At 52.2% G+C, this 125,245-nt stretch overlaps 2 protein-coding genes across 4 annotated transcripts; both read right to left on the reverse strand.

Annotated features, from left to right (window-relative positions):
- Positions 1-13,556: 13,556 nt before the first annotated feature.
- On the reverse strand, positions 13,557-86,309 carry KCNIP3 (potassium voltage-gated channel interacting protein 3). Of its 3 annotated transcripts, none has more exons than XM_045980025.1 (9): positions 86,236-86,309; positions 78,497-78,662; positions 24,139-24,263; positions 23,645-23,714; positions 23,320-23,390; positions 17,852-17,959; positions 17,062-17,166; positions 16,316-16,378; positions 13,557-15,704 (listed from the first exon to the last, which is right to left on the reverse strand). In XM_045980025.1, exons 2-9 carry the CDS (start codon positions 78,654-78,656, stop codon positions 15,657-15,659), a joined length of 750 nt encoding a protein of 249 aa, XP_045835981.1. In that variant the 5' UTR covers positions 78,657-78,662; positions 86,236-86,309; the 3' UTR covers positions 13,557-15,656. The 3 variants fall into 3 exon arrangements, with proteins under 3 accessions (XP_045835981.1, XP_045835980.1, XP_045835982.1); XM_045980024.1 differs by lacking the exon at positions 86,236-86,309 and adding an exon at positions 85,726-85,854; XM_045980026.1 differs by lacking the exons at positions 78,497-78,662; positions 86,236-86,309 and adding an exon at positions 35,871-35,978.
- A 6,159-nt stretch (positions 86,310-92,468) lies between these two features.
- PROM2 (prominin 2) lies at positions 92,469-105,184 on the reverse strand. The gene is made up of 24 exons (XM_045978681.1): positions 104,842-105,184; positions 104,186-104,235; positions 103,595-103,791; positions 103,379-103,499; positions 103,030-103,093; positions 102,654-102,743; positions 102,176-102,375; positions 101,751-101,825; positions 100,926-100,989; positions 100,539-100,698; positions 100,095-100,247; positions 99,020-99,143; positions 98,807-98,898; positions 98,607-98,691; positions 97,681-97,827; positions 97,091-97,162; positions 96,207-96,299; positions 96,018-96,071; positions 95,637-95,717; positions 95,356-95,424; positions 94,521-94,610; positions 94,186-94,292; positions 93,759-93,833; positions 92,469-93,546 (listed from the first exon to the last, which is right to left on the reverse strand). Exons 1-23 carry the CDS (start codon positions 105,083-105,085, stop codon positions 93,770-93,772), a joined length of 2,496 nt encoding a protein of 831 aa, XP_045834637.1. The 5' UTR covers positions 105,086-105,184; the 3' UTR covers positions 92,469-93,546; positions 93,759-93,769.
- Between the last annotated feature and the right edge of the window lie 20,061 nt (positions 105,185-125,245).

Here is a 125,245-nt window from a genome sequence, read left to right on the forward strand (position 1 = left end):
GAAGCAAAACCCTTTCCTCCTGGAATGTCTCTCCAGTGCCCTCCGAAGACAATGCTTCAGTGTCAGCTGGCAAGGAGAAAACATTTAAAGGGCCTGGGTCTGTTTTTACAGAGTAGGCAAGACAGGTAAATCTGGAGCTGACAAGCAATAAATAGGAAACTGTACAGCCCAACCTTTGACTACTCTGCTTCCATATGCGCCTTTGACAAATATCTAAATTTTGTACATCAACAAAACAACTCTTGACTGCTATCTAATCTGAGGTGATGCTTCCTAGGAGTAAAGAAGTTCTCATCCTTTCCCCAAGAGTCATGGTATCCATCATAAATTTAGTACCAGCCCTGGTTTAGAACATTCTGTTGCCTAAAAGGTAAAATTAAGTTCTGATCACTTGTGTATAAGGGAAAATTGGGAAGGAGAGAGGAACAAATGGTTAGCATATCCAAATGTAACAACCAAATAGAAAAGAGACAAAACTTTTCACAGAACTAGAACAATCCTAAAATTTGTATGGAACCACATAAGATCTTGAACACCAAAGCAATTTTTAAAAAGATTTTATTTATTCAACACAGAGAGAGATCACAAGTAGGCAGAGAGGCAGACAGAGAGAGAGGGGGAAGCAGGCTCCCTGCTGAGCAGAGAGCCCACTGCGGGGCTTGATCCCAGGACCCTGGGATCATGACCTGAGTTGAAGGCAGAGGCTTAACCCACTGAGCCACCCAGGCGTCCCATCAAAGCAATTTTGAAAAAGAAAAACAAATCTTTTTCATATTTCATATTGAAATTCCATATTTCAAGTTATATTACAAAGCTATAGTAATCAAAACAGAATGGGACTGGAATAAAAAAAAGACACAAAGATCCATGGAATAGAATAGAAAAACCCAGAAATAAACCCACAATTATGTGGCCAATTGATCTTTGGTAAAGGAAGAAAATACATACAATGGGGAAAAAGTCTCTTCAACAAATGGGTGTTGGGAAAATTAGACAGCCACATGCAAAAGAATGAAACTGGACCACTTTCTTTCACCATACACAAAAATAAACTCAAAATCGATTAAAGACCTTAATGTGAGACCTGAAGCCATAAAAATTCTAGAAGAGAGCACAGGCAGTAATCTCTCTGACATCAGCCATAGCAACACTTTTCTAGATGTGTCTCCTGAGGCAAAGGAAATAAAAGCAAAAACAAACTACTGGGACTACAGCAAAATACAAAGTTTCTGCACAGCAAAAGAAACTATCAATAAAACTAAAAAGCAACACACTCAATGAGAGAAGACATTTGCAAATGACATATTTAATAAAGGCTTAGTATCCAAAATATACAAAGAACTGATACAATTCAATAACCAAAAAATAATTAATCCAATTTAAAAATGGGCAGAAGACATGAACAGACATTTCTCCAAAGAAGACATACAGATGGCCAACAGACCCATCAAGAGATTCTCAACATCACTCATTATCAGGGTGATGCAAATCAAAACTACAGGGAGATACCACCTCACACCTGTCAGGATGGCTAAAATCACTGACACGAGAAACAACAAGTGTTGGTGATGCCGTGGAGAAAAAGGAACCCTCGTACACTGCTGGTAGAAATGCAAACTGGTGCAGCCACAGGGAAAACAGTATGGAGGGGCGCCTGGGTGGCTCAGTGGGTTAAAGCCTTTGCCTTCAGCTCAGGTCATGATCCCAGGGTCCTGGGATCAAGCCCCACATCGGGCTCTCTGCTCGGCAGGGAGCCTGCTTCCTCCTCTCTCTCCCTGCCTGCCTCTCTGACTAGTTGCGATCTCTGTCTTTCAAATAAATAAATAAATAAAATCGTAAAAAAAAAACCCAGTATGGAGCTGCCTCAAATAGAACTACCCTATGATCCAGTAATTACACCACTGGGTATTTACCCAAAAGATACAAAACCACAAATTATTTAAAAGAATATATGCACCACTATGTTTATTGCAGCATTATTCACAATAGCCAAACTATGGAAACAGCCCAAATGTCCATCGACCAGTGAACGGACAAAGAAGTGGTGTATCTGTGTGTGTGTGTGTGTGTAATAGAATATTATTCAGTCATAAAAGGAATGAAATCTTGCCATTTGCAACAACATGGAAAGAGCTAAAAAGTCAGAAGTAAGTCAGAGAAAGACAAATCTATGATCTCACTCATATGTGGAATTTAAGAAACAAACAAATGAGCAAGGGAAAAAAAAGACAAACCAACAAACACCCTCTTAACTATAGAGAACTGATGGTTACCAAAGAGGAGGTTAGGGGGAGGGTAGAGGGATGGGAAAAATAGGGGATGGGAATTAAAAAGTATACATATTATGATGAAAAAAGTGGTTAAAAAAATCAATGAAAAAAACCCCAACACACACAAAAAAAATAGCAAAACTCCTATAGTTCTCCTTTCTGTAGTTTGTCACAAGGCTGTTAAACTGATATTGCTAGCTTTCTTCTTTCATTGCACACTCTGTATTTCCCCTGCCCTCAACAAGAACCTCAGCTGGTGGGGTTCTTTACTTAAAGGAGTGGCCCAAACTCTCATTCCCCAAAAGTTTGAGCCCACAGTTGTCCTGCCTTTTTTGGTTTCTGTAGTTTTCCATTAACCTTTGCTGTTGTTGCATTTTTCATTAAACTTTACTAATATGGGTCCTGTGAAGGCGAATCTCTGCCCCTTCCATGCTGGAGGCGATCCGGTGTAATCCACCTGCCAGCAGAGGACTAGCTGGTACCCGCCAGGAACGTGCCGTATCAGGGATTAACATGGATCTCTGCGATTAGGCACTCAGCAGCAGTGTTAGGTCCATCTTGGTAAGAGGAAGTACATGTTGCTGAGACCATGCATAGACCCTATGCCTGTCATCCTGGTCCCTCTGTTCATGGGCCCATTGAGCAAGCACCAGGGTGGCTGTGGAGAGAGGCTGACTGACATTCAGAGTATGCCATTTTGTCCACCTATTGTTAAGTGTCTCCTCGGCAATGGATGCCTTTTGGCGGGCATTCACACGTACACTACTGTCTTCACAGTCTGTGTCCTTTCAGGGAGGTCCATCGCGTGCCTCTTCTCCAGACTTACTTGTCATCAACTGTGATGGTGGTAATTTTATGTGTCAACTTGGCTTGGCCACAAAATGCCCAGAAACAAAATTATTCTGTATATTTCTGTAAGAGTGTTTTTTGGATGAAATTAAGATTTAAATCAGTGGAGTATGAGTAAAGGAGACTGCCCTCCATAGTCCAATCCCTTGAAGGCCTTGATAGAACAAAGACTGATATCTACCCGCCCCCACTCCAACCAAGAAGGAACTCTGCCGGCAGATGGCCTTTCAACTCAAACTATAGCTCCTCCCAGAGTCTCCAGCCTACTGGCCTACCCCGTTAGATTTTGGACACAAATATCCTCCGCAATCACATGAGTCAATTCCTTAAAAATGTCTATCTGTCTGGGCACCTGGGTGACACAGTACGTTAAGCATCTGACTCTTGGTTTCAGCTCAGGTTATGATCTCAGCATCACGAGATGAAGCCCCAAGTTGGTTTCCACACTCAGTACAGAGTCTGCTCAAGTTTTTCATCCTCAGTAAACTGATCCCAAAGACCACCCCAGGAAGCCCTGCACATGGGTTGAGAGAGAGGAGGCACTGCAACTGGAACTGGTATGAAAAGAACACGAGTCACCTGCTTGTGAGGCTTAGTTGTATCTTCCACACTTGCCTGAGCCTGGGCTCCTCTCTACCATTTCCATTTGATGACACATTGATGCTGCACATATCCAAACTTACAACTCAGGCGGGGTGTCCAATGACACCCAGGTTATTGGGGAAGGTCAGCAACTCGATCCCCTACTTAGGTGCTAAGTTTCTACCAAAGCCGAACAGCAAGCGAGAGTTGTTTCTCGAAGTGAGAGTAGGTATTTCAGAAGAGGGTATATGGACATGCTACACAGTCCCAGAACCTGGACTGTGATGATTCTATCATTGCTTTCCAGAGGCTCCATAGAGTATCCCCATTTGCCATAAACTTCAATTATCAGATGACTCCTACCCCAGCCACTGTCTAACTGCAAGTGCATGAGAGACCCTGCACGATATCACTGTGAGATCCAATAATAACCAGGGACAGCTATGCTGCAAGAGCGGACCACGACAGCCTCCTGTCTGGTTTCCCTGCATCTTCTCCGGCCCCCTCCGATTTGGAGTCCATGTTCCAGACATGGAGGGGCATTTTCAAAACACTGACTTGACAGGACACTCATCAGTGGCTTCCTGCTGCTCTCAGGCTATGCCCAAGCCTTCAGAGGACCTCCCCATTTTACCTGCATCTGAGTTCAGGATTCTGGGCTCTAAAGCCCATCAATCTAGCCCAATTCTGGGCAGTGCTATCTTCCTCCCATGCCACAGCCTTTTACCTGGTTCAGTGCTACTCATCCTTCAGGTTCAGCTCAAATGCCACTTCCTTCAAGAAGCCTCCTGAGATCACGTGTCCTGTCCAAAGGTTCTCACAGAACAACAGACCTCAGTTTTGTGCCTGGAGTGCTGGCTGTAAATTTAAACTCTTTTGAGTGACTTACTTTATTCATGCCCTGTCTCCAAGAAATGATAGGCTCCATTAGGAAGGGTTTGCAAATATTCTGCCATTTTAACCACAGACCCCAGCAGAGGGCTCGGTGTACAAGGGTCGTTTGTGTTTTCCAATGATGAGAGAATGGTGAAGTAAGGGCCCAGGGCTGGGATGGATGGGAGCTGGAGTGAAGATGCCTTACACACCAGTGTCTTGATGCCTGTCCCACATACACAAGGGATACAAGTCAGAGACCACGGTCTCCTTCCTTTGGGCCCCATTTGCCCTGCCCAGGACAAAGCTCCACTTGGGGCTGGGGAAGTTCGTCAAAGAAGCAGAGAACTTGATTTCACAATACTGGTTGGGCTGGCAGTTGGCTCTGGGGGACTGACAGCCTGCTCTTTGGGGCTTTATTCTTAGTTTCTGGATGTTTTACTGTATTTGGTAATTTCTCAAAACTGGGAAAAAGCACTGCCTGGTTTCATTTACTCTGCTCCTGGGTCAGGACAGCCAGAGCTGCTCAGGAAAGGAAAAGTGGAAGAAAGAGGGATTGAGCTGGGGCTGGGGTGAGTGCTCAGGCTGAGGCACCCTACAGAACAGGCCAGAGGAGATGTTTCAAAGAGACTTTGATCCTGGTAACGTGGGAGAGCTGGGCCCATGACCCAGCAGACTCAGGGCATTGACACCTGGCCTCACCCCAGGCTGTCTGCCATGCCCTCCTTCCCTATAACCTTTAGTTCAGCAGCATTAACACTCCCTTCCCCCATGCCTGCCACAGTGCCAGTCCTGGGCCCTAAGAGGGAACACCTGCTTGCAAGTGTCTGCTTGCAAGATGCCCACAATCTGGCAGGAGAGATGGCACTGGGCAGACCCGCCACAGACCCCCTTCCTTTAGGCCCTGCTGGAGTCTAGAAAGCACGTTCATCACCCACAGCTGAGCTTAACATTATGAGCCACAGTAATTGAGAATTTTTCAGGAAAAGCGCCAATTAGCCCAATTCTAACTGGCTTAAGGGGATGGTGGGTGAGGTGGGGAATCCTATTAGTAGCTCATAAGTGAAGAGTCCAAAGATTGGGAGGGCGCTTGCTTAAGGTAGAGTTTGATTTTGAGCTCAAGGGCCACCCCCTGCCCCGACTTGCCTTCCTCGGACCTTGCTTTCTTTCTCCTCATCCCTCAGTCAGGCCATCTTCCGCACGAACTTCATTCCCCCACTCCCTGCAGTGACAGAGCCGCAGGAACAGCTACGACACTCAGACGCCCCAGCTTTTCAAAGTAAGGCAGCAAAGTCTTTCCAGCATGCCCAGCATATGTCTCCCTGGACCTCATTGGCTGTAACCAAGTCGGGTGCCCGCCCCTCAACCAATCACTGGCAGGGAAAGGCATGGCCTTGTTCGGCTTGGAGGTAACATGGCGGCCAAGGCTTCCCTGGTGGGGAGTGGAGGAGGCCTCCCCGGGAGAGACAGCTAGAAGAGGGAGGATGCCCGCGAGGCGGGAGGCTGGTGACCTTCTTCGTCCTCATGGTGCCCAGGGACGTCAGCGAGGGTGAGGTTTCTGAATGCCTTTTGTTGCTAAGAGAATGGAGGGCCATCTTGGGCAAAGGGATGGGGTAGACCTAGATCCTGCATTCATGGGAGGGTTCGGTAATGTTCAAAGGCAGCTAGAGAGCTGAACAGAGGGAGCCCTGTGTCCAGAATAAGGAGCAAGAGCAGACATGTGAGTTAGAGGGAAGCTGGGGTTTCCTGCTAGAGGAATAGACAAGACAAAAAAGTATGCAGCAGTTGTCAGGGAGTCCTGTTCTAAGGCCCATGGTACTCGGCAGTCAGGAAAGCTGTCAGAGCGAGGTTTATGGGTTGGACCGACCCTTAACTGGTGCCACCGGCACCCAAGAGAAGGCTACTCCCAGGCGCCTTCCAGGGCCACACCTGGACTTCCTGTCAGGCTGCTCTCCTTACACTGCCTCTTCTCTGGGGCCTCTCAGCTCCAGCCAAGGTCTAATTAAACCTGTATTTCCCTTTTTAAGATATGTGCGATTTCTTGCACGAATGGACAGGGGGTGTGGGTACAATAATAATATAATAAATAATAAATAGAGGATTTCTTACAGATCCCATCATCTTGGCCCTCCCTGCGTGGGAAAGAGTTACTCCTGGCCATGCTGTCTCTCTGTAGGTCTCCCCTACAAGCATTATTCTCTGTGCAGATTGGACCCTACCTATATCCCACTCTCTTCTCTCATCTCTGAACCCTGCAGAACTCACTTCTCAGGCAGCTAGATTCTGCATGTTCTCTTTACAACAATCTAGTTGAGACAAAGTCCATGTGATTGATTATACCTGGCCCATGTGAAACCAGGGGTGACTGGCTTCTGGTTTTCCCCTAACCTGATAGGTTAGGGCTCATGTGAGTGGGGAAGGGGGCAGGACGGGATGCCCAGTACTGGCTTTGGGCTGGTAGCTTTGGGGGCTTGTCTGGGATGGAGAAGGTTAATGGGCAATGCAAAGAACAAGGAACCAGGTCCAGGATGATAGAAAACCTGGCTTGAGGAGGGCCTCACACTAGCTCTCAAAGCCTTACTGACTCTGCTGCGCAGCTCCTGTCTGGAATGGGTCAGGGAAGACAGGACAGACCAGGGAATAAAGGCTCCCAGCCATTCTTAACAGACGTTTCTTATACTGAGGAGGGTTCCTCAGTTCCTCACTTTGAGGAATCTCACTCTTTCCTCTTGTTTTACTCACAATTCTGTGGGAAGTCCAGGTCCTCCAGCAGTTCTCACTGATGAGCTTTGTTCCCCTGAGACACCCATCCCCCCACCGCCCCCAGCCCCGTATGTGCCTCATGGTAATTTCCCTCATGGTCTGAATCCCTGCCTTGGACTTTTGGCCTTCTGGGTCCCCACAGGACTTGAGTTTCCCAAAGGCAGAGACTGTGGCTTATCCACGGTGGTCTCCTCACGTTGAAGCCCACACCTGGTGTGTGGGAAGGTATCTAATAAATGTAGAATGGTGCCTTCCTTAGTGAAGACCAGGGAATTTGGAACTTGGCAGGGGCAAGGAAGAGGACTACTAACTGGAGTGTTACCGTCTGGTGTGAAGGAGGAGGTGGAAAACCACCCAAAGTAGACACAATGACTAGAAGCTCACAGAGGGCAAACAGCTCTGCAACTTCGGGAGCCTCTGAGACAGCAGCCAACCTGAAGGACAGTGTTGCTATTACTGAGGGCTCCGGGGCACTGAGCAAAGGTTAGCAACAGAAGAGTGCAGAGAGATTGCAAAAAGGTCTCAGTCCCCATAAGTGGTTGCCGAGGGAAGGTGTGGTTGTTTCAAAGTTTGCTTCTGTCAGGATCACAAGCTGTCTGAAGCTTGCTCTACACGCAGCTCCTTCCCATAAGGCTCTCCGACAGCCCAGATGTTTCTGCGACAAACTACTGTCTCCTGTCTGGCTTCTAGACCCTAAAGGGTGTCATTGGTTTTTTCAAGCTTTTTTCAGGATTTTCAAAAGCCTCACGGGCAAAGCTCACTGGGGAACCCAATGTTAACATCCTTGCTATGGGCTGGAATTAAATCAGTTCTGTGTGGTAACAGTTATGCAGTCTGATGAGTAGTTATGTGTGTCCTGGTTCATAAAATAGGGACTGACAGTGTGTCCTCTCTCCCAGCACCCAGACTGGTAAGCTCTTGTGGAATTATTAATCCTGATCAAGTCCATTTTCTGAAGAAAAACCACATCGAGAATGAGGTGGAAATATGAAAATGTCTTTGGGCTGTGAGAGAAATGACACATAACTTCCCTCCCAAATAGTTTCCTCCGGGAACCTGAGGGCAGGAAATCTGTGCGGAAATCCGTTTGTGGTACAGTCACCCCCGGGTGGTCAACGGGGAGCACAGCCCCTGTAAGCACAAGCAAATGGCATCTCCAATAAAACCTCCATGTGGGGGAGGAAAAGAGAAGCCATGCATCTTCTAAATCGTAGGCTGGCCATTACTCTGGAAAGCTGTGCAGCAGAACACAGGGAAGGGGAAGGGCTAGGGGCTCCTTACCCAGCATCTCACAGCCTCACTTTCCCTCTTCCCTGCAAAAAAGGTAACAAGGTGGGGCATCCTGGGTAGGCCCATATGAGTGCATGAGACAAACCTGGCCACAGGAACCTCTGTGCTTGCTCCGGGTGCTTTCTGGGGCATGTCAGCGTGGCCACGCAGTGAGTGGTGATAGGAGCATGGGGCACATGGACAGCAGGTTGTTGGATGTGGCCTGACTGGCATGGATTGCTCCTCCTTAGCCAACTGGTCCCCAAATAGGCTTTGGAAGTTACCAGGGAAACTGGGAACCATCACAGGTTTATTTCCAACACCTGGAAACTCCTTTCAAAACATCTATCCTTTTTCTGGTGGCTTATTGATATGAGCCACCCTTCTACAGAAAGGGAAAAATACCTGAAACTTCAGTGGGGTAAGGAGGAAGGATGTTCATATTTATCAAGAGGCTAGTAAATATTCATATTTAATTGTCATAATGATTGTTTTTCTGCTTATTTTACAGTGCGGAAACTGAGGCTCAGCAAGGTAAACTGATGTGCTTAGGATGAAACAGAAAATTCCAGAACCAAACCATGGGCTTTTTGCCTTAAATGTCATAGGGCCTTGGAGGTATAGCATGTCCAGAGGCTATGGGGATGTGTAAGGACACAGGCAGGGTGGAGAGGAGGAGATTTCCGTGAGAAGCTTCCCTCAACCCCCAGCACCACCCCCCTCAGACTGCAGCTCCACCCCTTCTAGTCCAGCTTCTGTTGATTACTGGGGGGAGGGGGGAATCATTTCATCCTGGCCCACACAGCTGTCTGGACCAGCCTTGACTCCTGTCCCATGGCAGCCATAGGCTTCTGATGGCTCTGCAGGTGAAAAGCTACACCCAGCAGAAGGGGCTGTCTTCAAATCATGTGATTCCTCTGGGATCGGGGAGAGTGTGCTCTCCAGAGGGAAAGAGGTTTGGTAGCAGGAAGACACACTGCAGAAGCTAGGGAAGTAGAAGCAGTGAGCAGCCAAATTTCAGAGTCAGTGCCTGGAGCTAAGGAATAGACTTCCCTAAGGAATAGTATTTCCTGCTCTCTGGTCTCTTCATGCTTCTTGCACCTCAGACCTTGTAGCTGGGGGAGATGAAGTAAATCTCTCAGAATTTTCTTTAGTGTCTATTGATGGCAAACTCTCTCAAGTGATGTCTGTCTGAAAACATTTTCATGGTGCGCAGTCTAAAATTCCAGGTTGGCAGTTCTTTTGAATAAACTTAGGACAATCCACTGTCTTTTAGCACCATTGTTACCAATGAGATGTCATCTGTCAGTCTGTTGCGCTTTCTTCTCTGGCTGGCTTGGTCATCTTTGTCTTTGGTGTTTTGTGGTTTCAGTATACTGTGTCTTGGCTGACACTCTCCTTTTATTTAGGCTGCTTGGGGCTTGTTTGAATTTCTTAAATCAGTGTATTGGTGTCTGTAATGATTAATCTTCTGTGTCCAGGCGACCCTCATGCTTGTCTACACTGGTGCAAAAGACTAGTCTAAATGTCACTGTGAAGGTTCTTGTGATGGGCTTACCATTACTAGTTAGAATCAGTAGACTTTAAAGCAGGTTGCACACCAGAATGTGGGTGACCTATTCCATCAGTTGAAGGCCTTAAGAGCAGAAACTTAGGTTTCCTGGAAGAAGGAATCTACCTCAAGACTACCACGGAAATTTTGCCCCAGCTTTTACCTAGCTGGTGGGCTCTGTGAATTTTGGACTTAAGATTGTAGCTTCAACTCTTGCCTGAGTTTCCAGCCTGCCGCCCTGCTCTGCATATTTCAGACTTGTCAGTCCCCACAATCATGTGAGCCAATTCCTTCACACCCATTGCACTCTGCTGGGAGAACCATGATGAAAACAGTGTTAGTCAAGTCTGGAACTTCTTGGCCATCCTTTTCGTTCGTTCTTTCTTTTAGGGACGCCATTGAGATTTAAGGTTTACTTTTCCTGCTCTATTTTCCATCTTTGTTTACCTCTATAACATTTCTATTTATTTGTCAGAGTTACAATTTGAATAATTTCTTTAGATTTAGATTTCCAAGTGGCTGATTCTTTTGTTAGCTGAGTCTGATTTACTGCTAAACTCATTCCTTGAGTTTTAAATTTAGTATAAATACATATACACACACATATGTGTACATATATATGCATGTACACACCAGCATATATAAAAATATATACATGCATATACACATATGTATATATGCACATATATGTACATGTGTGTGTAAATATGTGTGCGCACACACACACACAAATATATATATATATCCCCCAAGAAGTTGATTCTTTTTTCAGATTTGCTTAGACATCCAATATAGTCTTTTCTACATACACACTTTTCAAGTGTGCCTTTTATTTCTATTAACATATTAAATAGAATCTTTTATAGTTGTGTCTGATAATTCCATTATTGGAAGCCCTCTGGGTCTGTTGATGCAGCCTGCTATTTCTACTAAACCTCACTTATGGTGTCTTGTTTCTTTGAATACTCAGTCGTTGTTCACTGAATCTGCTCATTCTCCTTCAGCTTTACACAGATCACTATGAATTAAATTTTCAATCATATTTTCTGTGTGAATTTGGGCTGCAAACTGACATAAAGTTTAGCTCATGCTTCCTAATATTTTTGAAGATTTATTTATTTTAGAGAGCGAGCACATGTACGCACAGGGCAGGGGCAGAGGGAGAGAGAGAATCTCAAGCAGACTCCCTGCTGAGCTTGATCCCAGGACCCTAAGATCATGACCTGAGCCAAAATCAAGAGCCGGATGTTCAATTGACTGAGACACCCAGGAGCCCCTCATGTTTCCTAATTTTAGGGGTGAGTTTTCCCAGTTTTATTGGGGGGTTGAGATAGTCAAATTTTCTTGCAGCCTCCTGGGAGAGAAAGTGGGAACAGCTGGGTTTGTTTCTAGTTCACGCTCATTAGCCCCAAGGGTGTATCTGGGGCCCTAGTTCTGTGGAGGATATCGTGATAGATTTCTCACCTGGGTGGACCCTGGGCTTGATCTCTTAGACCTTAGGCTTTGAAAGGAGGTTAAACCAAACTCTGCCAAGCTCACCTGTTTCAAAAAGTCCTTTCAGGGTTCTGCTTACATCTCTGAATTTCCATATCCACTCAGTTCCTGGTTCAAGAATGCTTTACCTTTTGGTCATTTCAATGATTTTTCTAAGAAGTTATTTTATCCCAGATTTTTAGTTGTTTTCAGTGGAAGGAATAATCCAGTTACCTAGACACTCCATGTTATTGGAAACTGAAGCATCTATATTTTTAAATGGCAAACCTTGCACTTCTGGGATAACCCAAATCTGTCATGATATATTACATACATTGTTGAAATGAATTTACCGATATTCTGATTATTTACATCTTTGTTTTATAGTTGAGAATGCCCTCTAATTTTTCCTTCTTATCCTACCCATGACTGGTTTTTTAAAAATCCTGGTAATACCACTCTTCAAAAATGAGTTGGAAAGTGTTCTCTCCCTCTCTTCTACACCAACACCCAGGGAGGAAGAGAGGATGGGACTTGTCCAAAGCCACATAAGTTTTATGGCCCAGGTCAGGACTAAGTCTCCTGTCCCTGAACCCAAGGCTCCTTTGGACCTGTCAGTGCCACCAGCCACACAGAAGTCATACCCTGGTCACCACCTCTGCACTGAGTATCCAGGTCAGGAAGGTTCTTAGTGAATGAATAGAAAACAGATATATAAATGGATGGAGGATGGATGATAGATGCATGGATGCAAGGATGGATGGAAAGAGGATGGATGATGGATGGATGATGGATAGAAGGAGGGAGGATTGATGATGGATGGAGGACTGATGATGGATGGAGGGAGGGAGGGAGGATGGATGATGGATGCATGGATGCATAGATGGATGTAAGGAGGATGGATGGAGGGAAAATGGATAATGGATAGATGGAGGGAGGCTTGCTGGCTGGCTGGATGTGCTTTCCCCACTCTTAGCTCAGTAGACCATCATGAAGTGAGTCAGTGCTTACACCCAACCTCAAGCCACCTGCTTGGCTCCATTCTTCAATGACCAGGAGATCCTAGGATCTTTTAACCCAGCATCCCTTTAGGCTGTGACCAGAGTGAACATGCTCACCGTGGTGGTCAGCCCATGGCAAATGCAGGATATCCCATCCTAGACAGCAAAGTCAGGGCTTCCTTACCTGGATTGCGCCAAGGCCCTGGGGCCTTTTGGTGTGTGTGGTGGTGGAAGTGGGTTCCTGTCACCTGTCCTCCAACTACTGCTGAGATGCCCATCAGCCAAACCTGGTGACTCATGGAGGCTTGGGTCTGTGTTCACTGTGGAGGTGATGTCACATAGCATGGGGGCTGGTCCTTAAAGCACTGCAGATCCCCGAGAACCTCCCTCCTCCCCATCCTTGAGTTGGGGAAAGCCCTTCCACTCCTCCATGCCAGGTTTTCATTTCTTGCCCCTCCCCTGGCATCATTCTCACTGAGTTTACTCTTGAAAATAAAGCCAGGAGAGGAAGCTATCTTCAGGCAGATTCTGCTTCTGCTCTGTCACCTGCACCCTCCAGCCAAGGGGACATGGCAGAAACGACTTCTTGGAACTGGAAAAGAAAAAGGATCTGGGAGGGAATACAAATGGCACCTCAAGAAGGCAGCCCGTCCCATGGGTTCTGCAGAGGTTCCGGGGGCTGGAGCTCCTGGTACAGGCTTCCCAACAGTGGGCCTCCCTGCCCAGCTCTGCCCTCAGTGCCGGCACAGTGGAAGCCTGAAAGCTGGCGAGCCAGTGAGCGTGGACACTGGCAAGTGCTACACTTCAGGGAATGTCAAACATCTACCAGCACGGCCCTGGGCGAGAGCCATGGCTAATTAGCAGCAGGGATGGGAGGGGCTGGACTGAAATCCAGAGTTGGGATAAAGCCAACAAGAGTCCCTCTTCTTTGCCAAGTTTATTTTATTAAAATATACAGGACTGAATATTGGTGGGCGCTGAGAACAGGAACCACCCTCCCAGGCTGCACCCCAGGGAGACGCTTCTGCCATGCAGACGTGCGGCCAGTCTGCATCCCAGCGTGGGAGACAGACCCCTCCTGCTTGGATGTGCAGCCAGTCTGGCCCCAGGCCAAGAGGGGCAGGGGCATGGTGGTGACCCTCTCCTATGGCCTGGGCCCCTTAGAAGCACAGCTATGCCAGCTGGGAGGGCTGGAGGTGGGCGGAGGGGGAGAAGATCCCTGAGCCAGGGAAAGCTGATGCCCTCCTGGAGGAGGGAAGGAAGACCCCCCATTTCAGTCTGGACTGGAGATGGGGTGTCAGTCCAACTCCGAGGGAGAGGACCACCTGTGTGTGTAGGCGCTGAGGGGTCCCCGTGACCAGGGCCAATCTCCACGGGGTCCACCATTCCACTTTCCTTTGAGGGCCCTGCTCACACCCCTGGGCCAGGCCTGAGCAGAGAGAGAGTGGCAGCCGGTGGAATGTATTGTATGGGAATGTTCCTCAGAAAGGGCTGGCTTCCTTCTTGGGGAGGCCTAGGTGGAGGCGAGCAGCCTCTCTCTTTCCTGGAAGTTTCTGTTGACCTCCCACTCGGCCTCAGGCCCCTCAGCCCTCACTCTTGGCTCTAGCTTCAGGCTGACAGGAGCCTCCATCCCCAGAGAAGAATGCAGACAAGGACAGTCCCTACGATTTGTGCTTTTGAATGTTGGTGAGCCGGGCTGGACTGGAGATGGGCTTTGAGGCCACAGGGCTCTGAGGCACAGAATGGACCCCCATGCTTCTTCTCCAGAGATACCTGATTGGGGCCACTGCGACCCTGGCCTCAGCCCACCAGGAGAGCTTGTTCTTGGAAAACCAGAGTGTCCTTGGCTCCCTCTGGGGCCTGCAGCCTGAGCTGCTCTGGGTGCTTGTGCTTTCTGTATGGGCTTGGGGGAGCCTGTGTGGAGAGGGCTGGCCACATTGCGTTAGGACCCTAACGCAATGTGGTAGTGGGAAGTGGTAGTGGGGGGCTTATCCAAGCTGGGGGCCAAGGGACACAGGAACAGACAAGAAAGGAGGGAGAAGCCCCTTCTCAGGCCTGCTCTGCCACCCGTGCTCCCGGGCTGCCAGTCTCTGATCTGTGTGACCTCTTCTTAGGACCTGTTCATGACCTTGGGGTTGAACACTCTAGTACCAGAGGGGGATGGGAAACCCCACCCACTTCATTCCCACTGGGCTCGGACTGGGACAAGGGAAGGCTTCCTCCATTGTAGCAGACTTGGCAGACAGTTCCCCTAAGATTCTCCACCAAGAAACCTAATCCCTGAGCTTGAGAGACCCCCTTCCCAGGATGGAGATAAGACAGTCCAGCGGCCTCTTACCACTGGAGCTTGCCAGTGGAGTGACAGGCATCCTGGGACCCCAGGGAAGTGTTTCCAGGAAACAGCAGGCCATCTCCATTCCTACCACTTTCCCCGTCCCAACTCTCTTGACCCTACTGCCTGGCAGGCGTCCTGCAGTGACGAGCATTCTGGGAGTGTAGTCGGTGGGCAGGGGAGTGGTTGGGGGATAAGAAGGCCAGAGTAGCTCCCAGAACCTGGCCCGTGTGGGGTGGGAAAGAAGGGTGATGGGAAGGAGGGGCGAGGAGACTCACAACAGAGGGGCCTTTTGGAGACTGGACCCTCTTCTGTAGGGGGCCTTGAGCGCTTTCCAGACAGTACCTTGCAGCCAGCAGCCTGCAGACATGGCTCGCTCAGCACCCACTCCGGGGGCGGCCCCACTGCACTGGCCCGGACAGGGGCTGGCCCCAGGTGGTACGGCTCTCGCCACCTGGATCCGGCTCCCAGCCAGCCAGACTCAGCCCCTCCCTGACCTCTGCACCCCCTCTCCCAGCGCAGAGGAATAGGCTCTATGTGTGTGTGCCTAGAGCAGACTGTTCACTTTTTGCAAATATATTAGAAAAAAAGTTTCTCATGGAAGCTGCTCCCGGCAGGACTGAGATTTCTTTGGGGGCAGAGGTGGCACTGGCCACTCAAGGACCCCTTCCCCCCCATTCCCCCGCCACGGCCTAGATGACGTTCTCAAACAGCTGCATGGAGCTCATGATGTTCTCATCCTGTGTGGAGAGAGGAGGAGGAGGGGCCCGGTCAGACCCCGGGTGGGCGGCACGGGCCATGCCCACACTGATCCTACCCTAAGCGGATTCCTTCCAGGGACTCGGAAGCCCGCAGTGACCACTCTGTCTGTCTCCCTGGGGGCAGGGGCCCAGCCTCTCTTCAGCCCCGGAGCCTGACTACAAGCACCTCCGGGGGCTGCTGAACTGCGGACAGACAGACTTCCTCGGCTGCACTCAGGGGGAGGCCAGAGGTGCCTGAGAGGCCGCTCAGGGAGTGAAACAGGGGAGGCACACGTCATGGCCCCCAAGGGTGCTCTGAAGAGGAAGGTCAACAGCAAGGCCAGGGAGGCTCCAGGCGCCTTTCTTACAGCGTGACCCCGTGCTGTGGGCCCAGGGGCCCAACTGTCCTTCTGATGGCCTGTGTCTGATTTGGCCTACAGGCCCTACAGGGTAGTTTGAGGGATGGTAAGCCCGTGGGCTGTGGACTGGCAGGAGCGGGTGGCCAAGGGATGGGCTCAGACCAAAGTGGCAACATGAAGTCTAGAGGTCGGGAGGGGCTTGGGCCGGCAGGGGCAGGACCCTGGGTGTCCTTGACTCCCGATGCCACCTACCTTCTGACAGGTCTCCAAGAACTCATCAATGGTCACCACCCCATCCTGATTCCGGTCCATTTTCTGTAACCCAAGCCATGGCCTCAGTTAGTCTGTGGGTCCCCTCCATCCCAACCTGTCCCCTCTGTCTTCTATGTTGGATCTAGGCCACACGAAGGGCCCTCCCCGGCTACCTCTGTGGCATAGCTGATCTCTCCGACACCTCCCCGGCCTGCTCCCCACACCCAGCCACTTCCCAGCAGCCTTCTCGGGCTTGCACTTCCCGCAGTGCATCCCCACACCCCTCTGACCCCCTCACCTCCCCGGCGGGCAGCCAGGGTGGACGGAGCAACGGAGGCACAGCGCGGGCCGCCAGTAAATGGGAGGTGGAAACTTCAGCCCTTTTCGTCCCCATGGACACAGAGCAATGTCACCCCAACCCCACTCCTCCTGCATGGTCTTTCTGGAGGGGCTGGGAGAGCTCTTGGAAGGCACCAGAATGCTGGCCTGGGGTATCAACTGCCCCGGAATCCACAGGCCCTGGCGTGCCCCAAGAGGAGGCTTGGTGGGTTGGGGAGTGGAGGTGATGTTTTAATTTGCTCCCTGGGATCCTGACAAAAGGCCCGGTGGGGGATGCAAGGTTAACCTCCTCCTGTGGAGAAGTGGGCTCAGAGAGGGGAGTGGCCTGCCCAGGGTTGTCCTAAGAGGGGGAACCCATTCTCCCCCCATCTGCCCTTCCCCTCAGGGTCCGGGGCTAGAGCTCTCACCTGGAAGAACCTCTCCACATGCTCCAGGGGTGCGTCCTCCCGCAGGACAGGGTATGTATGGCGGCCCATCATGTCATAGATGGACTTCATAATGGCCAGCATCTCCTGGAGGGGGGCCGGGGCGGCTGGCATGAGCCCGGCTGTGAGGATGTAGGGACATACCAGGGCCCAAGGGGAGAGGCTGCCTCTGAGGAGGGAGGGAGCAGGAGGGGGAGCCCCAGCTGGACGGAGATGGCCTCAACCCCATCTAGTGTACCCAGCCCGAGCCTCTGACTCTCCAGAAGCTGGAGCTAGATTTTAATGCGCCATCTCCAAAATCTGAAACTGTAGCGACTCCTTCATATACAAGAAAATGTTTGGGCCAAACAAAACCAGACTATAGGCCAGTATGGTGAAGAACCCCACCTGCCTGAAAGAACCACACTGCCCCCCTGACTGGGGGGAGCCAAGGCCACCTCCTCCTACCCTCCGTCCCCAGCTTCTCCACTTGTGTCTCCCTCAGGACCTCCCTATGAGGAAAGAATGACCTGAGAATCTTTGTCGAACTAGACCGAGCTGTGTGGGGAAGGGCACAGAACAAGCCCCATGCCCCCTGCACCCAGGCATCCAGGACCAAGAGCCAGAGAGGAGGAGAGTCCCCTGGCTACTGTCCCCACCAGGGCGGGGCTGAGAGCCACGTCTCTGAACAGGAAAGGGAGACAGGGCCAACAGGGCAGCAGGGGAGCGGAGGAGAGAGGCTGGGAGTGTGGTGCCAGCAGCAAGGGAGAGGGCCCCCCCCACCACCCTGTACCTCTTTGGTGATGTAGCCGTCCTTGTTGATGTCGTAGAGGTTAAAGGCCCACTTGAGCTTCTCGTGGACTGTTCCTCGCAGGAGGATGGAGAGGCCGACCACAAAGTCCTATGGAGGGAAGGGAGGGTGCAGAGTGACAGCCCAATGCCCAGACTTCATTTCCACTTTGCCGTGTGGCCTCACACCCCCGTAGGTGAGGAGCCTTCCTTATAGCGCAGGCAGGTGTCTGTTAGGTCAACACGGTATGAGTGTATGCATGAGTGTGTGTGCTCACGTGCATGTGTGTGTGAGTGTGCGCACGCATGCGTGTTTGCACGGTGTGTGTGCATGTGTGTGCGTGAGGGTGAGCATGTGCATGCATGAGTATGTGTGCTCGCGCACGCGTGTGTGTGAGTGTGTGCACGCATGCGTGTTTGCACGGTGTGTGTGCATGTGTGTGCGTGAGGGTGAGCATGTGCATGCATGAGTATGTGTGCTCGCGCGCGCGTGTGGTGGAGATGGCACGGTGGCTGGTCCTGATCTTCTCAAGTACAGATATTCCAATATGTGGTGTCTTAGACCCATTTAATGCATGAGTACAGGCAGAGAAGACCCAGGGTGCTCTTTTAACAAAGGGGGTGCTCTACTTTTAGTTCACCAAGGATCTGCAGGTCAAGGTGCTTGAGAACTTACAGCTTAAAAGCTAAACTAACAGAGCTCAGCTCTGGGGTCACAGCATGCCCATGTGGGGCAATCATTTCTGAGGTGTGCAGATAATTTATTATACTGTTTCATGAATGTTCCAGCGGCTTTTGTGGGAAAACACCAACTGCTCTCACAGTTGGTGGGACGCAAGCCCTTTCTTCCAGTTCCCAGACGGCTTGCAGGGTGAGCCGTCCTGCTCCATGGGGCCCTCCCAGGTTCTTCTGAAAGAAGGGAGCAGAGCTGGGCTGTGCACTAAGGGCTTAGGCTGCCCCTCGAACATCAGATTTTCTGAATCTGAGGAGGCCTGTACCTGGGAAAGGCTAAGGGAAACAGGAAAGCAACCTGGAAGAAACAAAACTTAAGAAAAATGACTAGAAGTAGAGATTAGACATCTGTCACCCCCCCAAAATAAGAACAGGATGCTACAAAAGGGGAGTAATTGAGAATAAGAAGGAGCTCTTGGGAATTAAAAATAAGAAAGCAAAATGACAGACTCAGAAGAGGTTTGGAAGAGCACGTAGAATCTTCCATAAAGTCATGTGGAAAGGAAAAAGCTGGAAAAGAGAAAAGAGGGCAACGAGAGGTCCACTGCGGAGGAACCACCACTCATGCACCAGGAATTCCTGGGAGACTCGGAGGAGATGGAGGAAAGCAGGCCAGAGAAGCAAGGAAGGACTTCCCAGGATGGAAGGCTGGGAGCGTCCTGGTCCTGCCGAGGCCAAGCATAGTGCATGGAAATGGCCCACTGGAAAAGGCCCACCGTGTGGCCTGCAGGCACCGGGTGCAAAATGAGGAAGCTACAAGCTTCCTGAGGGAAAAACACAACGAAACAGAACAGACAAAATCAGGTCCCGTACACAGGGTTAGGATTCGGCACGCTTTGCCTCTGGTAAGAAGCAGTCGAAGTGTGGCCACCGCCACGGGGAGGGAGGGCAACTTCCCACTGTAGCTTTGGAACGCAATGAAGATGCTTCCAGACATCTAAAGCCTCAAAAGCTACCTCCCATGTTACTCTTTTTTTTTTCTTTTTTAAGATTTTATTTATTCATTTGACAGGCAGAGATCACAAGCAGGCAGAAAGGCAGGCAGAGAGAGAAGGGGAAGCAGGCTCCCTGCCGAGCAGAGAGCCCAATGCGGGGCTCGATCCCAGGACTCTGAGATCATGACCTGAGCCGAAGGCAGAGGCTTAACCCACTGAGCCACCCAGGCGCCCCCCATGTTACTCTTTCATAGGAAGCTGCTCAGCGCTGTACCCCTGAAAAGGGAGAATAAAGCAAGGAAGAGGAAGATGAAGAATTCTGGAACCAGGGGACCCAACCACAGGAGGAAAGAGGCTGAGAAGCGTCCCCAGGGAGGTGCCCATCCAGATGACTGGGGAAAGGCCTGGGGTTGAATTAATGATGAGATCACAGGTCACAGGTCCCGGGCAACTCAACAAACAGGACCACTGTTAACTAGCGGCAAAGTAAGAATGTGTTCGGGGAAGGAAGACGTAATCAGTTCACGCCATCAGAGCAAACCACAGCCCTTGTCTCACCTGAGTCCTATCGTTCTGGAAAGCCAGGGGATACGGGAAAGATGTGTGCGTCCGTGGGAGACCCAGCTCCTTGCTCCCCCCAGTGGAGGGTCAGTAGTCTAGAACTGGGCAGCCACTGGGGACACAGGTGCTAATGGTGGCAATGGGCTACAGTGGAAGGTGGTGGCCTCCTCGGGTGTGTGGGTGGGCGCCTCACGGCTGTTCTTCCAAAGCACACCCTGTCACTCTATTGGGCTCATAAAGTCCATCGAGCGTGTGTCAGTGAAGAAAATGTTAAAGGAGAAACAGGTGATGGTTCCTACCTGCCTAAGTTTGGGGAATCATGACGGAAGCTCTTGCACGAGTTAGTGAAGAGGTACCATGTCCCCGAAATCACGTCTCCAGGATCTGACAGGCTTCCCCAATGGGATGCAAAGGTGTGTTTTAAGGATGCAGGGAATGGTGAAGGCCCACATAGGGCCTCCCTTCTCACGTGAGCCACGGTGTGTGGGGGGGCGCCAGTACCACTCTTCCTCCCCTCTAACGCTGCCATCTTGTCTTCACAGACCCAGGCCTGCCTGCCGCCTCACAGCCCTCAGAGTCAGCCACAGCCATCTGAAGAATGTCTCCATTCCGTGTCCCTAAGTGCGCAGGCAGATCAGTGGTGATGGTACTAAGCCAGAGACAAGTGGGAATGTCCCCTGCAAAGCCACTTGGACCTTCCTCCAAAACCCACAGAGTACCCCATGTCCTGCCAGCAAACATCCGAGGACTTGGTAGTCCTAAACTTCCAGCCCCGCACAGCACAGTTTCCTGTGGGACTGTCACCAGCTGTAACCCCCTGACTCCAAGGCAAACGAAGTCCCTCGCCTCCACAGCCCTTGCTCTGCCGTCGTGTCCCTGAGGCAGAGCCCGGGGAGCCTGAGGGGCCCTGCCATGGCACGGTGACACAGGCCTCCGCTCCCACACCGAGAAGCACACGAGGGGCCGCCGCGAGAGTACAGAGCAGGAGCTCAGCCACAGCGGGGGACAGAGGGTGTGATGACGGCCTGCACGTTCTCTCTAGTTACTGCCCCCATGTGAGGTTTGGCCAGTGAACGACACAGGGAGGGGGTTCCTGCAGAGGGAGCTCAGGGAGAGGCGGCTGCCCCTTCCTCCAGACACACAACCAGCCCCAACTCCAAAAGAGCAGCAGCGTGCTGGCAAGATGAGTGGGTTGAATGAGAAAGGCCCTGGATGGCATGGAGGGTTCTGGGGCATCGATCTGCAGGCACATGGCCTGGACCTGCGCTGGGGAGGCCAAGACCAGGCTCCCTCCTGTGGGGAGATCCCAGAGGACCCAAGAGGAACCGTGGAGCAGGCCGACCCTGGGGCGGGACGTGGGACCGCTGCTCCTGCTTGGCAAAGATGAGGTTGGTTTGGGTGCTGTACTGTTTTCTGGTGCTCTTTTCAGTGAGGGTAGGGAAGTTACGATATTTTACCACATCGATACACTTTAATTAACATGCGTCTTGTCTCTCAAGAATATACAACAAGGACTGGGATCATTATAGATACCCAGAAGCAGACCTGACTTTCTGTTTTAGGGGTACAAGAGAAGAGTCCATCTCAGGTGGGCCAAGGGCCACCCCCACCCCTCAGAGCCCTTCCTGCCATGGGGACCCCAACCTGTGGGGCACCCAGGATTGGGTCCTGCTGACTAGAAGATCCCTAAGGACACACATCCCCTCCTCTCTTTCTGAAAAGGCTCTCCTAGAGCAGAACGCTGAAATCAAGATGGTCCTGAAGATAAACATACACAGTATGGAACCAGAGGAGCTGACCTCATGGCAAAGAAGCCCACGGAAGCCCCTGGAAGGCCCTGGATGATGCTGGAACTGCCTGACCTTCTAAGAAGGTGCTGGCAGGTGCCTGGCAGAGGGCCTTTGGCACCAGTGCCCCCAACTCAGCCACTGACAGCTCACCCCACAAAGATCCACCACCTACTGCCTGAAAGGGCCCACCAGACCCCTCCCTCAGGGGAGGAGAGCAAAGACCATAGGGGGGTGACCGAGACCATCCTGACACCCACCACACACCGGGACCCTGGTGAGCTGTCAGCTGGTTTCTGAACAAGAAAAACTCTCTCACAGAGCCCTGGTTGGGTCCATCACACGAGTCCTCCCCACCCTTTAGTTCTGGAAATCTTAGCTGCCCCCTCAAGGATACACAAGAGCCTGGTCACAGGGCAGGACAATCAGTTTTTCCTGTCAACCTTTGCGGTGCTTGGGTTTTTGCCAGTGCGGGTATCACTGAAGACAGGACAGATGACGACACTAGACCCACACAGGCTCTAGTCCAGAGTCTGCAGCCGGGAGCAGGCGGGGCCCCTGTGGTCACAGGACAAGGCTGTGGCCTCGCCGCCCCCCTCCCCCGCGCCGTCAGTGTGCAGGCTGGCCGAGGCACAAAAATCAACCCAGCGGCATTACCGATGAGTTATTATTACACCCCGGTGCGTCCAGGGGCTTCCTGAGCCCCGCCGGCTCCCTCCTCTGCTTTCCTGTCAGCTGCCCTTGGCCCTGGAAGCCGAGCAGGGTGGTTATCGATCAGGCTGGGCTCTCAGCAAGGTTCTCCTCTCCAAAGAGGTTTCAGCTTTTCGCCTGCGGCTATTTTTAGGGGCCTGGGCTCCACACACGGGGCCTCTCTCAAGCGGTCCCATGTGGCCAGCCAAGGTGGAGCCCACAGTGGGGCCAGCCCGCTCGCAGGCCCTGCAGAGTCCAGGCAAGGCCTTGGGTAGAGAGGTGGGGGGGTTGGGGGGTGAGGGTGGGCAGGTGTTGGAGGCCGGCACACCACGCCTCACTCACCTGGCCCACTCAGGCTGCCTCACCTGCCTTGGGACAAAGGGCTAAATTCTGGAGCTGGGGCCTGAAATCCTGCCAGGAGCACAGACCCCTGAGTGTGTGCCCCATTTTCAAATGCAATTTCACACTGGGTTCCTACAGCCTCAGTGTGCCTTTGCAGGTCTCTTGGCTTGGTGGGATAGAATGGAAAGGAAAGGCTGAGTGAGAAGGGGGGCGGGAGTCAGAAGACCACATCCCATTACCCAGGCTTCACGGTTAGGCTCAGGGCCAGCTGAGGACAGTCTGCTCCTTCTCTGAAGGACATATGGGACCATTCACACCCAGGATAGTGCCTGGCCACTGGAAGGCCTGAAAGAGGCCTCAGGGCAGGGAGATCCACCCCGGAGGGCTGCAGGGGTAGGGGATGTGGAAGGTTGTCGGGGACCTACCTCAAAGCGGATGGCCCCATTCCCATCAGCGTCGAAGGCGTTGAAGAGGAAGTGTGCGTAAGTGGTGGCATCTGGGGAGAGCAAGGGTGAGCGCTGGGATGTGTCGAGGCTCCCACCCCAGGCAGCCCCGCTGCAGGTTCCAGCTGCCTCCAGAGCTGGAGTTCCCCACCCTTCCACCAGGACAGAGGCAGCACCAGGCCTCTGGCAGGCAAAGGGTGGAAGCAAGATCCCCTCCCCGTAAAAGGGACAGCCACTGTTTATAAAGCTGCCACAGGGGGGATGTGGGGATTTGGGGAAGAGCCAGGGGGCCTGGCCTCAGACTCACCTCCCTGAGGGAAGAACTGGGAGTAAATGAGTTTGAAGGTGTCTTCATCCACCAGGCCTGTGGGACATTCCTGCAGCAGGAAGTCACCCTTTAGTGACCTCAGCCATCCCCAGCCCCACACCAGACTCCACAGGGCCTGGCCTCTCTCCTCCCTCCGGGGATACTGCTGCCTGAGATACTGCTGGGTGCTACTAAGCCCCTGAGCTGGGGAAAGTCTGGCCATGGGGCAGGGTGATGCAGGAGCAGTAAGTGGTAAGTCTCACCGTACGCTCCTCCCCTGTCAGCATTGGGAACACACAGAAAGGAGGATGGTGCCTTCAGAATACTGACCAACCCCCACAAAACGTAAGACCCATAAAGGCCCCTGGGATATTTGCTGAGCCATGGATAAATTTCTAGAAGGTCTCTTTGGGTCAGGATCCCTCCTTCCTGGAGCCCAGGACAGGAGGACTAGGTGGGTCAGGGCCTGTCCCCGAGGGATGGGTAGCACTCACGTTCTTGAAGCCCCTGTAGAGGGACTGCAGCTCCTTCTTGGTGAACTTGGTCTGTGCCTGCAGCTGGTCCAATCCCTCCGGCTGGTGGCGCACTGTGGACAGCTCCAGCTCACTGTCGCTGCTATCTGGAAGGGGACACAGACCCAGGGAGGGTGGAACAAGTGTTCCTGCTCCTCCTCTTGCTCCAGTGTGGGAACTAGGCCATGTGCTAAAGTAGGGGTGGAGGGTTCTCCTTACATGACTACCATGTACATCCCCGCAGGCTGTGCCCTGCACAAATGGAGTGGCTATGATGGAATGACACACACTCAGAGGAGTTGTGCCTTATGGCTGCTCTGCTGCTTTGCTCCTCATGCAGAGTAGGCCCCTTCCACTTGCCTCATCTAGAGTTAGTCTCACCCTCTCAGCCACATGTGGGATGGGGGGCTGGGAGCTGGTCTTATCCTAGAGAGCCACTGAACAAAGGGAGGTGGGAGAAAAAAAGACAGCAAGAGAAGCTCAGTGGACCTCAGCCTTCAAGATCCAATTCCTGGACCACCTCCTCCACGCTGCCCTCCCTGATTACCCCCAGGAATGGGAGGTCACCGCTCTTGGCCCAATCAGCCTAACATGCTGCTGCTTGGCTGCATTTGGTGTGAGGGTGTCAGTCACATTTGCATAGGCGGTCAGACCTCAAGGGCCCATAGGGCAGGGACAAGACAAGACCTTTCCTTTAATAATAACACATCTAAATGTTAATTAACCATGGTTATCTTTGCAGGGAGGGGGGAGGTCAATTTCAGGTAATCTTTACTTTCTTATTTATGATTTTTTTTTTTTACATTTTTCTCATTTCTTTTGGTACAGCGTGCATCACTTCTACAACACAAAATCGAGCTATCGACAAAACAGCACTGAGAGCCTTGCTGAACAGCAGGCTCAGGTAATTACAGAACTTCCCACTGAAACGGGCACCACGATCCCCACTGCACTGACATCATCCCTAGCCTCCCCTGGCGTCCCGCACAGCAGTGACTGTGTGAGCCGCTTGCTGGCTCCCACTGCACAGGAAGGGCTATGAGCCGCCCGGCATCAACCACCGCGTGCCCACAGAGGTGAGCACAGCACCAAGGGGGCAGCACTGCTCACCAGAACACACTGAGCCCTGTGCTGCTGGGCTGCCCAGCACCCAGGCCTCTCCTGCTGGCTCTTCCTCAGGGCCACGTGTCCTGCAAAGGGCCTGGCAGTCAGGCTCTGTTGCCTTGGTCCACGCATGTTCCTGATCTCCAAGACAGTGCTTTCATACATTTCTTCTCTTTAAACTCCCAGTGCCTACTTCCCCATCCCTTGTCAGGTTGCTTCCTACATCACTGAGAAAACAGAAGCCCCGGAAGAAAACTTCTCCAAGCTCCCACCCCCATGTCTACCCATCTACCTGTACTGGCCCAAATATCACCTGCTTTCCCTCTTTCTCTGGGAACGAACTGTCCCAGTTGCTGGCCAAGGCAAACCCCTCCACCTGCATAGTGGGTCCCAACCCCACTGTCTCCAGCATGGGACTGCAGCAAGCCTTCCCACTCTTTCCGTTTTCCTCATCTTCTTTTTGCTCTCCCTTCTGGGTCATTACCACCACCATGAGGACATACTGTTAAACCTGGCAATCCTTCATCAAATGAAGTATAGGCAAACCTTGCAAGCCAGCCACTCTACTCTGGGTAAACATCTCAGACAGAATCTCAGTCAGCTAAGGGGACTATACAAGGATGTTCACAGCAATAGTATTTTTGATGGGGGAGTTGGAGGCATCCCAGGGGTGCATCACAGGCAGGAAGGGGGGGCACAACATGGAGGGTGCGCACCAGGGAGAACTGTGCAGTGGATTAAAGGGACACATAGCATCATAAATGGAGGTAAAAAATCAGTTGCCTACTTCAACGAAGAGGCAGACATTTCAGAGTTGTTGAAAAAGCAAGAGACCCAACTATATGCTACTTATAAAAGGATACCCTTAAATCACAATTTAATGTAAAATGTGCATGCAGATGTAAATTAGAAGAGTAGAATAGATAAGAAACCTGGTGTGGCTATATTACTAGTAGAAAAAGGAGACCTCAAGACAAAGGGTACGACTAGAGACAAAGAGGAATATTTTATAATGATATAAGGACTAAATCATCAAGAAGACAGAGCAATACGAAACATATACATACACCTAATGACAACTTTAAAACAACTGAAGCAAAAAAAAATTCAAAACTAAAGGGAGAAACACATAAACCACAGTTGCAGTTGAAGATCTTAACATGCTTTCCTAGTAAATGGTACAAGTAAAGAAACAAAAGATTTGAAAAACACTATCAACCAATTTGATCAAATTAATATTTATAGACCCCTACCCTCAACAACTATAGAATACACATTTTGTGGTTCCCAACATGTATCAGATGCTGAACTATAGAGCAAAACTCTGACCACAATGGTATCAAATCTCAAAAAACAAGATAGGTGAAAAAAAAAAACCCCAAATGCTTGGAAATAAAACACATACTTCTACCATACCCGTAAGTCAGAGAAGGAAAATCACAAGGACAGTCTTGAAATATTTTGCATTGAATGATAATAAGACCACAGCATACCAAAATCTTCTGGTTGCAGGCACAGCTACATTGAGAGGGAAATTTACAGCCTTTTTTTTTTTTTTAAAGATTTTATTTATTTATTTGACAGACAGAGATCACAAGTAGGCAGAGAGGCAGGTAGAGAGAGAGGGCGGGGGGAAGAAGGCTTCCTGCGGAGCAGAGAGCCCGATGCAGGGCTCGATCCCAGGACCCTGAGATCATGACCTGAGCTGAAGGCAGCGGCTTAACCCACTGAGCCACCCAGGCACCCCTGAAGGGAACTTTCTTAACTTGATGTAACTTATATTTGCAAGTTATGTATTTATTTACAGAAAATATTAGGTTGAATGGCAAGGGCTCAGACACATTCCCTTTAAGATTTGGGACAAGCCAAGGTTGGCCACAAGTACCACTAATTGATATCCTGCCGATGCTCTAAGGAAATTTCAAGAAAGAAAGAAATAATACAGGAATTGGGAAGTACAGGGTAAAACTAATATTCTTGTAGATATTTGATCCCAATAGGGACCAAAAGAATCAATATACATGAGCGTTTAGTAAGGTTGCCAGATATAAGATTAATTTACAAAAATCAATAGCAATTTTCCACACCAGTAATAACCACCTAGAAAATATAATTAAAAATATAACATTCATGATTTCAGTAAAAACTCAAACTATTTAAGTATTAGCCAAAACTCAAAGGACTTCTATATAGCAAGGTAATCTGAATAACTGAGACATTCCATTTAAGATAGGACCACATAGGGGTGCCTGGGTGGCTCAGTGGGTTAAAGCCTCTGCCTTCAGCTCAGGTCATGATCTCAGGGTCCTGGGATCGAGCCCTGCATCAGGCTCTCCGCTCAGCGAGGAGCCTGCTTCCTCCTCTCTCTCTGCCTGCCTCTCTGCCTACTTGTGATCTCTGTCTGTCAATTAAATTTTTTAAAAAATCTTAAAAAAAAAAAAAGAGGACCACATAATATAAAGATGTCATCTCTTCCCAAAGTAACCCACAAATTCAACACAATCCCATGAAAAATCCAGTTGGGCTTTTTGAGGACCTTGATAAAATCACTCTGAAATGCATATGGAGGAACAAAAACCCACAAAAATCTAGAAAGGAAGAGTACAGAGGGGATTTTTCCCATTAAATACTAAGGCATTTGCACAGTCACTATAATAAAAGTGGTATGGTTGGTGCAAGAACAGACAAACACACCAAAAGCACAAAAAGAGACTGAGGTAGAGCAGGAACGTCACAGGAGATTTGTGCAATGGTCAGACTGTTTAGTAGGTGGTTTTAGGAAAACTGGCTCAGCACGGAAATCTGGATCCCCTTCCCCCAGCACATGCAAAAGTGGGTTCCAGATGAACTAAAGATCCAAGTATGAAAGGTAAGCTATAGAGTTAAAATGTGAAAGAATCTTGCTAACATAAGGGTGGGGAAAGATTTCTTAAAACTTCAAAAGTTCAAACCATAAACGAAAAAAATGGATGAATTTGATTATATCACACTTAAAGACTTCTGTGCAAAAAAAAGGGCACCGTGGTCAGTTCAAGACACTCAGCAGAAGGGGAGAAGACGGTGTTTAAAACGGTCGAAAGAAGAATATCTAGATGAGATAATCATCAAAAAAGGAAACCGGAAAGATGAATAAATATGGGAAAGATGGCTCAACCTCACTATTAAACAGGAAAAGGTAAATTACATTAAGAACACAACAGCCAGATGGCAGGAAATAATAAAATGCAATCAGGTTGGGGCGCCGGGGTGTCTCAGTTGGTTAAGTGTCTGCCTTTGGCTCAGTCATGACCCTGGGGTCCTGGGACGGAGTCCTGTGTCAGGCTCCTTGCTCAGCAGGGAGCCTGCTTCTTCCTCTGCCTGCTGCGCCCCCTACTTGCGCTCTCTCTGTCAAATACATAAAATCTTAAAAAAAAAAAGCAGGGGGGAGAAGGTTGACCAAGGCTAAGTGCTGGCTAGGGAGAGAAGGGAGGTCCAAAGTAATTTTTAAGCATCCTAGCGAGTGTGCATACTGGTACCGGCATGCACTGTGGGGAAGTATTTGCATTTCCATGCTAATGTTGCACATAGTTGCATACCCTAGAGAGTGGTAACCCTATCCTAGGAACTGTGTGCTAAAGAAACAATGGCCAGGACACAGGCAGAAGAGCTGACACCCCAACTCTCTACAATAACAGTAGCTTGAATCAACCACGAGCTTATAAACAGACTGTGGTGGGCCATCCACTGTATGAAACGTCCTACAGCAGTGAACGGGACGGTAACACATATTTGTTACAAAATTCAAAACCAAGAATATCCAAACTATTTGTAGGGATACCCAAAAAATAAAATGGTAAATAAGAACAAAAATCCAGGAATGACAAGTGCAAACCTGGCTGGTGGTAACTTCTGTAGCGTGGGAGAGGAGAAGCTCAGAGAGAAGCAGGCTAGTGATGTTCTAGTTCCGGGGGTGGGGAGGATCGGTTCACTGGCTTTTATTATTCCTTTTAATGCACAGATCAAATATATATTTGAATTTGCTAGAAGTTAATTAAAATGTTTAAGAGTAATTAGAGGGGTGCCCAGGTGGCTCAGTCGGTTGAGCATGAGACTCTTGATTTAGGCTTGGGTTGTGTCTCGGGATCCTGAGATCGAGCCCCAGGTGGGGCTCTGCACCTAGCACGGAATCGGCTAAGGTTCTCTCCCTCTGCCCCTGCTCGAGCTCTCTCTCTCTCTCTCTCTCTCAAATAAATAAATAAAATTTTTTAAATAAAAAAATAAAATGTCTTTTGAAAGAAGTAATTAGAGTACCCAGATCAAGAGAAAAAGAGAGCGAGAACACACCTCTGGTCTGGACAAAATAGGACACTTGGAAGAAAGGAAAAGGACAGCAGTCCCAAAAGACATGGCCAAAGGACATCCACGGGCAAGTCAGAGGTGAGCAAACTGAAAAAGCTGAGGGGTACACGAAGAGGTGTTCAAAATCATTAGGATGGAAAACGCACCTGAGAACAACAAGGAAAAATGTGACACTCATGAAATCGGCAAAGTCTGAAAGCTACTTTGAAAGTCAAGACTCAGCTGGGGACTGTGGGCTACCTCCTCCCGCGGCTCCAGACTCACTTGTCTGCTTGCCATCCGCACTCGGATGTCTAGGTGGTTCTCAAATGGAGCATTTCCAAATGGAGCTCCTGATCTTCCTCCCCAAACTAACTGTTCTACACACAGCCTTCCCCAGCTCCCGGGACGGCAACTCTGTCCTGGTGGGTACTTTGGCCAAAACTCTGGGCATAGACCTTCCTCCCAGCGCTCAACCCACAGGAATGGCCAGCCATTCCTCAACTCCCGCCTCTGACCCCTTCTCCCACTTCCGAGTCCCTCCTCTGGCCCAAGGCTCCAACATCTCTCGCCTGAAGCCCGGCTTCTGCCCTGGGTGCTGTAGGTCTAGTTTTCAAACAGTGCTGGAGGAAGCTGCTGGAAACATATCCTGTGTACTCCTCTGTTCAACAACCTCTCCTAAGCTCTGAATATAAAAATAACCAGTAAATCACCAATGAGCGCCCACCACGGCCACCGCCACCGCCACCCCTCCCCAGCTCCGCTCTGACCTCATCTCCCAGTCTCTCCCTTTGCTCCCACTGCTTCAGCCATTCTGGCTCCCCTGTGCCCCGCAAGCCCACCAGGCACACTCCCTCTACAGGACACTGCTTTTCCCTCGGAATTCACACCTCCTTTGTCTCCGCAAATGTCACCTTCTACAGGTGCTGCCCCCACCATTCCTATGGATCCCCCATCTCTGCTCTGCTTTCCTCCATTTGGCTATGACTCCCTCCATATGCCCATTTGGCTATGACTCCCTGCCAGGTGCATATTTCTGTTTACCGGTGCTATGGACCAGAGCTGGGTCTCCCCAAAATTCCTATGTTGAAGCCCTAAGCCAATGTGACTCTATTTGGAGATACAGCTTTGGACGCAATTAAGGTACTAGTAGGTATCTAGTATTCAGTATAGATATCTAGTAGGTATCTAGTAGGACAGGCGGTCTTGTAAGAAGAGGAAGAGAGATCTCACCCCCTCATCTCCACTCCCACCCCACCCCCCACTTTCACCCCCTCTTCACACATATGCACCAAGGAACGGCCTGGAAGTGTCTGAAGGGCAGGGGACCTGGCTTCACGTTGACTCCCACAGCACCCCACGTGCTCTCAGGGGACACTGGAGACTTCTCCAGGCTCATCCACGAGAGAAATCCAAGGATTCATCCCTCCGGTTTGTTTCGGTGGAGACGCTGCCAGATCTCTTAGGAGCTGCCAGCGGCCTCACACCCACCTGCTGCAATTACAGGCAGGACTGGCAACTAATGGATCTAAATAGCCATTTGCTACAGCTTTCCTTAGAACACCGAGGAGGCATGCTCCACCAGACGGTGAAGTCAGCCTGCTTCTGCCCTCTCCCTTCCACCTCTCCCTTCCACCTCTCCCTGGGCGCAGCCCTTCTCCCAGGTCCCCCCGGGAGGCCGGTCCTGGACACTACTCACCCCTGCCCACTGATAACCAGGGGCTCAGCAACCAAGATTGAACCTCTCCATCAATCAAACATTTTGGGAAAGGAGGGAAAGCATGAGGCTTTAAAAAATTTGTTCTAGGGGCGCCTGGGTGGTTCAGTGGGTTAAAGCCCCTGTCTTCGGCTCAGGTCATGATCCCAGGATCCTGGGATCGAGCCCCGAGTTGGCCTCTCTGCTCAGCAGAGAGGCTTTTCTGCCTACTTGTTATCTCTCTCTCTCAAATAAATAAATAAAATCTTTTAAAAAAATTTTTTTCTTAAAAAAAAGTTGTCGTTGCTGTCATTCTAAAGCGGGAGGTCCCCGCCTTATACAGCAAGCTGACAAATCTCCAACGGGGCTCTCCTCCCAGGGAGCAGACCCCATGCCACACAGCCCCCTCTGGGCAGGACCCACCTGCAGGGGCTCAGAAAAGGTGGCGATAAATCTTTAATTCACTGAGCAAAGACGCACCAGGTCCTGGGTGAGGGCCATTTTTGGTGTACCGGCGAGGCAAGAGGGATTGGAGCCAGCCAGTGTGGACAGCCCCTGATGGTCAGGGGACTCCTAGACCTGGAGGTCCCTCCAAAGAGCCCCGGGGACCACTGTGGAGCAAGACTCCCCTGCGAATGCCAGCAACGTGTCTTCCCTCTGTCGGGGGGACTGGGCTTCCAAGTAAGATTCGGTTGGAGATTCCGTAGCTAAGACACTTTGAAACCACCAGCTATGCAACAAGTGAGGCACTGACTTGGGAGCGAGGGGGTTTGGCCCAAATCTCCCATTGTAGAGCAGCATCAGGCTTCAGGCTCTAGGCCACCTCCATGCCCTGCAGAAGCCATCCACCAGAGCCTCAGTTAGGTGACTTACTCTCCCCAAGCCTCAGCTTCCTCATCTCTAGGATGGACCTGCTGCTGTGGAGGACAAAATCATGATACGCACAAAGAGAGGTGGGGCCACCTCAAGGAGGGAAGAGCAGGGGTGGTGGGTGAGGGCGTGCATACCTCCCTCTGGGCACTCCCCATTCTCCCCTTCACGCCTCTGTCTCCTCACCCACCTCTACCCCCACTGTCACAATTCAGCTTCCCTGTCTACTCCAGCCAAAGGGGTCCTCCCCGCAGAGGACATCTGCCCAGGGGTGTCCTAAAGGGAGGGCCAAGACCCTGCCTTACTTGTGCTCCTGATGGCTTCCCATTACCTGGCATACAAAGGGTGCCCAATAAATGTGTGCCAGTGATGGCATGTAATTTACACTTCCTCAACGCCTGCTGTTTGCCAGGCAGTGCTGGGCACACTCTGGGGCCACAAGTTTATAGACACAGTCCCTGACCTTCTTGGAAAGCCCGTATGGGGTAGGGATGGGAACACAGAAAATCTTAGAATGGCATCATCTAACACAACCCGAAGGGCGGGGAGCCAGAGGTGTCAGGGAAAGTTCCCAGGGGAGATGGGCCTCCAATACCCCAATACAGATGAGGAAACAGAGCTCAGGTAAGAGGAGTGACTCGCCCAAGTTAATGACAGCATGTCAGTGACTGAGTCAGGCCTGAAAAGCAGCCTCCCAGCCCCTGGCCACCTCACCCCAAGTGCTCCTTCCAGAACCAGGTTTCTCAGCCTCCCTATGGACAATTGGGCCTGATCATTCTTTCTTTTGGGGGCTGTCCCCGTTCATTGCCAGATGTTTGCCCTCTACCTGCGAGATGCCAGTAGCCCCCTCTCCCCAACTGTGATAGTCAAAAATGTCCCCAGACATAACCAAATGTCCATGAGAGAGCAAAACTGCCCTCCGTTGAGAGTTACTAATCCAGAATCTAGGAAATCCAGGAAATCCGACTCGAGATAAGAGGCAGTGACCAAAGTCTAGTCCTGGGCCCAGATGTGGTGGACAAAAAGGTGTGTGGTGTCAGGGCTTGCAAACCGAGCACCAAGAATTTCCGGACCATGGTCACTTTTTGCTGCTGTGCCCCATCCTGTGAGCCCCTTAGCCTTGAGTTGTGCTTTTCACTTTTCCAAAGTGCTTTAGTTCACCACACCCCTGTGAAATGCATAGGGGAATATACGCTTTTATCCTCATTCTACAGAGAAGGAGATTCAGGCTCAAGAATATTAAATGCACCAAAGTCACCTGGTAAGCTAGTGGCAGAACCTGGCCGGGATTCCCGCGCGGGGTCACCTGAAGGCAGAGAGGGACAGGAGACCCAGGGCAGACTAAGGGCTTTTTATGATCTGCGTCTCCTTCTAGAAGGCTGCATCCCTAGAACCCAGATCCATTAGTTCCTGACAATCCCAGGGGCATCGTAACTCTGGCGGCTCACGGAGAGGAACTACGGAGGCTCAGGGAAGACAAGAGACACACAAGCGGATGCACGCACGCTTGAGGGGAGCCAGGCGCCAGCCCTCTTCCCTCGGTGCCCGCTCCCATCCAGGCTGGACTCCTGACAGCCCGTATGACAGTCCCTCAGACTCTTCCAGGCACTTAAGGACAGCACCCCCAACAAAAGGCAACATGTGGAACTTAGAAGTCCCTCCCTCTGAGGCAGGAGGGGAGGCCTGTTTGAGTGAGAGAATATTTCCAACCATGAATCAGTCCTGTCACTACGAGTCATCACTCCATTGCTAATTGTTGGTGAGGCGAATGGTCCACAAAGTTTGTGCGTTTATTATATGCCAAGAACGGTGCCAGAGGCCTTAAAGCCCCAGTGACTAGTCAGTTACATGTCTGCTACAGCCCACTTTACAGGTAACAAAACTGAGGCCAGGAAAGGTTAAGGGAGCTTTACGGCCAGTACGTGTGGGTGACAGGAACCCAGTGACCTGGCTGACACAGGCTCCACGCTTCTCCCACTGCCTGGGCACGGGTGGGCAACTGTAGCAGGAAAGGGAAACTCACTAGAGCCTGAAGTGAGTTTTTTAGTAGGTTGAAAAAAGCCTCTGTAGTCCAGTGCACACTATCCACCTTGTAAAGAAATCCCATTTCCTTAAAAGTCACAAAGACAAATTTCACAGGCCCAGACCTGGGAGGAGGTTAGGCTCAGTTCGGAAGGTTCTGCAGAACCAAGCAGAATGAGACCACTGGTGCTCCTGGCTCCTTGGTGGCCCAGGAAGGTCCTGGAAACAGGAAAGATCAATGCGGGGGGTGGGAGGGACATGGTTTGCCTGAGCACCAACCCCCCACACACCCTCCCCAGACTCCAGATGGCAAAGGACAGGGTGTGGGACAGCCCCGTGCCCTGCAGGAGGCAAAGGTCCTCAGGGCTATAGCAGTGCAGGACGCTCCCCCACCACATCTCATCCCAAGCAAATGCGTTTCCCACTAAATCCCATCATAGATTCCCTAACCGGGCTGAACATCCAGACAAGTGTAGGCCCAGCTTGGGCAATTTTCCTCTTCACGTAAAATTTAAAGCTATGGTGGCATCTCTCAGAACCACCTTGATCACATCTCTTCTCTCTGGGCCCCATGGACTTGCCTAGAAAAGGTGTGATGGAGCCTGATGGCTTCTTAGGGGCACATAGCCATGGACTTCAGGTACAGAGTCAGCTGGAGATTCTGAAGGCAAAATGGAGGAAGGGCCTTGCTTCCAGGCCCTGTACCCCTTCCTGTCCCTTTGTTGGGGTTTGGGGCACATCTGCAGGCTGGAGGGGCTGCCACGCAGTTCAGAGGCAAAGACAAAGTCTGCCTTCCTTGCCTGCCTGGACCTCTGGGTTTCAGTTCCAGGAGCCGGAGCCTGGCAAGGTCAGCAGAGTGCTGCGGCAGGAAGATGTCCGTCCTCCCCGAGAGGACAGCAAGGGAGCACAGGTAACAAGAACAGGACAGGCTGGCCCCCTTCCCCGCAGTACAGAGGCATGGGGCTGCAAATGCCCTTTCCAACAGGGGAGAGGGGAAGTTACAGCCCTGGGAGGTCAAGGTCCCCTTCAGAATGGGTGTGCCCTAGAGGGGCTCCTCCTCCTAACCTGCCCAGAAGTCTTAAGGAGGTATGGAAGGTTGGGGAGCAGCTCAGAGGACACCTCTCAGGGGTCCCAGGGAGGCTGTCCACTTTCTGATTGAAGGGTAGGTCTATCTCCTCGGTTAATATTGTACTGGGACAGAAATGTGGCGCCTGAGGATTTGGTTACTGATCCCGTGGGCTTAAGCCTTGCCGAAAGGGGCAGCCCCAAGATGTGGCTGAGGTCTCATTACTTGCCACTATCAAGTAATAGGCCACTAGGCTGAGGATCCTTCCAGTCATCTTCACCCTGAGCCACCTCCCGCCAACCGGAGGCCCGATCGGGCTGTGTTCACCCGGGGCAGTTCGGACCGGCAGGCCCAGGATGGCTCAGGGTGTCACCAGGCATCTTGCTCACGCCCACCCTAAGCACCGCAGCTCCAACCCCTCTGCGGCTCCTCGGAGCCCCAGGCCTCTCCATCCCCTCAGTCCCAGGACAGCCCTCTGGAGTCCGGAGGGGGCGGCGGCTCAAGCGGCCAGTGCCGCTTAGCGCTGGGCGCCCAAGGGCCGCACTTGCCGGGCCCGCAGACCCGCGCCCCGGAGCACCACTGCTGCTCCCTCCCCAAACAGAGCTGGCCCGGGCAGAGGAGCGGACGGCCACGCGTTACCTTCCATGGACATGGGCTCCAGGATGCCGAACTGCTTGAGGACAGCGATGAACAGCAGCACCACCACGGCCATGGCGCACAGCTCCATGCCCTGGATGCCCATGGCGACCCGAGCTGCCCGGGGCCGGGGCGTGCCCCTCGCCCGCGCGTGCCTCGGGAGGCGCCCGGGCCGGTGCAGCCCGCCCGGCGTCTTGGGGAGGCCGCGGCTCACATCCCCCGGCAGGCGGGGCTGCGGGTGTAGACCGGGTCCGGGCCCCGCGGAGGGCAGCTGCAGCGGTGAACTGGGCAGGCCGGGAGGTTGGACGCCGCGCGGCGGCAGAGCCCGAGCGCAACTTTCCGAGTCAGCCGGCAAACTTCGAGGCGCGGCGGCGGCGGCGGCGGCGCGGAGGGCAGCTCGGGCTGCCGGCACGGGCCAGAGACGCCTCCATGGCCGGCGCGGGCGCCGCGCCTCTTTCGCCCGGTCTCCAGCCCCACCGGCGCTGGGGCACGGGAGCGCGGCGGCGGCGGCGGCGGGGGTCCCGGGCGCTACCGGCCGCCCCAGCCTTCATCGCGGCTCCCGGCGCGCTCATTGGCCTAGGCGCGGCGACCACCCGGGGAGGCGTCCCCTGCGGCCGCCCCCCTCCCGCCCGCTCAAGCCCGGGGAGAGGCGGAGGGAGGTGGCCCCGCCCCGTGCGGCCCAGCCCTCTTACCGAGCCTGGCGCTCAGCCACCATCCCCCAGCCAGCCCCCCGGAGACCAAGCTGTCGGTGGCTTCACCCAACTGCCTGTGCAGGGTGAGGGCTGAGTGGCTGGGGAAGGGAGCAGGGACCGGAGGGGAAGGGAGCCGCAGCATCGCTCTCTGCGAGGAGTTGGGGTTCCATTCTGCTTGCTGAGGGGTGCGGAGCCTGCCACAGCTGCTCACTGCCCCGCCGGCCAAGGCAGAGCCGGCCTTCGGGGGATTGGGAAAGCCCCCTGACCCCGGCGTATTACCCACACCACCAGGTCTCGGCTCGAGACTGAACTTGGCCTTGGTCTGCCCCCCACTAGAAATGAAAAAGTTGGTATCCAAATTATCCAGTTCCGGAAACCCACGTGCGCTCCAGGCTTTTGGAGGGAGTGTGGGCTTTGTCTTTAGAGACTACGGAACTGAGTTCCACTCCTGATTTTGCTGCGTGACCTTGGTCGAGTCACGGATTTGCCGATTCCTCCTACATACAGAGGGGCTGGTGCCCGCCTGCCTTTCCGGCTGTGGGAAAGAGCTAAATGGATGCCAAGTCCAAAGCGTGCACAGGAGCGCTAATTCGTTTGTGAATCACTCTCTTCCAGCCTGGGCACACTCGGAAAGGAAGGGGAGAGAAGGGGGCGTGGCAGGGCGGAGATCCTCCTCCAAGTCCGCGAACTCCAGGACTGGAGGGCCCGAGCCGTGGCTCTCTGCTGCCCTCCCGCGGGCATTGCGCTCTGCGGGTGTCCGCCCCGGGCTTAGAGGGCGAGAAGCGCGGGCTACTTCGAACTTCAAGTTCTTTAGAAGTTCTCCAGCTGCCTTAGAGGAGGGGGAAATCAAGCCCCGTTCCACGCCTGTTTGGACGTAGGGCCTGAACAATAATAGCTTCCATGTATGAGTCTCTGCTACCCACTCGGCCATTCGTTCTGCGAATTCGTACTGCGCCCCAGGCACAGAACTCCGTGCCTGCATAGGGCCAGAAACAGCAGCATGTGTGGACCAGGGCCCTCCTGGAGCTGGTACAGGAACCGAGCCTTGAGGTTTACTCGTAATCCGTAAGGGCTGCCCCAGTGGGCATTTCTCGTCCCCATTTTACAGTTAAGGAAACCGAGGCCTAGAGGTTGGACTGGGGAAGGGACACAAGGGCAGCCCAGGCCTTCTGGATTCCAGAGCAGATGCTGGGCCAGCATACCGCACTGTTTCCAGTGGAAACAGGTGGGAGAGAGGCTGCTGGGTTTCTTCTGACCAGTGCAGTTCAACCTCAGTGTTTAACACACCTGGGTAAAAGTCTGAGTTATTGGAGATATTTTTAAAGAACTGTAAATGCACAGCTTTCAACTGCATTTAGTGGGATGCGGTGAGTCTCCACTGACCAAGAACTCTAAGCAGAGACGCTAATGATCGCCAGAGAACACAGCTCTGTTGGAGCACATGAGTTGCCAAAGTGTGTAAGTTTAGAAAGGCTCAAGACCCTCCTAATTTACACACTTACACGCTGAGTAAAATCTAGCCTGTGTCCCAGCTCGTTGCCACCAGTCCTCAGTCAATGGTCTGGTTAAGAATACATTAACCTCTCTAAGCCTGTTTCCTAAAATGGGAATGACAAACCCACCTCTCCAGGGGCTTGTAAAAGATCCAGGGAGAGGAGGGTTGGCCTCTGTCACGGGCTCTGATGGCCTCTTATGATGTGTTCTTGGAGCTGGGTGTGTTCAGGGTGCCAGATGAGAGATAGATGAGGGGAGGGGGGCAGATAGAGAACTGAGCAAGCAAAAGAAGCCATACGGACGGTCCTCCTGAAGCTGGTCCACCCCTGCTCTCCTGCCTCAGTTTCCCCTGATGCTCCTGAGCATCTGCCCTGGGAAAGCTTCAATGACTGTTCATAAACACTGAGCTATAAATGAGACATTGATCCCCCGGCTCTGCGGCGTAAAATATTAACGATGCCTAAGTGGATACCAGGGATGAGAGCAGAATGTCCGCTCGGCATTAGCCGCCTGGGCCAGGGGCCTAATGGATGGGAAGCTGACTCCCCCGCTCACTCACTAGCTTGGGGCCTGCCAGCCCTGGGGCCAACCAGGTCCACTGAGGCTGGGCTGAGGGCCCCATCATGCTCCCTGCTTCCACGGGACCTAGACAGGGAAGCTGGCAGACAAGCCCCCAGACCTTATACATCCTCCCCACACCCATGAAGTCCCAGGCCAGGCCTTTCCCAGCTGGCTGTAGCTCCCTTCCCTAGCTCCCAGCTGCGCCCTCCCCAATATCCCCCAAGTGCCTCCTGTGGCAAGGAGCGTGCAGGCTGTTGACAGTGATTCCTGCCAGCTCCATGTCTTGGGGCAAGGGCATAGACAGAGAAATCCCTGCCCTTCAGGGTACTGAAGACTGCCACGGAAGTAGGGAAAGACAGGGCGCAATTTGGAGGGAGCAGCTCGCTCTACCCCGGGTGATAGTAGAGGGCTGGGGAGCCCCAAGCCCTCTCTTGGAAGACTTCAAGATGTCTGGGAGGGTCTTGGAGGACTTGGTGTCCTGGTTTAGAAAATTTTTGGACCTCCAGCTGTTTTGGGGTGGCCTGGGGCACACCCCTAACTTAGCCTAGCATCCCACACCTGAGATCATGGTCTTCCTGTGCCTGGAATATTGCTACCACTCCAGTTCTGCCTCCAGGAAGCCTTCCCAGATTATGCCAGCCCTATACCAATCCCCTTCTTCTCAGAACCGCCATGGCCTCTGCTGCCTGGGCCGGGCCATTCTGCACCATGTTTTGGCTGTCTGCCCGGACATCTCCCATGTCACCCTGTGCTTCTCCTCTCTCACCACAGCTGTGCGCTCAGCTCTAGTGCGTTGGGACCTGTCTGTTTGACCAAACATTAATTGGGTGCCCCAGCCTACTGACCACGTAGTTGCCCAAGGATTTTAAAAGGTCTTTTGACTTTTAAGGCAGGGACTGGGCTACACACATGCTGTTTGAGGGACCCACGCCCAGCAAACAGATCAGCAAGTGGCTCCTATCTCAACTCTCCCAGAGGGCAGGCCCCCTTTGGTTCTAGTGCAATCTATAGGCAAAACAGTCATTATTCAGTTTATTTCTCCTTCTCATACTTCCTAGGAACCAAACAAGAATGTCCACGAGTGGAATTCCACATCCCAAAGAAATGCCTCTAGGACTCCTCCCCATGGATGTTCTAAGGCTCCTCACAGGCGGTGCATTCAGAGCTAGACTGTTTGGCTTCCCCCAAACCTGCCCCTCCTTCAAGCTCAATCTTAGCTGCTCAGACCAAAACCCTAGCTTAGCCTGGAATCTTCCTGTCCCACTCCTGCCCAGTCTACCAACAAACTCCGGCACTGTGCCTCTTTCTCATCTGTCTTGGCCCCACTGCCATGAGCTTGGCCATGCCACTGTCCCTTTCTCCTGGACTCCTGCTGTCAGCTGCCAGCAACTCTCCCCTTCTCCATTCCATCCTCCTCCTGTCTCTCTCTCTTTCAGCAACCGGAGTGGTCATCTCAAGATGGACATAAGATCCTGTTTTTCCCTTGCTTAAAACCTGTAGTGGCTGTCTGACTCAACACTGGTTGTGTTTGCCTGCTTGACATTCTTCTCCCTGATTTGGTGACAGCCCTCCCAATTTCCTTTGTAGAACCCCCTGCCCTGTCAGCCTTGTGATTTTGGAGCTTTGGCAATATAGCTGGTCAACCAACACCAATTCCTCTTTTCCCACTGCATACCACCCCTCCACTGCCATGGTGATTTATTCAGGGGTGGGTACCAGCTGGGACTCAATGAGAGACCTCCATGACTGGCCCTGGGACAAACAGGAGGGGCACTCTTGTTCACTGTGGCAGCTAAATGGCCATTCTGCCACCATGTGGGAACAGGAAGTTGGAGAAGGAAGTTATTTCTTGGGAAAACAACAAAAGAAAATAGCCCAGTTGACAATGTTCTATGCCTTGATCCAGCTGTGCCTGATGGCACACCTAAACCTGTATCTTTCAGTTATGTGAGCCAATAAATCTCCCTATTGTTGCTTAAGCCGATGTGGGTTGGGTTGCTGCTCCTTGCAACGAAAAGTGTCTTAATCAATGCAACCCTCATTACTCATAGAACAAAGACCAAAATCCTTAATATGGCCCATCAGAGCAGCTGACATTTACTAAGCACTCACCATGCACCAGGCACTTCAACACCACTCTTCATTTCTCATAGATCCCAATAAGGTAGGGGCTTGATAAGAGGAAGAAGTTGAAGCACAGAGTGGTTAATTCTTTGCTTAAGAGCACACAGCTGATAATACACAGCATCAGAATTTGAACCCAAACATTCCAGCTCCACAGCCCATGATTTTAATTCAATCCTGCCATGCCCCTCTACACCAGCATGGTCAGACCCTTCCTCCTCTCCCCTGCTCAAATGACCCCAGCCACAACTGCAGCTACCTGAATGGGCCCAAGATTCTCCAGATCTCTGAGCATGCTCTTCTCTGAGCCATGAATGTTCCTCCTTTTCCTCCTCTTCCATTTCATCCAACTAATTAGTGCCTATTTGTCTTTTGGGACTCAACTAAGTGTCACTTCTGCAGAGTATCTTCCCTGATCTGCTCCCCTTATTAGTCTCTGCTCTGCTATGCCCCCCATCTCCTTCCCTCTTTGCAATGTGAGTTTAGCTATTTACATATTCATTGATTTGTTTCTGTTCTCCTACCAGATGGTAAGCTTCCTGAATGTGTAATTAGTACCTGCCTCAGTGTATTTATAAAATAATTAATGGGATATCAGATGATGATTTTCCTCTAATTAGTTCAGCAGAGGCTGTTCTGGTATCACTAGCAAGAGCACCAGACTGGGAGTCCAAGAGAAGGAGGGCCAAGTCCCTAGTTCCAACCCTAATCTATTGGCAGAGTTGGCCACGGCACACCACCTCTCCGAGCTTCCCTTTCCTTTTTGTAAAATGGAGTCACTTGGTGACATGCTTGTCAAACAGTGAGCTATGAGAATCTGACAAGCTGATGGAAGTGAAAGCCTCCCAAGTCAGGCATGAGGGACCCTGTTCCTGGAGATGCCCACCTCCTCAGAGCCAGAAACACCAAGTGACACCAAAGGGGTCTACTTTACCTTATGGTATTGTCCAAATCTTCCAATCAGACAGACCTCTGGGGACCACAGAGAACCCATCCACAGAGTCTCTGCTCTGGCCCAACTTCAGATGAAATGTGGGAGGTTTGTGGCCACAGGTAACAGAAATCCTCCATTCCTTTAACTTAAACTGTTAGGAAATGCACCATGTCACATACAGAAGTCCAGCAGGAGGGTGGCTCCAGGGATAATTAGCTCAGATCTGGGGTATCATTAAGGACCTGGGTTCATGTATCTACCTACATCTCCAGCCTCAAGGCATTAACCTTACCCACAACCTGTTCCTCTCATGACACAAGATGGATGCCTAGTTCCAGACATCACATTTTGATGTGACAATGTCCTGGGAAAGATGGGATCATCTCTTCCTATGTATTTTTTTAATAGTGAAAAAAATTTACCCATTAAGCTTCCCATGAACACTTCTTAGTGTTTCTTGACTGGAATTATTTCACATGCCATGCCTAAATCTTTTGTTGGCAAGAGGAATGAAGACCACCACTATAGAAGAGACTCCTGGCTCTACACCAAAACTCATTTTCCTTTCCTTTCTTCTAAAGTAAAAAAGCCTTAATTAGGCACATGGTTGCCCAGTGGTGACAGCATTTCCCAGACCCCTTTGCAATTAGTTGTGGCCATATGCGTAAGTTCATAATAGTGGAAGAGATGGGTGCTACTTTGGGGATGGAGGCCTTAAGTCAACGATTGAGTAACCTCATCATTCTCTCTTCTCTTTTTCTTACTGGCAGGAACCCAGACATGTCAATGACCAGCCTCAGCCATGCAGATCCTGACACGTCTGGAAGAGGAGGAGGGTGTGGAGCCACAAGATAGAAGGGACTTTGGTCCCTGAATGACCTGCATGGAACAGAACCGCCCACCAAACTAGAATATTCATGCTGATATGTTAAAGGAGAAAGAAATAAACTTTAAAAAAATCTCTTAAAGAAAAAGATATAATGAGGTGAGAGCTGGCTATTTTGAAAATAGAGGAAGAAAGGAAGAGGGAGACACAAGGTACCGAAGGCTTCACAATGTTAGCAAAGCAAACACTTGGACCAAGCAATAGAAATAAGATTGTTGCAGAAAATGTTTTTCAAAGGTCTTTTCAGATTTATCAGCCAAACATTCAGCCAAACAAAGATGGCCTCAAGTGAGAGACAGAAATGGGTAGAAGAAGGAAGCCAAGAAATAAAGCAACTATGGGAGAACTATATTCAGAAAAGAACGTTGGTAGTGGTTACTGAACACAGAACTGACTGGAAGAAAATGGACCAGAAAATGACCAAGTCTTTGAGGGAATTATATTGTGGTAGAAATCAGAAGTCTGGCCCCAAAAACCTGTGAGTAATCAAGAACAACAACAACTCTTGGCCTTCCCAACTTACACTAGCAGAAAACTTGGAAAGCTCTACGGCTCCAGAGGAGGACACACTTCCCAAAGCCTACTTCAAATGTGGCCCAGAGGGAAATGGACAGGGAATGGAGGAAAAGGCTGGGACTGTGGAGGACAAGGGGCAAGGTGGTGGACCCAGAGAACAGAACTAAGGTAACTAGTTAAGCTTCCTCCTTCCACTGCAGCATGGGTAGCCCAAGAATCCTCACCATTCAAATCCATATATTTTCTGAATTCAGATGTGAGAGTTAACTCAGATTCCTGAGTTTTGGATAACAAGTATGAACTCATGAGTGAAAGGTATCTTAGAAAATTATCTGAATTCAGTTCCAAAGTTTGGATAGGGAAGAGTTGGCAGAGCCACAAGGTGGAAATCACTGGGGCCCTGAATGTCTGCATGGAGTGGAGCCCCTCACCAACCTGAGCACTCACTTCAGGATGGTCACAGGAGACAGAAATAAACTTCGTCCTTAGGCCACTGAGCTATGAGAGTCTCATTGCTACAACACCTGATCTAACCTAATTAATGCAAACATGATGGCTCAGATCAATCAGGACCACCCCCAGGGTGAGGGAGAAGACCCAGTTTTACTTGTAGCAGAAGGAGGAAGGGAGAAACCTGATCCTGGGGCTAGAACCAGAGCTCTCTAAAGAGGGATGAAGTAAGGAGTATATTGGGGCAGACAAGCTACAGTTTTTGCATTCATACCCCTCTCTTAGAGTATCTAGGTCCAAGGACCAAAGTCTCATCACTCTACCCACCAAGTAAAGAGATCCCACTTCCCCCAACACAGGGCTTTAAAAAGGCTTCAGACTGTGTCTCATCAGCCTCTACTGATGCTCTCTCCTTGGGTGGGGCTTAGACAAGTCAATGCCTCAAATATTTAGAGAGCCCTCACTCTGTGGATAGTCCTGGTGAGCATTCTACAGAGTCAGTTTCTCCTGGAGATTTTCCTTAGATGGGCTATTAGAAGAGCTCCTTGAGTTTGAGAATATACACTGCTATTGTCTGAACCAGGTATCTGCTAGATGCTTTATAAAAATTACCTAGTTTCATCTTCATGTTGACCCTAATTATGGAGGAAATAACATCATTTACCCCTGTGGCAGAGATTTTTGGTTGCATAGACTTAGGATTTGGTCTTTCCTTCTTTCTCTCTAACAAAACCTTAATTTTGTTGGGGGCAACATTGTCCTCTGCAGAGAAACTACATTTCCCAGCTTTCTTTGTGGCTAGAGATGGCCATATGACACAGTTTAGACCAATGAGATATAACCAGAAGCCATTGGGTGGGGCTCCTTGGAAACCACCTTAAATGGAGTAGGAGAGACTCAGTGGAATCTGCCTTTTTTGTCATTTCTCTCCAATCCTTTGTGGAATGGATTATGATGGTTATACCTGGAGCCATGAGAGAAGGACATAGGTTCTTGAATTGTGATGGCTTGAGTTGCCGAACTAAACCTAACAACTACCTACCTCTGGATTTGTCATTGCTTGAGAAAACTAAACACTGGTCTCGTTTGTGACACCATTACTTAGGTTTTTGTGCCATGAAGCTGAGGAGAAACTGAAGCTTAAGAGATGCACACCAAGTGCTCACTATGTAAGAGGCAAAGCTGTTGTTTGAATGTACTGTGAAGGCAGTGTCACAGAGAGATGGGTCATGTGCCTCACAACCTCTACCTACCCATCCACTTCCTGTGCTGACCACAATGGCTCTTTGGGACTCTTGTCTTGCCTGATATCTGCCTGCTTCTTGCCAGTTGCCAGTCTTTCGCCTGGCATCTTTCTTCTAATAGTTCAAGCCTCAACTGAGGGCTCCAACGGTTTGTTCTGCTGCTCTCCTCACCACCTCTAGGTTCCTCCACCTTCCAGCTCAATGGTTGGGCTGGTTTTCTTGGCCCCAGTCCTCACCAGCATTCCTCTGCTTAGCTTCCTGCCTTTCCTCTCTGGCCCTGCTACTTCAAGAACAAGTCTGGAGGCAGAGAAGCCCATGATGAGGGCAGGGAAGAGTTTGGGTGAAAGGTGAAGGTTGCCTGCACCCAGGTAGAGGCATAAGGACTGGAAAGGAGGGAACTTCTTGAGAGAAATGAAGGAAGCCGACAGATTCTACATATTCCAAATGCAGATTCCTGGGAGGAAAAGCTACATTTAAGGCTCTGCTCCTACAGTGATTTTCGCATAACTTATAACAAGAAATTTTTTTGAAGATTTATTTTAGAGAAAGAGAGAGAGTGTGAGTGTGCACGAGCAGAAGGGAGAGAGGGAGAGGGAGAGAGAATCTGAAGCAGACTCCATGCTGAGCATGAAGCCCAATATGGGGCTTGATCCCATAAACCTGAGATCATGACCTGAGCCAAAACCAAGAGTTGGATGCTTAACTGACTGTGCCACACAAGTGCCTATATAACAAAACATTTTTTTTAAATCTTAAGATTGTTTTTAAATGACAGTGTGGGATATTGGTTAATAGTGAAGGCTTTGAAGACAGAGTGCTTGGATTCAAATCCTGGCCTTTCCACTTATTAGCCATGTGACCCTGGGCAAGTAATTAGCCTCAACAAGACTCAGTTTCTGCAACTATAAATGGGAATGATGATACCTGTTACAGAGTCAGTGTGAGAATAAAATAAATTAGTACATGCAAAGCACTTAGAACAGTGACTTTCACCCATTTGAGGTATTCGATGGGGGCTAAAGCTTCTGTTATTATTACAGAAAAAGGATTCATTATATATCCTATTGACACACAGAGACCAAGAAAGAACACAGGTGAGTTTGAATACATCTGTGTTTTTAACTATACAAATGGCATGGCCTCTCTCAGCCTTGTTGAGTGCAGAAAAGGAAGATTCAAATTATGATGAAGTAGCTGACATCAAACTTACCTTACCAATGGAAATAACTAGAAAATCTGGACAAAACATGTAAAGCAATTATATGTGGGCACTGGACATCAATTAATATAGGACAATGATCCATGAGAATCACATTAAATGATCCCCACATTCATTTCTTCTTTATTCCTGACCGTATTTTCAAAATCCTGGGCAGCAAAACCTCCTAGCACTGGTGGTCACACTGGATGGCGGAAATAGAGATCAGACTTCAGGATGGCTAAGGTGGCCTTGATTTGAGAAGGCAGGTGTTTGGAAATGAGGGAGGCACAAAGAAGGAAGAGTTCCCCAAATCTATAAAAATATCCCTTGGGTCCTTGGTCAATTGTTAGGCTGTTCATGAGCAGGGAGAGACTCCAGGAGGGCTTGCAGAGAATAGTGGCTGAGGGAACTAAAAGCTGAACAGAGATTTCACAAGTCATACAACTCTGAGGAAATATTGAAGGTTGAGCCCAGCCAGTTCACTCAGGAACAACTTGGGCTTTCTGTTGAGGTCTCAGGAAGGCTACACTTTAGGATTAAGACAATGACTTAGGAGAAGAGCTACACTCTATACATAAGAAAAAAGCTGAGACAGATATACTTTAACAAGCCTAAATGCAAGCTTTCACAGGATGAGTGTGGTTTGCCAGAAGGTTAATTGCCTGAAAAAACAAAATTCAAGGGAGGGGAGCTAACCCAGAACCCCTACAACATACCATTCACATGCATAACAAGCACATCAATCAGCATGAGGTTAAAAAAGTATTATGCATGTGAAGAAGGAAAAGTGGCTGATCATGAACTTAATAGTAACATACAGATATGACAGAGATTTGGGGATAAGCAGATAAGGACTTCAAAAAAACCATAATTAACATGTTTCCAAAAATAAAAAGAAAGAAATGGACAAAACAAATGAAAAAACGAAGCTTAAATTTTAACAGCGAATGGAAATTTACATCACTAGGGTTGATCAGGGAAGCAGAACCACTATGACTGATAGAGGATATAGCTATAGAATAGATAGTGATAGAGAATAAAGGGTTTATTATAAGAATGAGACCTGACTCAATTGGGGGAGCCGAGTAAGAAGTCCATGGAAAGCTATTGTTCCTACATATGCCTGAAGTTGCTGTATTTGGGTCAACAGGACTAGAATATAGAGGAAAAGGCTGGATACGGAGTGAGAAAAAGTGAGAACAAACTGGAACCCACATCTGTCTCTCACTGCCTCCAACCCTGACAACACAGGTGACCTGCAGAAGAAGCAGACACCATCTACCACATGAAGTTTCTCATGTCCCTGACCCAGGGTTCAATTAAAAATTGCAGACATGCCAAGAAACATGAAAATGTGACTCATGCTTAAGAAAAAAAAAAGGTCAGTAGAAGCTGTGAGTATTGAAGATCTCAACACACAAGCAGGGGGAGCCATAAGCAGAGGGAGAGGGAGAGGGAGAAGCAGACTCCCACCCAGGCAGGAGCCCAGCATGGAGCTCTATCCCAGGACCCTGGGATCATGATCTGAGCCAAAGGCAGACACTTAACCGACTGAGCCACCCCAGGAGCCCTTATGTTGGTATATTTAATATTGGCCTACAGATATCTGAGAGTCATTTCATCTTTCTTCTGTGTTTTTTCTCTTTGTTCTTCAGATTGGATAATTTCTACTAATCTATCTTTAAAGTTACTGATTCTTTTTTCTGCTAGCTCACATCTGCTGTTGAGTCCTTCTAATGAATTTTAAAATTTCAGTTATTTCACTTTTCATCTTCAGAATTTTCATTTACTTCTTTTATGTTTTCTTTCAAGTAAATGAATAAAATCTTTTATAAATAAATAAATAAATAAATAAACAAACCAATATGAATCTGATGACAGTCCCAGAAGAACAGAGGAGAGTAAGAGAAAAGCAAAGAAAACATTTGAAGAAATAATAGCCCAAAGCCCCAAATTTGATGAAAAACATTAATCTCCAGATCTAGGAAGCTCAAAAACCTCAAAAAATGATGAACATGAAGATATCCCCTCCTATACACATCACAGTCAAACAGTTGAAATACAAAGAAAATCTTGAAAGCAGCAAGAGAAAAAAGACACATCACAAGCTGGGAATGATATGATTAATAGCTGTCTTCTCAGAAATAATGGAATTAGCTGGAAAGCAGTAGAATATTGGAGGAAATTTTTTATATTTTACTGTGTTAATATTATTCTGAAGTAAATTGTTATAATTAAGATGTATATTATAATCCCTAAAGGATGCACTAAGCAAGTAAGTCAAAATAATGTGGTGTTAAAAATAGAGGAATTAAAATGGTATAAAACTTATGTTTAACACAATAAATGGTAGTAGAGGAGGAACAGAGAACAAAAAAGAGACAAATAGAAAAAAAGTAGCAAAATGACAAATGAAATCCAACCACATCATTAATTACAATTAATGTGAATGGACTACAATTGAATGTTAGAGAAAAAAAAAAAAAAACAGAAAAGAATATAAGGAAAATGTGGGACAAAGTAAATAAGCCCAACAAATGTGTAATTGGAGTTCCAGAAGAAGCAGAGACAGAGTAAGAAACAGAATCAGAAAACCCAACAACTGTAATTGGAGTCCTAGAAGAAGCAGAGAGAGCAAGAGACAGAATCAGAATCTGAAGACTCAATGGCAGAAAAATTTCCAAAACGGATGAAAGATATCAAATCACATTTTCAATGAGCTCAACAAATCCAAGATAGGATAAATACAAAGAAAATCACAGCTAGGCATATCATGGTCAAACTGCTGAAAATTAAAAATAAAGAGAAAATCTCAAAGACATCCAGAGTAAAAATACATTCAGGGACATAATACAAATGATGGTAGACTTTGTGACCAAGACCACAGAAGTCAGAATACAACGGAATAACACTTTTTCAAAGTGCTCAAAGAGAAATAACCAGCCAACCTATAATTCTATACCCAGCAAAAATGTCTTTCAAAAATGAAGGGCAAATTGAGACACTCTGAGTTAACTAAAAACTGGGAGAATTTGTCATCTGTAGACACATTCCATTAGAATTATGAAAGAGATGGAGTTTCTCATGTCAGAATTAGCCTCTGGGAATAAGTTTTTTCCCCTCATGGGAGCCATGGGATCTCTTAGCATCTTGAGAATCCCAGAAACAGGGCCAGTGGTATCTGGAAGGAAAGGAACTTTATGTTCCTTAATTTAACAAACCTTTTTTCCCATGGTTCTTGTAGTCTGGATAGACTTGGAAGGCATGAGAGAACTGAGCTGTTGACATGTGGACATGTATCCAATTGTCACAAAATGGAGTCACAGCAGTCATGGTCATAGACCCCTTACTGCCTACTTATGGAAAACTCTCTTTTGATTGCCCAATGACCTTTGATTACACATTGTCAGGAAGAGAGGATCTCTCTTCATGTTTCTACCTGCACCCAGGGCATATCCAAATCCCCATGTATTGTCCCAAGGAATTATAAGAATCTAGGAATACTGAACAGGTAATGGAAAGAGGGACACTTGAAGCCACCTTGTCCTCAGAGCCCCTCATTCTACTCCTTAGGTCCCTGTGATAGAAGATTCCCATTCCCTTTCTCATTTAGAGGACTTCCAATCTCTTCCTACATCTTTTCTTACTCTTATACAAGTCCAGTGTAGAGGAACCAACCAGCCTAGAATGACAGGACTGGATAAGGCCAAATATAGTTCTTCTCAGCAACTTCACCGCAGACACTTACAGTTTGCACAATGTCCACCATGTTTCTTTGGGTAAATTAATTTTTCTCGGCTGAACTTAGCTTTCCCACTTCTCTGTGTTGACAAGAGGATTGGGTAACGGGGAGTCGGGAGATTGAAGGTTCTGTGACCTAAGATACGTTGTTTTTCTCACCTCCCTGGGCTTTGGCTTCCTCATCTCCGAAGTGGGGGAAACATTCCTTAGCCTGTGGCCCACCCCCTTATACTGTCATGAAAACCAGGTATCCCCAAGCATGTGAGAGGGTTCTATGTGCATATGTTGACTAGTTTCATGTCATTTTAACACCCTGCTGAATCTAGGCTGGGGCCTTTCACACAAATTGTACACAAGAAGCATCGTTGGCCAACTCCACGTCTGCTTGTTCTCCTTGGCATTCGCCCCAGTCACATGGGGTCATCAATCCTCATGTTTTATGACACCGATGCTAAGTGCTCTGAAGTCACATCCTTGCTGCTGATCTGTGAAGAAGTCTGGACATAAGCATTTCTTTGTACTCAAGCTGAGGGCCCAAGGGTGTCTTGGGGAATTTCCATCTGAGATGCTTGGTGCCAGTGTCTCAGCTTTTTCGGCCTCTGGCAGCTCAGGGAGGTGTGTACTGATTCCTGACGCCCTGTGTCAGCCAGATGCAGATGAATGGCCTGGGAATCAAAACCTTGGGGTCTGAGATGGGAAGCAGCAGGCGAGAAGCCAGAACCCTGGGCTGGGGGTTGAAAATCCCAGATCTGAGATTCACCCTTGCCTCCTTCCCACGGGCTGGGAAGTCTCAGCCAGTCCACACTTCTCTCTGAGCTCAGTGAGGGGAGGGAACGGGGGACTAATAATTATAGCAGCTACATTTACCAAGAGCTAACTATGGGCCAGGCCTTCTCCCAGGCTCTCCCGTGCATAACATTGTTTCATCCTGACACAGCACTCCTCTTACTGTGCTCCAGAAGCACGGGGTTCTAACCCGAGCACTTGCTCCAAGGAGGTCCTTAGCAACACTCCAATATTCCCCCTCTCAGAGGGCTTGTGAGGCCATGGTGGGAGAGGGGTCAGGGCCAGAGGAGTCTGTTAGCTAGACCCAGAGGAGGTTTTTGAACATTCCTTCAATCTAGACAGATATAAGATTTCAGAGTTAGAAGGAGGCGGAGGCTCGTTCAACAAATATTTTACTGAGCATCTACTCTGCACCTGGAAGATTCAGCATTAAACATGTCATATGTGGCTTCTGGCTTTAAGGAGCATACGTTCCAGAGAGGAAGACAGACACGAGACAGCTATAATGGGGCAGACCACGAATGGCAGCAGGAGCCATACTGTGAAGAGCTCCATCCCAAACCTCAGACCCAGAACCGGTTTCCCAGGGGGAGCTGGAACCCTTCCAAACCCAGCTCTGAAGGCAAAGAGGAATGTGAAGAGGATTTGACTATGAAGCTCCAGGAAAGTAGAGTGTGACCAGGAGTGAGCAGGTGGTGACCAGGTGGGGACAAAAGGTGAGCCACTATAAGGGGCCGTAAGAGCAGGGGGCAGAAGCAGGGCCAGGCAGGAGCCAAGAAGTCAAGGTGAGGGTTCAGACTAGGCTTTATTCCAAGGGAAACAAGACATTTGTTCCCTCTTGTCCCCTCCCTGTCCCCTGCCCTGCTCTTTTCCTTATAACAACCTCTTTAGCTGCTGCCTGATCTGGTTAGGGGTGGGTGGGAAAGCCTGCAGTGATTTCCTCCCATTTCGCAGATGAGACAAGTGAGGCCCAGCCAGGGGCTGTAAAGTCACATGGTGGCATAGTGGGGACAAGAGCCCAGGTCTCTCAACTCGTTGGTCAAGGCTCCTTCTTCAGCCCTCATCCCCCTGGTGCTGAACTTCTAAAAGACACGGGGCTGCAGCCAGAGGGGTGGGAGGCCCATACGCAGCCCTACTCCTGCTGGCAGCATGATAGATGGAGCCCATCCACGCTGGACTTGACCTGAGAGCCCGGGTTCGAGGACAGACACACGGGGCCCCTCTCAGCACAAACATTTTTACCAAAAGAGCAGACTCTGGGGGCCAAATTTCCCAATGATGTATGAGAAGCTGGGTCTGTACAGCTGCCCGTCACAGCCTGAAGACGGAGGACTTAGTGACGGGACTCACACAAGACAGGATATTCTGTATTCGCGCAATCATATGTGCAACGTGACATGCCTTGTTTCCTTTGAGCCTCAAAACCTGAAATACAGCCTGGGATGTCATTATGATTCCCATTGAACAGAGAGGAAAGTCGAGGCCCGGGGGGTAGTGGTGCAAAAAGCCTTCCCAAAGATCACAAAATTTGTTTAGCCTCATCTGACTAGCACTTCTCAAACGTAGTTGACCCCAGGATCTTGATCACACGACATATGCTACTGTTCCGCGGGCCACACTTGGAGAAACACCGTTCCAGCACGCATTAGTCAGCACGTCTCCATTAGTGTGGCCCCGGGCCCTGGGGTGAGGCTGAACCAGGAGCAGATCCTCCCAGTCACTGCGGGGTCCTGGAGAAGTCATTTCACTCTCCCCGCAGCTCCTCGATGCACTGCTGGGAGAGGAAATGAAATGATTCCCGCAGTGTTTCTATGAACACGCATTTCCTCCTCTCTGTTCTCTCCATACCTGCTTATTCCTTTTTTTTTTTTTTTTAAAGATTTTATTTATTTGACAGACAGAAGTCACAAGCAGGCGGGGTGGGGTGGGGGGAGGAGACTCCCTGCTGAGCAAGGAGCCTGATGTGGGACTCAATCCCAGGACCCTGAGATCATGAACTGAGCCGAAGGCAGAGGCTTAACCCACTGAGCCACCCAGGTGCCCCCTGTTACTACTTTTAGGGGCAAGTAGAAACTGCAAAAACTGTCCCATGATGAAATTCTTTGTCATATTTTCATCTCTTTCGATATACGTAATTTGATAGAAATTCTAGGTTACAGAGTCAAGCTCATTAATTTGTTTCTTTTTTTTTTTTTAAAGATTTTTATTCATTTATTTGACAGAGAGAGATCACAAGTAGATAGAGAGGCAGGCAGAGAGAGAGAGGGAAGCAGGCTCCCTGCTGAGCAGAGAGCCCCATGCGGGACTCGATCCCAGGACTCCGAGATCATGACCTGAGCCGAAGGCAGCGGCTTAACCCACTGAGCCACCCAGGCGCCCCTCATTAATTTGTTTCTTAGGGCAACTATTCGGCTACTCCACCCATCTGTGACCCGCAGGCCATCTGCAATCCCGCCTTCCCTTCCGAGACTGCTGACTCTTCAGTAGGCAAAGGATGTCCTCTCGGATCTCTGAGAGGATCTCTGATACTCATTCTGTTCTGCTTGTTTGTCTTAGTAACTCCATCGATTTGGGGGTTGCTTTGTCATTTCACTGAGCTTAATGCTTCTCTTTGATGTGGTTGGTTTTCCTCAATATTGGGGGGCTCTCAGGCAGCTGTCCTTGTCTGCGTGTCAAGCGCCTGGGGCTCTGTCCCCGCAGGGAGGTTGAGGCCGGGTGGGATGGCCGGTGGTAGGGTGTACCTGCCGCTCCTCTTCTGGGGCCAGGTTCCCTGTGCTCCTTGGGCACGGCCAGTCTCCCCCAGCACTGCTCGACTTCTTAGGTCCTCATGCCCAGCCTTAGTTCTGATCTCGGGTGGGCACCTGTGTGCGAAGACAAGGGGTCGGCGGAGAGGGTGGGTGTCTCCGCCAGATGCTCCTCCTTCCGCACCCCTTCTGCCCTCTGTGGCCACCCACCCACGTCTGAAAGCCGTGGCGTGTTCTCCGCACCTTTGCCCTCTGCTTCCCCCAATTTCCTCCTTCAGTGTGAACCTACCTGCCTTCTGCCTTTTGCAGACTCCTCACAATGTCTGGCTCACTGAAGGCAACCCCTTCCTCATTCTCTTCTGGTTATCCCTCTGGCCTTCCCGGGAGAGCTGGAAGCACATATGTGCTCTGTGATCACATGCCCTGGTCTTCTTCACCTGACGGAAGGAGAGCGCCTGCGGGAGCTCAGTCCTCGTGGCTGCCTCCTCGCTCAAGACTTGTGCGGTCAGTGGGAAAGTGACATTCGTCAAGCCCTGGGGTGTGCCGGGCCCTGAGGGGTGATGCCCACTGGACCCTGCTCCACGGTAATGCCTGGTCTGGTTTGTCCTCTGGTAGGGATGCTGCTGGGTACTGAACGGGGACCTCAGAGAGGCCTGTGCCCAGGATACAATGGGAAGGGAGAGGCCCTGCTCCCCAAACCCCAAACCAGCCACCTTGACCGCTGCATGAACCTCCTCCATATATCCATTGTTTTCCTGAGATTCTTAGTGGAAGAAATCAACAAACAAGGAAAGCAACAGTCAAACCTCTGTCGGGAACCCAAGTGAACCAACACAGGCCTTATCCGTCTGTTTAAACAATGGACTCAGTATCATCAGATCACCAACAGTACTGATCTCAGTCAGTACCGACCCCGCTCAGTGCTGCATCTGACGCTGGCCTCAGGAACCACTTGTGCGTCCCGTACCCCTCGTAGGCCTGATTTGGGGGAGCCTTTCCAGGGCTTAGGGGAATCAGTGTTTCCCTTGAGTTCTGAACCTCCCCAGCACCCCCGTCCCGGCCTCTTCTCTCCAGCTGACGACTGAGATTTGGGCTCCCTTGATTGAATTGGCTCAGGCAAAGGGATTTGTCTGCACTTAAACCAAACCACAGGAAGAGAAAGGGACAACAAAGACCAGAAGTGTGGGCTCAGACTGTTCTCCACCTCTCGCACCCAAATGGCTACTTCTACACAGCTCTATTCTTGGGTACTAGAAGCTGCCAGGCTTCTGTGTCACTGTATCTCTGGACACAGGGACATTCACTGTCAAAGGATCTGGAAAGGGCTCTCATTGGCCCAGATAGCGCAGGTGCCTGCCTTGGCCAGCGGGTGCTCCTGCTCTGGCTGGCCCAGCAATGTCCAGGGCCCACGTCTAGATCAAGAAGCATGGAGAACTGGGAGCCCTTATCCCAATAGTTAGAACTAGACCAAAGTCAATTTCTGGAACATTGATTAAGTGCTTTTCTGAATAGGATAAAACATAGAGACCTTCTGTAGACAATAGGGCCAAGCTCAGGGGATGGGCATAGGAACCAGAGACCTTTCCATGTATGTGTGCCTGGTTTGGCCCTAGACCACTTCTGGCCAGTCCTTTGGCTTTCAATCCTGTGTATGTGCCAATGACTCCCAATTTTCTCCCTTCAGTCCCCAAATACCTCATATCCCATCTGCCAACTGCTTCCTCAACACTTCTACTAGGATGTCCTTAGATGCCTCAAAATTAACGTGCTACAGCTAAGGAACCCCCTCAACCATCCACCACCCTCGCCCAGGTCTGCTCCTCTGTTTCCCACCACTTCGAACAATGGTTCAGAGGTCCCGATGCTCAGGACAAAAACCTTGACCTCACCATTATCTCCAGCCTCCTCTCTTTCTCTTACACCCTCCCACTCATCTGTCAGCAAATCCTTTCAGCTCCACCTTCAAATGCTTCCAGGACCAGCCTGCTTCTCACTGTCTCTGTCACCTGCACCTTGCCCCAGCCTGATGGCCACAAGGACCTTGCCACCTGCCTGGCCGCTGTGGCTTATTTTCCTTCTCACAGCAGCAGCAGCAGGAGGGCTGGCTCAGACCAGGAGGCAGCTCCTAGGCTCCCCACACCGCTCTGTTCATGTCCCTGGCCTCCGCCTCACTCCTACCACCAGCTGAAGCCTCCCGCAGCGGGCTTCACACAGACCCTCTCCAGCTGCCGTTGCCCGTGACTTCTCTGAGCATCTCCCAGTTCCCCAGACATGCCTGGTTCTGGCTTGTGCTCTCCCTCTGCCTGAAAAGTTTCCCTTAGGTTCTTCTCAAAGCCCATCCCCCATGTCTTTTTTCAAATGTCACACATTCCCTCCAAACCCTTCCCTGGGTCCTTCACCCCACTTCCCGTTCTGTGTAATTTCTGGAGCCCTATTATTTTCAAATACATAATTTATATATCAATCTCATTTTATAGCCTATAAACTAGAGGGATTTTGATCTTAGATCCCGGCTATGTCCCCAGGGCCCAGAACAGCAGCCGGCAGACAAGATTGCTAGCTTGTTGAGTGAATGCACAGCTGGGTGGCCTTGGCCTGGCCTGGGGCTGGAGGGCAGAGGAGTCCCCGAGGTCTACAGGGATCCCCCATGAGCCCAGGGACTTCACAGGGACTGGGAGCCACAGCCCTGGTCCTCTGGCCCAGAGTCCCTCTACAGGAGTAGCTGCTGGGCCAGGTCAGGCTATCACAGCTTGGTCCCCTCCTTGCTGTACCTGCCACGGTATCTGCCTCATGGGGCCTGACCTTCATGGCCATGAGGATTTCACTGGGCAGACATTCTGTTTAGGGGGAAGGCTAGGCAACTCTTCCTAGAACCCATGCCCCCTGACTGGGCCTGATGGAAGAAGGGAAGATAAGCTCAGAGTGGTGCTATTAGTATCCCCATCACCCTGCCAGGGGCACAGCCCTAGGACACTCCACTCCCCCAGACTCCCTGCATACCAACCCAGAAGCCCAGCACTGGAGACCTGGCTCCCAGGACACACTAAACATTGGTCAGGCACCACCACCTCCCCCAGCCCAGGACAGGGGCCGTTTCTGGTCTCAAGTGTGTCCAGAGAGACCCATTCAGAATTGGCCTGTCCTGCTACCTCAAGCTACCCCCAGGTCCCCACCTCTGCCTTCCCCATTCTTCAGCCTCCCAGGGCTCCCTGGGGAGCAGTAGCCACACCTTCCCGCTCCTGCCTCCTTCCTCCTCCCTCCTCCCCACTCAGCCCTGCAACTCAATTACTCCAAGGCTCTCTTGGTCACTGCTGCTGCCAACAGCAGGAGGTGGGGCATACCGGCACCCAGCAGGCCGGAGCCCCTCCCGGAAGTGGTCACAGGCACAGCCTGGAGGCCTGGGTCTGCTGCAGGGAAGGGGTGAGCCCCCCCCCAACCCTCGCCTTGGGCAGGGAGGAAGGGAGATGCACCAGCCCACGACAAAGGCCCTGAGTTGGCATTTTCGGACTTGCGTTTGGAGACAATTAGGAATTGAATTATTAAAGACGTGTGAGAGAAGAGGCTGTTTTTAAGAAAGCATGAGTAAGCAGGACTCTCACAGTGGCACACAGGATCGAAGGCAATCAATTGCCATAATGGCTGTAAATATTTACTCGGCTTAACTGTGAATATGGGCGCCAGCCACGCACTTAACACAGGGGTCCCTGCCCGGCAGACCCCCCCTTCCCGCAGGCCCACCAGAGGGCTGCAACTCTAAGCTCCTCCCCCGGTCCCTGGGGCAGAGGCTCCCTAAGGGCATAGGTCCAGGAATCGGGCACAGCTGGGATCTCCTGGCTTGGTCACTCTGGGCAGGCGTCTTGACCTCCATGAACGACAGCACTCATCTGTAAAATGGGCTGCTGAGCCCACCTCAGGGCACGCGAGTGCTCCCAGTGAGACCCCAGGGGAGCTGCCATGCGGCAGATGCCAGTCCTGCTGGCCCAGGACCACATGGGAGCAAATGCCAGGGGCTCCCGTCTTACCCTGGACTCTAAGTTACCATACAGGATGAGGTTAAATCTCAGAAGTTGGGTGCTCTCAATGTCGGTCATCTGAGTATGACAGGGCTGTCGTGGAGCTACTCTGAGGCTCAGCCTCGAGCCAGGAGCTGGCGCATTTACTACGTACTCATCGTGTGCTGGGCATTCCCGGGTCACCTCTATACCTTACTCAATCCTTGCCGCAGCCCAGAGCGGAAAGTTCTATCACCACTCCTCATTTTACAGATAAGGATATTGAGGCTCAGAGAGGTCAAGTGACTTGCCCTAGGTCGCACAGCAGGTAAGTAGCAGAGCCAGGACTACAGTCCAGACCCCTCCTACCCTTTCTAGAAACCTCTGGGCTATGCTGAGACCCACTCTCTGCTCTTTCTTCCTCCTCTGTGGCACCCCCACCCCCAAGAGGTAGATTGGCCCCTGGCCAGCAGCCTACATGCCTGAGGACACATCTAAGTACTGGCCAAGACCATGGCCAAAAGAGAACACTGCTTCTGTTTCGCCTCTGCCAACGGCCCCTCCGCCCTGAGATCCCGGCTCTGAGGGCACCTGCACAGGCCAGGCTCTCCCAGGGGTCAGCTGGCCAGTCTCTAAGGATCTTCTTGTTTCTTTAAGAACAGCACCTGGTGTCTTCCCCAACGCACAGGCTAAGTCTCAAAGCCCCCCCTTGACCGTAGAGGACGTGTGGATGGCGAGCGTGTGCGTGCACTCACACACACACAAGCATGCGCCAGCACACTGTGGCTTCTAGCCTCCCCACAGACTCAACTCAACCACTTTCCTTGTGCGTTCTGCACTTGGAAATGGCTCAGCTGTCCGCGGCATATTCTACCGCCCTCCTCCAAGTACTGGGAGTGAGCCCTCAGCCTCTGTCTCTCTGGGCCCCTTATGCTTCTCAAGCTGGGACCCTGAAGATATGGGAGCTGGGAGGAGAGAGAAAAGAGCACTGACCTGAGATCTACGTGACCAGATCTACGTGACCTTGGACAGCTCCCATTTCCCTCCCAGGCCTCAGTTTCCCCATTTGTGCCTTGAGTTCTCAGCAGGTCTAAGATGAAAGCCACTGGGGGTGGGGGTGGGGGCGGGTGGCATCTGCCATTGTATTTGATTCATTCGCCCAGGCTCAGGAAGATGGGGAGGTGGGTGACTTTGAAATTTCCATGGGGGGCAGGGTGCACCAAGAATAAACCAGACCTAGAGCCTCGCTTCTGCTCCCATTCTCCCAGAAGGTGCAGGGCTCTTGGAGTTCCAGGTTTGTCCAGCACAGGCCAGCAGCAGTTCCCCCAAATACCGCCAGCTCAAGCCTGGTCCTGAAGTCCAACCATGGCGGGTTCCCAGTTGTGTTTGCGGGGAGGGCTGAGCTAGAGCATTGCAAGGGAGGGGAGGGCGGAAGGGAAGGTCTCCCAGCTCCTCCTCCCTCCCAGCCTGTGCCAGGCTCAGTAGGTGCTTTGTGGTGTGTATTGCATGGGTGGATGGATGGATGGATGGATGGATGGATGGATGGATGGATGGACAGACAGATGGACAAGACTTTCCCTAAGCCTCAGGTCCTCCCAGGAGGTGGCGTCGATGGTGATGCCCACCTAGCAGGATCAGTATAAGGATGACTGAGGGTCCAGGGAGTATTCTCTGCCCCCTGCACTTCCCTCCCCTCCCCGGCAGCCCCTTGCCCTGGCCGCAGCCAGTACTCAGAAGCCTCTTTGCAAACTGGCAACAAACAGAGACCATGTCCCTGCCTCCAGGCATCCTGGGTACAAGCACATGGCTTTCCTGGAAGAGCGGGCAGGGAGCCTGCATGTCACCTCAGAGCCATTGGATTGGGATCCCTAAATGCAAGGGGATCCAGGGATCCTGGGGTGGCCGGTAATGCTGGGAGAGCTGATCCCTAGACCTGAACTAGATGGTCAGCCTCCCGGTCTTGCTGGCTCCATCTACACGGGGAAGCTCAAGGCCTAGTGGACAGTCTGGCTGAATCCCCAAAGCTGAGAGTGGTCTTTGCCAAATGCCATTTGGTCTGGCACCCGGTATGTACCGGCACCGTGATATGAGAGCACCAGGCCTCTGAGGAGGTGACATTTGAACCGAGACCCGAAGGGGGAGAAAGGCCCCCAGTGCGATGCTCCGGGCAGAGCAGACGGCGTGCGCTAACATCCTGCAGAAGAAGAATAGGGCCCTGAATTTATTTAAGGTTCGAGGGAAACCACTGAAGGGTTTTGGCAGGAGAATGACTTACTTAAGTTCGCAAAGCCACCTCTGGCTGCTTGCTGAGTGGAGCGCATTCTGCGGGGGCACCTCTGGGGAGAGACCTCGGGTGGGAGAGGCTGGCACCAGGAAAGGAAGCGAGGAAGGAGCAGTAATGAGGACCACCCTCTGGCGCCCTCTGCTGGGGTTACTGGCTCAGGGGGCAGGAGAAGGAGTGGGGGGAGTCTGTCCTTCCCATTCCTGCACACTCCAGCCCAAGGCTCCAGGCCCTCTTCATCGGCCTGATCTGCAACCACCCCCAGACTCCTTGCTCCCCACTTGGGGCAGCCTCTCTGCTTGGGGGCCATGGCATGACGGTGGCCTTGGCACCACGAGCCTCCCATCTGTCTGGGGACCCTCCACAAGCAATCACCCGGCTTAGACCCCAGGTTGTTCACGACTTACTGGTTTCTGCTAACCCTTCCATTCACTGTCGCTTTCTTTTTGAAAACTTAGAGTTGGTATGAGGCTTCTTCCCTCCTGCTGGACTATGTGGGTCAATACTGAACAATCATTTCCTTGGTTGCTCCTTTCTTCCTTCTGCTCACTCCCTCACTCATTCACCTGCTCCGGGTTGCGCTATTCTGAGGGCTGTGTTGTCTAACACTCCCTGCTCTGTCACCAGGATTCAGGTCACCGCTCAGGCCCAATCTTCAGCTTGTCCCTCCCTCTAGGAGGGACAGCTCTTGGTCACCAGAGTGGGGGCCCCAGGCCTGTGAACTACATCAGGGCTGCACCTTGCTCTGAAGGGCGGTGGGGAGAATATTCTCTGTGGGTCCCAGCCAAGACATCTGCCCTCGCCACCTTGTCCCTGGCCTCTGCCTACCAGTCCCACCACTGGAGCCCCCTTTCTACCAGCCAGCCTCAGTCAGGGTTTTATATACTTCTCATGTTTTCCCCCAAATTTTAAAAAGGGCATAAAATTTTCACATTTTATTTTGCAGTGCAAGGGCATTAAAAATTTTTTTTAAATCCTAACCCATCTCTGTTCAGCATTCTTTCAGAAGGCAATGAAGATGTGAACCACCGAAAGGGAATACAGTTGGTTTACTGACGGTCATCTTACCCCCGTCTCTCCTCGTTTCACTAAGGAAACCTGTACCAGGCTACAGACTGGTGGTCGGGAGCCTCGTCTGTCTATCTTGGGAAGCATTTGTGTAAGACCACTACAGATAGCCTGCTACCCCAGGTTAGGCACAAGCCCAGGGTGTGGACATGGCCCTCGTCTGCACCTGTCCCCTCATCCACACCCAGGAGGATGGCTAAGGAAGGCCCTCCTATGTCACAACTGGGATTCACCCCACATTCCTGAGGTCTCTGGGGGTGATCCAAGAAGGAACCATTGCCACCTGAAGGCACAGTGAGTCCTAGCCCCTGGGGCAGGCACATCATGGGTAGCAGAGGGGAGGGGAGGCCTGTTGGAGAGAGGGTCCCAGCTTGTCCCAGGCTTAGCTCAGGACATCAGGAGCCAGGATGTGTCATGGAAGGGAGATGAAGCCTAGGAACTCCAGATCCCTGTGTCCCTCTGCTCCAAAGGCGAGAGGATGTGGAGGCAGGAGGGGATGCGGGAAGGGCTGGTGTCAGGAGAACTCAGAGCTGGTGATTTCCACTTAAAAAGGTTCAGTGTGGGGACACCTGGGTGGCTCAGTGGGTTAAAGCCTCTGCCATCGACTCAGGTCATGATCTCAGGGTCCTGGGATCGAGCCCTGCATCAGGCTCTCTGCTAAGCAGGGAGCCTGCTTCCCCCTCTCTCTCTGCCTGCCTCTCTGCCTTCTTGTGATCTGTCTGTCAAATAAATAAAATAAATAAATAAAAATATCTTTAAAAAAACATCAGCTAGGGGCGCCTGGGTGGCTCAGTGGGTTAAGCCACTGCCTTCCGCTCAGGTCATGATCTCAGGGTTCTGGGATGGAGTCCCACATCGGGCTCTCTGCTCAGCAGGGAGCCTTCTTCTCTCTCTCTGCCTGCCTCTCTGTCTACTTGTGATCTCTCTCTGTCAAATAAATAAATAAAATCTTTTTAAAAAAAATTTCAGCTAGGCACTAAAAAAGAAGCTAGACACAAAGACCATGTTTAAAAAAAAAAGAAAGTTCAGTGTGGCAGACGTGTTGGTTCCTGCTGCCCCCTGGTGGACTTATTGGGAAATACCTGCCAAGACAGACCCTTTGGCAGCAGGGCAAAGGAGGGAGGGGAAGGAAGGCGGGAAGGGGGTGGCCAGGCCAATCCACCAGGCTCTCCAGGTTGTGAGTGTCTGCTCAGGAGCCCCATTTGCTCAGTCCCCAAGGTTCTGTTTTCCCCGAGCAGCTCCAGGCCAGCACATTATTTCCTCCCATCCTGGAGCATCTGGAAGCTATTCTTGTTTTTCCTCCCCACCATCCCAAATAATCCCCAAACCCCCTCCACCCAAGAGGATGGGGACTCGGGCCCCACAGCTTCAGGGGCACCACACACATACACCATGCTGGGAAAGACTTCTGGCACAGAAAGGTGATGATGGGGCCCATGGTGTCCCTGTATCTGGGCAGGTGACTACCAGTCAGCTTTCTGGGGGGCTCCCCTGGCCCACCTTTCCAGTCAGCGCCCTTTCCACTGACCCTCCCTGTGCATCCCAAGGCATCCCTCTCCTACCCATTTTGATCTGTCCATTTGGAGGCAAGCAATGGGGGAGGCCGGGCAGGCAGAGCCAGGGACTTCGGCAGGCCATTATATCTGTCCAGAGAATCTCCCCCACACAAGCCTAAGAATGAGCATCAGGCTACTCACAGTTGGCTTTTAATGAACTTCACTTCCTTAGCAAGGCCCTGGGGAGATGTTTGAGAGGCTCTCTGAGTGATGGAAGGGCACAGAGTCTTTCAGGACTGGAAGATGACATCCAGGGAAAAGCCGGGAAAAGGCAGGAGGGGGCAATGGTTCTAAAGGCAGTCCTTGCCCAGAATCCAGGACCCAAAAATGCACCCCAACCTCCCAGGTCCCTGTGTCTGGTTCAAGAGTTGGGGGGGAATCACAAGGTTTATAGTTGGTCCTTGCCCTTGCAAATTGCCCTCTCCAGCTCTTGCTTCCCAGATAAGGAAACCGAGACCCAGAAAAGGGGGGAAGGTTTCCAGCCGTGGGTCACACAGTAAGTCCCCATTATCTCAGCACTGCTACTGAAACTACAAGGGGTAGCCCTGTCATAGCCCTTGATGGGCTCTACCTGCTCAGTGGATGAGCAAACAGGTTCAAAGAGACCAAACCACTTGCCCAAAGTCACACACCAGTACACAGCCAACAAGTCCCGGAGCCCATGTGGGAGCCAAATGGAGACGGTAAAAGCCCACCTCACAGGTGCAAGATTTTCATGTGCATTGGACAACCGTCTTCATGACCTCGTTATTCTACGATCCTTTTACAAATGAAGAGACAGAGAGGTTAGACGCAATTTGCTTCAAGTGAATCTACATGAAAGTATTCAAACAAGAAGGCCATTAGACAGGGAAGGCTCCAAGGCCTTGGTAGCCGATGGAAGCAAACCCAAACTCAAGCCAGAGTCAAGGAACTTGAATCCGAGAAAACAAGACTTAAGAACAACCAATCACAAACAGCCAAAGAGGCTTTCCTGAATAAGACAATGGGTTAAGCTATGGTCAATCAAATCATGTCCTTGCCTTGCCTCCCCAGGACCCATGGGTGCAGTTCTCCCAACCATCGATGTATGCTCACATAAGCTTGACGACTGTGGTGTGCCTCAGTTTACCTTTTAACAGCTCTGGTGTCAGAAGTGGAATCCAAAGGAGACCCTGATGGGCCCTGGGAGCAGCAAGCAATGAGGCATCGGTACCTGCTGTGCCCGTTGTGCTCTCTGCTTTCTCCCTGCACCTGAATGAAGGTCAAGGGTAAGCCCCTCGCAGATAACTGAGCATTGCAGCTTTTGCATTACAAGCTCTCCAACTTCATTTAAGTATTTATTTTACCAGACTGGGTCCAACTTAAACATTATGAGCTCTCCAACTTAAACAAGACCAGGGCTGACTGAAACAGGACTGAGCCCAGGGTGAGGCCTCAGGGAAGTACAATTTTGTTTTAAGGGAAGGAGAGGAGAAAACGGGTTGTTTCAAGTCCAGAAAGTCGAGGACTCCTTCATTTAGGACTCTATGCATGAAAATCATGGGCGCAGACCCAAATTTGTCTGAACAAGTGGGTTAAGCTTACCAAAATTGATCTTGAATCATGACGGCCACAGTGGGAACTTTTAACCTAAAAAAACTTATCCATCTCTAAATGCCTTAGAAAAAAAGGGTCCTAAATTTCCCCCAAAACAGTAGGATGCATATTTGATTGGTTTGCAGAAACTTCTAAGACTACGTTAATCAAAAGGGTCCCTTTTAAAGACTTAACACTGTGAGGAATATTGACTCTTTGTCCCAACTCGAACTTGATGATAAGACACTTGAAAGGACTTTTTAAGAGGACTTCTAGGGACAGGAGTTGGTGAAATTGGAGACCTATATTCAGAACCTGACAGGAACTTTTTAAAGGCCTTCTAAGCTAAAAGGGAAGGACAACAACCTGAAGCCTTTGTAAAACAATGTATTAAAACATTCCAAAGACAGCTCTAAACCTAGAATGTAGGAATCCTTTGAGTTCCATCTTAGCTGGAAACATTCTCCCTGATACAAAGAAGAGAACTGAACATAATGTGGACAGCTGGCTGGGTCCATCCCCTTGACAGCCTTCAGACTGCAATCCAATTTATCTTACAAATTTACAAGAACAGAAATGCAGCTCTCGAAGCAATCCAAAGCCCACCTACCCTTTTTATCCATTCCCCCTCCACCTCCAAAGAGGAGGGCATAGAGCACCAGTTACCAGTCCTGCTTAGAGGGCTCTAAACCCTTCTGTCTACGGCATCGGCATCGTAGCATCAGAGTTGCCGGTGAAAACAAACATCAGCCAAGCATTGGATGGAACAACACTTCACTTACACAGAGGAGAGACAGAGCAAGATCGGCTTCCAGAGTGGGCTTCAGCCCCCGTGTCTAGCAGGTGTCTCCTGGTGGCTGATGCGGGGCACCTGACCTGGGACCACCCCTCTCCTGTTGCAATGGACAAACCTTGCCCTTCCCTGCAGGGGACAGGTAGAACCCTGGCTTGTCCATGTACCCCATGCTGCACCCACTATAAGCAGAGACAAAAGAATACTCAGAAAGGTAAACAAGGAGGGCTATGATCACAAAAGGGGATAAGACCAATGAAGGCCGTGTGAGCTTTTCATCTCTTGGTAAGGAAGAAGGAAGTGTTCCGGGCCTGAGGCCCTCTCTTAGGGGATGGAGTAGCCATCCAAGACTGTGGAGCGTCAGACTGCATTTCCCAACAGTTTCTAAATAAAATAAAATACTGACCATTCATTACTGAACCTAGGTTTATCTACCTTTGCTGGGTTTTTTTTTAAGATTTTATTTATTTATTTGACACAGAGAGAAAGAAAGCATGAGCAGAGGGAGTGACAGTAGAGGGAGGGAGCAGGAGCTCCTTGAGCTGGGAGCCTGATGAGGGGCTCGATCTCAGGACCCTGGGATCATGACCTGAGCCAAAGGCAGCTGCTCAACTGACCAAGCCACTCAGGCACCCCTGACTTTGGCTTCTTAATACAGACCAACTAAAGAGCCTTCTGTCACTAAACATGTTTTGTGCCCGGTGGAAAAATTTCCTATGAGGAAGAGTATGCTCCTAGAAATTATGAAACATATTAAGAAGTTTGCCAATCTATAGAACGCTGGTGTAACAGTCCACAACTGCGCACTCCTTAGTGTCGGTAGAAATCAGGGTTTCCAAGGGTTAAAAAATCTAGCTGATTTATGTAATCAAAACTGCTAGAAATAACGAGAGAGACAACTCTGCGCGCAAGGAGAGTAGGAGGTATTTTTGGTAAGAAAAGACATAAAATAAGGAAAGACACTTTTGTTAAGGGAAAATGGAGTTATTTTGCCCTACGGGACAGTACTGGTTGTTTCAGAATGAGAACGAGGAGAATAAAGGGCACAAACTAAATGGAATATGGAAAGTGAGAGGAGAGAGAGGGGGGAAATCTCATGTGGTTGAGCTGGCCAAGACTGAAGAGATTTTTTAGAAGGTTTTTTTTTTTTTTAAGATTTTATTTGTTTATTTAACAGAGAGAGAGAGAGAGAGAGAAGGCGAGCACAAGCAGGGGGAGTGGCAGAGAGAGGGAGAAGCAGGCCCCCCGCCGAGCAGGGAGCCCAATGTGGGGGACCCTGAGATCAGAACCTGAGCCGAAGGCAGCCGCTTAACAGAATGAGCCACCCAGATGCCCTTAAGAAGGGTTTTTAAAAATAAGCTCTAATATCAATAGTATGCCTAGGCAAAAATAAAATGTAATTCCCTTTTATTTGTTAAAAGAACAAAGTATTCTTGGATGGTTGTGCTGCTCTTGATCAGAGACTATGAAAGGTTTTCCTCATCTTTGGATAATCCACCTGGAAAGCAAAGATTGTGTTTTACCGAAGCAATTTCTTGTGCTTCATGTTTTTTTACCAAGTTTTTGATTAATTGGGAGAAGGGAGTCTTTTCTATTAAAAGAGCTAAGGTTTGTTATTTCATTTATGTGTGGAACATAAGGAATAGCAAGGAGGACATTAGGTGAAAGGGAAAATGAAGGGGAAGGAATCAGAGTGGGAGACGAACCATGAGAGACTGGACTCTGGGAAACAAACGGAGGGTTTTAGAAGGAAAGGGGGTGGGGGATGAGTGAGCGGGTGCTGGCTATTAAGGAGGGCACGGACTGCATGGAACACTGGGTGTTATACGCAAACAATGAATCATGGAACACTACATCCAAAACTAATGATGTACTGTATGGTGACTAACAACACAATTAAAAAGAAAAAAAAGCTAAGGTTTTGTGTGTGTGTGTGTGTGTGTGTTTTTGTTTAAAACCTTGTTTGCCTTAGAAGTCTTTATCACTTTTGGTTGACTAGATTACCAAGATCATATTTAATCAACTGCTCAAACCTTTCAATATTTTGTATAAACTTCCCATAATCAAATTCTAAGTGAAGTCTTTTTGGTCTTAAACTACCTTAGAATTCTCCTGAGGGCTCTGGAACATCTCAGCAGATTAGTTCTCGCTCCTTACAAAAGAGCCATAAAACTCACTAAATCTTCTTTGATACATTAAATTACATGGAAAGAGTTGTCAAATAAGAATGATGCTAACCCTTCTCTAAGTTATATTTGTACGGATACGAGTTATTGATGTTGAGTGTTCCAGAAATTCTATGAAATTCCTAGAGATTTCATATGTCCTGGTATCATGTTATCAATCATAATTCTGGTAATTATCTTAAAATTGATGTTGAGGCACCTGGGTGGCTCAGAGGGTTAAGCCTCTGCCTTCAGCTCAGATCATGGTCTCAGGGTCCTGAGATCGAGCCCTACATCGGGCTCTCTGCTCAGCAAGAAGCCTGCTTTCCCCTTTCTCTCTGGCTGCCTCTCTGCCTACTTGTGATCTCTCTCTCTGTGTCAAATAAATAAATAAAATCTTAAAAAAAAAATGGATGTCACCAACATAATAAAAACCCCTTTTTAACTGCATGATAATGAACTCTCATCGGATCTTAAACTGTGGCCACTTTCACATCTTCTGATATTTATACACAGTTATTGTTTTCCTCTACTGCTTTTGCAGAAAGCCTTCCTCTTCAAAGAGATTCAGGGAAAGAATTCGGACAGGGAGAGATTTCGGATAACTGTAAGATGATACCACAAAACTCTATGGGAAACCTGAGGAACAAGAACTCATGACACGAGGGGCACCCAGGTGGCTCAGTCATTAAGCATCCATCCGGACTCTTGGTTTTGGCTCAGGTCATGGTCTCCATCATGGGATTGAGCCCCTAGTCAGTCTCTGTGCTCAGCTTTGGGGCGGGCGGTGTCTGCTTGAGATTCTTTTCCTCTGCCCCTCCCCCTGCTCTCTCTCTCTCTAAAATAAATAAATAAGTCTCTAAAAAAATAATGACGTGGGACTGCCTGGACTGGTGAGGATAATTTTAAGTTTTATTACTCTGAAGCATGGTTGTGTCGTCAGCGTTTTGTTTTCTGGATTTAAAAAATGCTTCTTTTCCTTTTTTTTTTTTAAGTTATCTATAACACAGCAATTTGGTTAAGTATTCTTTTGTAAACAAATAGAATATATATTATTGTATGTGATATATAATAATATGTAATAATATAATATAATAATAATACATTATCTTTTTTTCCTCTCTGCCTGATCCCTCCAAAATCCAGAAACTCTTATTGGCTAGTCTTATTTTTTATGACAATGTAGGGTTTTTTTTTAAAGATTTTATTTATTTATTTGACAGAGAGAGATCACAAGTAGACAGAGAGGCAGGCAGAGAGAGAGAGATAGAAGCAGGCTCCCTGCTGAGCAGAGAGCCCGATGCGGGACTCGATCCCAGGACCCTGGGATCATGACCTGAGCCAAAGGCAGTGGCTTAACCCACTGAGCCACCCAGGCGCCTGACAATGTAGGTTTTATGACAATGTAAGCTCAATAAGAATCTGTTCTCCCTGTAATAGGGCACAACTGGGCAAGTCTTTGGCTTGACTTCTTAGACTAAAGAGGCTTTAAAAAAAATCTAATGAACCAGGAATGACTTTATAGATCCACTAAAGCCCCTTAGATATGACCAAACTTTAACTGGACTATTATATTTAAAGATATACTTAAAATCACTATTCTTGGCATTCTTATATAAATAATCAGGTCAAGTTTAATGAGACAACTTACTTTGCAAATACATATATCTTATTATCTTTGCTATAAATCGGGTAATTGTAGAGAGAGAAATTATGTTTCTGCAAATTTCGTTTCTGTAAAATTAAAATTTCTGTAGAAAGTTATCACATACCCTTGTGGCTATTAGATTCCAGTCCCATTCATTGTCTTTGAGGTTTGTTTTCTACCTGTAAACTGGCTTGGATCCTAAATTCTTCCAGTTTTTCCCTGATATCGGGCTACAGCCTTCCAAACTAACGTTTCTAATTTTCTTCCTCTGACTTGGACTCATTAAGAACAAAAAATTTCCTTTTTCCAAAGCCCTGCCAACTAATGCCAAACAACCATAATAAACTTTAGAGAAATCACCACAAGGACTCATGTGTGGATAAGCTTTGTGCCTGTCGCTCAGAAAGTTCTCCGTAACACCCCTGATGCCACCAGAGACATCCAAACTATAAAAGTGGCTTTAAGCCCTACCTCTAGGAGGCCAACATGGAGACATCTTCTTGATGGGCTTCCCTCTGGGCTCAGAAACCCATTTATAGTCTGCTCTAACCATTAACCTTGGCTTTCCTTTTGTTTCCATGGAAATGCTTTTATTAAACACCTGATTGCTTGCATCATCTAGACCTAGGTTTGGGAACACCCCTGGGTACCACCACCTGAAGTAAGACACAGCTGTTTTACTGGGCTGACCTATTCTTGGGACCAAGGGACGTGTTCAGTGGGATGGCACAACCTACCAGCTCAAATCCTAGATTGTGAAACTTCTTGGAGGGGTTTCAAAGGCAGGGTATAAAGGGTAGCGAAATATGCTACCCCAAAAAAATGCCTCTTGGGCACAGCCATTATTTTAAGCTGATAAATTGGTTTTAGATAATAAAATTGCTCTGGATTACTTGCTGGCTGAGCAAGGAGGAGTCTGCTGTAGCGTTTACCCCCTGCTGTACCTGGATAAGGCCACTGGTACAGCAGAAATTCACATACGAGAAATTAACCAACAAGCCACTTAGCTAAATAGGTTGATGCCTCTTCAGACACGTTCTTTGATTTATTGGACACCAACTGGTTGGGCTCGTGGGTGCCCTGGTGAAGGAGCACACTTCAATCTCTTGTCATTATCATCCTCCTGAGAGTCATCGTGGTGATCTCCCTGGTGCACTATGTTCCTTCCAGGATCTGAAATAGATGCTCACAACTATCAGAAGTACATCAGATGGTCTCACTATGCTCGGACGAGCAGAAACAAGATGAACAATGAGATGAGCAGCAAAAGCAAGTCTTCCGTAGCCTGACATCAAAATCTGTGATTCCCAACAAGATCAGAACTTGACCCTGAGGGTGACGGAGAGTGGCCGTAATAACAAGTGGCTAGTTAATCCCTCACGTATGAAAGACGACCGAAAGGTGGGGTGGGGGGAGGGATTGTTTAAGAGATGAAACAAGGAGCCCACTGGACTGCAATGGCTCTAATCCCTTGGTTCTGTGCAACCGAGCCCAAACCCCATGAAATTTAAGGACAACCCATCACAAGCAGCCAACCAGGCTTTCCCAAATAAGGCAACCACATCAGCCACCACCAATCAAATATTTCCTTGCTTTGCGTCGACATCTTCCTTATAAGACCCCTCCCCTAGCTCCTGTCTGTGGAGCAGTCCTCACCACTTTTGGGTGGGCGCTGCCCTGTTTGAATTGATGTGTGCTTAAATAAACTTGAAATTCTTAACGTGCCTGTTAACCTTTTACCAGCTGGGAGCGCCAGAGATGGTCTTCTGTTCAAAAAATGTGGGAACAAAGCCAGCTGGGCATTGCCCAGCCTCTCAGTCCTGCTAGGGCATTGTCCAACACCTGCCCAGAGCCTTGGACTCTCCAGCGGAGCAGAAGTGAATGGTACAGGGGATGAGGTCCCAGACATTTCACAAGCCTGTAAAACTGTTAAGAGGCCATGATTTCCTCTTTTCTTTGGCAGAGAAGATAGCCCTGCAGGTAGCTGTCTGACTGCCCTGGATCTTTCTTAGTTTCAATCTAACCAAGAGGTCATAGCTCTGTGTCCCTTTTATTTCCACCCGCTCTAAAAATCCCTGTGTTTCTTTCTCTTTTGAATCAGCTTTGTCATTCTGCTGGTTTCCGTATTAAGTACTTCAATAGAACCTTGACACACACTCACTATCTATTTGTGGAAGAATGATATTTTTAACACACAGAGAATGATGCTTTGACAATGCAAGCCAGCTGTGCCCAGCTTTGTCTGGAACCTCCAGGCTTTGCGGCCTCAATCTCAGTCTCCAGCCCTCTTCCCTGGCTCCTGGCCCTTCCCCACCTCTGCCCCATGCCGCGTCCCTGGGAGCCCCGGGGGCCTGGGTGCCTGCTGCCTGGTGGGGCCAGGGGCTCAGAAGACAAGGCTCTCCCCCGTCTTGATGTGCACATCACGTCTCACATCCAGGTGTTAAATGTGGCTTTGGCCCAACAGCAGAGACCAGCTCTGGAGGTCATACAAAGAGCCTAGGAAACCGGTCCTGTGACTCATCCTTCCTCACCCCGCCAGGGGGCAGAGAAGGAAAAGGTTGGTGAGGCGGAGAAAGGGAACATCTTTGGAAAGGTTGGTTGGTGTGCTGGGCGTCTTCCCTCCTCCTACACCAAAGGGCTCTAGTCCTCTGTCCAACTGAGGTCCTTCTAGGAAGCCTTTGGGGTGTGGGACTTTGTCTGGGGCCAGGTGGGTCTGACCCACACCAGGAGGAGGTCAGGTGATGGCCATGGTTACAATGGCCCAGAGACAGCCAGGGGGAGGGGCAGGAACTGGACACCCACCAGGTGATGGTCCTGGAGGCAGAGGGTGCATTTCCCCAGAGCCCCTCGGACCCTGTGGAAGAGAGCTGGGGGAATCCACTTTCACTGTTCCTCCTCGTGCTGCTTGGAGAGGGCGAGTCTCAACAGTTGGGAGATGGGGTCAAGGGGCATCGTGAGCAAAGGAAGGGAGCTGGCATTGGCCTGACCACCAGAACCAGGTGGGAAGCAAGGTGAACAAGGAACAAGGAGTGGAAATGCCTAGGACCCTGCCCACACTCTGGCCTGAGACAAGCCAGCAGGGGGAGATCTTGAAGTGGATGAGGGTCTAGAACTCTGATCTGGGCCAGGCAGGATTCCCTGAGGATGCACAAACACCTGAAAGACACCCACGGGACCTGCAGAGAATTCCCCCAAGGACAGGAAGAGCAATCCCACAGGGAATATGGAAAAAGTCAGAGGTGACAAGGAATTGCCCCTCCCCGGCTTGTCCTGCATGTGGAGGTCCAGCCATTGTGTTCAAGCATCATGTCAGCGCTCACACCAGCCTGCTCTCGGGCTCCTTGCTTCCTGCACCCCCCCCACTTACTGTGAAGCCCAGAACCAGCATCCAGAGCTGGAAGGAGCTCAGAAGTAGGCCAGCAAGGTCAAGTCTTTGTCCCCTTTTTTTTTTTTTTTTTGGTTGGTTGGTTTTTTTTGTTTATTTGTTTTTTGTCAGATGAGGAAACTGAAGCCAAGGGAGGCAGGTTGCACCCGTAGGTGACACAGACCTGCAGCCTCCTTCCTCCTTGCAAGACAGACGGAGACACAGAGACACACAGAGGGAGTAAGAAAAAGCTCCCATGAGTCTGCAAGCCCATCAAGCATGTAAAAAGGCTCGAAAAAGGTGCATGAGATTACTGGACGATAAAGACTCCCATTCAGGGAAACTCAGTAAGGGAGGGGTCTTGCCGACTCTCTAAGCGCCCCATGGAGCAGGGACCATGACACATATCCATCCCCCTGGGACAGATGAAGAGCCCAGGCCGAGCAGGGGCATGAGAGGCACTCCTGATCACCAGTCAGCAGGAACAAGCAGGACCAACTAGTAGAAGCAGCCGTGGGGACATGCCAGAGGCTTGGTAACTCCAGGCTCATCCCTCTGCCACTAAGCTGACCCCCAGGTGTCTCCCCTCCCTGAGGAGCGGCCCACGGTCTGCAAAGTTCCATCCCCCTTCCCCCCACAATGGCTGTCTCAGGTGGGGAAGGTCAGCAGCTGGGAGGCAAGGGTAAGGGGCATCACGAGCAGAGAGAGAGCTTCCACTGCCTTTGAAAAGCTGGCTTGTGACCCTGGGCCCCCACTTCTGGCAGCCACACTGGGTCCCCCTCCCTTAAAGGCCCCTGAGGTTGCCACTCCTGCCTTAGACTCAGACCTCCCTCTGATCTCCCTGTGCAAACCTTCCTTATATCAGAATCCTGTCTTATGATTAGAGATCTATGACTGCTTTTCAGTATTTGAAATCGTTATTATCTGACCGATTTTGAGATGATTGATATGATTGGTTATATGCTCAATTTTGTATTTTTATTCTTCTTAAAATATTATTCATTAATTTGACAAGGATTTGGCGTACCAGGCTTTGTGCCCGGATCTCGGGTCAGGGCAGGGGACAAGGCCCCCACCCCCCAGAGAGGGGACAAGAGGCCAGGCTTTACAGCCCAGCCCCACTCAGGTGTGGGCACATTGTCCCTCAGGGTCTCTGAGCATCTTTGGGCAGCAGAAGCATTTTTTAAATCTTTGGTTAAAAAACCCAATACATCACATGTCTACACTGATTCATGTTTATGTGTCAGGGATTTCATTTGATATCTCTTTAGAGGATCATGTGATTACTTCAGCCAAATTCCCCTCATATCCTTCTAATAACAGGGAAAGACAAAAGGACCAGAAGCCCCAAGCTGTTGAGGGTCTCTCCTTTCAGTGTCTGGAGCTCCTGACACCACCCTTCCCAGGGCATCTTGCCGAGAAGACACCAGGCTCCACACGCAGGAGGCCCTCTCCCTGTACCGGCCTCCCGGTCCCCACGGCCAATGCTGGGTCTTGGTCCTGCTTGGCCCCGGAACACCCATCCTGGTGAGGGGCAGAGGAGACAGAGCAGAAGCGGGACCTGGCCTGTTGTGCTGTCACTCCCACATGGGGCTCCTCCCCAGGCCTGAGCCTGACGGCCCCATGGTGTCCCTGCCCGAAATTCCAGATTGGTTGGTTGCATAGATTTTAAAAGACGGTTGTTACTGATCAAGCAATTTCTTTCATCCTCACGGCAGAAGTCACACATCTATTTGGGGGAACAGGAAAGGGACTCTGGGAAGGGGAGAGGCCGGGGCACTAGGGTCAGTGTGGGCAAGGCAGGTGGGCTGGCCCTGGGCCTCCAGCTCCCTCCTGGCCCAGGCTGAGCCCAAGTCTGAGCTCTCGGAGAAGGAAGCCCCCTCCCACATCTGCTCCCTCCTCAAGCCCAAGAGCATGGGAGCCCGGCTTGGCACTCACTGCCTGCGGTTGAACGGCAGGGCCCTAAGCCAGGGGTTCCTTCCAGTTCTGCTCTTGGGGTCCCCACCCCCTCTAATTGTCCCAACCCCCTACAAGGCAGGCTCAGCAGTCCTGAGTCCCAAACCTGCTTCTTCTGCTCCCTTGACCGGTCCTGTCAAAGCAGCCCTCACCTCGAGCCAGGTTCCCAGAGATGAAGCGGAAGAAGAAGCTGATGATGTCTCCCAGGTGCTTCTTGCAGCCATGGTGGCATTCCTGAAGCCTCAGAGCAGCCCCCCGGGCTGGGCTTGGGGTCTCCCCACGCCCCGCCACCCCTGGGCCGGGCCCCATCCTGGGGGCCCTAGCTCCTGCCCTCAGCTGGGCCTGATCAGCCACAGTGCAGGCTACCTCCAGCCTGCTCCGTCCTTCCTCTGCCTGCCTCTCCCCAATCTGACACTCAGAGCCTTCCTTCTGGAATTCTCTCTCTCCCCTCTCTGGCCTGTCTCTCAACCCTGACCCTCAGGGTCTTGACCTCTCTGGCCTGCACTTCCCTCTTCTTTCCTCTGTCCTCCGTCTCTGCCTCCTGTTCTCTCAGCCTTCCCTAAGACCACCTGCCACCACCCAGCCCTCAGCCCAGAGCACCCAGGAGATGGCCAGCACCTTGCCAGGGTGGATGTCCTCAAGCAGCCCTTACTCCTACCCTCAGGCCAGCCCCTTCACCTTGTGCCTGCTCTGGCTCCCCAGGACCCCGGAGCTCACTCTTCCTGGAGGCAGAAGGGCTGCTGCAGCTTCCTGGCCTGGGAAGGGGGTGGGGGAGGTGGGCATTGCTCCGGAGCTCCCAGCACCAATAGAGGAGGTGCCGCTGGTGTGATATTCGGGTGAGAGTGTGATCTCACTGCAGTGGGCCTCACCCATGACCCAGGGCTTCTCCGTGGCCAGAAAAGGAACAGCCTGCTCCCACCCAGCCTTCTGCCTGGGATGCTCAGGAGCCAGGGGCCCTGCGCAGAGCTGGGGGATGGGTAGGGTCCTGACCTTTGGCTACTTCTTGACCTCTGGTCTCTGCTCACTGACACCAAATCACAGCACTGTTGGTGGCTCTATAGAACAGAGAATGGGGAGAGGAAAAGGGGTCCCTCTGATGAGGAGGGTAGAGGGAAATGAGTGGATGACTGGAGCAGTGGATGACTGGCCATCCCGTCCACCCCCTTCATTTACTGGGCACCTAGCATGGGCCAGGCAGTTGGCTAAGGTCCTTCTGGCCACCAGCACATTCTTTTTTTTTTTTTTTTTTAAGATTTTATTTATTTATTTGACAGAGAGAGATCACAAGTAGGCAGAGAGGCAGGCAGAGAGAGAGGAGGAAGCAGGCTCCCTGTAGAGCAGAGAGCCCGATGCGGGGCTCGATCCCAGGACCCTGAGATCATGACCCGAGCCGAAGGCAGAGGCTTAACCCACTGAGCCACCCAGGCGCCCCCACCACCAGCACATTCTGTCATCAAAACAACCTCATAAAATCCGTGTGGCCTAGAATGCCACATCAGCATTCATTCTCCTCTGCTTTTTCACCTATGGAATTCAGATTCTCTTGGGGGCAGAAATGTAACCAGCTTTTAAAAACCAACATTCCCCCACCTTCCTTGCCATCAAGGTGGCTCAGTTCTGGCCAATGAAATACAGGAAGAAATCTTCCAGACATTTCCATGAGAGTGTTGTTTTCCTGATCAAGGCACTACCATTTCCTCCTTCCCTTTGCCTAGAATGAAGCCGTGATGGCTGGAACCAAAGCAACTACCTTGGGGCTGTGACGAAAGGGGCAACCGCCCTCCCGCAAAAAACCCCAAAACCCCAGAGACCTTGATTCTGGCATCCCCAAGCTGCTAACCTGGTGCCAGCCACTGCTTAGCTCAGATTTCTCGTATGTTTGTCTAAATTAAGCCACTGTTATTTGGGGGTTTTGTTATACACAAGTACAGCCAAGTCAAAATATTCCCTCCGAAGTGGAAGACGAAAGGTTGCACCTTGCGCTCCCAGCTGGTGAAAGGAAGTAAGCTTTGGCTGGGCCTTCCTGTACACCGCCTGAAGCGTGCTGCTCGAAACCGTTTGCTTTCCTGAGAGCGAGCAAGGGCTAGGCAGCACGTCAGGCCACAGACCAGCAGCTCTGCCCCTTGGGCCTTGTGACCCTGCGCATTCACGAGCACCCATTGCATTCCAGGCAAGGTAGCATGCTCTGCAGGCCAATGGCCGTCCCCAGGAGGAACATTCCATGGCCTCCCCAGGTTTGGAGTAAAGCCATCTTTCTTTGTCAAAGATCTTTTCTTTTGACATGGAGCTAGTGGGTCACTACTGAGCTCTCATGGAACCTCTGCTGCCCATCAGGCACTGAGTATCAACCTCTCCCTTGGCTCTAAAGGCCCGGGCGTGTGTGTGCAGCGCTCCATCAGCACGTGCACGGGCGATGTCCGAGCGCAGGCGCAGAGGGTCCGGAAGGCTCAGGTAAGAACGTAGCAAGAGACTCATGTCCCCACGGCAACTGCTGCACTGCCAGCTTCCCCTCAACCCATACTTGCGACCCCGTGGGGAGTCTCCAGGGCCATCTGAAGAGGAAGAGCGTTCCCATGTCATTTATAGACAGAGCATCAAGAAACGCCAGCACGGACTCGAGGTTGACACGGTGGCCCCTTCAGCAGGGAAGGACGATGGAGAAGGGGAGCCTTCCTGGGGGGCAGAGTGATGATACATCTGCTCGCCCATACTTCCTGGAAGAACAGATGTCCTGGGGTACGGATCTCCACTCACTCGTGGATGGTCGTGAACCATCTGTTCGAGGGTCAGGGAGGGGGAGGAGAAGAGAGAGGAGGAGGGGTGACTGTTGCCCAGAGGGCAGCAGGCCTGAGGAGCCCAGGGGTCAGGTAGACAAGATGGCCGGGCAGGCTGTACTCCTTGCTGCCTGGCACTGTTCCCCAGCAGAGTACCACGTGGTCTAAGATGGCCTATGGGTTCCTATGGGAACTTCTCGTCCCCAGGCTGATGTTACACAGCTTGCTGGCAGGGTGACAAGCCAGCCACCAGCTGTCAGGTCGGCTCCATTGCACCCCTCATCCCGGCAGGGACCACCGCTTATCTTCCCCGGAGCTGACCCTCAATCTGCGTACGGACTTCCTCCCTGCTCCCTGCTTCTGCCAACACCAGCTCCCACCACCGGGTCCCACACACCATTGCTGCTGCCTGAGCGACTCCTCTGACAACCAAGAAGTGTGGCCAAGGGCCAGCGTTGGCAAGGCCTGCTGACCTTACCCTGGTGCCCACGCCCGGAAGCAGCTGGCCTCATGGGACAGTGGAAGAGCCCACTGCGGACCAGGCCCCGGCACAGGCCACGAGACAATTCAGATGTAGCAGAGTGATGGACCCAAAACCCAAGGGACACGGTGACTTTCTTTCTTTCTTTCTCTTCTTTTTTAAGATTTTATTTATCTGATAGAGAGAGACACATGAGAGAGGGAACACAACCTAGGGGAGTGGGAGAGGGAGAGGGAGAAGCAGGCTTCCCACTGAGCAGGGAGCCTGATGCGGGAGTTTGATCCCAGGACCCTGGGACCATGGCAGATGCTTAACGACTGAGCCACCCCGGCGCCCCTGGTGACAGTTTTATAGTTGAAGAAACCCAGTCCCACTGTCCTTCTGGGGAGCCAGACTTGAGAAGCAGTCTACCCTCTTGGTAGCTTAGCCAGGCTCTTGGAGAGATGTTCCGGTATCCTGACAGGAAGGACTTTTGGAAGCTGGGGAGACATGCAGAGCAGGTCAGCGTCCCAGCCTCTGGGTCACTGAGGATAGGCCCCCCAGGGCTAGTGAGGGACACAGTCTCCCACCAAGGCTGGCCGCTCCTCCTGGGTGGGGTGCTGGGGTTAGAGCGTTTGCCCTGGGCTCCCCTGTACTCCCCCGCTCTTGGGCCCATCTCAGAGGCCACTGCAGCCGGCCAGCTCTCAGTTCCATGTGGGGCCTTCACAGCCCAGGAGGGACCCCCAGGCATAGCAGCAGCTGGTCCAGCCATTGCACCCTCGAATCCTGGCCCCTGATGACAAGGCCGCCTCAGCCTCAGGGACATCCATGTGCTTTCCTCAGCCTTGGCTTCTTCCCCCAAGCCGTCCCAGAAATCTGTCTCTCTGACCTGCTTCATCTGAATGGAAAAACCCCTGACAACAAGGGTGTAGTGTCTTGGCCCTGCGCCTGCCTTCCACAGGCACCGGCACTCCAGACACTGCCGCGGGGCCTCGCTGACCTCAGGGACTGAGCGACACTGAAGGCACTGACTGTTCTCTGCACCCAGAGCCCAGGAAGTTTCCTGAAGGAGAAGCGCCTCATCTGGGCACACTAGCATTTCACACGTGAAATATCACCGAGAACAACTCGGTGTTTCCTAAGACCCCTCAGGAACGACACCCCCCCCCCCATCCCCGGTGCTGCCCAAGGCGAGCAGCCAGCACAGGCCCTGGGGTGCACTGGGTAGAACTGAGGCAGGGCGAGGGCCGGGGCCGTCTCCTCTCTGGGCCTTGGCATGCACTGCTGCCCGTCCTTTTCACAGAGGACTTAGGAAGGACACGTGAACTGCCCCAGGTGACCCTCAGACGGTAGACAGAGCCAGCCGGGCCTGTCGGACTCAAACCCCTCGCTCTATCCAGCAACCTAGGTAGGACACCTCAGCATGATCCCAATCCTCTGTCCCCACCCTCCGCGGGTCCTGCCTTGAGTGCAGTGGCCTTGCTTACATGAATGAATGAAAACATACTCTCCCAACAGAGCAGAGGTGGTTCGGCCTGGGCTGGGGTCCCCAGCTGGTCTCTGAGCCCTCAGAGAGAGGAGAGCTCAGATCAGACACCCCACACCCACTCCCGCCCTCTGCCCAGCTCCCCACCGCCCCTACCTGAGCCCTGGGGGGCGGCACTGGACAGGATCCACTTGACCAGGCAGCACCGCATCAGGGCCTGGCGGGTGAGCCGTGGCCGCTGCCACTTGACGCCCTCCTTCTTGCTCAGTGGTGTGCGCCCGGGGTCTCCCAGGAGGCTGCCATCTGACACCTTCATCACTTCCTGCAGCAGGGACAGGCAGAGCAGCCCTGAGCCCCCACTCAGAGAGGACCTCCAGGCCGACCCCAATCTCCAGGGCAGGATCACCCTTTACCTGCCCCCGAGTCTTGTCCCCAGGGTCCCTCTACCCAGGACACATGGCCTGAGCTCCAGTTGCAGGAGGGAGCACCCCCTGTGTGGGCACCAGTTCTAAGAGGTCGGGTTGGTTGGCCAGGACAATGGCCACCAGGGTGGTGAGTTGGGGATATCCTTCCAGGGTCGTGAGGTTCCATGTGTGCTAACTCTGTGTCGTCCCCAAAGCCAATGAACAGGCGAGCAGTTGGGCAAGTGCTGCAGACCCGGGGCCCCAAACAGAGCCCCTGCATCGGTCCGCTCTAGGGTGCAAGAAGCAGAGACTGACCCGGGCTGATGACAACAGGAAAGGAATCAGCCACAGGGGTCCCGGGCCAGCCACAGCCTCCCCAGAAAGGACAGAGAGCCAGGCTGGGAGGATAAGCCGAAGCAAATAGCGAGCCAAGGGACAGCCGGCCCTCAGTCACAGTCACCCCCCAGAAGAGGCCAGCGAGAGCCCCCTGCTGTGGCCAAGCACCCCAGCCCCTGCTGCTCCCGCTTCCCTCCTGGGGCACTGGGCCTGGGACCTCCACGGGCCTCATGGCCCTGCTGTCCCCAGGACCTGGAGGCTGCTCTGGGGGGTCTTCTCAGTGGGGTCCCTAGCTCCAGGTCCCTGCCTGGGTCCTGTACCTCCTCCCTGGCTACAGAAGGAGCCAGGAAGGAAGCATCTGGACTCTCAGGCTCTCTCATGTCTTGGGTACAGGTTTTTCTGAGCATGAGGAGTAAGGAAAGCCCTACAAGGTCCCCTGAACCGAGGAGTTGGTACAAATGCTGGTCTGCTGCACCCCGCAGGCACCAGTGAGGTGAGAGAACCTTCCAGGTCCTGGGTTGGCTCATGGCTCCCCGAGGCCCATTCATGTTTAGGGCTGGACAGTCTGTTGCCTGCCTGGTCAGCTTTTGGTGAAGTGGCCACCTAGACAGGGTAACGTCCACACCCTTTACCCTGATTTCTGGGGCCTTCCCAGTTGGGCACGCCATCTCTATAGCCATCACCCTCCAAGCTGCCTCCCCAACACACACGCTCAACACCACTCCCACATTCCTTCCCTCCTCCAAGGCTCGCCCTGGCAACGAGGCTGGTCAGCGGTGCCCAGAGCTGCAGCAAGAGCGAGCACTCCCCTTCCTGGTGGGGCAGAAAGAAGGGGTGAGCAGGGGTACCCAGGGGTCTCGGGGTACCAGGGAGGCTAAGGGAGGGGCCCTGTATGCACAGACACGCACGTACTTGCACACACAAACGCACACACAGGTCCTGCCTCTGCTGGATCAGAAAGGCACCTTCTCCATTATTAATGATCTTATTCAGGACAGAAACAGCCTCAACGAGTAAGGTCTTTATTTCCGTCCAGGAAGCGAGGTGGGGGACGGGTAGGGGGTTGATGGACAACTGGGGCTTCATCACTTCATGATTCTTTGCTGTACGCCCTGCAGCTGGGGTTAGTGGAGAATGTCAGAAGGAAAAACTGCTGTGGGCCTCAGGAGCCATCCGTTGGGTCCCTGTCTATCCCAGGACGGTGCTGGTGCTGTTTGGCAGGGACTGTCCTCGTGGAGCCCAAGGCTAGTCATGGGGATTCTGAATTGCAGACTGGGCCTAACTAAAGTGGGAGAGAAATAGCGTGAATGGTTGCATAAGGACCACCAGGACCCACCAGGTGCGGCTCATGAGACACACTTAGCCAGGGAGGGGGGATTTCAGGCAGATTAATGTTATTTCCCGCTACCAGGTACAGTGGGAAGAGGTCTGCAGTCAGCCAGACCGTCACCTCGGCTGGACAGCTCTGGACAAAGTACTCAACCACGCTTAGTCTTCATCTGTAAAAGAGGGAGACTAATATGCCTTTATAGGACCCTGGGGAAGGTTAAATGCGGTGGCATACAAAACCCCAGCAGGAGCCGGATTATCCCTAATCCCCATCCCGATGGAGAGCAAATTCTGCCTAACTAGCGCAAGGGGCGGGGGCCAAGAACGGGGCGGGGCCAAGCGACTGTCCTATGATTTCCAGAGAGAGAGCCAGCCCACTCACTCTGCTCCGCTGCTGGGTATCAGAATCACCTGGGAGCTTCCCCCACATCTGGCTGCCTGCGGGCCGCATTATCTGTTTCAGTGGGGCCCGCGCTGTTCTATTTTTATAAAGCTGTCGGTAGATCTGAAAGTGCCACTAAGGTTTGGCGGGCTCATGCCAACCAATGGGAAGTTCTAGGCCTTATCTGTGGGAGGAAGGGGTCTCAGGTTCTCGGTCTCCCTCCCCGCCCCGACCCCTCCTAGGAGGGCTGCCTCGGGGCCAGAGTCTGGGCCAGCTGGGAACACGCAGAGCCAGAGCCGCTCAGATGTGGGGCTGCCTGCACCCCCCCGCCCCCCCCCCCCCCGGCCCTGTCCTGGGGACTTTGGCAGTTCGGGCTGGCTCCCTGAGCAACCACTCCTCCTTGCTCGCTCTATTTCTATCACTTGGGACAGATGGCAGGAAGTGGCGGTGGGCGTCGTGTCGTGCAGGCCCCGACGATTTGGGGTGGGGAGGCTTGGGGGAGCCTCGATTTTCCACCCACCCCTGGGCACCTACAGATGCAGGCCGGGCAGCTCGCCTGCTGAGGCGGGAGCTGGGCCTAAGTTCCTGCCAACACTTGCACGAGCACGCACACGTTGGAGCAGGGGAGGGGAGGACTGGGTCATCACTGCCCTGCCTCTGACGGCTGCCACTTGGGCTAGGACACAAGCTCCCCACCTGGCCCTTGCTGCCCAGGCAATGCAGGTGTCTCATTAACCTGGGGGAGGGGTGCTCAGTATGCTCGTAGAGGACATTCTCCTGTTGGCGTGACCTTCCCAGGCTCTACTCAGTAATCAGAAAATACTGACATTGACCCTCCAACCATTCATGGAGCTCTTGCTGTATGCCCTGGGCTGGGCTGAGCAGGCTGATATGGGACCTCATTTATCTAGGAGGAGGATGATATTTCCCCCAGGAAAATGAGGAGACAGTGGCACAGAAGAGCTAACTAACCTGCCCAAGGACACACAGCTAATGCATGAAGGAGGTAGGACTGAGCCTAGGTCCTCCTGATGCAGAGCCAGGCTAACAGCTGACAAGGTACAGCCGTGTTACCCCCAACCCCAGGCCACTATCCTTTCGTGGCTGGAGCCCTCCGATATCAAATGTGCAGATGGGGCTCCGTGACAAGCCAGTGGGCATATGTATGCCCATCGGATCTGCCTCCTGGCACTTTCGATAGTGTCCCCTGCCTCTACTACTGGCCCCTGCCGGTCAGCACAAGGCACAGGCCTTGGGTGAGGGCCCGACCCAGGCTATGAGCGTATCTAAGGCCCACATGGGGAGACTGAAGCTCAGAGAAGGGATGGACCTGCCCAAACTCGCAGGGTCAGCTGGGTGGAGCTGGGGGTAGAAGCTGGCTCTCTGGGGGGTCACTGCTCAGAAAGTCCATCTTGAGAGGGGATCTTGAACCAGAGTCAGGGTGGGCTTGGCATAGGGGAATGGCACCCGCAGCAGGTGGCCTCGGGTTTACCCCTTGCTTGGCCTGGAGACGTGTGTCAGAGATGGGGCTGGGTGGTGGTGGGCACAGAGTGGAGATGCGGCCTGTGAAGACCAGCGCCTGCTTTGCCTAGCTGAGCACAGCATAGACCCGTGCCTGAGGGGCTCAGCGGCTGCTGGACAGAGACCTGAGGCGGGAGGCTGGACAGAGATGAGAGGCACGAGGCTGGGCCAACTGGGAGGTGGGACAGGCCCCCTCTGGGCTGTCCTGCCAAAGTTCAGCTTAGCTCCCCCTCTCCCACTCTGGTGCCTGCGAGTCCCCTTGGTTCTGTCCCTGTCACATGGCTGTTCTGTGGCATTCTAGGACGTAGGCTGATCACAGCTGACAGATGCACCTGTTCAAGGGAAACATCAGTCAGCTGGGAACAGGGAGCTGGGCTGAGGGCACAGCACACAGGGACTGACGGCCCACTGTGCCCTCCTTCCTGTCCTGTTTCCTTCCTGCTCCCCCCACCCCCATCTGGAGGACCAGCTAAGGAAGACTTGCCAAGTTCTCTCTCCTTTTCTCTCTTTGCCTTGGAAACCAAGGTTGCCCTTCTCCCTCACAGAGGCCACATTCAGGACTCCACAGCTGCTCCTGGGCGTCACCAGAGATGCCTCAGAGTGGGGCGGAGAGAGCAGGTGGGCCCCAAGCCAGCTGGAATCGGCAGAGCACCTCCCACTCTGGGGAAGGATTTTGATAAGAAAAGGGATCCTGAATTCAAAAGATGGGGGTCCTTTCCTGCGGCCCTGGATCTACTACCCGGAAAGGGATCTGTGGCTGGCTTGTGGTGATACGGCTAAACCAGGGGATATGGCTAGGGATGGGGTCTGTTTACTATACTCTCACTAAAGGTTTCAGGAGGAACAATGGGCCACAAAGCCATGAAGCCAGCCTCCAGCTGGGATGGGGCACTTTCCCAGCTGCCGGTGACAAGCAAGCCACTCTCTTCCAGGAGCTCCCCAGGCCCCCACCAAGCCCTAGAGAACTGGGCTTTGGAGTAAAATGGAACAGGGTTCAGATTCTATCTGTACTACTTCGTAGCTTGCAATTTAAGGTAGACCTCCGTTTCCTCATCTGTAGAGTGGGATATAGTACCAAAGGCTATCTCAGGGGCTGCCCTGGGGGTCCAGGGAGATAATGCAGGTATAGAGGTTCCCAGTTCATGTCCTGGACCATGAAGACATCAATCCCCAAAGACCTAGGACAGTAGCTAGTGCCTGCCCCCAGGAGACCCGTGATTCTGTTTGTTCCTTTCCCCTAGGAGCTCCCGGAGTTCAAACTAAGTACGCTGCTCCCTCTCTGAGCCTCAATGTCTGTAGAAGGGGAGGTGGTGTTCCCACCCTCCTGGGATGTCCCAAGGATCCATAAAGGACCGGGTAGTGCACAGAGAGGCCGAGGGATTGAACACCCATGGGGTGTCACTGGGGGCAGCTGCTGACCATGACCGACAGGCAGCTGAGGACGCATGAGTTGGGTCATCCTGTTTTCTGAACTGCAGTCCTTGCTGCCACTCGAGAGGATTTTTTTCACCAATCCCCCTGCTGACCTTGGTGAGGGGCCCAGTGGCGGCTTCCTTAGGACCACTGTCCCTACCTGGCCCAGCACCAGAAGGTGTGGGACTTGCTCGTCTCTGGCCGGCTCAGCGCCAAGAAGGCCACCAGCAGGCTTAAGGCGCAGTGAGATCCACTGGGGCCCAGGAGAAAGTCATAGGGGTACGGAGGGCATGTATGGGATCACAGTGGCCAAGGAAAGAGCCAGATACACCTGCGGGACTCGAGCCACACCCTCTGCTCACCAGGTGGGGGCAGGGAGTGACCTCTTGGCAGTTAGGGAAAGCGGAGCAGAGGAAGGAGGCTTGTCTCCTGGTGGGTGGATAGATCGGGCTGTGTGCAGCCATGCGCAGCCCGGGTTTAGAAGCGCCTGCCTCTGTGTGTGTGCTGCCAGCTGTGGGCATAGTCACCGGGCATGCTCGTGAAGGGCATGCTCACACGGGTGTGCGGATGCCCAGGACCCATGCTGGCTGGGGTGGGCGTGTGAAGCGAGCGCATGAACGGACGCCTGGAACCAGGCACACGGTTTCTCTCTTTCTGCCCTGGAGGTTGCTGGGGAGACTGGAGGTGGCAGGAGAGAAAGCACCTTTCAGTGGGCCCCATTGCCAGGCTGAAAGTGTTTCATGCCATCAACCCCTCTGCTAATCCTCCTGGCACCCCTGGGAGATGGACCAGACAGGGCAGGGGTCGCCCAGGCTCTGCCGAAGTGTGGCCTGGAACCACCGGACTCTGGAAGCAAGCTGACTCTGGGCTGCTTGTCCTTGAGCATGAGAAAGAAGCAGGAATCCACCTTTGTGGGGGTGGGGTTTGAAGGTGAGGGAGACCGAAGGATGACAGCCCTGTATCTAGTCTTCCTTACTCTCGAGACCTTGATTTTATCTGAGATTTGTTTTTGTTTTTTGCCTACTCCAGTTTCTACTTCCTGCTGCCTACACGTGCTGGCTGGAGCTCCAGCAGCCATGTTGGACTTTAAGGTAACCTCAAGAATGGGAGCCAATGAGACAGATGGAGCCTGAGCCCCTGCTGACCCAGGGGCCCCCGTGCCAGCCTTCTATGTCTTCCCTCTGGACTTCTGCATGAGACAGAAACGCAACCAACTCGTTCAAACCACTGTTAGCCGGGGCGTTCTGTTATGAGCCGCCAGATCTAACCTGATGCTGCTTCTTCCTTCCCAAACAAGACTATCCCAAACACGTGAGAGGCTTGCAAGGCATCCGGACGGATTCCCTGAGTGCGAGCTGTAGTCTGGGAACCGGCTTATTTTCTTTCCTCTCCCTCGTTCTTCACTAAGTCTTCAGCCTTCCCAACAGCCTGTTACTATTTCCTGAACGCTGTCCCGGCATTTTCCTTTGCCTTTTCTCTCTCCAACCTCCCAGCCACCCAGCGGAGTGGAGTATACATTCTTTTTCAGGGGTTCAGGGCCCTTTGGGAAGTGGTGTGTTCATCTCCTGAATGATTAAAAGCAACACTCATTGCCCAGCTTTTAAGCCTAAGGCACCCGCTCCCAGCACTCAGCCTTCCCACACCTCGAAGGGCTGTGGGCCCGGTCTCAGGGTCAGGGTCAGGGTCAGTTACTCTGGCACTTGCCCCAGAGACCGGACAGAACTGCACCAGCCACATGCCTGACTCCAAGCTAACTCCTCCTCCAACCACCTTCTATCCCACAAACACCTAACGCCTCTCGGGTCCAGAGGGGGCCCCCCCGGATGTCCAGCCTCCCAGACAGGACACCCCAACACTTACTTTTTCAAAAGTGACCCTACAGGGGACGACAGCACTTGAGATCAAAGGAGGAAGCACAACAGGGCTCCCTGGTCCAGGGCCACCCTCAGAAGCCCTGGCTCCGCACCCCTGGGTGAGCCCCCAGCCCCGCCAGCGCCTACCTTCGCCCGATGCATCCTGGGCGCTGAAGGAAACTGTTGCCGGCCTCCCCTCTTTGCAGCTGAGAACAGGACTGCCTGGCCGGCTGGCAGCTGCCTCATGTTTGCTTGGACCCACACGTAATTGTTACACGGGCGGCTCCTCGCCCGCCCCCTGCCCACCCCTCCCGCCCCGCCTGCTTCTACCCGCTCCACCCCTTCTGCTCTGCCTCCTGCCTCTTTCAAGCCCTCTCCCTCCCTCCCTGTCTCTTTCCCTCTTTCCCTCCCCCTCCCTCCCTCTCCCTCCCTCTCTCCCTCCCCATGCCTCTCCAACGGATTCTCGGTCCCCTTCCCAGGTTCTCTGTCCCACTCTCGGTATTAAGGGTTTCTAATCCTTCCCTCTGAGCCTGTTGAAGCCCCTTTGCCCGGCTCTTGGCTGTGCCCTCTGCTCCCGCTGCTGAGCTGGCGGCTGCTCTCTCTGCCTCCCCCGCTGTCTGTCTCTTCCTCTAACACACACACTCTCTGCTCCCCTACCTCGGTCACAGGAGGGTGGAGTGGTGGGTGCAGAGAGCTTCCACTGCGGGGAGGAGAGCTCCGATCAATGAGGAATTCAGAGGGGTGGGTGGGGCGGGGGAGCTTGGAGAGCCTCCCCGGAGGCAGTTCCAGAACAGGCCAGCCCCTCCCCTCCCTGCTGCCCCCACAGACAACCTCAGGCTGGCTCAGTCAAGATGGGCTGCAAAGAAGGATCTGGGCTCCTCCTAAGCCTGGGGTCTTCTTGGTGTCCTTCCGGCTGCCCTGCACACATCCTCTGGCCACGCCGGTGCTGGGCATCCTTTCTGGGGACATCATTCTGGGTCTCTGGGTGGAAAATGGCCTCACCGATGGGAGCTGCCGGAAAGGGTGAAGCTGCCATGGCCACATTACTTGGGTCGCGCACAGGGGTCCTTCCAGCTGCTTCATCTGTCCCCCCACCCTCATCCGCCTCCCTCCCACATGGGGCCTTGCAGGGGGGAACCCTCCTGCACTCCTTACACCCCTAGGGCACCCTGTCCCTCCAAGGCCTGTTATCTGTCCCCACCTGGGTCTGAGGTTGGGACCACATTAGGGAGGCTGAGGGACCTTGCCAGATCTCCTGGCGGATGGTGGTGCTGGAGGAAAGGGGTGAGGGGCCCTGAGTTTGGGAGGGAGATCCTTCCTGCCCCTTGGGAGGCCAGACTCCTAACCATTTGCTCAGCCCTGGGAAACCACCCAGGAGCCAGGTGCCCAAAGCCTCCGCCAAGTTTCCCTTTTCTGCACCCCGAGGAGCCAGCCTGTGCCAGTGGTTTCCATGGAAACAGAGCCTGAGACACCCCCCTCCTTTACAGCATGCACGAGAGAATTTGCACCCCCCCCCTTTCTTTTTTTTGAGCCAGCCAATGAGCTCCAACTTTCAGATCCTCAGGGGAAGAAAATAGTCCGGAGTTGTGCACCCACTGAGGCAAGGAGAACTGTTTCCAGGGCAGGAGACAGGCCGGGAGGGTCCTATCCTGCTGGACAGGCTGGACCTCACGCTGGGAGCTCCGGAAGGAGGGTGAGAAGCTGTTGGTCAGAAGCCAAGCTCTCTGAGGCCAAGTCCTTGCACACTGGCCACCTTTGCTCTTAGCAAGCTCCCACAAGCAGGGACTCACTGAGCATTCTGTCTTCACAGCCGCCCTGGGAGGAAAGGGTCACGATCTCACTTTGCAGATAATGAAAGTGAGACCCAAAAAGGTTAAAGGATTTGCCCAGGGTCATGGTCCAGAAAGTAAGGAAGCCAATACACACTGCCTGGCCCTTTCATCCCAAAGCAACCATGCGGATAAGATCCCACCCTATCTCCCACGTTCCATACATCAGCTAGGAAACGCCCACCACACCTCCAGGATGGCCTGACTCCTGGCGTGGTGTCAGGAAGCTATATCCCAAAGAAGCAACTCCCCAGACCAGCGCCACCCTCTGCAGAATCGCACACCCCCCCAGCTACTTGGGACACCCCCTGAACTTGCAGTACTCAGGATGCTTTCTTCCGAGGGGAGGAGTTTTGAGCTGTGACAAAATAGGACAGCTGCCCTTCCCCGCCAGGCCCCATGTCCCATGGGCCTTGGGGACCTGCCACCACAGCTGCCACCAATGAGATGTCCCTCATATGACCCTTCTTTGGGGTATGTGTTCCCCTGCTGTGATCCTTGCCCCACTACAGACCCCTTCCTGCCTCCTTCCAGACCCCATACCCTCAGGGCTTTTCCAGAGCCCCAGTCACTCCCAGTCTGGCCCCCTCACTGGGCCCTTGGGGGATTCAGGAAGGAGAAAGGGCAGGAGGGAGTGGAGGGAGAGGAGGCCAGGAGCAGGACTCCTCACACGGGCCTCAGTGGGGCTGACAGGCCCTGACAGTGGTGTGGGCCTGTGGGCATCAGCAAGCTTTCCCCAGAGGGAGTCTGGGAGTTTCCAGATACTCTTTGGCAGTGTATCAGACCCAAAAAAGTTAGGAAAGGCTGCAGGAGAGCCTCACCTTGTGGGCTGCATACACTTCAGCCTTATGGGTTTCAGCTGCGGTTTCCCTCACACTGGGGGACAGAAGGGAGAGCCCCAGGATGGGAGTTAGTATATGTGCTGCCGAAGCGAGCACCCAGGATGGGAGTTGGAAGGGGGAGATGAAGGGATCCTTTCAAGTCTGAAAGAAGGTTGTTTCCTTGTATGAACAACATCTGAGAGGAGGCAGTGGTGAGCACGTTCAGCTGCCTGAGGGCTGTCCTCTCATCCTTCCTTCGTGAGGGGCCCACAGCACCCCCACTCACGAGTCTTAGGTCTTCTGGACCTTCGGCCATTGTTGCTCACTATCCTCTCCACTCCAGGCCCAAGTTCAAATTCCTCATCCTCAGGTACTCCAAACCTGGCTCCAAGGAGCCCCGAGTCTCTCTTTTTCCTGGGTCTTTTTTGGGGACCCTAGCTCTGCTTGCCCCTGTCCAAATGGTGCAGCGGGGAGAGAGAGAGATCCTCAATACGATTTCCGGGTTTGGGTCCTTGCCCCACCAAGAGCCTCTGCCTGTGAGGGAGTCCCCTCTGGGTGGAGAGGACATGAGGGATCCCCCTTCACAAGAGCTCAAGAAACCTCTGGGCCCCCAAACAGCCTTCCTCTGCTTGCCACGGCCCTCGGGGATGTCACCATGGTGCTGGGCAGCCCAGCTATGGGATTGGAAAGTCACTGTCACTTTGTGTCACCTACTGATGCTTGAATCTCTTCTTCTGCCTGCCCTCAGGTGGAGGGATAGACAACGGGCAGGCCTGGGGAGCTGCTTGGTGAGGGCACATGACAGTTCTCCAACCCTTCGCCTCGAACACAGGGTGCCTGGTGGGGTGCGGCCTGTAGGCCACCCGGACCGGAGCTGCCCTGCACCTTCGCTCTGGTGTGGGAGGTTTCAAGCTACAACTCTCGCTCCCACAGGCCCCTCCACGGGTCTCCAGGGCCTGCCTGGCCACCCCCATGACTGGGCTGTTTCACGGAGGCCTCAGGGCACCAAGGAGCCTGGACTCCCTGTGGCAGCTCCAGCCTCTGTCGCTGGGGTCTGCTCATGCTTCAGGCAGCCTCCTGGGACCCAGCCTGAGAGCCCACCCGACCCCCTCACACGCTCCCTTGCGTGGGCCAGCAGCCCCTTCCTTGGCTCTGCCCACACAGCAATTAGCCTGTCCCCGGCTCTCTCGAGTGTGCAGGTAGAGGTGAGACATCAGTCCACCCCATTTCTCAAACTGCAGGGGACACAATGAAGCTCTCTGAAGCCTCCTTCCTTCAGGGCTGCAAGGGTGGGGGACCCAGCTCTCCCCTTGGGCTCCACTCACCTCAGAATCTCCCTCCTCTAACTTCAAAACCTGCCTCTCGGGTATCCTCAGTGTGGTAAGGGTTCAAGCCGCCTAAATCCTGCATCACTTGTGGGCAGAGGTCAGCTCTCAGCACACAGCCCCTCTTCCTTCCCCGGGGTGCTGCGGTGTCTGGGCAGCATCTGCAAGATGGGGGAGTGCTCACTGCTCCGAGTGGCCCCACCAGGAAAGGCAAGGGAGGACTGGGGCCCTTCCGGGAAGAGGCTTCGATCCAACAGGACATGGGGGGTGGGGTTTGAACCAGGCTGGCCACAGCTCCCAGTTCAAACCCTGGGGTTTAGGCCTGGGGAGATAGGAGAGCAAAGTGGAGAGATCCTGACTCTAGGAGGCTGGAAAAGAGGGATACTGTCCATGGCACCCAGAGCTGGAACACAGGCTAACCCCAGAGATACCACCGGAAATGCAACCATCATCGGTTGATGGTTCTGGGTACACTGTGCCCCTTCTACTCAGCTCGTATCCGGTCTCTGGGCCTTAGTTTTCTCAACCATAGGTAGGAGAACAGTGCTTGCATCTGAGACAATTCACGGGAAGTGCTTAGCACACTTCCTGGTTCATTCCCAGAACTCAACAAATGTTAACTGTCTTTGTCCCCTCGGGTGGCCTGAGTGGGTCTCTTCCCATGCAGCCCTTCCTCTGCACACTGAAGCCAGCTGGAACTGCCCTGGCCACCTGGGACCTCAGAAGGCCCAGCCCATGTGGCGTTTCTTTGGCGGAATCTGGCAATCATGGCCCAAGGGGCCTTTGCTCGGGATGGCCAGCACCTGGCATGTCCCAGGGCCTTCAATCTGTCATCCCTGCTGCCACAGGGACAACAAGGACACTTGGATCAAATCTCCTTGGAGACAGGGCCTTCCTCCCACACAGCCCTGGGGAATAGAAACTGGCAGCGTGCCCAGAAGGAAACCTCCAGAGTCACCAGAACCAGAGGACCTGAATCCAAAGCCTGGCTGGGCTTCCACTTAGGAGACCTTGACTCTGCCCCCAAAAGCTTCATTTGCTCAAGAGTGAAACAAGCATGAAAAGCCCCACGGCCTTTAGGGAATGTCATGAGAACAGGTGAGAATGTGACCACAACGGGGCTTTGTTATACACATTAAAGAAGATGAGCATTTTAGGATTCCAGCATTTTAAAACTGGAAAAATATGTAATATATTTTTCTCTGTGGCTATTTTTCTCTCTCTCCCACCTGCAGAATGCCATCCCCATCTCCATATACCAGGGCCTACAGTGATACTCTCCAAACCAAGCTCCTTTGAACAGTCAGTGTTCCTTTAGCTGGGTGAAGGTCTTGGATCTTAGATTCAATGAAAGACAGCCTTTCCCACCCAAGTCATGGGTGGGTGGAGGGGTGGAATCAGTTAATTTTGCAGAACAGCTACTTCTGATCACGGTGCACTAGGTAATTTGACCTAAATTCCCAACTAAGGACAACTTAAAAGCTACTCAAAATATATATATTTAAGTTTGATTGGAGGTATCAGAGAGTAAACAAGAGGAAGGAATCAAAGGGCTAAGATCTGGGAAAAGAAGGAAATTCAGGGATATGTGCGTGATATTTGGAGCTACTTTCTCCCCGGGAGGTCTGCTGATGCCAGAAGACATTACAAAGGTGCGGAGCAGAAAGCTGTTAGAGGTAAAAACGGGGCCTACCAAGAGGAGGGGCATCTTTCATGCTTTGAGTTGGGACCCCAGAGGAATTCACTCCCAGAATACAAATGAACTGGAAATAGATCAGCATTCCAAGGGACTGTAGATCACTCAGTCCTGAAACTAGATTAAAATAATCCCAGTTTGCTGGATCCCAAGCCATCCACCAGATGTAAACATAACCCTCGAGATGGTACATACCTTCATCCCAAGCCTCAGATTATTTCTATAGGTTTTCAGATGGAATGTGTGGCGTTCAATCAAAAATCACACCAAGTACGTGAGAAGACAAGGCAAAACCAACAAAAACCAAGATAAACAACAGACACAAGAAACAGACTCAAAGAGGTTCCATATTAGGAGGTCATTAAATTTTAAACTAACCATGTGTGGTATGTTCACATAGAGAAAGGATACGGTGGAGAACTGGAAATTATTTCGTAATTGTTTTCTCAACTTTTATCCCATCAATTTCATTCTTAACATGCAGGCGCCACAGTTCTCCTGCATAGGGCAACAGATGAGAAACAAGCCAAAAAAGCTTTGGGAAAAGCAAAAAAAACAAAAAAACAAAACAAAACAAAAAACAGTTGTGCTTCATTCAAGGATGCCTGGTTGGAGTGTGCTTGGAACAGTGACAGTAGGTTGTGTACACACCATCCTAATTTCTAGTAGCAAATCTGTTGCTGGCTTGTAAAATGCAATGCCACATAGACACCCCCTGAAACTCAGCAGACTCTAATCTTAAAGGGCTTCACACCTTTGAACAGGGACCCATCTCCCTCCTCTCTTATACCTGCCAAGACCCAGCTCAGCCCGTGGCCCAGAGTAGTTGTGGCAGGAAAAAAAAAAAAAAAAGAATAGCAGCATCTGAGGATTTTTGTTTCATGCCAGGCTCCTGCCAAGGGATTTCCGTGCAATGTCACATTTTTCATAGCCCTAGGAGGCGGTCATGACTATTCTCTCCAATGGAGAGACTAAGGTCTAGGGAACACACAGAACATGTCCAAGGTGTCCTAACTTTCAAGCATTAAAGCTGGAATGTGCAGCCAGGCCTGCCTGCTCCCAGAGTGGGTCCCACTCCCCATCTGCTGATTGCTGCGGTAATCCTGGATATCCACGGCCAGAGGAAGCCTTGGATTCTCCTCACCAAAAAAACCTCATTAAACACCAGCTGCATATAGGGCCCTAGCCTGAGCTCATGTCAGAGATCCAAGGCCAAGGCTTAGGAAGTGAGAACACTTTAATGGATCTAAGGTTTTGTCCATTTCTTCTCTCTCCTCCTCCTTTTCCCTGTTTCTGGAACTCAGCATCCAGCATTCAGAGAGCACAGGATGGACTAGGCCTCGTGCGTAGGATAGAAAGAGGAAGGGCACAGTACAGAATCCAGTTGTGGCCACCAGATCTCTCCTGGGAAAGCTGGATGGGGGTTGCCAAAGAGGCTACCTTCCGGGGAACCAGGGGTGACCACCCCCACTCTGGCCCTTGTCCCAGGTCCCTTTCCAGGGAGCCAGTGCTCAGAGAAGAGCTGCAGGACAAAGCACTATTTCCGACCCAGGATGTGGGCGAGGAGCTCAGCCTTCAGTCAGGCCTCCCTCACCCCATAAGGTGGCCAGAAATCCAGGCCAGGGCCTGTGGAGGGTCCAGCTGCCTGGGCAGTGGAGGGCTCGAGGGCCATGAGGCAGAGCCCTAGCAGCCCCTAGTCTGTTTGGCGGTTTTGCCTGATTGGCTTATTTGGGCAGGACGAATCCCTGGGTACCAGCAAGGTAGTGGGATAAGGTAGAAAGGGGTCAAAGCAGGGAAAATAGTTTCCCTGTGGGGAGGACGTAAGGGCTGGGGCAGAGTGAAGCTAGAACAGGTGGGCAGGTCAGAGGATGAAAAGGGAAAGGAGCTTGGAGGAGTGGGGGGTGACAGGCAGATAGTGACAGAATGGGGTTGGGCAGGGCCTCTGTCTCATCCACGGGGCTGAGGAAGGGGTTCCAACAGGTGGAAAACAGGATCCTCCTGGAGCTAACGTGTTTCAGCAAGGAGGATAAGGGACCGATACGTGCAAGAATCCATCGATCCTTGTAGCTCAACCGAAGTTAAACGTGCTTTTGAGAATGACAAAAGGGGTTCATCAGCAGAAGGGGGGAAAAGAGGCAACATGGGGTCAGGGAACTGGAGCTGAAGGATAATCCAGGCCTGATGCTGGTCTGGGCTCTAGGCAAGAGCAACGGAAGTCCTCGGGTCCAGGGCAAGTCAAAGGAGGAGGAAGGCAGGCAGCCCCAGGCATCACCTAGCAGCCAGCAAATACCCCTGTTCTGGAGGAAGAACGGGGCGGGTGAGCGGGTGAGGAGAAGGCAGGGAAGGCAGGGCTCAGGCCGGGTGGGCCAGATCCAACACCGGGCCAGACCAACCAATCCCAGAACCCTCCTGCCCTCTTGGGCCCTAGAGACCCCAGATCCCAAGCCCTTCCTTCCCTTCCTACTCTCCACTCCCGGCGCCAAGGAATGAAGGGGGTGGGGACACTCACCCACTGGGGTCCTACAGCTTCAGGGAGGTGACCCGGGGGATGTGGAAGAGCTGAGTCTCCTCCGAGCTAGTGGAGCTGGGACATCGCAAAAAGAAAGCCAGTGAGCTCCCAGGCCTGGACCCTCGGCCCCGACACAGGGATAAGCCCAGAGCCCTGATCTTCCCAACGCAGAAACTCTCCAGGGGTAGGAAGAGTTCCAAAAAGCTGTGCGTGGCGGGATGTGTTGCAACAAGAAGGCTATGGGGCAGACATACAAAAGAACTTTCTGGCCCCAGAGTTGCTCAGAGTGTGTGACTCCTCAGGGCTAGGCCTGGGCCTCCTCAACGAGGGAGGTCTCAGGAGGGGGTGTGGGAGGGGGTCAGTACCCAGCGACCAGGACTCTTTCCCGGACCCCTGCTGTCCCCCTCAGTCCTGGCCACCTCCTCACCTGAGGCGTTTCCAGTTGGGATGGAAGTGTTTGGAGGTCTTGGCAGCAAAGACGATGCTGGGGATCAGGAAGAAGGTGCACCATGCCAGGCAGAACCAGAAGGCATTCTAGAACAGAGGATGTGTGGTCAGCTCACTGAGGCAAGGCAGCGACTTCTTCCTACCCCAAGGCCTCCTGCTGACTCAGTGAGGGGCACAGGGATGTGTTCTCAGAGCTGAGCCGTGATGGTCCGGTGGGCAGGCCCGGAGGCAGGGCTCCTGCTTCCCCTCAGGCCCTGCTCATGCTGTCTTGGGGGCCTCCACATCCATGAGCCCTGAGGAGCTGGAGGCGCTCACCCAGGGGTCGGCTATCATGTCACACAGGATCACACGGCTGTTGTCCAGGGCTCCGGAGAGAGGCTGGCAGGTGGCAATGCGCTGAGTCACCTGTGGTTTCAACAGGAGGCAGGCACATGGAGAGATACTCAGACGTCTGGGCATACACCCCACACACAGTCAGAGAAGGAGGGTGACCGGACAGAGGTAAGTCCAGGGAACCAGTAGGGAGCCTGCTCACAGCTGTGCAAAGACATGTGGATGCAGGGACACAGAGAGGAAGACACGCTGACCCAGGGTCATCGCTCTGCTCCTGCTTTTTCCATCCCATTCACCAGCCTATATTAAGCCCCTACTGTGTGCCCAGGACTGTTCTTTAGGTTCACACCTTCACTGGAGAGGCCCCACTTGTGGTGTGCGTGCCCACACCCACGCACCACCCACATGTGCCCATATACACACATGCTCGGGGCTCAGCACAACCGCACCCACCCCATGTGGGTCCTGGACGGCTTACAGAGGCCATGGCCAGCACAGGCCTGCAGGAGGCAGGCCGACTGGAGAGCTGGGCCAGGGGTCCACGTGAGGAAGGGCATGGGGGCAAGGCTCTAGAGAGCCATGGCTGGCCCACTTCACACTCAGGCCCCAGAGAAGGGCTGCGGCCGAGGCTGAGTAAGCAAAACCTCGCCAGGAAGAGGGGTGCAGAAGCCTGATGCAGAGTTTGGGTTCAATGCTGAAGGCCTAGGGCACCCCCATGGGCTTGGGCTCTAGGGGACAGAGGAGGGATGCAACAGCGTGAAGATCTGGTGGCACCGGGAGCCTGCTTGAGGCCAGGAGGGCCTGGCCCCCGACTCACCTCCTCTCTTACCCAGGCCACGTACTGGGAGAAATAATCCACTTCCCGAGTCAGGAAACACTCACTTTCCTGCAGGAGAGAGAGGAGCCCATGGCTGGGAGGGGTCCCAGGACTTAGCCCCCACCACCACCCATGCCCGGTACCAGCAGGACAGACTGAGCTGGCTTTCCTGGGAGCCATGGTAAGGGGACAGGGGAGAGAAGAAGCTCCAAGTGCATTAGCAGCTCAGTCCACCTCTGACTACGGGGCAGCCCCTGATCCCTGTGCCATGTCCCACTCACATTCCTCAAGATACTGGTGGCCCAGGTAGGCAGCTCTCCTTTCAGGTAAGTGACCTTGTCCAAGACCCCAGAGGTCTCCATCTGGGGGAAGGAGAGAGGCTTGACTCAGCGGTTGCTCAGTCAGGGAGCAGCCAAGCATTCATTCACCCATTCATTAATTCAACGTCTCACACACACATACTCACCTTGGGATGGGGGCATTAGGCCCTAAGACACAGAGGCCAAAGATGGTGGTCTTTAAGGATCTGTCCATCCCCCATTTCTTCCCACCCCCATCATCAACCTGCATGGGGACTCGGCAGAGTAGATGAGATCCCAAACCAGCAGGGCCCCTCTGCTGCCCACCTGCTCCACCCCACCGTCCCCACCCCCATCAGCCACCTGGAGATTTGGGGCTTCGGATGCCAGGGCCCTGACCGTGAGGTTGAGCTTGGCCTATGGGGGAGAGGGCAGGGCTGGTTAAGGGAAGGGATGCGCAGAGAAGAAAGCTTCCTGCCCCTCCCTCCTCTTTTACCCCTCCCCGCCTCTCCTCTTCCCCAGGTTCCAGGCTCCCTGTGCCTCCAAACTTACCACGAGGCTCCCCTGGGGGAGGACCTTCCCCCGATAGAGGTTTTTGAGTTCTTGGGCCTCCTCCTGCAGCTGCTGTCCCAGCACAGAACTGCCCTGAGGGGAGACAGAGATGAGAAAAGCGCTCTGCCAGGGACACGCCAACTTCTGCCAACATATTCTTTATCAGCTGTTCAGTCAGACATACTGAGAAGATGTGGAAGGTGCTGGGCTCGGGGCAGAAAACCGAGGCCTCTTTAAGCTCCTGGCCCCGATCCAGGTTTGGAGGCACTAAGCCCGAGTTCTAGGTCCACTGCTAGCTTACTAGGTGCCCCTAAGCCCGCCACACAGAGGTGGCCACATGCACGGCGGTGGCATCTCCTAAAACAGAAAATACTCCTCACTCTACCTGTCATGTGCACTTGGTGTGGAGTCAATTTAAGATCTAAATATTTATAAATGCAAAATGTTATATTTTTTTTCTAGTGGAGTTTAAGCTTCTCGACACCTAGTCCATAGCACTGTCCTCATGCCTGTCCCAGCGGCTCCCTGAGCAGTGTGCACTTAGAAGCCCCTGCCCCGCTGTGTGACATGAGACAGTTACTTCATCTGGTCTGAGGTAGAGGAACGTCCACTTTACAGATGAAGAAACTGAGGCCTGAAGACACTGAATGACCTGCCCTTGACCACACAGTCTACTGGAGGTAGAGCTTGAGTCAGAACTAATACTGCAAAACTCTTAAGCCCACCCAGGGGACCCAGGGCCTCAGCGCTCCCTGGTGGGAGCCCCCCCATCCCCTGCCTTTGCCTTCATGCCCCTCCCCAGTCCAAGCCCACCCAACCTCTCCCACCTCCCAGCCTTCTCTCTGACCACTGCCTGCCCAGTGGGGCCCCTGGTCCCTTCTCACTTGGGTCCGGGCCAGTTCCTCCAGCTCCTGGGCCAGCGTCTCCACGTTGGTGTTTACCACGGGCTTCTGGATCTGGAGACAGATAGGAGAGGCCAAGAGGGAATGCATTGTGGCTCCCGCAGCCCTCAAATTCCCAGTCTATTCAGAAGTACCCCTCACCAGCTAAGTCTATTGTGACACAGGGGTCACCGTGGGTTTGACCTGAAACTGTGAAATATATCAGGAATTTTCTGTTAGGATAGAAAAGAAAAAACAAAACAAAACAAACCAATGAGGCGCCCTCTGGTGTAACCCAATGAAGAGGCCACTTCCCACCAGCATTCTCCACAGCAGTGGGTTCAGGACCAGGAACAGCGACACGTGCTGTGGGGTGGGAGCCTGTTCATTCAGACCAGGGCACCGGGACAGGCTGGAGGCACATGCTGTGCAGACAACCCCCCACAGGAAGAGACCCCCCAACCCCTAGGGACATGTAGAAAAGTGGAGGGAATGTAGAGGGCTCTGATGACACAAGACACCACCCATCAGCCCAGCTCCTCGGGGAGCCCCTCTGTCTGCCTGGGTCTGGCCTTGAGGGGCTCCCTGCTGACCTGAACAAGGAAGCTGGAATAGTGGATTTTCTCGAGCCCACTGCTCTGTAGGGCTTCCAGGTCCCGGTGGGCGGCTGGGCTCAGCAGGTCCAGATTCTTCATGTCTACTTTGAGGTTCTGCAACTCCTGCTGCAGCTTGGCAGTGTACTGAGGGGCATGGGGGGAGGACAGCGTGAGGGCATGCTCAGTTGCTGAGCCAGGACCCCAGAGCTGCTCTCCAGGGGTTGGAGTCACCAGGCCCTCAGGGCTCTCCCCTTGGTTATCCAGGGCCCCCATCTTGGATATTTCCAGCCCCAGACAGTTTCCCAGGAGGCCTCTGTTTTTCACCTGCCCCCACTCCAATCCACCCCCACCAAGACCTAGCTCTGTGCCCGCACCTATCTGGCTAGTGGACAGCATGCAGACTTTCCCAGGCCACCACTATAAAATAGCTTTCCCTGGCCCACATTTATGGCTACGGGAGCTCAGCGGAGGGCCCCTGGTGAGACCTCCCCCAGGGACTCACAACTCGATCACCGTTGTTTTCACTGTCACCCCCCAGCCCCAACTACCCTACTACCACGGCAGCATCCTACCCAATGCCTGTCCTCAGTCAGGACATGCACACCTCAGCCCCGCCACTCACTGTCACCAGCCCTTCCTGCTACAACCTCAGGTGTGTTCAGTTCTTTCTGGAGCACAGCGCTTGGAGCTGTGCCTCCAGGCACTCACCCACCCTCCCACACACCCTAGAAACCATCCTGGGCTCTGGCCCTGGGCCAGGCCCTGAGCTCGGCCCTGGGGCCTCTGCCCCAAGGTGTCTCCAACACTCTTGCAGACTTGCAGACTTCTCAGGTTCAGTAAGATTGTCCCACCACAGAGGCAAGGCCAGAGGAGGGAGGATTCTGCAGGAGGCATCCCCACAGCCTTCTAGAAGGTTCCCTCACCTGGCTGATATTCAGGTGTTTCTCCAGGTCATAGGAGTCACTGAGCTGCAGGACGCTCCAGAGCGCAGCCCCTTCCTTGCACTGACTGGGGAGAAATAATGGACACCAAAGATGAGAGAAAAGGACAGCAGGGAGGAGACCGACATCTCCTACCTCAGCTCCTTCCCACACTCTGTCCCCAGCCAAGGCTTCCCACTCACTGATAGGCCAGGAGGATACTGATGTTCTTCTTCAGGCCAAGGAGCTGAGACAAGTTCATGGACGGGGGCAAGTTCCCCGGGGTGTCTGCAAACTGGAAACGGGGCAAAGAGAAAAGGGCCCTGAGCAGGCTGAGGGCAGGGCCCCCCCAGTTTCCCTAGAGCGCAATCCCCTCCACCTCCCTCAGGGCCCCAGAACAGGACAGGCAGGGTCACCTTGTAGAGCTCCTTGCTCTCCCAGCTCTGACACACCAGCGTCTGCACATTGCCACCCACCAGGAAGGTGGCAAAGACAAGGAGGATGAGGGGAGCAGCGATGAGGAAGCTGAAGCCCACACCTCTGGGGAAGGCAGAGGGATGGGGCTGAGGTGGGAAAGAGGAGGCCAGCTACCCTCGACCGCACACCCTCTGTCCCACCACGTGGCGGGGGCGGCCTGGGGTCTGTCGGCCCCAGGACAGAGCCCTTTGAGGACTCAACTTCCTAGGGCCAGAGGGAAGAAGTCAAAACTGCTGGTTGTCCCCCTCCCCTGCCCCCGACTCCCACCTCTCACTGACACCCTGGCTGGCCCTGGCAGCCTAGCTGCTTTGCTCCGAAGAGACAGGATGGCCGGCCTCTGAGCCTAGGGCACATGCAGGTGACCAGCTCCAGAGCTCAGCCCTCAACAGAGCCACCTGGCACAGTCGGGGCCACAACTTAGGGGGCTGAATGGGGCCAGTGCTGCTGATCTGTAGGGCTTCTCTGTGGGATAGGCACAGCCCCAAGCCAGGGTCTGAGGCTCGGAGAATAGAACAAGGGCTAGATTTCAGCCTCTACTCACCCCTTTGGTCAGGCACCATGATGCAGTGGCCAGCCTGCACAACTGAATGAGGCAGCCCCAGACTTAACCATCTAGTGCAGAGGGCAAACAGAGTCTAGCTCTACTGCTGCCTCCTACTGGAAGTGCTATCTAGATGCTGGGTTAAGAAGGATTCTGAGGCCACGTCTGGCTCAGTGGAAAAGAGTGCCCACTGATTATGATAATTGTCAATGGCATGGAAGGGGGAGGTGCCTCTTATCTGCCACTCCTGCTCTAGTCTAACCCTTTCACAGAGATGAGGACGTGGGGGCCCAGATGGGTTAGTAATTGGCCCAGAGTCACCCAGTGAGTTGGTGCCAGAGCCTGAAGTAGAGCTCAGTATCTCGACTCCCAGGACGTTCTCTTGTAGTCACACTAGAAGCTGTCCATGGGCATGAGAGGAATGGGGCTGGCCCAGTGGAAGAGACTCTTACCCTGCCCCCAGCCCATCTTACATCAGGAGGACGCGGGCTCCAGCCTCGCTCTTGGCTTCCGAGTGGCTGGGGTCCTCCCTGGCAGATAGCCCCCAGATGCCCAGGTTGAGGCCCAACAGGTTACAGACCACCACAACCAGGACTCCGGAGCACAACACATAGCCCCAAATCCACCTGCCACAGAGAGGATGGGGTGTCACTGAGAAGGGAGGCACCAGGATGGGGTGGCATAGGATCTAGGGGCTGGGGGGGTGCCCACGGCTCCTGTGGGGTCCCCAGGTTCACGTCCCAAGGGCCCATAGCCAAAGCGGAGACAGAGGCCCAAGGAGTAAGGGGTCTTGGCTGAAATGGAGGCAGATGCTCAGTATAGCCGGGGGTTGGTTGATGAGGGCTGGGAGTCCGGCCCAGTGTGGCTGAGAGGCTGGGCTGCCTGTCCCACCCCCAAGCCCATGGGCTCCCGGGCACCTGTGTTTCTCGTATCTCTGCACTTCCTGCAGGTAGGGGCGGCTTCTCTGTTCCACCTCCTCCAATGCCTGGCTCCAGCGAGCGGCTGCCTCCCACCCTGGGAACTCTTCGGCCAGTGTCTTCAGCCCTTCAGGCTTCTGGGCTACCACCTTCTTCAGCTCTGCCCCAAGCAGCAGAGACTTATGGGAGGGGGAAGGCACCCAGGAGCCCAGGGAGGAGACGGATGGGCCGGAAGAACGTCTGAGACCCCCAGAGAGGGCCCACTCTCTGCCCAGGCCCAGATGGAGGACAGCCTTATCCCTCCACCCCTGCCCCCCCACCACCACACCCCACCTCCTCTCCACGGGCCCCTCTGGTGGGAGCAGCAGGCCCCGGACAGGGCCTCACCTTTGACCACATCAGCCATCTGCAAGGCCACCAGGAGCGGGAGGGCATTGAATGTGCTGTTCTCCTGCCGGGACAAAAGTGGCTGTGCCTCCTGCTGTCCACCCACAGTCCCAGCTTGAGGGACCCTTGACAGCACGAGGCCCAGGGGAGGGAACCCCTTTCAGCGCTCACAGCTCAAGAAATCAGGAAACAGACCCTTTGTTCTCTTGGTAGATGGCTTCTTCTCTGCTTCCTCAGCCCTGCCTGACTCAGTTCCCCAAAACACTGCTCCTGGGGGACCCCTCCTGTCTCTCCCCACTACTGTCTTCTCCTTTACCCATCCTGCACATGATGCCAGGCCTCGCTCCCCGAAGTCCAGCTCCAACCTTCCCCTCCCTCCTCAGCTCCCCCATTCCCTTCCTCCGGGACCTTCAGCTCCAGCCACCCAGCACAGGTGACTCACCATTTCCCCAACTCTGGCATTTTCCAGGCCCCGGGTCACAGGGGCTGACTCATGCCGCACCCTCCCCCACAGCCCATCTGCACCGAGCTGCACCTCCAGGGCCCGGCTGGCATCCTCGCTCCCTGGCCACGCCAACCCCCACCACCTCGAGGGGCCCAGCTCTTCCTTCTGGCTTCCGGGCCTGCCTCCCCCACCAGACTGCACACACTCCAGAACCCTCATCATGAGCCCCTAGCTCAGGGAGCCCTGTGGTAGGGAAGGCCCTGGTTTGACCCAAGTCTTAGGTTCAACTGGGTTCCCACCCCCAAAGGGGGAAAATGAGGCCCCCTCACTTGTGAGCTACGAGGTCTTGGGGAAGTTGGGTAGAATGGGCAGGCACTCACCTCCTGGACCATGCTGGAGAAGTTGGCCTCTGGGACGCCCTTCAGCCGATACAGGACATCGTCCACGGGGGACACCTGGAATGGGGAGAGGGGGTGGTATGACAAAGTCCATAGAGAGGCCTAAGGGGGAACCCAGACGGAGGATGAGAGGAACCCTCAATGTCCTCACACACAAAACGGGGACCCCCCCCTCACTAGGGGGCAAGGAGAACTCAGGGAGCTAAGATACAGGAAGCCCGCAGCACAGCACATGGCCCAGGAAAGCTCTCTTGCCCCACTGCCAGGATGACCACATCATGAACCCTTGCTGTGTGGGGAGGGGAGGGGCTGCCCGAGGAAGGGGATCCGGAGTCTGCCTCAGGAAACACCCAGGGATTCTTGGAGTAGCAGGCAGAGCAGCCCCCTTCCGTTCAGGAGGTCCTCACCTGGTGGAAGTCAGCTCCCAGCTCCAGGGCACGGGCTCGGCTCTGGGCCTCGGTGCAGCCCTGGCAGCCCGGCCCCTCCAGCAGGGCGAGGAGGCGCTTGCGGCGCTCCTGGACGGAGGGCTCCAGGTCCTGCTGTCCCTTCCGCAGCTCCACCAACGTGCTGTTCAGGGCTTGGAGGTGATCCACAGAGACCTGCAGGGCTGAGGGACCCCCTTCTGGACCCTGCCACCTCAGAGGCCTTGTGGGAAATAGAACCCCTCCCCCTTCCCCATCCCCAGGGAGGTGGGTCAGGAACCTCTGAGGTTAGAAGGGAGAATGCCCTAGGGCATGGGCAGCCAGGCTAAGGATCCTAGCTAAAGCCATGAGGAAGTCATGGGAGGGGCCTGCTGCGGAGGCATAGGGGATCCTGGCCTGGGTGAAGGTGGGGCCTGCCCTCAAGCAACGCCCGCCCCCACCCCCCGCCTCTGGTCCCACTCACCCTGGCCCAGGCTGTTCACGGAGGCCAGCATTTCATATACGGTGCTCTTGAGCTGAGTGTGGATCGTGCTCCCAATGCTCATGCCGACCCCTGGAGAGCACAGCATGGTCTGCAGGACTGGCCCCCAGGAGCCTAGGGGCCCTCTTCACCCATCAGTCCAGCCTCCCCAGGCCCCACACTGGGTTCTGCAGGGTCGCTGGCTTCTCGGTCCTGCAGCACAGCGATGACTGTGCTCCCTAGCTGGGCCCCATCCCTGCCTCTTCAGGGGTGTGGCCAGGTGGAGCCCAGGATGAGAGGATGAGAGGGCCTCCCCAAGACAGGCCGCAGCAGGTGGATCCACAGGCTGGCCCATCTGTCAGCCGGCTGTATCCCTCACCATCCAGTTCCTCCAAGACTTGCTTCTGGGGAAGGGAGAACTGCTGTGCCACGGCCTGCAGCTCCTAGGCAAACACAGGGTCATGAGACTGCTCTCCCCCTGTCACCTGACAGGCCCCCCACCCTCCTCCCTTCCCCAGCTCTCTCCGGGGATGCCCCACACGGCAGCATGGTCATCCTGAAGATGCCCAGCGTGCACTCATGTATTACAGCCACTCTCCAGCAGGGGGCAGTCAGGGGCTCATTGAATGGGGAGCCCTTTCTAATCTGCAGGTCCTCGCACTATTCTATCTTGCCAGGGGCTGGTCCTCATGCGGGCTTGCCAGGGTGAGGGGTTACTCAGTACTTACCTGGGGGACATCAGAGACCAGGCCCCGGAGGCTGAGCAGAATCTCAGGCACAGCCTCCACACTCGGGCCAATCTGTTCATGTGTGTGCTGGTTGGTGACAAAGGCACAGACCACACCAGTCCTGCAGGGACGGGGGAGGACGCAGGGGCTTGCTGGATGCCCGCGGGCACCCTGGGCCTCAGCCCACCCCTCCCGCCTGGCCCCAGCGCCCCTCACAGTAGCACGAGGGTGGTCAGCAGCAGGAAGGCCATGAGGGTGCCTCGCTCGCAGGCGGTGGCCTTGTGCTCCGTCTTCACTCGGCCTCCACAGCGCCGGCGGCAGCAGCAGAAACACAGGCCAGCAATGGGCACCACCAGCAGGTAGATGCCAGCGATCACCGCACACGCCACATAGCCCGCCTCATACCGCACCACCTGGGCCAGGCAGCAGGCATGAGGGGCTGTCCTGACTCCTCTTGCCCGATGCCACAGAACATCCCCAGAAGGGGAGGGGATGCACACACAGTGGGCACTTTGCACACATCTCCTAGAACCCATGCAAGGTGCATGGTGTCCTTGTGATTTACCAGCTCTAAACCAGGAAACCAAAGTCCGTGTTTGCTCCCTGCAAAACCCAGGGCCCGTTAATGGCAGAGAGCTGTGGTTTGAAATTAGGTCTTCCAGGTCTTCCAAGTACAGTGCTAAGGGAAGGGGGGAAGAGATGCCTGGGATCCCACCCTGGGGGACACCCAGCAACGTAGGCTGAGCTGAGGAGGCCCCTCATGCTCACCCCTGAACTTCCTCCCTCCGCCCCGCCCCCAGGGCTCACCTCATCCACCTTCACGGAGGCAGGCTCATTCAGCAAGGTCTTTACCAATTCTAAGGAAAGAGTCAAACTGGGGAGGGGACTTTTGAGGACAGCCCCTGCCCACCCCTGTGCCCACACCCACTGCCAGGGAGAGGTGGGATCTCTGGAAAGGCTCCTCCCACCACCATGACACCCTCGGAGAAGCCCTGGGCCATCCTGCCTAGGCCTCAGTGCTGCCAGGGGAGGGAGTGGCTGAGGGGAGGCCTGGTAAACCCCTCCTCCGGGACCCTACAGCTAGGCCCTGCAGTGGAGAAGCTGCCAGTCTGGTGAAAAGCAGAGGGCCTAGTGGTCCTTTACCTCAAGAGGCAGGGGACAGGCTGGGAGGGACAGGGCTGTAACCCCTCTTGGCCCTCCCACTCCTCAGCACCACCAGACCCAGGGAAAATCTCAGCCAGGTCTTTGACAACTTCTAATGCAAGTTTTTCCACTTGAGGGCAGACAAACTGAGGCTCAGAGAGGAAAAAGGAGTTGCCCAAGGTCACGCAGGAAGGTCTCAATGGGATGCCCTGGGGCCGCGGGGTCTTCTGGGAAGGACGCCGGGGGTTAGGGCAGGCAGCCCCGCCGTGGAGTGGGGACCCACCAGCTTGGAGGCCCACCCGAGGGAGGGGCGCACTCACCGGCGGGGAAGGGGTTGAGCTGCACCACGGACAGGAAGCGGCGCACCGTGCCGTATAGGGGGTTCAGGGCCCCCGGCGGGCGGACGCGAGGGGCCAGCCAGTGGACCCTGGCCGCCGGGGCGAACGCCAGGCGCTGTGCGCTGCCGAGGGACCCGCAGTCCGCGGCCCCCGCCCCCGGCAGGCTCAGCCCCAACCCCAGCCCCAGCCCCAGGAGGGTCGCCAGGAGGCCGGCAGCGCGAGTCATGGGGTCGTCCGGGGGGCTGAGGAGCAGGCAGGACAGGGCTCAGGCAGCCGGGCGTGCGGACAGAGCGCGGGGCAGGCCGTGCATCCTTCGCCAGCCTGCGTCCCCACGGCTCTCAAAACCGGCCCAACAGGTTTGGGCTCCTGAGCTACCTGGGCGCCCGCCCGCTGCGCTGGAAGAGCAGGGGCGGAGGCCTGGGGTAGGGGGGCAGGGCCTGGCCTGGACCCGCCTTCCGCGGCCTGGGGTGGGAGCCCGGGCTCAGTCTCCCCTCAGCGGATCCTCCTGGCAGGGCCGCCCCCGAGCTGGGTAGGGAAGACACCTCCAGCTCTGGATTGCTTAGAGTGGCCCAGCTTCAAATATTATATTCCATACCCAGACCCAACAGCCCAATCTGGGGCTGGGAAAACAGCCACCCAGTGCAGCCCTGGCCCAAGGGGTGGCAGGCAGCCCAGACTCAGGAACCGGGCTCCTCCCCCAGCTTCCTCTGGGGCCGGCTCTGTCCCTCGGGTCATGCCTGCACCTGCTGAGATCCAATCTGGAGCAGAGAGGCTACGAGGCTTCACCCAGAGGGGCTCTCAGAGGAGCCACTGGGACAGGTACAACCCTCCGGAGGGTGAATCCCGGCAAAGGTGTGCGCTCTGGCCCAGCAGTGCCCCATCCCGTTCTCATCACGGATAGGGCGGGAGATCTGTCTCCACAGGTCTCTGCCTTGTCAGTGGCTGTTTGCCCGACACCCAGAGGGTGCCCCGGGCTGAGCAGGTTGTGAGGAAGTATTGCTAAACGGTTGGGGGATGTTTCTGGCAGCATTATTCACCATACGGAAACTATCCCGACCGCCGCCACCACCACCAAGGAAATGGGGAAATGAGCATCCCACCAGACACCCAGGGAGTCTCTAGAGAAAGTGATGTGGAAATTGCTCTCTTGACTTGAAAGATACTCAGTGCTTTAAGGGCAAACAGCTGCTTGCAGCACAGCACGGACTGGAGGTATAAAATACTGACCGTCCGGGTAGAATCACAGCCTTTTTATATTCTAACCTGCTCCTCTCTACTTGCTAATCTCTGTGCAATGAAATGTGTTACTTGTGTTCACAGAAGGATCAGAAGTTTGTCAGTTTCCACAGCAGCCACATCTTCCACTGGGAGCCCTGGAGGGAGTGACCCCTAGGTCTGTGACCCTTAGGCGGGGTTGGGGGAGGGGCACGGAGATTCCCAGGTGCTCCTGAGGGGTGGGGTGAGCCCTAAAGAAGTAACTTAAATTTGGGGCGCCTGGGTGGCTCAGTGGGTTAAAGCTTCTGCCTTCGGCTCAGGTCATGATCTCAGGGTCCTGGGATGGAGCCCCACATCAGGCTCTCTGCTCAGTGGGGAGCTGCTTCCCTCTGTCTCTCTGCTGCCTCTCTGCCTAAATGTGATCGCTGTCAAATAAATAAATAATCTTAAAAAAAAAAAAAAGGAAGAAGAAGTAACTTAAATTTGAGTCAGGGCTGAGCCTGCAGCCGGATCCCTCCTATGGCTGCGCCCACTGTATCCTCTAAGCCGGGACAGAAGTACAGTCAGAGAAGGAATAGTCCGGTTAATAACGGGGTGCAGAGAGGAAACAACCTCATCAAAGGGTGACTCAGAGATGAGGATCAGGGCTGCAATGGGGAAGGGGCTGGGGGTGCTGGCTCCTGGGGTCCAGGGAGGGTCCAGAACCAGCACTGCCCCGGGAGGCCCAACTCCAACCCATGGAGGGGGGCCTCTGCCCCGATACTGTGCGGGACAGCTAAAGGCAGGCTGTGTCCCCCCCATCCTGTTCACCTGAGCCCAGCACCTGCGCTGGGGCACCATGGGCCCCTGGAGCCTGCCAAGGGGAAGGGCTGGTCTGCTCTCTTCAGCTCTCTCCTCCCTCTCCTCCAATGTGAGCTGTTAGGAAGACCTCTCCACCCCCTACCCTCAATGTGAGCACTGCCCCCAGAAATCGCCCTTTCCTAGCTGCTATAATCCCTGTGGGGCAATGAAGTCCGTTTAGGGGTTTTTTGGTATTCCCTGACTCAGAGAGGTGGTGCGGGAGCAAAGGCCTCAGTTTCCCAGGACATGGGAAACGCTTGGGTCTGTGGGAAACGTCCAGCCCTGCCCCCACCCTGTGCAGCCTCCCACTCTTTGTCTCTTCCCAACTATTGTCATTAAGCCATGACTTGCTACTGCTATTGTTTTCATATGTGTCTATGATGAAAGCACTGTACTTTGAAGGTAAGATTTCCCCAAGAAGAAAAAAAAACATACCAAGCTCTTTTTTTAGCCTAAGGGGCAGGAGGGGTCCATAAAGATACTGAATTTGCCAGTTTGACAGGTGGACAAAGTGAGGCTCTGAAGAACGGATTTTCCTGAGTCAGTGAGGAGGCCAGGAATCTTCTTCCTGAGCAGGATCCTGATGGAACAATCTATCATCAGACAGACTGGTCAGCCTCAGGCTTATCCCCTTCCCCCAGTCCCACCTGGCCAGCCCGGGCACCAGGCCGGGGCCATGAACGTGCTGTTATAATTGAATTTCTACGGGCCGGGGTTGGGGGGAACAGAGCAAGGGGCTGTGTTGGGTCTGGGTGGGCTAGGCCCCTTCCACAGCAGGGATGCCCTGCTCCTCTGAGGACATGGGGCTGCTGGGTTGCTGGGCTTCTAGAAGGGTGGATAGGGGTTCAAGCATGGTCCTGTCCCATTCCCTCCTTTTAGTCACACCTTTCTGGCACACCTGCCTGTCCCTTCTTACTGTGACCCCCTGGTACTCTGCCCTCTGTGGAAATTCTTTGGTTGATCTGGAAGAAGCTGTCTCTGATTACCTTGGGCATACTTCCTGGGGCCACTTTCCCATTCCCGACTCACAGTTTTCAGAAGTTTGATGGTCCCCAAACCCCACAGTCCTGAGGTCAGTGTGGGGAGTGTAGAGGGGAGACCCGGGTAAGGAGAGGGGCTCTGCCCTTCAGAAAACAGGTAGGAAGGACACCAGGTATGGCCGGCCAGCTGCCTCAGGCGCCACCTGCTGGAAATAGAGGGAAGGGCATGCCTCAACATTCTCAAGGAAACAGCTGGCATGCCCTGTTCTTTCTGGCCTCAGGTGTCCATGCTGTGTCCCAGGAATGGATTATAAACCAACCCAAGGGGACAGATGATTGAAGCTGGAGCACAACATTTGCTTAGTCAAAATTCTCTTGATAGCAAGAAACAGAGACCCCGTTAAGTTGCTGAAGGATCTGAAAAGTGAGAATTTATTACAGAGAAACAAGACATTTGAGGATTCTACGCCCGGAAGATGGGGCTGGGCATTACGAGGGATCAGAGCCTGGAACAGGAAGCCCATTGAGTGCCCGCTGCTCTGTTTCAGATAGTCTGTCAGGGCTGAGGCTTCTCCCTACTGTGCGTTGTCCAGGACCCTCTGCAGACCTTGTATGCATCCAACAAGACAGAGAGGGAAGTCCTGCCAATCTGAGTCTACCTGTTCTCCCAGGTCTACTGTCCCCAGAGCCCACAGCACTGTGGGCCACGTTCTGAATCCTGGCACAAAGAGACTCATGGCGCCAGCGTGAGGCAGCATCCCCCAGGCCACCCTGGTCAAGCCCACAGGGACAGATTTCCATGGTACAGTGACAGGCTGGTGGCTGTGGGAGGACTTCTGAGCAGGAAGCAATATCCAGAAGACGGCGGCCACAGTTGTGGGAGCAGAACCTCATTCCAAGAAACCACCAAACACATATGCCTCCTGATGTGTATCATTCTGAAAAGCTTTTGGGTAAGAATTCCACAAGAATGGAAGAAGATGTAACTTTGTGGGAATATTCTGGAGAATTTCCACCACCATGTACCCCACCACAAAACCACCCCTGACTCTTTGTCCCTCGTTCTTGCATCCAACCACTCAACTGTATCTTTCCAATGCCATCTCCTGAGCATTTCTCTAGAATGGACAATTGAAAATGCAGACAGGGCCATGTGACTCTTTGGCTTCAAACCCTCCAGAGGCTCCTTCTCCAGTCTCAGGATGAAAGTGAATTCCTTAATTTGTCTTCCCAAGCACCACCAGAGCCCTCAACTCGCCTGGCAGTTCCCACAGGGTTCTGCTCTCATCTTGTACCCACTCCGTCCGGCCCCTGTCCACATGGTCCCCTGCTGTAACCCGCCCTTTGCTTTCACCCCATTTTTGTTCATCCTTCAAGACTTGGCTCAATGGTCATCCTCTCCGGGAAGCTCCCAGATCCCTCCCCCAGGCTCAGGTAGCAGTCCCTTGAGGCTGGTCCATATTTCTTGGTCATGAGTCCTCCTCACTTAGAGTATTTTATTCACCCTCCCATCTCTCCAGCCCCCAGCCCCAAGCACAGAACCTGGCACATAAAGCATTCTCCATAAAAGTTTCCCTAGACTAGAAAGCAGATTTCAAAACATTTAAAGAAAAAACATTCTCTCTCAGCCAGGGAGTCTTCAAGTGAATGTGATTCAAGCATAGATGCTAGATGGGCGTCTACCAACTCAGTTGGCAGAGTGTGTGACTCTTGATCTCAGGGTCGTCAGTTCGAGCCCCACTTTGGGCATGGAGCTGACGCAAAATAAAAATGAAAAAAGAAAGGAAGGATGGAAGGAAAAGAGAGAGAGAGAAAGAAAGGAAGGAAGGAAGGAAGAAAGAAAGGGAGGGAGGGAGGGAGAGATGGGAGAGTTCCCCAAGCTGAAATTCTGTGCATGAGGTGGTGAGAGAAGCAGGCAAAGAAGGGGTGGGGTGGGATGTGAAGGGGAGGAGGCTGTTTGGTGAGTGGTATGTCCCTTGGAACTTCTTCATGAGTCTTGCCAAGCATTAAGGATGGGGTACAGCCCAAAGAGAGGCCACAGGAAGCATGTGGGGGCTTCAGCAAAGTGCTCTAGCATCTCTGTGGTAACTGTCACAGGCCGGGGGCAGCTTCCAACATGGCTGCCTGGGCTCAGCCCAGGGGCAGCGGGTATGATGGGGCAGGCAACCTTGTCAGGAGTAGTCACAGTCAGGAAGACAGGGCCCCAGGTCTGCGCTCCGGTCTGCTAAAGGAAGCAGCCCAATAGTGGATAGATCATCCAGAAGGATTTGCTGGAGAAAGGATTTAGGTCAGTTGAAGGCTTCAGTCTTTCCAGCCCAGGCCCCCTGAGTAGGCTGTACACTCATGGCCAGGTCTGTCCTCTTGAGACCAGAGGGTCATCCTGTTTCCCAAACTTCTTGGTCTCTGTGTCAGTTAGGAGGACAGCATCTTCTGGCTTGAGCCAGACCTCCTCAAGGCTCCCCGGCATCCTCTTCCTCATTACCCATAGCCTCCTGAGCTACGCCTGCTCTCCAAGGTCAAGGCCTAGGCCACATGTGACAATGGACATCTGCTCCCTCCTCTACATGGGGACACTTATGGCCATGGCCCTTTGAGAAGAAGACAGAGTCTGCTTTGAAGAACCTTGGGGCAAAGTGGGGCCTCGTATGGTCCAGGAGCATCAGAGGGGCAGGCCATGCCCCCTGTAGAGCCCGACTTAGAAAGCAACAGACACATGAGCTGCTGGTGTTATTATAAGATCTTCTGTGGCCCCGGCTCTTCCTGTCACCACAGTCACTGTGAGGGGAGGTTACTGACATTCCCTCTTTGGAGGTGCCATGTGTCCATTTCCTCCTCCTGGGTGCTCATGACAGCACCATCGGCCCGCCTCTCAGGAGCTCTGTCTGGGCCCTGAGTCTCCTCATGGGTACGTCCTGCCCCAAGGCCCTGGAGCTGGATGGCAAAAGCCTGAAGTAGAGAGAGTTACACTACAGCTTGGAACAAGTGGCTTTACCCATAGTCCCCTTAAGATAGCTCTGGAAGGACATAAGACAGGGCAGCAGAGGGTCCTCATGACTGCAGGTCTGGAAGAAGGGAGCTAGGCTGGAAAGACAAGCCCACCCACCCACAACCAGGAGACTGAGGTGCGTGGGATCACAGAGGGTCAATACACAAAGTCAAGTCTCTGGGAGGGGTTTCAGGTGGTGTGTCGGCTGCTCTGAGTGACAACCTGTCCCTCTGGCTCAACGACGACTATGCAAAACCAGGAGGCAAGGTGCACAATCCCAGTGATGGGATGAGGGTTTGAAAGAATCTTGAGCCACTGGAAGGGTGACTTTAAGCTTGCAGCATGAAATGGAAGCAGGAGAAATGTTATGTCCAATTCGCAAACAGATTCCTAGATTCATAACAGTTTGTGGAGACAAAAAGACCATCATGGAGCAGCTGACCACAAGTTAGCAGCAGTTGATAATGAGGCCAGATACCTAAGATGCCTTTGTAATGCTAGGCAGCCTGAGAGGTCAGAGGTCCCCCTGCAGAGGCCCAGTGATATTGTCCTAGGCTGCTTGACCCTGCTGTGGAACTTGAAGGCCCTCCCTGCACAGCCATGACCAGGTGAGGCAGGGCCAGAACACTGAGCCCCGAGAACACACCTGAGTCCAGGACAGGACCACCCAAGGGTCAAGAAGTGGGACAGGAATGGCAGGAAAAAGCCCCCATCGTCTTCTGGTCTTTCATACTAAAAGCTGCCAAGGGACCCGGCCTGCCTTTCTCCTCCCACCACTTCCCCCCACCCCTCCCCACATTCCCTGAACCTCCACAGACCTGGCCGCCAAGACTAGGTCACGGTCACTGAAGGACGAGATGAACCCAGACCAGCCTTCTTGGGGCTCTGCTCCCAACAGAGGGGCTCTGTTTCCCTTTCTCACAGAGCTGGTGCATTCCCTAGAATGAGGGTGGGACTGAATGTGTCCGGGGTCCCCTTAGATCAGGAGAGACATAGGAACACCTTGACACTCAGGATGTCATAGGCACCCCTGCACCCCACAGCAGGCCCTTCAGTAATCCCCCCAATGGCATTTCCCCAGGAGGCAGGACACCAGACACAGGAAGGAACTGGATAGTTGCTTTTCTGGGCTTCTTTGGAAGGGAAGGTCTCTGCTCTCTGGGTGACCTGTAATAAGAAAGCCACCCTTACCCCCAATTCATTAGAGAAGGTTGAATCTCGTGCAAGATGTCACATAGTGCATTTATCCAGTGCATAAATACTGCTATTGAAACACAGGTAGGCCAAAACATTAAATGTAGACATGCTCCCCTAGGCGGGACGCCCCCAGGGGTATGAGTTACACACCAGTCTCTGTCCCTAAGACACAGGGAAGCATCATAAAACTGTGGGAGGGGATTCTGAAGGACATATCCTGACCCAAAGAAAAGCCAACCTTTGAGGAATGGGGACCATGGCAAAACTACTCGTTCCCACAGGGGACCTTCTCTTCTGTTAAACCTTCAGTTTGGAGAACAGGTCTTTAGGGGACTGTAGGGGAACTGTCGTTTGAGACAAAATTTGCTGCTCAGCCAGTAAGGACAACAGGGCAAGAGCGGAGATGACGGCCTCCCACACCACTGGCAGTTGGGGGAGTCCTAATTCAGGTGCCCACAAAACCACCCACAGATGCCCGGGCTGCTCTCCACTCAGTGTGACTCCCCAGGGACAGGTTTCTGGTATGGGCAGATTTTGTGAGCTCTGATGGGCCAGGCAGACCAAGAGCCAATGTCATGGGCAGACACAGCCCCCCTCCAAGAAAACAGACATTATCCCAAAGAGGAGGGGCACTCCTGCCTCACACACTCCTCAAGTTTCCTGCAGGGATGTGGAATAGGGCGTCAGGATTCCCTTCTTGCCTGTGCCCATCTCTACCCCCTCCTTTCCCACCCACAATAGGCAGATGTCTCTGCTCCAGGCTTTGGGGGACCAGACCAATACAGGTCTGGGGGCTGCTGTGCATGAGAAGGAGGTGTAGGGAGAGAACTGGGTCCCTCAATTGTTCTTGGGGTATAAGGGGCAGGAAGCAGTGGGTCACAGGGAGAGAGTGTGGTCCCAGAAAAGCCCCAGAGGAACCTTCTAGGACGCCTTCAGTTAGTTGTGAGTAGCTGGGCTTGGGGGACTCACACCTGTTCCCAGAATGTTTGAAGATGTTGAAAACTCCCTGACTGGGTCTGGGCAGCCTCTGGGGTTCTGTGGGTCCCTGATGAGGCCACAACGGAGCACTCAGGGACGGGCTAACGAGTTGGCAGAAAACAGAGGAAGTCAATGACCAGAACAGTGAGGTCCCCACCTTGCTCCTATTCTTCCAATGCAGCAGTGAAGGAAGGACTTCGAAATCAAGAAGATGATGGGGGCAGACTATGCCACTGAAATGCAGAGGGAGTAGAGCCGTGCCGCCAAACAGAGAGGACATTGCAGCTGTGCCTTCGAAATGCACTGGCAAGGGGAGGAGGAAGTCCCAGTGAAGCAAGGAGAGAGCCGCAGTGATGTACAAATATTGGGTAGAGGAGCGTTGCCTTCAGCCACGTCCCAGGGTGGCTCAGTGCAGCAGGGACAGGGAGACCGCCTCCAGGTGCACAGCACATCAGAGCAGTGATGTCTAAAACGGTTGACAATGGAACGGTGCCTTTGAAAGACTGTGAACATCAGCAGCTGTGTCTTTTCATTGCAAATGACAGGGGAGCATGGACTTCTAACCAGAGCAGATAGCGAGCAGTGCTATCTAGGTTCTCGTTTCCTTGTTGGCTGTCAGCTAGCTGGGGGCTGCCCTCAGCTCTTAGAAGCGGCTCTCAGCTCCCTGGAATGGACCCTCCACCCCTTGACCAGCAACAGTGCATCCAGTCCTTCTCACACTTGGAATCCCTCTGATGCCCCTCCGCGTTGCTTTCCTCTGGTCTCTTCCACCTCGTCTCTCTGCTCTTTCGCTGCCTCTTCTCCTCCCTAGTCTGTGATTAGGGACTCCTAGTGGGCCCACCTGGAGGTTCCCGGATTGACTATCTATCTGAAAGTCAGCTGATGAATAACCTGGATTACAAATGCAAAGTCCGATCACAGCGACTCCTAGAATACCGTTTGACGGCACAGCCAAGGGACAAGAATCTTTAGGGGACATCCTGGGAATTCTGCCTATAAGAGCTGTCTTTTCAGTAGAACTTCCCACTGTCTTTAATTTGCTAGTTAATTTTTTTTTCTATGTCAGGTGTATCTGTTAGGATTAGATTCAGCTGAGTAGGTCAGAAAATACAACCTAACCATGGGCATTCCGTCATGAAATGAGACTGGAGGCTGGCCGTTCGGGGCTAACCTGGCAGATCCATGAAGCAACAATAACACAGTCTCCTCTGTTTCTAACCTTGGGATCACTTCATGGAACAGATGGTGGCTGGAGATCCAGCCATCACATTCACATTCCAGGCTGGAGATGGCCAGGAAGGGTTGATAATTCTTCCCACTGGGGCACCTTCCTCTAAACAGCCTTCCTAGAAGCCACTCCCAGACCTTGGATGTACATTTCATTGGCCAGAGATTGATCATAAGGCCACACCGAGCTCCAGGGAGGCTGGGAAGCATGCTCTCTGGGAGCATGGGAGCAGGGGGCAGGGGGCTCTGATGCCTGGAATAAGGCCAGTGTTCTGTGGCTTAGAAAGAACCGGAGTGGGACATCGGGTGGATCCAGCTGTCACTGCCACCCTTGGCTATCCCAAGCGCATTTGACTACAGATGCCTTTTTTCCTCAGAGCACAGTTCAGGAGGGGCGGCTGTTCACCTTTAACCTATAGGAAAATGTGCTACCTCTCGCAGCCCGATACATGTGTGTTCTACTCTCCTAGCCCCAAAGGAGCAGAAGTATTCTAAGTCCAAATTATAGAGGACTGAAGAAGTTATCTACAGAGGGTCAGAGGATGAAACCCAAGAGACTGAAAACGTCAAGACTTTGATGGAGGGGCAACGAGGGTGAATCCCATTGCCCAGCGGGGAGACCCATAGGATAAATTCCTGCCATCTAGAAAGTAGAGTCCCCTCACTGGCCAGGCCAGGCCAGGCGCACACTGGGGTGAAGAAGGCACCAGGCCCAAATAAATGCAGGCTGGTCCCTTCAGAAGGAAGCGTGCCTGCATGGGGGGCTATGGGCATCAGCAGGAAGAGCAGGAGGGGAAGGTGAAGGGAAGAAGCTGGAACCAAGGGCCTAGACCAAATCAGGGACCAGGCAGGGAGCACGGAGTCTGGGTACAGACTTACTTCAAAGTCAGCGGGAGGCAGTGAGGTGGCAAACGGGCGCGGGTGCATTTCGGCAAGGGACGGCTGCGGGCTGGGCGCAGCAGGAATGAGAGTCACAGGGGAGACCCAGGTCAGTGCAGATTCCGAGGCCCGAGGCAGGTGAACGCAAGCAAGTCTGGGCAGGCAAGCCCTCAAGGGCGGGCAGGAGGAGTCCCAGAAGCAGCAGGATCCAGGCCTTCCAGGGTCCAGACTCCAGGACTCCACCTCTCTCCGAACTGAAGTTCTGATGAGATGGCTCAAGTAGCTCTTGTGTCCAGACGTCAGGCAGCCCAGAGCACCCCGGAAACTTGCAGAGGGAAGTGGTTTCTGCTCCGGGTCCGGCATAGCTGGAATCCCCTCTTCTGACTCTCTCTGGCAGAAAATCCTTGAGATCCCGCCGCAGCCCCGGGCCTGCCCGCAGCTCCACAGCAGCTGAAGGCCGTGGATTGCCCGTCCCCTGTGAACGTGGTGGCCTCCAGGCGAGCTCCCCTGGTCATCACACTCCCCTACTTAAAATATCTCAGAGCTATCCCTGCCCCCTAACGAAGTCTTGTCCCCAGCGTGGGCTGCCCACGAGGGCAAAGGCAGGGTTCGGTGTTCACCCCAGGCTGAGGAAGACTGCCTTCCCGGCCTCCCTTGCAGTGGGGTTGGGATGAATCCTGCTGAACAGGCTGTCAGTGGAGAAAAATTGAGTTGCTCCCCAAGGTCCCCCCAATAAAGCAGAGCAAAAGCCGGTGTGGGGGTCCCAGGACTCTGCTCCCGGCGTGGGGCAGCTGAAGCTGCACAGCGGGGTGGGGACCTTACGGACGGTGATGCCTCCCTCGGCCTGGATCCCTGCACATTGGCAGAGCTGCCAAACCCAGCACCCCTCCCCCTCCCCACCCCCACAGACACGCGAACCCCGGCCAGCACCGCACATGGACCCGAGGGAAAAATAACTCCTTGTTGGATTAGGCCCTGAGATCTGTAGTTACTGAGTTCCTGAAACCTAGCCTAAACCCTCCTAACTAAATACAGCCACCACGTGGACCAGGCCCCTTCCAGCGTCTTCGCGTGGGGCCAACCCTCCCACAGCCACCTGTTCTCACCAGCGACATCTGCCATACCCCTCCATCCCCAAGCACAGCCACCCCGAAGGCCGCTCTGCCCCAACAGGCCAGTCTGTCGTGCTTCTATCTCTCTGCCACTGAACGTGCTGTGTCCCCACCCCAGTGTCCTCCTGTGGCTCGCTGCAGGTAAGCCTCCCCCTGCGCCACCCAGCGGGGTCTTCCTGAGAGCCCTCCGGCCGGGAGGAGTTGGGAGGCCTAAGGAGCGGTCTCCATGGCCACACCTCTCCTCCAGGAGTGTAACTGTTTCTGTTCGCTGCTCGGCTAGACTTGGGTTTCTGAGAAGTAGGACTATATCCTTGGAAGAGCTCAGGGCAGGGAGTCCCAAAGACTCCCTCGGCACCTCCCCCAGGGCACCTTCTTCCCATCTGATAAGCCAGGGTCAGCGCCATCTCCCCACCGCAGATGATGATCTGCTTCCCCATCCTGAGGCCTGTGGCCATTTCTGTGGCCACAGCTTTCTAGGCCTGGAAAGACTGGGAGACAAGCCAGTGTGTGGGCTCCCCATCCTGTCCAGGTGTCGGCTACAGCAGCCTGTCGGAGCTGAGGAAATGTGTTTATTGAAAGGGAAAGGAAATATTAAAACCCTGTGTGTGTGTGTATGTGTGTAAAGCTGAAACAGAGATTTATAATTTGGAGTCCTTATTAGAAACCCTGGACAAAGGAGTACTTCCGGAAACAGAAAGGGTCTGAATGTGACTTGAAGTTGTCCTTGGGCAAAGTGCATCTTTACAAAACAATTAGTCCAGCAGAGAACAGGACACCCCGCCTAATGAGGCAAACTGAAATTAGAGGTAAAAATAATTTCAGGTGAATTTTGCCAAGAATTCAAAAGACCATTCAATCCGCAAACCTTCCCGGAGAGCCCATGATGTAGCCACTACCGTTTTGGAACCACAGGTGAATGGAAGTCTATTTCTCCGACTCTTTGCTTTAAAAAGGAGCAAGCCTAAACCAGTAGGAGCTATTGAAAGGACCAGGGTACAAAGATGTGCTAAGCGATGACAAGAAAATAAAATCCTTTTTCTTGTTGTTTCTCCATAGACAAGGCTTCTAACGAGACCAGCCTCTCTTTTGAAGCAGACCTGCCAAAGGTTCTGGACCAAACGTCAGCAAAACCATGGGATGTACTGAGAACCACAAGGCTAAGGGAAGAAGCTGGAACCAAGGACCTAGACCAAATTGGGGACCAGGCAGGGAGCACGGAGTCCAAATTCTCCCAGAGTGAAGTCATTCCGGAGTTTTGAAGAGAAGAAAAGCAAAATACCATCCTGGAAAATACCATCCTGGAAATGTCAGCCAAAACATATTTCCTATGGTTTTACTCAGCCACTAGACTGGATGAGCCTGAATCTAGTTAACGCTCTGGCGTCCCCTACCAGAGTCATGCCCAGCGCCATTTTCACTAGCCCTGGGACATCAGAGAACACCTTTTTATCCTTTTTTTTTTAAGATTTTATTCATTTATTTGACACAGAGAGAGAGAAAGCACAAACAGGGGGAGCAGCAGGCAGAGAGAGAGGGAGCAGCAGACTCCCTGCTGAGCAGGGCGCCCGATGTGGGGCTTGATCCTAAGACCCCGAGATCATGACCAGAGCCAAAGGCAGATGCCCAACCAACTGAGCCACCTAGGTGTCCCAAGAACACCTTTTAATCTGTTTCTTCACTTGGAAATCAGTGTGTTAATAGTCCCTACTTTCCACAGCGGAAATGATATGATGAACATTCAGCACTTAGAATAGTTCCTGCCACATGGCAAAGGCTCAACAAATGGTAGTAATTACCAGTGGAACCTGGGGCTCATTCATACATTGAGAATCATGGTGGCAGGTCCCCACGAAGGAAGAAGCTTTGGAAGGAAATCATGCAGACTTTCCGGACTCCTCCAAGGGGACTACATCACAAGTTAGCCAGTATCGGGGGGAGCTCTTCTTCACCCCAGCTTTCAGCAGGCCTTAAGTATGTTCTCTCCAATACCTGCGGTGGGGCCACATTTGCACCCTAGACACTAGTTTTTGGAAAAAGATAAAACTCGTTTTCAGCCGAGGCTGGTGAATTAAATAGGTAATCGAGATGAGTAATATCATCTGTTTAAAAGTGGATTATGATGATGACATAAGGAAATGGTTTCTCTTTAGTAGCTGGGGAGAGAGCGGGGTGTCTCTAGCATTCAGACGCCTCCTAGGCACCTAGCGGCTGGTGCAACACTGCCACCTGGTGAAGACAGAGAGAACTGCAGGGCAGTTCTTTTTTTTTTTTTTTTTTTTTTTAAGATTTTATTTATTTGAGAGAGAGAGAGCATCAAAGGGGAGAAGATCAGACGGAGAAGCAGACTCCCCATGGAGCTGGAAGCCTGATACGGGACTCCAGGATCATGACCTGAGTGGAAGGCAGTCGCTTAACCAACTGAGCCACCCAGGCACTCTGCAGCGCAGTTCTTAAAAGACCAATAAATCTCTCAAAGCACTGAGCAAAAGGCGGAGCTCCTGGACAGCTCTAACAACTCAGCCCAGCTTTCCTGCTCCCTCCTTTCACTGAGTGTTCCTCTGAAGTTTAATTAATGCGATCTGCTCAACTAACTCTAAGTCTTTGCCAGGCAGTATTTCCTTCCATTCCTTTTTCTTTTTAAATCCAGAGACATGAGTCACACATTTGAGACAATTTTATATGCGTTGCACACATATGTCTTAACCGTACCATTTTAACAGACAGATAACACTTGTGTAATCTGTACCATAAGGAGCATTGTCGTCACCCTAGAACATATCCCTGTGTCCCTCCCCAGGCAGTGACTCTTCTAATTTCTGTCACTTGAGATCAGTTTTATCTTTTTCAGAGTTTCATGTAAACAGAATCATGTAGTGTGTCCTGTAGTGTTCTGACTTCTTTCACTCCACGTGTGGTTTTTGAAATTCATCCGTGTATCAGGAGCTCATTCTGTTTATTGTGGAGTGATAGTCCATTGTGTGAATATGCCATAATTTGTCTTTCTGCTGAGCTGCTGAGGGACATCTGGGCTGTGTCCAAGAGTAGTACTATGTACTAGGAACATTCTGTGTGACTTTTTTCGTAAACAAAGTTACCTCTTGGGCAGATATTCAAGAGTCAGGTTTCTGGGTCAATGGGTAGGTGTATGTTTAACTTTATAAGAAACTGCCAAATCGTTTTCCAATATGGCAGTAGAATTTTTGCCTTCCTACCTGCAGTATTCCTTTCATTCCTAAAGTTTAGAGAAGTCCAATTCTACCTGAATGGCAAAACAAGGAGAAGAAGCCTTCATATGAGCTATTATGTCAGCATTAGGTGAGCCAGGGGCACCTGGGTGGCTCAGTCCATTAAACATCCAACTCTTGATTTCAGCTCATGTCATGGCCTCGGGGCTGTGGGATGGAGGCCCTTGTCTGGCTCAGCACCCAGACTGCTTGGGATTCTCTGTCTCCCTGTTCTTCTGCCCCTCCTTCCCATCACGTGTGTACAAGTGCTCTCTCTTTCTCTTAAAAAAAAAAAAAAGAGGGGCGCCTGGGTGGCTCAGTGGGTTAAGCCGCTGCCTTCGGCTCAGGTCATGATCTCAGGGTCCTGGGATCGAGTCCCGCATCGGGCTCTCTGCTCAGCAGGGGGCCTGCTTCCCTCTCTCTCTCTCTGCCTGCCTCTCTGCCTACTTGTGACCTCTTTCTGTCAAGTAAATAAATAAAATCTTTAAAAAAAAAAAGATGGGGTGTATACTCAAAGACTAGAGGGGCCAGCATGAAGGGCTCCCACTTTCTCCATTTTGTTCTAACAAAGTAATGGGAGATAAGACTCTCAGTATAGATATCTAACAAAGGACTTGTGTCAAGAATGTATCAAGGGGGCGCCTGGGTGGCTCAGTGGTTTAGGCCACTGCCTTCGGCTCGGGTCATGGTCTCAGGGTCCTGGGATCGAGTCCCGCATCGGGCTCTCTGCTCGGCGGGGAGCCTGCTTCCCTCTCACTCTCTCTGCTTGCCTCTCTGCCTACTTGTGATCTCTCTCTGTCAAATAAATAAATAAAATCTTAAAAAAAAAAAGAACGTATCAAGAATTCCCACAAATGAATCAAAAAATTCTTTTAATGGACAAAAGTCTTGCCTAGCCATTTAAAAAAGTAGATATCGGAGCACCTAGGTGGCTCAGTGTGTTAAGCCTCAGCCTTCAGCGCAGGTCATGATTCCAGGGTCCCGGGATCAGGATCGAGTCCCGCATCTGGCTCTCTGCTCAGCAGGGAGCCTGCTTCCTCCTCTCTCTCTGCCTGCCTCTCTGCCTGCTTGTGATCTCTATCTGTCAAATAAAATCTTAAAAAAAAAAATAGTAGATATCCAAATGTCCTATTAGCATTCAAAAGAGTGATCAATATCATTAGTTATCAGAAAAATGAAAATTAAAACCACTGTGAGAGATTACTAACAAGGGAGTTAAAATCTAAAGTTACAAAGTGTTGAAAAACTGGAACTCTCATACTTTGCTGATAGGGGTATTGTTAATTGCTAAAATCCCTTGGAAACTGTTTGACATTATCTTCTAAAATTAAACATTTCCAGGTTGCATGACCCAGGAACTCTGCTCCTAAACATATATATCCAAGAGAAAAACATATGTCTACCAGGAATGTGTGTAACAGTTATACTTGTAATAGCCCCAAACTGGAAACAACTCAAATATCCATCAACAGTAGGATGGATAAACAAATGGCCACATATTCATACAACGGAATACTACACCGTCAGTGAAAAAGAACAAATTACTGATACACATGCAACATGGTTGAATTACACAAAACGTGGAGTGAGGGAGCCAGATACCAAAAAAGTACATACTATATGATTTTTTTAAAAGATCTATGTATTTATTTCAGTGAGAGAGCAAGAGCGAGCATATGCAAAGGCAGGGAAGGGCAGAGGAAGAGGGAGAGAAATGCTCAAGCAGACTCCACGCTGAGTATGAGAAACCCAGCATGGGGCTTGATCTCATGACCCTGAGATCAGACCTAAGCCAAAACTACGAGTCAGACACTTAACCAACTGGACCACCCAGGTGGCCTAATACTATATGATTATTTTTAATGGTGATCAAAAATAGGTAAAACTAGTCCAGGATATTAGAAACCAAAACAGTAATTACCTTGGGGGACAGGAAGGTGAGAGGCTGGGAAGATGAGGTGGGGAGCGGTGGATTGACTGGAAAGAGGCAAGGGGGAGCCTTCAGGAATGTTCTGTATCCTGACCTAAAATTTATTGTTGGTTATGTGGGTTGATGCTTATGTAAAAGTTCCTCAAGCTGTATACAGAAGATTTATACACGTTAGGAATGTTTAACCTCAATTAAAATAAAATTTGAGGGGCACCTGGCTGGCTCAGTGGGTTAAAGCCTCTGCCTTTGGCTCAGATCATGATCCCAGGGTCCTGGGATCGAGCCCCATATCCGGCTCTCTGCTCCGCAGGGAGCCTGCTTCCTCCTCTCTCTCTGCCTGCCTCTCTGCCTAGTTGTGATTTCTCTCTGTCACATAAATAAAATTTTAAAAAAAGTAATTATTAAAAATTTGAAAAAGAAATGAATTAACCCACAGTGATATTACAAAAACAGTGTGGGACGTGGTGATGGAAAGCTGTTCTTTTTGTAAGGATGCCAGCTACTCGATGTAGAAGGAATGATAGAGTTAGAAAAATACGATTCTCTAGGCACTAATCATTGATTCAGGCAGGGATCGTCAATGAGTCCAAGAACACTGGGCGAAGGCTGTTGCTAGGAAACAAAGTATCCATAGGGACTTACTTATTAAGTCCCAAAGGAGAGATTATTAATTACAATGAAGGAATTTGGACCACACCTAAACAAAGTAATCAAATTTAGCATGAGGAATAACAGGAGGAACAGGCATCTTGAGTCTCTCGATGTGACTTGAGGATACACAACATCTATGTAGATTTCTTGCCAAAAATGCATAATCTGAATCTAATCATGAGAAAGTAATGCAAAAATACGGACTGTGCGACATTTCACAAAACAACTAGCCTGGACTTCTCGAAATGTTAATGGCATGAAAGACTAGAGAGGTCGAAAGACCATTCTAGACTTAAGAAGACTAAAGAGGCAGGACAAACATTGTAACATGCCGTCATTAATTGGAAACTGGGCAGTGGGGCTGTAAATGACATTTTGGGATGAGTTAAAACTGGCTCTCTGTTAGATAATATTATTGAATAAACATTACACTTCTTGAGTTGAATGATGGCTTTGTGCTTCTGTTTGGGAGAATGTACTTGCTCATACAAAATGCAAACTGACATATATTCTTACAAAACATATGACGTCAGGACGAAATGCCACAGTATAGGCAATTTAGTTTCAAATAGTTCAGAGAGGAAAACATAGACAAAGCAAATGTGGTAGAAGGAAAAGAAAAAGGAGAAAAAAGGGAGGAAAGGAGTATCTTCAGCTTCCTTCCTGCTGTTGTTTCATTGTAAAATTCATTAGGTTAATAAAATCCTGCCATTTTTTTTCACATTTTTATAATTTATTTATTTATTTATTTATTTATTTGAGAGAGAGTGAAAGGTGCAGAAAGAGAGGGAGAGAATCCTCAGGCCGACTCTGGGCTGAGTGTGGGGTCTGATCTCATCACCCTGAGATCAGGATCTGAACTGAAACCAAGAGTTGGACGCTTGACTGAGCCACCAGGCACCCCTAAAATACAGCCATTTCTAAGGAGAAAAGAAACCAGAAATTTTCTGCCTTGCATGCTAATCTTAACCACCTGGAATTTGGGGGTTCAAGACCCACTGGAGGCTGGGAAATAAGGACTTGGCCCAGAGCAGTGTGGTGAGTTAAATCTAGGACACCACATGTGACTGAGACACTTCGTGAAAAAGAGGCAGAAAATAAATCCAACCACCAAAAAGGGGAGTTCACAGGGACATTTACGTGAGCAACCCCCAAACTTGGTAATGGAAGTTGGGGTTGGGTGATCTTCCTCTAGGAAATCATAATCACAGACCTATACCAGGAGGGCTTGGCATTTGAGCTAATATTTTCTGCATGGTCAGGAAATCTCAGTCGACAAAACGGATTTATTCAGTTCTCTGGAGAAACACCCCACCACACATTTTTCAGTATTCCCACAGAGGAAGGTCAATAACATTTAAGCTCGTAACTCATGATTATGAAACCATGAGAAACCAAGCCAGATTAAAGTAGAACAGTATCTTTAAAGTTCTGAGAGAAAAAGAAGAGCCAGTCTAGAATTCTTTACCTGGTAAAAATAGACATCAAAAATAAAGACATCGGTCAACAAACACTGACATTTTACTATCAGCAGATTCTCACCAGAGTAACCTCTTAAAGATCTCATTCAGAAAGAAAGGATAGGTCTCCAGAAGGAAGTTCTTCTGCAAAGCAAGAAGGAAGAGTCATGTGGGTGAATCTCAACGATGACAATGTTAACACTTACACTACGTAAGATGGTGGGAGGGGGAGCAGCGGTCTATCTGTTGGAAACACTGACCCAGTTCTTCTCCCATCCCTGGGTCTACACCCTCGGTGCTGTGATTGTAGACTCCTTTAGGTGGAGTCTCTTTCCCACCTCGTGAATCGAGGCTGGCCTTGTGACTTGCATTGGCCAATGGAATGTGATGAAAGTTTGGGTGTGCTAGATTAGAGCTGAGACTTCAAATGACCTTGGATGCTTCCTTCTATTCTCTTGGGCCACTGCCAGGGAAGCATGTCTGAGCTAGCCCACTGGAATAGCAGGGAGGAGAACAGAGCCTTTCCATCCAAGGCCATCCTCTGCCGGCCTGCCTCAGCTGACCCACCCCGACTAGAGACACAGGACCCATTCCAGCTGAGATCACATCAGAAGCACCATCCAGCTGACCTGCAGGTTCATGAGGAATCATACATAGCTGTTGTTTAAAACGACTCAGTTTTAGGGGTGCCTCAGATGGTTAAGTGTCTGACTTGGGCTCAGGTCATGATGTCAAGGTCCTGGGGTCTTGAACCCCACATGGAGGGCATCGTCTTCTCCCTCTCCCTCTGCCCCCCCTGCCCCGTCACTTGCATGCCCTCTCTCTCAAATAAATAAAATCTTAAAAAAAACACTCAATTTTTAGCCTGGTTTGCTACACAGCAATAACTGATACAGTAGTGACTGAAGTTAAAATATTCTAAGGTCCTTAATGTTTTTGTAGGAACAATAATGATATTAATTTTAGAGTTTCAGTTAAACATGCTTTAATATAATTTAGCTTGTTAAAAATGTTAACAATAACCATTAAATAGAAACAGAGTATATATATTTCAAACCTAAAAAATAAAAACCTAAAATAAGTAATAATAAATAACAAATATTTAATTAATAAATTATTCACATTATTAATAAATAAAAATAAATAAATAAATAAATAATAAAAATAAAAACCTAAAAAAAGTAAAAAATAAAACTCAATCAATCCGAAAGAAAACAAAAAAGAGGGGAAAGGCAAATAGAAGAACAAGACTAGGGGCACCTGGGCGGCTCAGTGGGTTAAGCCTCTGCCTTCCGCTCAGGTCCCTGCTCAGCAGGGAACCTGCTTCCCCCTCTCTCTCTGCCTGCCTCTCTGCCTACTTGTGATCTCTGTCAAATGAATAAATATTAAAAAAAAAAAAAAGAACAAGACTAACTGGTAAAAACACATTAGTGTGACAGTTAATTTTATGTATCAGTTTGACAGGCGGGGATGCCCAAATATCTGGTTAAGCATTATTTCTGGGTGTGTCCGTGAAGGTGTTCCGAGAAAAGATTAGCATTTGAATTGGGGGCTGAGAAAATCAGAGTGCCTCCCCAGTGTGAGTGTGCAACATCCAATATGTTATGGGCCTAAACAGAACAAAAAGGCCAGGGTTGAATTAGCTCTCTCTGCCTGACTGTTGAGCTGAGACGTTGGGTTTTCTGCCCTCAGTGCTTTTGGTTCTCT

Source organism: Meles meles, chromosome 15 (assembly GCF_922984935.1).
Source record: "Meles meles chromosome 15, mMelMel3.1 paternal haplotype, whole genome shotgun sequence".
NCBI lineage: Eukaryota > Metazoa > Chordata > Mammalia > Carnivora > Mustelidae > Meles > Meles meles.

Excerpts from the sequence above, each read along its gene's own strand:
- KCNIP3 (XM_045980024.1), bottom strand. The coding sequence starts at position 85,824 with ATGAGGCAGCTGCCAGCCGGCCAGGCAGTCCTGTTCTCAGCTGCAAAG. Across the intron at positions 16,379-17,061 it reads ATGTGGAGAGGTTCTTCCAG|AAAATGGACCGGAATCAGGA; the intron begins GTGAGAGCTCTA and ends CTTGGGTTACAG. Across the intron at positions 15,705-16,315 it reads TCTTGGAGACCTGTCAGAAG|GATGAGAACATCATGAGCTC; the intron begins GTAGGTGGCATC and ends CTCTCCACACAG.
- PROM2 (XM_045978681.1), bottom strand. The coding sequence starts at position 105,085 with ATGACTCGCGCTGCCGGCCTCCTGGCGACCCTCCTGGGGCTGGGGCTG. Across the intron at positions 96,300-97,090 it reads AGGAACTGGCCCGGACCCAA|GGCAGTTCTGTGCTGGGACA; the intron begins GTGAGAAGGGAC and ends GTCTCCCCTCAG. Across the intron at positions 95,425-95,636 it reads CCACCAGTATCTTGAGGAAT|GAAAGTGAGTGTTTCCTGAC; the intron begins GTGAGTGGGACA and ends TCTCTCCTGCAG.